Below are 144,179 nucleotides of genomic sequence, written 5' to 3'. Positions count from 1 at the left end.
AGGGAGTCACTAAACCCTTTGGAAATTCTTCCATGAAAGGGAGTAAAATGTCTGATTAATTAATGAAAGATTTCAGAGACATGCTTTGCACCAATAAAACCAGATTAGAATATTGCAAAACTCAGCAGAATTCTGCCAGTTCTAATCTATTTTAACCTTGATTTTTTAAAATTTTATGATATGCATTTAATGTTAATTATTGAAGAAAAATGTCACATAATTATATTTGAAATGAATTATGTTCTGTGACAACCATTATGTTTGCATAAAAAGCGTTATAATTAATTTAAAATTTAACTTTATGGTTATCGTATGACAACCTAGGACATATAATTCAAATGATCTTCAAATCTAATATTTTAGGAAAGCAAATGTAATCTTTGTAACACTAAATGAGTAGTGATTTAGATTTTGCCTTTGTTACCAACACGTAATACTTTATAAACTCACTTTTAGTTATTAAAGGCATCTGTACATCAGGAATTCTTCCTTTTTTAAAATACCCCTTATCCAACTCCACCTCTCTCTGCTAGATTACAGAAGTGAAGATTCCTCAATAACTGTTTGTGTTTAAATCTTGTCTAATACATTGAGAAGACAAGATAAAATAATTCCAGAAAAGCTCTTACTTTGAATGTTTTGGCAGCCTAAAAATAACTCATAAGAATCTGAAAAACAAACAAACAAACAAACAAAACAAACAAACAGCATTCATATCAAAACACCATGGGATCTGTTAGGGGCTTTTATTCCAAAACCTCTCTAGATTCATCCTCCTTTAGTTACTTACCCTGAGGCAAAGTTAACCTTTACTCTCCTTCCAGGGCTTCTTCCTGCTTCCCTCATTTTCCATTATATATCAGTATCTGTTTATATATAGTGTTTTGCATATAGTGTCAGATATTCTTACAAGAGAAATTAAACCTAAGAAAGTTAATCCATAAATGTAAGAATACATATATAAATACAATATGTCATAACAATTCAAGAGGCCGTATAATTTTGATTTTGAAATATAAAAATAGAGAATAATATTGAACTAAACTCTGAAGGCTATAACAAGTTGGAAGCCTTTTCCAGTTCCCATTTATATTTCAATCCCTGTCACTAGATAGATTAATGTTGTGCTAATTTCTGTCCTTTATTAAATTTTATCATAAGAAATGAAGCATTGGAATTTGTATTCCCTAAAGTGTTTAATAGTTAATGAGCCTGATTCTCCCAGTGCAAATTCTACTGTCTACAGCAAATGTAAGATATACACAGCTGAAACAATTGAAATACAACAGTTTATCAGATTCATTTGATTGTTTTTCTAGTGTACCTGATCACCATTTATTTGACTGATGCATTGTTTCTGTTACCTTGTCCATGGGTAATGTAACTCATTTACTTTGACTGTTCCAATCTACTCATAAGAGTCCACAATGATCCATTTAATTGGCCAAATTCTGGTTCTTTCAGTCATCTAGATCTATCATATAGCTACGCCATCAATGTTAGTTTTCAAAGAAACTCCTAAATCTTTTAATGTACCAATTACTAAATTATTTCCTCTGGGCAACAGATTCGAAACAATCACACTACTTTGTGAATTATTTTATCATCTAATTAAGCAGACATTTCTAATATGCTGCGTTTGCTTATGAGGAAAATGAGACAATTACTTGTGGTAAGAATAAATTTAAGTCAAAACCTATGAGAGTATAGCTATAGGTAATGAACTCAGCATGAAATTTGGTTTTACCCTATTCCATCATTAAAAAAAAAAAAAAATCTTGGCTTCCCAAGCACCCTTCAGACAAACAGCTCTTATCAAAGTGGTATTAACCTAAAAAGATAAAATAACACTCACATACGCACACAAACACAACTTTAAAAAAATCCTCTTTATCATAGAATTAATACTTATTTTAATTTGTGTCTACCTTAATGTTTCTTATAACATTACTCTTCCTGAAATGCAATAACTGAAGAATATATGATGTTTATCCTAAGTTATACATTATGAATCTGTGCTTGTGCTTTTTATAGCTGAATGCTAAATAATTATTAATTGCAATTGTCAAAGTGGCATATCTTGTGTATGCCATGAAACTAAAATAAAATAAGCATTGTTGAAATCTTTCAACACATTAGGTCTATTGACATAGTCAGTCAAGTCTCTGAAGCCATTTTATTTGTATAACTTTTTAAATTGTTATGTGAAAATATACAAATTTATTACATAATTACTTTATCCTTCACTATGGTTTAATCTCTCTCATTGGAATAGCAGAAATTGTAGAATTTTTAGTGTGTTGCTTAAGACTTAAAACCATTTATTGTCTGCTAATTGATCATTTCTAATTAGGGTTATTTGTATATATACTTTTCATGTTTTTACTTGAGGAAATTATTATCATTAATTTCTATTAATTCATTTGTGTTTGTCAATTTATTTAGAAACTGTGAATTCTCTGCCACATTCAGTAGGAATAACTGAAAGAAAAGTCTAGCACTTCCCTTTCATGAATTCAAATAACTGAATACAAATAAAACTATGTGAGATAATTCATAAACATTTTATACCATAATATTTGTCAAACAATATTTTATAGAGAAGAGGACATTGACATTGAAAAAAGTCAAGATTTGTTCAATTTCTAATTCTGCCACATGCTAATATTTGTCACATTGTAGAGTATTTTGTGAACTTTGAATATTAAAACGTACAATGTGTGTTAAAAACTGTTAACTCCCTTCTCATGCAATAGAAATCAAGACTCAATCTTCTTCAATAATAAAAGTTACGAAGTAGAATTCAGTACCAAATAACTGAGATATATTTTATCTACTCACCTAATTCTGAGAAATGACTTCTAATTTCCTTGAAAGGGAATACACTTCCAATGTGTTTTTAGAAGAAAATGCCCTCCATTGAGATCTGAGTAAATAGGATGGTAATGTGTACGTTATACAAGCCAAGGCTAGGTCCTGTTAATTGCAATGATGACCAGACAAATTAATGTTTATGCTGGTACTAATGTATTTCTTCAAAGCCACTTGTTTTTCTGTTTGATTTATTTTTTCTAGAGTCATTATGTTCTTGCAATTTGGCCTTTTTAATGATATTTATACTGGATTTTGTTTTACAGCATTACATTCTTCAAATGTATCAGAGATAGTAACTATGTTGAATTTGGAAAGGATGCAGACAGTAATGAACTGTAGTAGGTATCAGTGGTGATAGCAATAACTCAAAAATTCACACCTCAATGTATCCTCTATGCCCTCTACCATCTAACTTCCTGGATATTCATAGACTCAGTAAGGACTTATGACTCATTCTCTACTTTTCCTTCATGAATGCTTTATTGAAAATAAGTGACAGAAATTTTATTTCTATAAATCCCACTGTACATCTCATTGACTTGTTCACACATTTGCGATTGCAGAATCCTTATACTTCTTCAAAGCTCCTGCATTATTTATTGCAGTGTCATGTAAGTTTTCCAAGTGAGCTGATAAACAAGGTTTTACAGCTCTGCATGGCACTTCCCATGATCTGCCCCTTGTACTCTGATTCTAATCCAGAAGTGAGGACAATCACCAAGTGCCAACTGAAGGAAAAAGTCAATGAAATGGACAGTAGGATTTACAGAACTAAAATTTCTGTCACTTACATGCAATGAAGCATTTATGAAAGAAAAGTAGAGAATGAGTCAGAAGTGTGCAGGTAATGCAAGACATTTAGTAAATGGTTTCACAAACAAGCATGTAATCACATACACTGATATATGCTTTGAATGTGAATAACAAGATATAATAAATTAATAGACATTTCAGACTCAATTTAGAGTGAAAGGCTATGTGAGGTCTCTAAGAATTAACACTGACCATGAGATATATAGACATTAAGGACAATTATAATTAAAAATAACATTTCACTTTTTTAATGGCTTTTGAACACTGTGATGTCATAAGAATAGCTAGGAAAACAGTGGACAGGAAGATCTATGAAGGCAATTAGTCTTATGAGAAATTAAAGCATAGCACAAATCTACTACAATGAAAACAGGAGCAAGAATGGACAGAAATATAATAGAATCAAAAATAAAGTGCAGAAATAGATTCAACTGCCATATATATATATATATATATATATAGAGAGAGAGAGAGTACATACATATATACACACATATACACATATATATCAATATATAGACAAACATATGTATCATGTATATTTGTGTATGTATCTATATACAGATGCATGCATATATTTTTATATATATATATACACACACACATATATATGTATGTAGATATATAGAGAGAGATATATAAAACTATGATAATGTTTATATGTCCAGCCACTGAGGAAAAGGTAGCTTTTTTGGTAAATAATGTTGGAACTAATGACTAATTTATGTAAAAAATTAAAGCTTTTCCCACCATACACACAAACTCCAAATGGATTTTTGTTTGTTTGTTTTGCTAAAAGAAAACATGGGTAACTACCTCTGTTACCTGGATATAGATAAAGACTTTCTAACTCTAGCTAAAATTCAAATGCAATTTAAGAATATTGGTTGATTTGACTACATAAAAATACAGATGAAATTGTCATGGTGAAGAGTACCAGAAATAAATCAAAAGACAAATAACAAAGCCAAAACGATACTTGCAACGTAAATCACAAATACAGGATTAGTAGTCTTAACACAGAAAAGATCTTTTTATTTATTTTGATTATTATGGATATGTAATACTCAGACATGTTTATGGGGTACATGTGATATTTTGAAACAAGTATACAATGTGCACAGATCAAATTCAGCATAGTTGGGATATTCATCACCTCAAACATGTATCACTTTTTTGTATTAGAAATGTTGTAATTTCATTTTTATAGTTATTTTAAAATGTACAATAAATTATTGTTAACTATAGTCACCCTGTTGTGCTATCAAATAATAAATCTTATTCTTTATACTTAACATAATGTCCTTCAGTTCTATCCATGTTGTTGTAAAAAGAATGATTTCATTGTTTTTTATATGGCTTAACAATATTTCATTGTGTATATATATCAAATTTTCTTCATCCATTCATCTGTTGATGAATACTTAGTTTGATTCCTCTTCTTGGGTAATGTGAATAGTGCTGCAATAAACAGTAGTGCAGATATCTTTTTAATATACCGATTTATTTTCTTTTTGGATATATACCAAGCAGTGAGGTTGCTGGATCACATGGTAGGTCTATTTTTAGTTGTTTGAATAACCTTTATACTGTTTTTCATAGTGGCTGCACTAATTCACATTTCAAACAACACGTGTATGAGGGTTCCCCTTTCTCTGCATGCTTGCCAGCATCTGCTATTGCTTATCTTTTGAAAAAGAAGGCCATTTTAACTGGAGTGAGATAATAACTCATTGTAGCTTTCTTTGATTTGCTCCTCTCTGATGCTTAGTGATGTGGGGCATTTTCTTAATACACCTGTTTGCCATTTGTATGTCTTCTTTTGAGAAATGTCTATTGAGATTTTTTCACAGTTTTTAATTGGATTCTTTTGTTTTGGTTTTGTTTTGCTATTGAGTGTTTTCAGAGCTCTTTATATAATCTGGTTATTAATTCCTTGCCAGATGGGTAGTCTGCAAATATTTTTTCTCCCATTTGTGGGTTTTAAAATTCATTTAGTTAACAGTCTCTTTAATAAAGAATGCTGAAAAAGCAAGATATTCATATGCAAAAGAATGAAACTAGACCTCTAACTCTCACCATATACAAAAGCAAACCAAAATAGTTTAAAGACTTAAGTTTAAAACCTGAAACTACTAGAGAAAGACATTGGAGAAACACTCCCGGACATTGGTCTGGGCAAAGATTTCTTGAGTAAAATCTCCCAAGCACAGGCAACCAAAGTAAAAATGGACAAATGGGATTTTATCGATTTAAAAATTTCACCACAGCAAAGGAAATTTTAAAAATTGAAATAAAAAGCCAAAAAATATTATAGTTAATAGGGAAAAGATATGAATAAGCAATCCACAAAAAGAGATATAAAAAGGCCCATAAACATATGAAGTAATGTTCAACTTCACTCCTAATGAAAGAAAGGTAATGAAAAGTCCTCTGAAATTTCACTTGTCACCGCTGGGATTGGCAAAATATCAGAAGCTTGAGAATTGGCAAGGCTGTGAGAAATCAGGCAGTCATAGACTTTGACTGCTAAAATGAAAATAGATACAATACCTTTGGAGAGAAAGTTGGCAATATCAAGTAAAATTTTTCATGTGCTCTACCCTTTCAACTCAGCAATCTCACTTAATTGTATCCTTGCAGATACAACTTCCGAAAACGTAAAAATTCACAAACACAGTTCAGTAGAGCATTATTTTTCATTGTAAAATATTAGGAACCAAGCATTGGAGATTGAGTACTAAACTATGTTACATTCACACAACTTAGAATGTACAATCATTATACCCCGCTGTAAAAATTGAGGGCCTGTGAATTGATGTAAAAGTATTTCCAGGAGACATTGTGAAGTAAAAATAATACCAAATGTGTGTGTGTGTGTGTGTGTGTGTGCATACATATACACATTTTGTAAAAGGAAAGAAAAGAAAGCATGCACATTTATGTGTGTATACACATACACACATACACACACACTTATTTTTAAAAAAGCAATACAGTAGTAATAAAATTGATAACTAAATTGATTACTTACAAGGAATTGGGAGAAATGAGGTACAAGAGAACCCTTATTTTACTTTTGTCTTGACTTCTGTAATCATGATAATATTCTACATTTTTAAAAATATTGAGTTAATTAAATCAATAAAAATGAAAAGGAAAAATACGTAGAAATAAAGGTAAAAATGTGGGTAGATGTACTTTATTTTATTTTAGTTTTAATTAATCAATTATTTTTTGAGACAGGGTCCCACTCTCTCACCCAGGCTAGAATGAAGTGGTACCATCATGGCTCACTGTAGCCTTGATCTCCTAGGCTCAAGCAACCCTTCCACCTCAGTCTCCTTAGTAGCTGGGACTACAGGTGCATGCCACCACACCAAGCTAATTTTTAAATTTGTTTTAAAGACATGGTCTCACTGTATTAAAGTGCTGGGATTGAAGGTGTGAGCCACTGGGCCTGGCCTTGCAGATGCATTTCAAATGAATATTATCAACACACTGAAGAAAGAGAAAAAAAAAAGAGAGAGAGATAGACCAAAAAACAGAGATATAGACAGAGGAGCATCAGAGAGAGAGAGAGAGAGAGAGAGAGAGAGAGAGAGAGAGAACTCAAGTAACATATGAAAATAATATGTTACAAGATGTAATATATTATAAGTCTTTGGTGGAAGTAGTAATTGCAGATAAATCTTCAACTTTTTTAAAGAAGTCTACTTTGGTCATGTGATAGACAAAATATTCTAAAACAATTTTAGATGTATTATAGAGTTGAGCAAAAAATGGTATGTGTTGACACATTTGGGATCCAAGGTTCTCACTGAAGAAGAAGAAATAACAACTATGGAATGCAGGAAGCAGAAAAGGACCATGCCATTGTGCACTATGTACATTGGTACCAGTGATGTACATTTGTATATGTGAGTCATGTGTATGTTTATAAAAGACATGTATTTTCACGTTCTGTACTCTGAAAAGGTCAAGACATAATGACACTCCAACAGCAATGAGCATATCAAGTGCCTGAATCTTGGTCACTAATAACATACTTGACCAAGAGAAACCACAGATCCTAAGAAAAATGTCTCTTATAGAGCCAAGGTATATGCCATATAAACCTATAATGTCTGATGCCAGAAGTATAATAACAATAGTAATAAGAAAGCAATAATAATAAAGTGGGAATTGTTGCTGTTCAAATCTGGGACAATTTGAGAACCAAAATAATTCAGTATATCAATGAATGACAAGCAATTAAAATTATAAATGTGTTAATTCATACCTATAATGAATCAATACATAAGACTATGAATACATAACTGAGAGTATAAAGGAAAGAATTCCAGAGTTGGAAACCAGCATTTTGCAGCTATCATATTAAGAGTGAATCAAGCAAGGATCATCAATAGCTACTATATGTAACAGGAAATTATGATGAGGAACAGGTTACCTATATGCTGTTGAAAACTTTCTCTACAATCTGCTCATTGGTACAAGGGAATAATAAACACTATAAATATGGTGGTGAAATCAAAGAATACCTGGATAAACTCATCAGAATTAACATTGCCAATTCAAGAGATAGACATTGTGCGACTTCAGATATAACTCCCTGAAAATAACAAAGTATTACAGATTACAATCCAGGAAGTAATGCCTAATCTTATTATAATCGTAAGAAAAAAGACAAACTCAACTGGGGGAAGAGAACAGTGTTCTTCAAAAAATGGAAGTGAAAGACCAAAAGAGGCTTTTAAAATGTTCCAGATTAAAGTGACATGGCAGCTAGATAAAAATATTTGTCCCTAGATGGAGTCTTGTATTGGAGATAAAAAAATATAAAAATTATACATCTTTTGACAAAATTAAAATTTGTATTGTATATTATATAAAATTTTGAATCAGTATTAAATTTACTGAGTAGATAACTACATTGTGGTTTTGTTAAAAACCATACTAGCATCTGATAAATTACAAATATGTATTTAGGAGAAAAAGCCATGATCTATGCGACTTAACCTCAAATATCAGGAGAGAGAAACAGAAATCCACAGAGTAAGAGAAGAGATCAGGGAAATGGGGTAAAAGGTAATAGTTGGTGAATCTGAGTAAAAGGTAGACAGATTCCCTTAGTACAATTATTATTCTTGCAAAATTTTGGTGTGTGAAATTATGCACAAATAAATACTTGAACAATATAAGAGTGATGTACTGTTTAAAAATGTGATATATTTTTAGTAATGTTATGAAAAGGGAGATGAATTAATTAAAATAATTGTGATCCCTGAATATTTAGTAAAAATACACATGACATATTTATTTCTAGAATAGACTTTGTTTTGCTACACAACTAAAGGAAGCTTTCATTCAAAAAATGCAAATCTGATATTTTCATGTATATGAATTTTAAGGAACCTCCTTGCCAGTCAGACTGTTCTTGACTAAGCAATCTGGCATTCAACCAAGTAAGCATGAGACAGAGTTCCATAAGAAACTGTTGTAAATGTAATAAAAAAACAAATTGCAATAAGAATGTATTGCATATTTTAGCTGGTTGTTTCTTTCTTAACTTTAAGGAGCAAGAGAACTGGATCAGAATGTCAGATAAAAATCACTCTAATAGATGAAAATTGTCTCGACTGTGCACAATGGCTTACACCTGTAAACCCAGAACTTTGGGAAGCTGAGGTGGGAGGATCATTTTAGGTCAGATGTTCAAGAGCATCCTGGCCAACAAGTTGAAACCAGGTCTCTACTAAATATACAAAAATCAGCTGGTTGTTTGACAAGCATCTGTAATCCCAGCTACTCTGTAGGCTGAAGCACAAGAATCATTTGAACCAAGGAGCAGGAGTTTGCAGCGAGCCGAGATTGTCCCATTACAATCCAGACTGGGCAACAGAGTAAGACTGTGAAAGAAAAAAAAAAAAAATGAAGGAAGGAAGGAAGGGAAAGAAAGAAACAAAGGAAAGAAGGAAGGAAGGAAGGAAGGAAGGAAGGAAGGAAGGAAGGAAGGAAAGAAAGAAAGNGAAGGAAGGAAGGAAGGAAGGAAGGAAGGAAGGAAGGAAGGAAGGAAGGAAGGAAGGAAGGAAGGAAGGAAGGAAGGAAGGAAGGAAGGAAGGAAGGGAGGGGGAAGGAAAGGAAGGAAGAAAGAAAACTGTGTCTAACAATATGTGACTAGCACACACATGCTGATTAAAATAGACAAATCAGCATGATAGTTTACAATAAAAACTAACTTTTCAGTCTTTGAATTTTATAAATTTAGACCATCTAATCACCTGCGAATTAACAAACACTAACACCATATTTCTACACTTTAAAAATGTCCTCTCACTTCTAAGCCTTTGAAATGACATTTGCTTCTTTTTTTATGATGACATTTACTATATACAAAATGTAGATTCCATACCTTAAATCTCAAAACATAGGTCAAATTATGTATTTCTTAAATGCAATAAGATTAATTTATAATTTTTTACACTAAGTCTACTAGGTACATTTATTTTCATTTACTCATTAAATAGATATTGAATATTTACTCTTTGCAAGTCACTGTGTTAAGTTCTTGGGGTATAATAATGAACAAAATATAGTCCCTAGCACAGGTAAACTTTATTTAATAAGGAATACAAACAAAATGACCATATTTATTCATTTTGTGAGTACTTATTTCAGTAAGCACAGGTTATTTTGGTACAGAAATGTAAAAAACCAAAAGTGGCATCTAAACTAGGTTTTGGTAGTTAGGAAATATTTTTATTATAATAAATAAATAAATAAATATTTAAACTAGGAAACTGAATGATAGCTTAGATATAATATTACAGAACAAAAGTTTTGACTGTGTGAATATTGTAAGAAGTGTTCTATAATATCCAAAGAGATGATGTGAACTCCAATTATTTCAGTGTGATTGAAACACACAAAAACAATGTGAGAGGTAAGACTTGAGCAGAATTCAGTGTTTGCATCAGAAAGGACCTTGGGTCTATATAGCTGGGACTTTATCTGATAATATTCAGTAGGTATATACTTACGCACAAATATTTATCAATCAACAACTATGTGGTTGTACAGTTCTTAATGTAGCATTTGTTGCCCTTTGGATTTATATTCTAGATTTTAGGCACTAGAGAATACAGCAGATAAAAAGCAGGCAAACAAACAATTGAACAGTGAAGAAGTGAAGGGATTACGTAGTTTACATAATAGTTGAATTATATATATATATAAAATCTATGTGTTAATTCATTAAACACTTATAATATACATATACCATTTATCTTCTAGTGATTATGATTTAGTGAGAAAAGAGAAAACGAATGAGCTGTTATTTTGCCTAATTATGTGCCAGACACTATTCTAAACACTTCACAAATGTTAACTCTTTTAATTTTTGCAACATCTTGTAAGAGAGGTACTTTATTGTACCTATCTTATAGATGGGCAAAACAGGCACAGAAAGGTTAAGTAACTTGCATAAGAATTTGATGGAGTAGAGCTTTGAGACAAAAAATGTGGTTCCATTTACTAAACCATTAAGCTATGTTATTTCTGAAATAAGAATAACTGTGAAAGAAGAAAAACAGAATGACATGTAACATATTATCCTATTACCTAATCAAAAGTCCTGATAGTCTTCTGTGAAGAATTGACAGGCTGAGACCAAAACAATAATAATAAAAAGAGAATAGAAATTTGTTTCAAGAAGAGTGCTCCAGATTCAAGAAAGAATATATGAAAGAGTGACTAGGGCAGTAGGACTTTAGAAGCATGGTCAAGATTTTGAACTTTATCCTGAAGACTAGAAGTAGGAAAACTGCAGTCCATGGGCCAAATCAAGTCTTCCTCTTGTTTTGTAAATAAAGTTTCATTGAAACCCAGCCACATCCCTTGATTTATGTATTATCTATGATTTGCTTTGTGCTATAGTATTAGAAATGAGCAGTTGAGGCAGAGACCATATGGCCTGAAAAACTTGAAATATTTACTCTCTGGTTGTTTACAGAAAAAATTTTCCTGACCCTAGTGGTAGGCAATAGAAAGAAAATCAAAGGTGTTAAATTAGAAGGTGATCGAATTAGTTTTCATTTAAGAATATCATTCTGTATGTGGTGTGGAAAATAGACTGGAGAGGGGTAGAATCAAAAAGAAATTAAGAGACCATTTCAGTGCATTCAAATATAAGAAATGACAGTGACTTGAACTAGGCTATGATGATCAACAGATATGGAAGGTGATTAAAGTAGAATTAAGGATGGTTTCAGATTCCTAATTTAAGTAGTTGGGTAGATGGCAAGTAGCGTACGGGTGTGATATAGCTAATTGCAGGTTAGGGGATTTAAATAAGGCTTCCAGGAGAGTTCTGACTGAATGATACTCTGGGTGTAGCTATCTAAATGAAGTCTGCATTAATTCATTAATTCATCCAGGATGATGGCAGAATCTAATAATGATTTTGAGTCTAGTGTCCAAATTGCCAATACATATAGAAAAGAAACCCAGAGTAATTAAGTGATTTAAAATATTTTTTAGGCTTGGTGTGGTGGCTCACGCCTGTAATCCCAGCACTTTGGGAGGCCGAGGCAGGTGGATCACGAGGTCAGGAGATTGAGATAATCCTGGGTAACATGGTGAAATCCCGTCTCTACTGAAAATACAAAAAAGTAGCCAGGCGTGGTGGCGGGCGCCTGTAGTCCCAGCCACTCGGGAGGCTGAGGCAGGAGAATGGCATTAACTCAGGAAGTGGAGCTTGCAGTGAGTCGAGATGGTGCCACTGTACTCCAGCCTGGGTGACAGAGCAAGACCCTGTCTCAAAATAAGTAAGTAAATAAATAAATAAATAAATAAATAAATAAATAAATAAATTTGATGTAAGCATGCAAGTAATGATCAAGAAGATATATTAATGAATGAAGAAATCTGATCCTAAGTGCAAAACCCAAATTTCCTTAAATATGATGAAGGGAGGCTCGATCATCATTTATAGAATGCTGAGGGATCAGTTAATTCCTAAGGCTAATAGACCAGAAGAAACATTTACTAAATACTGTGAGGGGGAGATAGAATAAGGGTGGGAAGTGTCTCCTTCTTCACATTTTTTTTTCTTTTTTTCTTCTTATCTTCAAAAAACCCACATAACTACCTCACTAACACTATGCCCACTACCCTTAAGACTTTAGTCACACAAAGAAAACAGCCATTGTGCTATGCTTTCATAATGTTTATGCCTCATACTAAGGAATACCAGAAATTGGCCTTATAGGATTTAAATATCTAATCAACATTGTGGAGTGTTGCACCATTGAAAACACTGCTGAAAAATTGATTTATAGCCTTGCTATCTTGGCCTGACCACCACGTGGCCCATTATCAAGATAACCATTGCAACCAGATATCCTCACCTTCATAGCCTACCACTCATGTGCTTTGGCCTGCCCAGTCTGCACACCCTACCCCTGATGTCAGTTTCTGAACTTTGCCTGATGAAATATCCCTAGTAGCTTTTTCCAGGAGCCCCTGACGTGTCCTTGTGCCTTGTCTCCACTGCCTTCCTTGAGTCGGAGTACAAGCTCTAAAATAAAAGCCTTGTTTGGGGAGCCTGTTTGCTCCCTTGTTAATTTCCATTACAGGAGGAGCCGAAGAGCCTGTGGTCTATAACAAGGGTATATAAGGAACTATTTTACACTAGGTAGAAGCTTCAGAATAAAAGTTTCATCAGAAAAAAAATGAAGGAAGTGGAAGAATAAAAAATAGATGAATATATGTGGTCATGTTTAGGAAATAATAAAAAATTACAGGGATGTGAGGCAGGGTGATATTAACCAGCATCTAGATTTTTAGAAGATGCTGTTTAATCTGACCTGATGCATAAAATGTGATACTGGAGTATGTGAAATTTTTCATGAAATTAATTACTTTACTATTACTCACACACACACACATACACACACACACACACATTTTTTTTTTTTTTCCTCTGAGCAATCATCCCTATCTCTTGTGCTCCCCAGGACCTACTACTGCTAACATTACTACTGAGAGCATGTTATCCCTTATTGCGTAAGTCTAGTTCATAAATTTTAACATCATTACAATGAAAATGGTTCTTCTGCCAATCTTGCCTTAATATTTAAGGCTTGGGTCAGATTTCAGATACACTACATCAGTACTTTTATTCTTTAGAAGAAACTCATCTCTTATGTGTAAATAACTATAATTTTAAATATTATCTCTAAGAAGATGATGACTTGAGTTTTTTCTAGGCTTAAACATTTTATCCTGGCTTCAATTCCACATGTGTAACGGAATACAAAATATATCCGCTTGAATGCTCAGTTATTGCTTCAGATTCAACCCATCCAGTTGAATATAATATATTCAAATACGGCCCTTTGGTTTACTACATTATTTCTTTCAGTTGTACCACTGCTTTTCAGGTCTCCTAGGTTAGGCAGTTTAAAAATCATCTTCACTGTCTCTCTTTACTTTGCTATGGTTAATTGGCCACCAAATCCTGTAACTATAAAATTAAGTCAAAATATGTAGATAATTTACTATAAAAATCATATTGGGCAAATTAACATCTCTGGGTCTCAATTTTACCACTTAAGTCAAAATGAGTATTTTTCTCATAAGGAGGATAATCCAATGAAGCCAGAATTAGAGGCACCATACCGTATTGTTTCAGAGCATGAATTTCACAGCAAAATTGCTTGAGTATGAATCCTAACTCTGCTTAGAACTAGCTGTGTCAACTCTAGCAAGGTACTAGTTTTGTGATCTTCTTTACTTAATTTCTCTACCTTGAAAAGGAAGATAATAAGAGTTTCTACTTTGTAGAGTTATGAGGATTAATTGAACATATATTTGTAGAGTTTTTAGAATATTTCCTGATACAAAGGAAATGCTAGATCAGTATTTGTTAAGTGAAGGTGGGATCAATATATACCTTATAGCCCTATTTCTAGCACATTGTAAACCTTGACAAATTCTAGCTATTTGTCAAATATTAGCTCTAGATATCATGGTTTATTCATCATCTCAGCTTCCATTGCCAGTAGTCTAACCCATGTATTCATTAGCTCATCCATGAACTACAATCAAGAGTATTTGTCTCTAACCTTTTCAACTGCTGGATTATCTGTGATTAGTTTAACATCACACATGTTCCCTTCTTACTCTTATAGTTGTTAAGCTATATTTCCCACAATTTTCTCCTAGTAAAGACAATGAAAAGCACGCAAGCAAGACTCAGCGACTGTGCCAGAATTAGCAGTTACCTGGCAAGGATTACTGTGAGCAGTTTCAGATCATCTGGTGAGAATCACTTCAATCCTGTTGGCAACTGAAGTCATAATCAATGGCTTCATTTCCATTTCTTCAATTCTGGAGTCCCTTTACATTAGCAATAATTTTCCTAACTTTTGCTCTTCCAGCCCTTTCAAAGTTGCATAAGTTTCTGATTTTCTATTTGAATACTTGCCTGTCTCAAGTACCTAAAATGCATTTTTTTCTTTCAGTTTTCTCATACCCAATTATAAAGTCAGTAATATGGTTCCTATTATCCTATGACACCTCAAAGCAAGTTCCTATCAAACTTGAATGATTGCCTATAAAAAACAATTTTCCTCTTATTATAAGAATCTCTATTTCAAACAGATGCTCCCACTGATTAATTTTTCACTGCACATACTACAATAGTATAATAAAAGTTTGGTCCTACTCTTACTAAAAACGGAGAAACATTTCCCAACCGAGAGGAAGTCTTTCTCATTTAGTATTCTTTCATCTGACTTTTCATTTTGTGTGTTTTCTTATTTTGGCTCTGATATTTGAAGACATACTGTGCTGTATTTGTTTTCATATATCTCAAACTTTTCCTGTCCTTTCAGAGTTCTGTTTCCTCTGTCATATCTGCATGATGCTTACTTGCCTACTGCTGTGTACAAATTTTTAAAAGCAGAAGATATGTGTGCTTCTCATTCCCAGCAAATAATTTATACCAAATCCATGGATAGGATTACATATAAGAAAAAGCTGGAGTCTCATTTGCCCTACTCCAATAAGAAACTAAAGCTAACCATAAGTACTTAAGTATAAACATAAATACTTAAGCTTAAACATACAAATGCTTTCTTCTGGTTTACCTGTGCTTTTAAGAACAAACAGCAATTATTTCCCAAATAGGAACCAAATCTAGAAATAAATGATCTCTTCCCAGGTTTCAAGACCCAAATTTATATTCTTGGTAAAGAAGAAAAAAATGGCAGAATAAAGATAACTAACTTATTCTTTCTAAAAACTCCCTTCCACCATCAAAACTTTATGTAGACTGGTTCTTTGTGATATCTAATATAGTTCTTCTACAAGGAGAGGTGAGGGACAGAGGAGGGTGTCAATGGTATATCATCTACCTGTTTTTGTTTATAGTTTTCTTAAGCCGTAACTCATGATTACTCATTTGTTTTCCTTCTTTTTTTTTTTCTGGAATTCTGGTAAACACACACACACACACACACACACACACACAGTTTCATAGTCCCAATATTAATTATTTATATTATTTACATAAGAGCTTGCACTACATGATAAGGAGAGTATGGCTGGGTGTGTTCATACCCCAGACCTAATACTCTCTAGATACATTTCCTCAGTCAAGTTATTTAAATTCTTTGTGACTCAGAGACATACAGTTTATTAAAAGTAGAATAAAAATAGGGCCTTTTCCGTGCATTTGCAAAATTAAATAATATTTGTAAAACCACATAGGAAACTGTTCTGCACAATAATACATATTTCAGAAATGTTAGCTTATTAAAACAGACATAACTCTGAATATTACTGACAAATTAATTCTCTTTTGAAGCATAACTTTTGCTGCAATTATTTGAGTCCAAAATTTCTACTTCCCTCTCACCAAATACTTCCATAATTTTGTAGTATCCTACATAAAAACAGAATTTTATATTTTTGTCAAAATAATTATTTTACTCTAGTGAAGTTGAGCTCCCTGTTTCCATATATATATATATATACACACACACACACACACAAATATATTTATCTGTATATAAATATATATTTCTTAATAACAATAGAATAATAATGTACATACAAATGAGAATTTATGGCTTACAAATTCCTTTCTCATATACTGCTACATTTTATCCTATACTATCCCTTTCAGATAAGAAGCTTTATACTAATTTCTCAATGGGAAAACCAAGGTTTAGACAGGTAAGGTGACTTGTTCAACAGTGCATTTGAAATAAAGCATTCTGAAAACAAATCTGAATGCTTTTCTGCTTGTTCTTCATGTCTTGGCTTATTCTGTCCTAATTACCTGAAATTTCCAGTTAATATCATACAGATTTAACTTAATCTGAAAATTTCAACTCAAAATGACCCTTAAATGATTCCCTGACTTTAAATGTTTCAACCTGTTTATGTCTTGCTTTTCTATATAATTTATACTATATGCCTAAGCAATTTAATTTCATTAAAAAGAAGGAATTTGAGATTAAAATGTTGCACAACTTACCTGAATAAGTTGAATTTAACATAAATATTAATATTAATTGCTCTTGATTTTTTGTCTTTAATATATGAAAACATTCAGATTTAAGAATCAAAATATTAGAGAGGAGTAATGCTCCACTCTATCCTTCTCCAAATACAAATACTGCTATTAATTTGGTATCTATCTACATTGTCCTTTGAAGTGTATTAACTATACTATAATACTTCATATGCTATACTATACTATACTATACTATACTATACTATACTATACTATACTATACTATACTATACTATACTACACTATGCTCCATACTATAATACTTTAATATGGTTAATACACTTATAGCATTATCAGTATATATATATATGTATATACATATACACACATATATTTACATATACTGTATCCAGACTACATGATTATATTACAGTGTATATGCATGCATATATACTAATATTCACAATAACATATGAAATAAGTACTAGTAACCCTGATTTTTGAGATGAAGAAACTAAAAACCAGAGGTTAAGGAACTTCTTATATGACAGACTGGTTAAGTGGCAGAACTACGATTTAACCCCAGGAGTTCTGGCACTAAATCTTGAAACTCTATTTTATTATTCGGCCTCCTCATAGCACCTGACAGAGTACTATATGGCTTTACACTTGTGAGCCTTCTCATCTACCAACATCACTCCTTTTCTTTTTAAATGCATAATTTGATTAATTTTTAATTTTTTTAATTTCTGATTTTCAGTCTATGCTACAGAGTAAGAGAAATAATGTACTCCCTATTACAAACCCTACAATTAAATGCATAATGTCCAGTATTATATCTTTATTATAGTTTGTTTAAATACTTTACCGGTGGATTAGTATAATAATTGTTTCCAATCTGGTGTTATTTAAAAAATAAAACTTTTTTCATATATTGTATTGTGTGCATATATGGGCTTTTTTTTTTCCTAGTGTACATTAGAAAAGTGGAAGGGATAGTCATACGGTACATGAGAAATTGTTTTTCGAATTTGGCTGTATTAATAGGTATTTTCAGAGTCAGTGTACAGAGAGCCTTAGGAAGAGTCATGTCCCGTTACTGTATTGAAGAAATTAATCAAAGTCACAAAATTCTGTTTACATTTAAAATATTCTTCATATATAAAATCTATGAACAGAGATTCCCACTAAGCTAAGATGTGAGTTGAAATTAGACTTCTACCCCCCAGTGACAAACGCTTTTACATAACATGGTTATGAAGAATATGTAATCGATAATCAGGAATCAGTAGGAATTTTGTCTTTCCAGATGTGGTAAGAACTTGAGTCACATAGGACTGACATGAAATTTTCTAAAGTTTGTATCATTTGTGCATTACTAATTTGAGACTCCTTTTTAACAAATAGAGAGTGTAAAAAAAAATTAAAGGTAAAAGAGTAAAGAGCTGGTTTTTAACTTGTCCTCAGAATTTGGATACAAGACTAGCATTTACCTAATGCAGGATTTGTCTTTCTTTACCAGAAAGTGATCTTACCTTTAAAGCAGCAGATTTTGTCTGACATTTGCTATATTCTTTCTTATATGCATAATTTTTAATATTTTCTTTGTTCTCAGTATTTTCTAGTTGATCTCTCAGAAAATATTCACCATTATAAATAATTTTAACAGATTTATTAATAATATGAAATATGTAACCATACATGAAAGTTATACTGATTAATATTTTTTGATAAATTATAACAAGGTAAATAGAAATTTTCTAATTACAGATATGTTTATAATCTGTTTAATACCAATGTTCATTTGGTTGGGAGTTAAGGTGGAATTTAATTAATTTTAAATTTTTTTTAATTTCTGATTTTCAGTCTATGCTACAGAGTAAGAAAAATAATGTACTCCCTGTTATAAACCCTACAATTACTCACATATTAAACATGGCCATATTTGAAAGTGGGTACAATACTTTTAATAGTGAAGGTGACTTTGGAAAGACAGATGAAATATTTTTCTTTTCATCATGTAACATTATTTAGTATCTTTTAACAGTGAATGGTAGATGAATGGTAGTTTTAACCAAGAAAAAACTCAGGGAAAAAAATCATGTAGTGATTCTTAATGAGATGAAAACATAATTTGATCCCAGAAGTGAAAATTGGAACTGTTAAGATACCTTTCATTAGTAAGTAGAAATAATAACATGTAAAACCATTTGTAGAAACAGGACATGTATACCATATGGTTACTCATGAGGAAAAATGCATGCCCTTGAAATTCATTTCACTTAATGCGTTCAACAATTCATAATCAACTTCATCAATAGAGTTAAGACAAACATTGGAAGAAATCACCTGTTACCTAAAATATTTCCATCATTTTACTTTTGAGATACTCAATATTCTTGATCTTCCTTTGCTCTTTTTGGCTCATTTGACCTATATATAACTTTAAACAGCTCCCTGGCTGACAGACAGGCTATCTCATCATATGGTAAATGGTAATACACTCCATTACACAGTAACTTTAAAATCATAGCCCCATTGAGAACTTGCTCTAAGAGTTTAACTACTCTCTTGGCAGATATCAGCCAATATCTAGATGTATTAGCAGGAGAGACTCTACTGACCACAGAAGGATCTGGGAGGGAGTCAGGATCTTATTTCAATTCTTAATAAATATCTCTGGAAGTTCAAATGTTTAATCTATTTTTGATAAATGTGTACGGAAAAAAAAATCAAAATTTTTATATCAGAACAAAATATGCCCCCAACTCTGTCTTTGGTCAGTATTCCAAATAATTTTGATATTCATATACCAAAGAAATAAAATACCATTAAAAGATATGCAACTTTGAAAAGTTTACTTGTTTTACATAACAAGGGCTGTATATGGCATAATGTGAAATTGGCAAAAGGAATAGTGGCACCATGCGGATTGTTAGCTGTATTGAAATATTCAAATCATATTTTAAACCTTGCAGAAATTATAAATGATGTGTTATTTTTATTTAATAATTACTTTTCATTCAGAGTGCAACATACAAAGAGATTATTGTATAGCAGTGTAAAAATCAGCAATAACAGATTAGTGGACAAATACACAGTATTTGTTTCTTTTTATTCTCCTAAACCCATGGCTGCAGCCACCAGCATGTTGGAATAATACATTTCACTTAGCTGATATATAAATACTTTCTATTTTTGTTTTTACTTTTAATCATGACATATTTTTAAGGATATATTTCAGAAATAAATGAGGTAGTTAAGTGTGGGACTTTGAATTCCTTGGAAGAAAGCCATTATATATCAAACAGACATGAGTGGATTTATAAAGAAAATTACTCTGGACTGGAACTGGTGTGATATTCCTTTGAGCATCCTAATAATAATGTAATTATTTTCCCTGCCACTTATTATTGGGGTTAATGATTTACAAAAGAAGGTAAGAACTTTCTCATAAGGTATATCAATGATTTTCAGCATCTGGCTTTAGAAATGTTTTATGTCTAAAAATAGAAGAGAAATTGGTTGGCTTTGACAATTTTCACACTTTTAGTTAAGAAAACAATGTAAAGTTGCCTTTTCTTCAAGCCTAGTGGCTGCCTAGTATTGCATCACATCGTTCTCATGAATAAGGTGGCCATTACTGCATGACATGCTCTAAGGAGGCTGTAAGTCACAGCAAAGTATAATGAGAAGAGCCACTGAGAAGGAGCAAGAAGATTGCAATTATGTGTCCTTGTAAAGGACAAGTCTCCTTTACTTCTATAGGAAAGGTATACCAAGATGGAAAAAGATAAAATTCTGAAGAACTCCAAATGAAATGTATAAAACCCTTATTCACAATTTTTAAATGATAATTTATCTATATTTTTAACACAGGGAGTTTTTTGCATTAAAGTTCATTATTTTAACACATGAATAAATCAAAGTAAGACAAATATTGTGTTTCAATTCACAGACTAGTTAACTATCTTACAAATATATAAAGGATTAGATAATACAAAATAAATATTTTCTTTTTTGTTTGTTTGCTTGTTTTGAGACGAAGTCTTGCACCATTGCCTGGGCTGGAGTGCAGTGGCGCGATCTTGCCTCACTGAAACCTCCGTCTCCTGGGATCAAGCGATTCTCCTGCCTCAGCCTCCCAAGTAGTTGTGTTTACAGGTGCCCACCACTACGCCCAGCTAATTTTTATGTATGTTTTTAGTAGAGATGGGGTTTCACCATGGTGATCGGGCAGGTCTTGAACTCCTGACCTCATGATTCGCCCGCCTTGGCCTCCCAAAGTGCTGGGATTATAGGCGTGAGCCACCGCCCAGCCGAATAGGTCTTTTTAAGGCATTACTAATATTAGACCAACAAACCAACTATATAGCAATAGTACATTTTTTTCTAGTGCCTTTTAGATTACCCCATATCTCTTCTTGGCTAAATAGTTCATTTATTATTAGCAGTAAATAATATTCAACTTTCTGAAGACACTACAGTTTATCCTTTAACTCACTAAAGGACATCTTGGCCACTTCCAAGTTTGGGACTCTGGATAAATCTGCTATAATAACCTTTTTGCAGGTGTTTTTGTGAACATGTTTTCACTAATTTGAATATACACCTAGGAGTTTGGTTGTTGAAACAATATAGTGAGCATGTTTACTTCTGTTAAAAAAAAAAAAAATCTATCTTCCAAGGTGGTTGTACTATTTTGTGATTTCCTCCAGGAAGGGATGAGTGCTCCTGTTACTCCCCATGTATGTCAACATTTAGTGTTGTCAGCGTCCTGGATTTTAGTTATGTTCGTAAGTGTGTAATAGATGACATGTGGTATATAGCATCTTTTCAGATGTTTATTTGCCACCTATATATCTCCTTCCATGAATTGTCAATTAAAGTCTTTGGGTTTTTTTTTTGATTCAGTTATTCAATTTCTTGCTATTGAGTCATTGGGTTCAATGTATTACTATTGAGTCAGTAGGTTCATTGTTTGTTTAGGATAAGAGTTCTTTTTAAGATACTTTTTTGGGAAATGTTTTCTCCTCATCTGTGGTTTTCCTTTCACAGTGATTTTCACAGAGAAAAATAATTAAATGTTAATGAATCTCAGTTTATCAATTATTTCTTGCATGGATTATACCATCGATGTAGTATCTAAAACGTCATTATCAAACTCAAGGTCATCTGGATTTTCTCTGATATCTTTCAGAGGTTTACACTTTTGCCTTTTACATTTAGTTCTGTGGATCCATTTTGAGTTCATTTTGCAAGGGCATAAATTCTGTGTCTAGATTCACTTTTTTACCTGTGGATGTCCAGTTGTTTCAGCACCATTTGTTTAAAAAAAAAAAAAAATCTGTCTTTGCTCCATTGCATTGTCTTATTGTCTTTACTTCTTTTTCAAAGATTATTTGACTATATTTCTGTAGATACTGTTCTGAGCTGTCTATTCTGTCTCCTTAGTTTGTCTATTATTTAGTCAATGCCACACTGCCTTCAATGCTGTAGCTTTATAGTTATTCTATGGTCAGAAATTGGTAGTGCTTCAACTTGGTTATTTTTTAACATTGTGTTGGCTATTCTGGCTTTTTTGCCTCTTCATATAAACTGTATAATCATTTGGTTGATATCCACAGAATAACTAGCTGGGATTTTGACTAGGATTACATTGAGCCGATAGATCAAGTTGGGAAGAACTGTCATCTTCAAAATTGTGTATCTTCCTATCCATAAACAAAGCTTTCTCTTCGTTTATTAGTTATTTTATTTCTTTTATTGGAATTTTGTGATTTTCATAACATATAAGCTGTACTTTTTTTTAGATTTATACCTCTGTATTTCATTTCTTCGGGTGCCAATGTAAAGATATTGTGTTTTTAATTTTAAATTATACTAGTTCATGGCTGGTATATAGAAATATTATTGACTTTTGTGTTTTAATCTTACAACTTACAACCATGGAATAATTTTTCATTTGACCCAGGAGGTTTTTGTTGATCCTTTTTTATTTTCTACATAGACAATCATGTCATATGTTGATAAAGACAGTGCAATTTTTTGTTGCCAATCTGTATATGTCGTATTTCCTTTTCTCGTCACATTTCGTAAGTTTAGATTTCTGGTATGGTGAGAGGGGACATTCTTGTTTTGTTCCTGATATTAGTGTGAAAGCTTTTATTTTTCTCACCATTCAGTAGGATATTAATCATAGGTTTTTAAATGATATTATTTATCAATTTAAGGAAGTTTTATTCTATTTCTTGTAGACGGAGAATTTTTGTCATGAATAGGTGTTGGATTTTGTCAACTGTTTTCTCTGCATCTATTTATATTTCCACATGATTGTGATTTCTTTAGCCTGTTGATATGATGAATTGCATTTACTGATTTTCAGATGTTGAACCATTCTTGTATATTTAGGATAAGTCCAACTTGGTTGTGGTTTGTAATTCTTTTTCTATATTAATTTAATTTACTAATATTTTATTGAAGATTTTTTGCAACTATGTTCATGAGATATATTGGACTATAGTTTTTTTTTCCTATAATGTCTTTATCTGATTTTGGTATGGATTTGTTTTTCTAATTTTTTGGCTAGTTTTTTGTTTGTATATAGAAATGCAGTTGATTTATTTGTATGCTGATTTTGTATCCTGAAACTTTACTGAATTTATTTGTTCTAGCAGCTTTTTTATGTGTAGTCTTTAATGTTTTCTACAGAGAAAATCATGCCATCTGCCAAAAGATATAATTTTACTTTCTTTTCAATTTCAACATATTTTACTTGTTTTTCTTGCCTAGTTTGTCAACCTACGGTTTTCAGTAATATACTTAATAGAAGTGGCAAGTGAAGATATTCTTGTCTTGTTCATTATTTTAGAAGAAAAGCTTTCAGTTTTTCACCATAGTCTATAATGTTAGCTGTGGGTTTGTTACATATGGCCTGTATTATGTTGAAGTGTATTCCTTCTATACATAATTGGATATGCATTTTTATCATGTAAGAGTGTTGGGTTTTGTCAAATACGTTTTCTGCATCTACTGAGAAGATCATGTGATTTCCATCCTTCACTCTGTTTAAGGCGGTATATTGTATTAATTGATTTGCATATGTTGAACTATCCTTTCATCACAGGGATAAATTCCATTTGATCATGGTATATCATCCTTTTATTGTGCTGTTGAATTAGGGTTGCTAAAATTGTGTTGGTAATTTTTGCATCTATATTCATGATGTATATGGCTCTGTCATTTTCTTTTTTTTTCTGTCATTATCTGGCATTGGTATTTGTTTTAGCAAATTAAGTGTACTCATCTATGCATATTTAAAATGCAAATGCTTATTATCTATAAGATGGAGTTAATGTCAATAAAATTACTTAGCAAGAAAAATTTGACTTCTTCCTTTCCAGTTTAAATGTCTTTCATTTATTTCTCTTGTCTAATCGCTCTGGGGGAATTGCAGTATTACATTGAATAAAAGTGTTGAAAGCAAGTGTTTTTATCTTGTTCTAGAACTTAGAGAAAAAATTTTCAATATTTTTTCATTCAGTATGATGCCAGCACTGTGTTTGAAATATTAATATATGGCCTCTATTGTTTTGAGGTATGTTATTTCCATTCCCAATTTGTTGATAGTATTTTCAACATGAAGAGATCTTGAATTTTATAAAATGCCTTTTTGGCCAAATGATCATATGGTTTTTATCTTTGATTCTAGCAATGTAATGTATCACATTTATTGATTTTCATATGTTGAACCATTCTTAAATCCCTGGAATTATGCTTGATCACAATGAATAATTTGTTTACTGTGTTGTTGAATTCAATCTGTTAACATTTTGTTAAGGAATTTTGAAATCGTGATCTTCAGAAATATTAACCTGTACTTTTCTGGGTAATGATGGTCTAGTAACTGTGTTTGGAAGTATGCTCTCTCCTTTAATTTTTTAATTTTTTTTTTTTTTTTTTTTTTTTTTTTTTTTTTTTTTTTTGAGACGGAGTCTCGCGCTGTGTCACCCAGGCTGGAGTGCAGTGGCGCGATCTCGGCTCACTGCAAGCTCCGCCCCCCGGGTTCACGCCATTCTCCCGCCTCAGCCTCCCAAGTAGCTGGGACTACAGGCGCCCGCCACCACGCCCGGCTAGTTTTTTGTATTTTTAGTAGAGACGGGGTTTCACCATGTTAGCCAGGATGGTCTCGATCTCCTGACCTCGTGATCCACCCGCCTTGGCCTCCCAAAGTGCTGGGATTACAGGCTTGAGCCACCGCGCCCGGCCGTTGTTGTTTTTTTTGAGACAGAATTTTGTTCTGTCACCTGGGCTGGAGTGCAGTGGCACAATCTCCGCTCACTGCCGCCACCGCCTCCAGGGTTCAAGTGATTCTCCTGCCTCAGCCTCCTGAGTAGCTGGTACTACTGGGGGGCGCCATTATGCCCAGCTAATTTTTGTATTTTTAGTAGAGCCAGGGTTTCACCATGTTGTTTAGCTAAGATGGTCTCAATCTCTTGACCTCATGATCCGCCTGCTTCAGCCTCCCAAAGTGCTGGGATTACAGACCGTGACCCAACGCGCCTGGCTGAAGTAGTATTAGCTTTTTAAATGTTTGTTACAACTCAGCAGTTAAGCCATAAGATCCTGAGCTTTATTATTGCAGCTATTAATCGATTACTTTGTAAGATAGTAGTATAGTACTAAGATATCAAAATATTTTGTACATTTGTCAATTTTACATTTTAGCTCTTTTGTGTCACATTTTAAACACTTTTTTTGTTTGTTTGTTTTTGGGTTTTTTTGAGACTGTCTCACTCTGTCGCCCAGGCTAGAGTGCAGTAACATGATCTTGGTTCACTGCAACCTCTTCCTCCTGTGTTCAAGCAATTCTCCTGCTTCACCCTCCCGAGTACCAGTATACGCGTGTGCCACCATGCCCAGATAATTTTTTGTATTTTTAGTGGAGACGGGGTTTCACCGTGTTGGCCAGCATGGTCTCCATCTCCTGATCCTCCCGCCTCGGCCTCCCAAAGTGCTGGGATTACAGGCGTGAGCCACTGCACTGGCCCAAAGTAAAATCTTTTACTCATGAAGTAGTTTGTCCTCATTCTCCCCCTCTTTTCAGCCACTGACAACCAACAATCTGTATTTTGTCTATTCTAGATATTTTGCACAAAAGAATAATAAAGTGACCTTTTGTGTCTAGTTTCTTTCACTTAACAAAATGTTTTGATGGTTCATCCACATTGTAGCGTGTATCTGTGTGTGTGTGGGGGGGGGGGGGGTTGGTGACAGAGAGAGAATGTAATGACAAATTTAACTTACTCTTTTTTAGATTTTCTCACGTATTTACTTTCTAGTGTTCTTCAATCCTTTCTGACTTCCATCTGGTATTATTTTTCTTACACTTTAAGTACTTCTTTTAGCATTTCTTGTAGTGCAGGTCTTCTAAAGACAAATTGTCTCAGATGTCTGTGTTAAAAGGTCTTCGATTTGCATAATATTTTGCATATATTAATTCTTACTTCTTATTATGTTCCACATTGTTAATGAATTTTTATTCTTTTAACACTTTAAACATTATTCCATTGTCATTTTGAAGCTATTGTTTCTGATGAAACTTGGTCATCATTCTTATCATTGTTACTCTGCATAATGTGTCCTTTTATTTTATATTTTTAAAGATTCCCTCCTTTCTTCAGTTTCAAATTTTACACTGATAAGCTTATTGGGTTTTCTTTGTATTCATATTTTTTATGTTTGTCTACTTTTTAATTCTTTTATTTAATTATACTTTAAGTTATGGGGTACATGTGCAGAAGGTGTAATTTTGTTGCATAGGTATACATGTGCCATGGTGGTTTACTGCACCCATCAACCCATCACCTACATTATGAATTTCTCCTGATGTTATCCCTTCCCCAGCCCTCCATCCCCCGACAGGCCCCAGTGTGTGATGTTTTTCTCCCTGTGTCCATGTGTTCTCATTGTTCAACTCCCACTTACAAATGAAAACAGGAGGTGTTTGGTTTTCTGTTCTTGTGCTAGTTTGCTGAGAATGATGGTTTCCAGCCTCATCCATGTCCCTGCAAAGGACATGAACTCATCCTTTTTATGGCTGCATAGTATTCCATGGTGTATATATACCACATTTTCTGTATCCAGTCTATTATTGATGGATACCATCTCACACCAGTTAGAATGCTGATCATTAAAAAGTCAGGGAACAATAAATGCTGGAGAGGATGTGGAGAAATAGGAACTCTCTTACACTGTTGGTGGGAGTGTAAATTAGTTTATTCATTGTCAAAGACAGTGTGGTGATTCGTCAAGGATCTAAAACTAGGTTTGTCTAATTTTTTTTGTTCTGTTGTTTTATATTTCAACAATTGTATAAAAGTGTTGGTTTTTTTTTTTAATAAATTTGTTGTCCAATAGCATTCATTTATTTATCTCTAAGACTTCAATTAAACATGCGGTATGTCTACAATCCCTAGAGAGTCTGTGTTTTGATACTCTGTTTGGCTTTCAATTTGAATAATTTCTACCACAATCTCTTCAAATTCAAGGTTTACATAGGATTTTACTCACCTGTGTTTTGCTAAATTTAGCTCCTAAATTTTCACACATTAATTTTTTAACTTAGTCCTTTAAGATAGTTGAATATTTAAAGCCCTTGTATGATAATTCACACATTTGTACAGTCCCTTGATTTGCTTCAATTGACCTATTTCTCTTTGTAATAAGGTCAAATTGTAACTTCTTTCCAAATATCATAATTATTTATTGCATTTCCTATATTCTAAGAAGAGGCAAAGATATGCAATTCTTATTCCAGAAAAAAGAAAAAAATAGATTGTGGGTAAATAGATTTGCCTACTTATTATATACTTCTTTGGAGATTAATACAGTATGTGGTCACACTGTAAGGTTTAAAACATTCTATGATAAACCAATCTGTTTAACTTCCTGAGGCAATTAATGTTTCACATGTGCTTATCTGACCACAGAAATTGAGGAAAACTTGTTATATCCTGCTCAGCTTTTGTTTGGTAAATGCTAAATTAGGCTCTTGAAAAATAAAAAAATAAATAAAGGAGTTTTTTGGTAATGCTTAGCACTTAACTGTTGTGGAAATGGCTTTGTCACTGCAGATTAGTTACTTCATTAAAACACATCTGAATGGGTAAGAAGAGCAGCATACTTGAAATTAATAGAAAAATTGTAAATTACATATTTATTATTTTGATAAATTAGACACTTAGCAAGGTTTTAAGGGGCCGCATAGTCCAAATTTTGTTTTGATTATTTTGTCACAAAATGATGTCAGTTTAATTTGGTTAACTTGTCGGAAATTTATCAATAGAAGTATTTCCTTACATAATTGGTATACTTTGAGTTTGAAAGTGTCATTCTACAACCTACAAGTAGATAAGAAGATCTTCTTGCTATATTCTTCTAACAAATGTCCAATTAAAAATAAGAGTGGCAGTGTCCAAAGGTAACGACCTGAAGCTAAAATGTCAGAAGACCTTGGTCCTGGTGTAAATTATACCACACTATTATTCAAAAGAGAGAAAAGAGTTGTAATAAGGTATATGGAATTTTTCATAGGTTTAATTTCCACTTCAATGCCAAAGTATCTCATAAGGGGAGACAAGAACTACAAATTAAAGATTCCACTGAAGAAAATTTTCAAAACATGTCTAAACAAAATGTATAATGCATATTTAAAGTATCGAGCAGCTAAAAATATAGACAGGATCCAATTTAGTTAAAATCTAAGAAAATATAAAATGAAGCAAGATGACCCCTCCAAAGGCAGATGAAAAAAATGTGTATTCCAGGCCCCTGTTAAAGTAAGCTACTTTGAAGGATATCAGTGAACTTGAAGTAAATCAGTCTTCACCATCAGTGAAACAAGCATGGCTTCCAGGTTTCCAAGAAAATATCAAATCCTAAAATGGGTGATTACGTAACTTATTTCTACAGAACGACAGATTTGACATTGTAAGGAGACAATAAAAATCAAATTTATAAAAAATTTTAAAAACATGTTATGAACCAACAAATTTGTTGTACATTACTTATAGTATACTTATAGCATATATCCTTCAAAAATTATTTTCAAAATATAAATGTATATATGAAAAAATACCATATATATGCATATTAAAAGAAAATTAAATACACTGAGTATCTGTTACTTAAAATAGTACAAAATTATTCTTAATATTCATTTACATACTTTAATACTCAGCCAAATATTATTAAATTTTAGTAGTATCTTGAGTTTTTTCAATATTGTCTTAAGAGTTTTAATTTTTCCAAAATAACCAGCATTTTTTTTCAAAATTGCATATTATACTTAAGACGAAGTTAAACTTTAAGTAATTTTTATCTTTGTTTACATTTCTTCTAATGTTCATATGATTTTAGGTTGAGAAACTACTATTTCTTAAGTTGTCAATTTCGTAGTAAACTCAGAACAAATTCTGCTACATGGAAGTTATTCTAAAGTCGATTTTTTTTTTTTTATTTTGAACTGTAAATAGTTCAGCAAAAATATTTTACATATTACTGCCTTTTTGCTCCCATTTAGAATACCTTTCTTTATCAAACACTTTTACAAGTCAAACTTTACAATAAGTATTTCTTTATAGTTATTGAGTGTTTTGCAAATTAGATTTGCAAATTTATAGGCACTTTCAACTTCAGTCCATCATTGTTGAATATTTGTTTAACCCATAAAAAAAGAATATGTATAAAAAAGAAATAATTTTACTGGTTGAAATATTTCAGAAGAGCAAATGTTAAATTTCAAAATTAAATTTTATATTCCGTTTAAAATTAAATTTTAAAATTTTAATTAAGTTTGCTTTATAGGGATAATTTTAGTGTTCGTGCAGAATTGTATTTGCATTTTCTCTGCAAAAGTGAGTGATTTTTTTTCTCAATGTTGATGTGTTAAACCTGATTTCCAATAAAATTTACAATGTTCCATGCTTCACTTTGAAAAAATGAACTTCCAAAATATTTACTTTGATTATGTCAGCTGTTTAAGAAAATCATATTATTATTGGACTTTACTGACTTTTATTTAAAGCATCTGAGGACTCTGCTATCAAATGCTAGCAGAGGGAAGAAATGTATTAATTTTTAAAAGTAAAATACATTCAATTTTAAATTTTACAATATGATTGATTTAATGTTACCTTATAAAACATAGTTAACCATCCTGGCTAACCCCGTGAAACCCCGTCTCTACTAAAAAATACAAAAAACTAGCCGGGCGAGGTGGCGGGCGCCTGCAGTCCCAGCTACTCGGGAGGCTGAGGCAGGAGAATGGCGTAAACCTGGGAGGCGGAGCTTGCAGTGAGCTGAGATCCGGCCACTGCACTCCAGCCTGGGTGACAGAGCGAGACTCCGTCTCAAAAAGAAAAAAAAAAAAAAAAAGTTAAAAAATAAGCTTATTTAATGTATAAATATGACTTACACTTCTTACCTGTGAGCACATTAACATGCTGGTGCAATTAGCTGAATAATTAAAAGTTCAGCTCACAAGTCAGTTTTCTATACGTATGATTTTTGAAATTGCAGGTTGTTTTAGTGTGAAATGTTATATGAAATTTCTCCACTCTTGTAAATATCAGTTTGTATTTTCTCCTATTGAAGTGTTCCAAGATTGCCCATGGAGCGTGGTTTTCCTGATAAATATTTTATACTTTATTTTGTTAGAATATGGATATGTTCCTGGTGTTTTTTTGTTTGTTTGTTTGTTTGTTTTTGTTGTTGTTGTTGGTTTTCTTACTGTACCTTATCACTTATATATATTAAAAAGTGTGGTCTGACATAACCGTCCTGATTTGTCTTAAAAAAATATTCTTGTGATAAATTTTAACTGCTTTATCTGCAGCAAACCTGACAGCCAATTAGAATCACAAGGAAATTATAATTTTAAATTGTACTTGATTATTGTCACTTTAAGGTGATGTTAACATAAGGAAAGCATTGAGAAACTCTGGTCTAAGAGAATGGTTCTAGTTTCATTTACCAGAATTTTCATTCCAGTTCTCTATATTCCATGCAACTTATGCTGAAATTCAAGGTTCTCGCTGTTATGCCTCTTCACTAAAGACAGAAAGACTTCTGCCTGTGCTATTGCTGAAAGTCTTTTAAGGGCATCTTTACATAGTGACTCTCTATCAGATGGTTTCTACGGAAGACTTAGCTTCCCCTCAGTGCTTTTGCTTTTGTTTTTGAAACTCTGAAGGCTAACTTTAAATCGAATCGAAAAATGGACTCTTCATCTTAACCAATACATCTTCATTGCTGGCTGCATTATGTCTTACACAGTGAGCATCCTCTGTGTTACCTAGGCATAGGAGGAGAAATTCTACCCCAATTTGTGTGATGAATACTTTCCTGAAAATATTTCTCCTTTAGCTTGGGTCCACTTAGCTTTCCTATGTTCAGCCATTTGAACATCTCCCAGTCCCAGCAACTCAAAGGCGTTGCTGTTTAATGAGCTGGTTTTTGATGAATTTTATGTTGTGGATGTTCTTCTGTTTACCACTACTGGATGTATGACAGCAGCTTGAAGACTTTTGGCTTTATAAATCAGTATGGTCCTCTGGGTGTGATGCCTCACGCCTGTAATCCCAGCACTTCGGAAGGCCGAGGTCTGCAAATAATGAGATCAGGAGATCAAGACCATCCTGGCCAACAAGGTGAAACCCCGTCTTTATTAAAATACAAAAAATTAGCTGGGCATGGTGATACGCAACTGTAGTCCCAACTACGTGGGAAGCTGAGGAAGGGGAATCACTTGAACCCGGAGGACGGAGTTTTCAGGGAGCCAAGATCACCCCGCTGCACGCTAGCCTGGCCACAGAGCAAGACTCCGTGGGAAAAAAAAAAACGGGACTTAAAACTTTTGTCCACTTAAGATGTAACTATTTCATTAAAAATATATTCTTTTGTCTTTTGTTCAATAGAGTATATGAAACACTATATTTCAAAGTTCCAAAAAAGGAATTTTAACACTAAATACATACTCCATTGTATTTTGTTTTTCTCTTTTTTGACTACATCCCAATCTGTAAAGTTTTTGAATTTCAGCATAAGTTGCATGGAATGTAGAGAACTGAAATGCAAATTCTGGAAATGAAACTAGAACCATTCTCTTAGACAGAAAAGAAAATCAGACCAAACTCAACTGAAACCTGCTCACAAAGGAACCAGTCAAACCAGCCTTAACCTGGGAGAAATTACCAGTAACAGTGGTACAAACTTGAGTGTCTGCAAAGATTGCCACCAAGGGCCAAAGTTCTTTCACTCTCTAAGTAAACTTGAAAGTAAACTTGAAAGGCAGTCTAGGCCATAAAGACTGCAACTCTTAGGTGAGTTCTTGGGCTGAACTAGGCCCAGAGACAGTGGACTAGCAAGACACATGACTTGCTGAGACACTAGTTGGGAAAGGCAAGAGAGTGTTGGCATCGCCCTTCCCCTAACCCCAGGCTGCACGGCTCACAGCTCCAAAAGAGACCTCTTTCTTCTGCTTGAGGAGAGAAGAAGGAAGATTGAGGAGGACTTTGTCTTGCAACTTGGATACCAGCTCAACCATGGATGGATAGGGCACTGGTCAGTGTCATAAGGCCTCTATTCCAGGGCCTAGATCTCGGGTGAAGTTTCTAGACACACCCAGGACCAGAAAGGGAACCCACTGCTTGAATAAAAGAACCTAGTCCTATCAACATTAATCGTCTGCAAACTGAGGAGCCTTTGGGCCCTGAATAACCAGCAACAGTAACCAGGTACTACATCAAGGGCCTTAGAGAGTCACTGAGACTTGCTGGTTCCAGGTGAGGCTCAGCACATTACCTGCTGTGGAGGCTACAGGGCAAAACTCTTGATTCAGAAAAACAAAAGGAAGAGTAAAGGAGACTTTGGCTTGCACCTTAGCTACCAATACCACCACAGGAGGATAGAGCACCAAGTGGGCTCTTGGGATCTCTGATTCCAGAACTTAACTATTTGACAACATTTCTGGACCTGCCCTGGGCCAGAGGGGAGCCCACTGACTTGAAGGGTAAGTCCCAGGACAAGCTGCATTCATCACAAGCTGATTTAGAACACTTTGGGCCTTAAGAAAAGATCTGTGGTAGTGTGACAGTATTCCTTGTGGCTGGGGTGACAGTGGCTACTGGGTGAGGTTCCTCTGCCTTTGGAAAGGGGAGGGAAGAGTGATAAGGACTGTGTTTTGTGGTCTGAGTGCCAGCTCAGCTGCAATATAATAGAACACCAGATAGACTTCTAAGGTTTTTTTAGTCTAGTCCCAGACTCCCAGATGGCACTTCTGAAACTACCAAGGCCTGAGGGACTTTGTCATGCTGAAGGGAAGGACACAGGCCTGGCTGGCTTTGCCACCTGTTTCTTATAGAGCCTCAGGGCCTTGAATGAACATAGGCAGTTGCCGTGGAGTGGTTACAGCAGGCCTTGGATGAGATCCAGTGCTGTGCAGGCTTTAGGTATGACCCAGCAAAGTCATAGTGGTAGTAACCACAGGGGTGCTTATGTCACTCCACCCGCAGCTTTAGATGACTCAAAACAGAGAGAGAGACTCTGAATGTTTAGGAGGAAATAATGTAGGAAAACAAGAGTCTCTGCATGGTAATCCAAAAAATTCTCCTGGACCTTGGCCAAGGCCATCATGGCAGAACCTGTATAAATCTACAAAAAGCGTAGCATTATTGGGCTTGGGGTGTCCCCAAAGCAGAAATAGCTTAGACCACAACACTCAAGTCCTATCAGATATCTAAAATGCCTTCCAAAGAACAACTACCGATAAGCCCAGACAGTGAAGACTACAATAAATACTTAACACTTCAATGCCAAGAGAACAAAGAGCATCTACTAATATCAACACCATCCAGGAAAACATGACCTCACCAAGTGAACTAAACAAAGCACCAAGGACCCATCCTGGAGACATGGAGATATATGATCTTGCAGACAGAATATTTAAAATAGATGTGTTGAGGAAACTAAAAAAAGTTCAAGATAAAACAGTAAAGAAATTCAGAAATCTAATAGATAAATGTAATAAAGAGATTGAAATAATTACAAGGAACTAAGTAGAAATTCTGGAGCTGAAAATGCAACTGGCATACTGAAGAATGCGTCAGAGTCCTTTAATAGCAGAATGGATCAAGCAGAAGAAATAATGAGCTTAAGGACAACCTATTTGACAATTCATGGTAAGAGAAGACAAAAGAAAAAAGAATACAAAATAATGAAGCATGCTGACAGGATCTAGAAATTAGCTGCAAAAGGGAAAATCTGAGAGTTACTGGCCTTAAAGAGAAAATAGAGAACAAAACAGGGGTACAAAGTTTATTCAAAGGGATGATAACAGAGAATTCCCCAAACCTAGAGAAAGATATCAATATCCAAAGTATAGAAGATTTTAGAACACAATCAGATTTATCCCAAAGAAGACTACCTTAAGACATTTAATAATCAAACTCCCAAAGGTCAAAGATAAAGACAGAATCCTAAAAGCAGCAAGAGAAAATAAATAAATAACATACGATGGAACTCCAATAAATCTGGCAGCAGACTTTTTAGTGGAAATTTTACAGGCCAGGAGAGCATGGTATGACATATTTAAAGTGCTGAAGGAAAGTAACTTTTACCCTATAATAGTATACTTGGCAAAAATATTCTTCAAACATGAAAAATAAATAAATACTTTCCTAGACAAGCGAAATTTGGTGGATTTCATCAATAGCAAACCTGTTTCACAAGAAATACTTTCATTCAGAAAGCAAAGGACATTAGTAAGCAATAAATAAACACAGGTATAAAACGTACTGGTAATAGTAATTACACATTAAAACACATAATGCTATAACACTGTGACTATAGTGTGTAAATTAGCCTCAGTAGAAACACAAAATAATAAACCAATATAAAATAATAATTAAAACTTTTCAAAACGGTCAGTACAATCAGATATAAATAAGAACAAAAATTTACAAAGCAAGATGAGGCAGTTCAGGAGAATTTTTATTAGTTTTCTTTTGGCAGTTTGTTGATGAAAATAGTGTTACGCTGTTACCAGGTTAAAATAATGCATGATAATACAGTATGTGCAAGCCTCCTGGTAACCTGAAACCAAAAAACATACAATGTATATGCAAAAAATAAAAAGCAAGAAACTAATAACATCACCAGAGAAAATTATCTTCACTAGAGGAAGACAGAATGAAAGAAAGAAGAGAAGACCATAAACAACCAGAAATCAAATAACAAATTGTCAGGAGTAAATCCCTATCAATAATAACATGGAACGTAAATGGACTAAACTTTCCAGTCAAAAGACGTAGACTGACTGAATGGATGAAAAACAGGACCCATTGATCTGTTGCCTAAAAGAAACACACTTTATCTGTAAATATATAAATAGACTGAAGATGAAGGGATGAAAAAAGATATTCCGTGTCAATAGAAACCAAAAAAGAGCAGAAGTTGCCATACTTATATCAGACAAAATAGATTTCAAGACAAAAACTATAAGAAGAAATAAAGAAGGTCACTATATAATGATAAAGGGATTAATTCAGCAAGAGCATATACAAGTTCTAAATATACATGCACCCAACACTGGAACACCCAGGTATATAAAGCAAATATTAGATCTAAAGGGAGAGGTAGGCCCCAATACAGTAAGAACTGAATATGTCAACACCCCATGTTCTCAACACCACATATCCATAATTAGACACATCTTTTAGACAGAAAAATTAACAAAGAAATATCAGACTTAATCTGCACTATAGACCAAATAGATCTAATGGATATTTACAGAACATTTCATCCAACAGCTGCAGAATACATACTCTTCCTCAGAACATATATCATTTGCAAGGTTGACCATATGTTAGGTGACAAAACAAGTTCTTAAAACATTCAAAAAATAAAATAATATTATCTCCTCTGACCACAGTGAAATAAAACTAGAAATTAATAACAAGAAAAAATTTGGAAACTATAAAAATACACTGAAATTAAACAATATGCACCCAAATGACCAGTGGATCAATGAAGAAATAAAAATGACCAGTGGATCAAAGAAAATTGGAAAACTTTTTGAAATAAATGGTAATGGAAACACAGCATACCAAAGCCTGTGGGATACAACAAAAGCAGTGCACAGAGCAATTTATAGTTGTAAGTGCCTACATCAAAAAAGAGGAAAAGCTTCAAAAGAGCATTCTAACAATGTATCTTAAAGAACAAAAAAAGCAAGAGCAAATCAAACTCAGAATTAATAGATGGGAAAATGATAATAAAGATAGCAGAAATAAATAAAATAGAAATTTAAAAACACACACAAAAATCAATGAAACAAAACTTTTTTTGAAATTTTAAATAAATTGACAAACCCTTAGCCAGAAAAACAAAGGAAAAAAGAGAAGATCCAAATAAATAAAATTAAAAATGAAAGAGGAAATATTATAATAAATACTGCAGAATCCAAAGGATCATTAGGGGCTACTATAGGCAACTATATGCCAATAAATTGGAAAATCTAGAAGAAATAGGCAAATTTCTAGATACGTACAACCTACCAAAATTGAACGAGGATGAAATCCAAAACCTGAGCAGATCAATAACAAGTAATGAGATTAAAAACATAATTAGAACTAATATTGTTAAAATGTTCCTAATACTCAAAATGATCGCAAATTCAATGTAATCCCCAACAAAATTCTAGTCATTTTTTACAGAAATGGAAAAAATATTCTTAAATTTGTGTAAAACCACAAATATATCAAATATCCAAAATAATCTTGAACAAAAACCACAAAGCTGAAGGCATCATACTACTTGGCTTCAAAATTTATTAGAAAACTATTTTAACAAAACAGCATGGCACTGGCATAAAAACAGACACAGTGACCAATGCAACAGAATAGAAAACCCAGAAAACAACAACAACAACAACAACAACTGATTTTTAACAAAAGTATGAAGAACAAAGGGACAACAACAACAAAAACATCTCTGTAATAAATAGTGATGGAAAACACTATCCACAAAAAGAATGAAATTCGACCCTTGCCTTACACCATTTTAAAAAATTAACTTAAAATGGATTAAGACTTAAACATAAATCTAAACTTTTTAACTTTTGACATTGTAAAACTTTTAGAAAAAACCTGGGGGGAAATCTCTGTGACATTGGTCTGGACAATGATTTTCTGGATATAAACTTGAATGCACAGTCAACAAAATATAAAATAGACAAATTAGATGAATTCAAACTAAAAAGTTTCTGCACAGCAAAGGAAACAGTTAAGAAAGTGAAGAGACAACTCACTGAATCTCAGAAAATATTTGCAAACCATATATCTGATCATGGTTTAATACGCCAAATATACATGAAATTCAAGTAACTCTTTAGCGTTTTGTAAGCTGATCAAAAAACAGGCAAAGGAGCTGAAGAGACATTTCTCAGAAGAAGACATACAGATGGCCAATAGGTCTGTTTAAAAAATGCTCAGCATCACTAATTATCAGGAAAATGAAAATTAAAATCACAATGAGATATTACCTCACACCTGTTAGAAGTTTTGTTTTGTATTGCTTTGTTTTCAAAAAGATGAAAGATAAATGATAGGATATGAAGGAGGAATTCTTATATACTGTGGTGGGAATGTAAATTAGTACAGTCCTTAGAGAAAATGGCATGAAAGTTACTAAAAAAAATAAAAATAGAACTGCCATACAACCCAGTAATCCCTCTTCTGAGTACATACCCAAAGGCACTGAAATCAACATATGTCAAAGGGATATTTTCACTTCTATGTTTATTGTAGCATTATTCACATGAGCCAAGATGTGGAAACAATCTAAGTGCCTATCAAGAGATATGTTGATGAGTGGGAAGGCAAGAAAGAAGGGAATGAAAAGATAATCCAGCGGAAAAACTTTAGATAGATAGGAGAAATAGATTTTTAGCTCTATTGCCCAACAGAGTGTCTGTTTTCCATAGTAATATATTATATATTCCAAAATAACTTAGGAAATTTTGAATGTTTCATCATAAAAGTAATAAGAAACACAGTGACAGATATGTTAATTAGCTTGATTTAATTAATCTACATTGTGTGTGTGTGTATATATAAACATCACATTGTACCCCATAAATGTATACAATTATGATGTGTCAGTCCAAAAATATATTAAAAAATAAAGATATATAAATTAAATTACTTCATCAAAACAGAAATCTTACTATGTTTCTATAAAATTTAGTATTAAAAAATACTTTCCAGGTTGTATACATAGAGAGAGTGGAGTAGAAACACCGTGTTTGGGTTCTAAAATGGAACATTGAAGAATAAGAAAACAATATCCCCCATGGCATGTTTTAACATGACCCAGGTCTTCCACATATTATAGTTTGTTTTGTTTTATGTTCACTGAGGATAACATATGACACTAGTTTCCCCTTCCAGGCTTACAATAAATTCTAAGCCCCAAAAAATTTTCTATTGGATGTGTGTGTAGGTATGTGTATCTGAAAATCAAAGAGGAAAATATTTTATTTTATCATTTGTAGGCTGTGGTAATCATCTCGTTACAGGAGACTAACATGTTTGATGTAAGGGAAGTACTACTTTAAAACGAAATCCAGGATTGAGTTCATGAAAGGAAACCGGCAAAGAGACAGAAAGAATATGCCCACTTCTGGAGATCAAACAAACTAGATATTATAGATAAAACTAGTGCCTATAAATTTATTCTGCATTTGATTAAGGAATGCTTTACTTGTGAACTTCCTGAAGTTAAGATGCCTTTTAAATATCACGAGGAAATACTCAACCCCAAACAGCAACATAAATAAACACATACAACATGATGTAGTAAAGGTAATTCTCTGTGTCATACAAAAATTGTCACAAAATGAAAAAGTAATGAAAGAGGAGAATTGGTTACAATGGTCTTTCATTCATAAAAGTTAAATTACAAAGTCAAGGTGATGTGAAAAATAACTCTCTATAAAGAAGACAACTCGTTTGGAAAATTGCATTATGAAATTAAATCTGGAAAAGTAGACAGTCACAGATGCTTGCGAGTTCTGGAGAAAAAGCTAAGCCTTTTCTAAAGAATTGTTAACAGGAAACATTCTCAGATTAAAGTAAAAAAATGTCAAAGTCAGAATAGCATTTGCAATGTTACTCAACTAGCAGTTGTAGTATGAATTTAGAAGAAGTAAATTAGAAGGCAACTCTTATAGTTCAGAGGTCACTGCAATAATGTAGAGAGAGAATGATGGCGCAAACATGTACGGAAGAAGCAATGAGAATGGGGAGGATGACATGAATGTGAGAAAAGTTAATGAAGTGAAATCAGAATGCTTTGTGTGTTATTAGAGGATGAGAGGGAGATTACTCTTTTGTTTCTGATTTGTGTGTCAGGGGAGGAGGGTGTCATTAACTAAGATTGGAAATCCAGAAGTAGGAGGAAGATTGAAAAGAGAGAAGAAAATAATGAAGTGAATAAATTAAATCTGAAATCTTTCAAAAGAGAGCTCAGTAGAAACGTATTTTCAGAATTACCCAGTGTATAAAATGGTACGTATAGGAGTGATAAAACCATGGAGGAAGAAAAACGGAGGTTTAAAAAAATGGGGAAAGTCACCAATATTTAAAAAACAGGCAGAGGATGAAGAGCAAACAGAAATGACGGAGCAGCGAGTGTCATGGAGGCGAGAAAGCTAACAACATTAGACAACATTTGTTGCTATCTGAGCAACCACAGAAAGGAGCAGAGGGTGACGCCCAGAGTGAAATGGACAGGCAGCAATTACAGTGAGACTGCTAAGAGATCCCTGCGTATAGCCATTAAAATATCATTTTATATCTTAGAATATTTTAGTAGAATATAGAAGTGAAAACCAGATTGCAGTGGGTGGAAAGAGCAAATATGATGTGAGGAGGAACACAAGAGAGAAAATATGCTCTCATGTTAAAAAATCACACACACACACTCACACGCACAGATACACACACACATACAGAGACCAAAAACTTGTTCTCTGGAAAAGAAAACTAATGTGTCATAGCAAGGGAATCTTCTGTTCTAAAAACAACATCTTTTTTTTTTTTTTTTAACACAATAAAGGTTTTGCTGTTTTTGCTTACCAATAAGTAAATAGTATTGAATAACTAATATGTGCTAGGTACTGTGTAAAACTGACATCATACTATATATGATATTGTTATATGACAACTTTCCATGAAAATCCACAACTGTCATCTTTTGTGATTACATGTGATATGTGTGTATGTAATTGTTATTATATTATAGTTAGTATGTTTCCAATTTTATTATTAATAAAATTTAACCAGTATCTTTGCACATGTACTAAGTACACAGCTGAGAACAATTATTTGCCGAAGAATGCATGCTTTTCTTTCCCAAAATGCTACAGAGCCTTCATTATGATTTTATACTGTCTCATCCTACAGCCTCTATAAGGTATACCACTCTGCACTATTTGTCTAGGTCTTAAAGCAAATTGTCATCACGACACCTAGAGAATCTTTAGATCCCTACTAGTAACTCTAATGACATCAATTAAATACATCATAATAATCCACATACAAGGTGACACTAAGTAAAATACAGTTGTGTGTGTGTGTGTGCATTTTAATATTGTGCAAGCGATATCCCTCCAGACCACTAGGCCCTTTGAAATTTCACTGAGGATGCAAGCCATTGTATTTTGCATGAGGTTTTTTGTTCTATGCTTTGGCACACACCAGCTACCTAGATTGTTTGTTATTTGAGCTTCTAGATTTCTATTACTTCCTGCACTTTGGGACCTGTAGGCATAAAATTGTCACTCTAATGGGCCAGCAACATGTCCGGTCAGAAATCTTAAGCCTAAATCATGGTACAGAGATGGAGAGTTGATATAAACCTGAGGCAAGAAAGTAAAACTGTCCTAAATGTGCTGGAATCTGACTCTAATTTCAAATACAAGAAAATAAGATCAGCCATTGGTGAGGCCTGAGCTGAATTGGCTTCACCTTGTTAGGTAACGTCCTCAGGTGGGATGTTCAAGGAAAGCATCAACCTCCTCAGTGTGAAAGGGGCAAACAACTGGTCCAGCTGTCAGGGAGGCACAATTCATTTTCATTCCCTCTTATTTATTGCACGTATTTCCAGTTTAAATATCAAATATCCTTCCTATCTTCACAGACCCAACCCTTCCTTACCAATATTCCTGCATTTTGCTTGAGTCCTATTAGTGCTGTGTATTTTACTTCTGCAATTCAGAATTCAGCAATTTGATGAATTCAGCAATTCATGATCAGAATTTGATCATGAGATCAAACATTTATTTGATTTGCAGCTAACTTAGATCGGCTGCTGCAAGGTGTAGATACATTTAGCGCTTTACTAAATAGTCCTTAAGTTTCCTTCTGTTTCTTGAATAGTTTAGGAATGTGAACATGTCATTCTCTTTTTAACTGTTCTCCTAAAAGAATCTACTTAACTTCTGTTTTTAAAACTGTGTATCCTTCTAGGGCATCAGTAAAAACACAGGTTTACCCACTCCACCCCAGCGTCTTTTAATTCCACAATTGTTCATAATTACCTATTAAAAACAAAAATTCGTAAAAAAAAAAGCTAAACCAGACGGAATGCCAGTAAAATTGGAAGAAATCAGGCTTACCCCAGGCAAACAGGACATATAGTGACCCTATCAAGATGATCCAGAAATGCTGCACCCCTACTAAGCACTTGGGCAGGAGAAAATGAAAAGCATCAATGAAAGATGATAAAATCCTGAGGTTCTTTTTTTTTCTATTTATAATTTTTCAAATACAATGTCCAGCTCAAGATAAAAGACAAACAGTCATGGGAAGAGATAAGAAAAATTAAATAGGAATTCACAGCAACAAAAAACAACAGAGACAAATCAGTAGGCACCTCAGATAATGGAATTATGAAACACAGATTGTAAAATAATGAATCCAAGTCTGAAATTTTTCTTGGAGAATTGGACCTACCTGATTGAACATCAAACACACACTTCTATGTATCCTAAAAAATAGATAACATTTAGAACACAATGGAGAAATTTAATATAATTTAGCCATATTTTCTTTTAACAATTAAAATGTGTTACTGTCCTTTGACATTCTAATGCTGATGTGAACTCTAATTGCATTTCCTTTGAATTTAGCATCTTTGTACCTTTTAGCATCCTTCTCCCCCTTTATCTAGATATTCTGCAGTATCACCTAATGTCTCTATTTTAGTGCTTCTTCAATCTTAGAATTCATATCATCCATTCTGAAAAATAATTATCCATAATCACTTCACATATAGTCTGGCACTCATTTTTATTGTATCTTAATGGAATTAATTATAAATCAATGCAGGATCTTTTCATTCTATTCTCCATTACCATCCTTTTATCTTTTACAACACATTTTGATAATAATAACACATAATAATATTATCATTATTCTACACCTAATAAGTGGCAGGACCTATGTAACTTAAATTTTACTCCTAAAAATCATAATCAAATCTAACAAAATATATTAAGTAACTTGCTGATGGTTACAAGTTTGCTTTTGTGCCACTTCTGACAGATTTTTCCTTTTCAGTTCTGTATACAGTGTATCACACCAAAGTTTAATATTTAATTATTTTTGAAGAAAATTATTTTCCTTTCTGTTCCTTTTCAAATCTATATGCTTTTCCACAACGTACCACTTCTGCTGTATCAATTGTATTTTATGATTTGTCTTCTTGAACACATTAGTACACATATTTTAAAGTATCTATCATGTTAAAATGGTATTTGCTCTTTGTGTGTTGAATCTCATGTTTGTTTCATCTGTGGATACTGTCTCATAAAGTTTGTAATTTATGCTGTGAAACATTCTTCAGCTGACTTTCTTTCTATGTGATTATCTTTGTCCTCTGAGTTATCTACTTGTGTAGACTTCCCATCGTAGGTTACTTAAATAACACAGTTAATGTGCATATAGACTCATGCCAGCATTTAACATAGCTTGAGTTCCAATTTCCTGCCAGCAGCACTTTTTACCTCACACCCTCCCCAGCATAAGTGGGCCATTTATTTGACCTATTCTGAGGTCAAGGACTGAAATTACTTTTATACTGTTACATGAAACAGCCTGCCCTTCCTTGAAGTGTTTTGTTTTGTTTTGTTTTTGTTGTTGTTTTTTTAACTCCAAAGTAGAAACAAGATTTTGGACTCAGAATACTAATTTATTTATTAGTCAAAACTCTGTCCAAGGATATCACCCTATATCAATATTCCCAAAAGATTTGTGGCTTCACTTTTGGGCTCTATTATGGGATTTTTTCCTTCTTTATTTCTAGGTTGTGGAAGTTCCCTTTGTTGCTGTAGAGCTAAAGTCTGCATTTAAAATATTCTGTTATGTTTCCTCTGGACTGTCCGTGTGTTTGCAGTGAGAGCAACAAATGTCTTGAGTTAATTATATTCTATATATCATTAGGATGCAGTAAAGAATTATTTATACCTAGAATTGTGCGTATTGAATAATCCTCTTTAATAGTCCTTTTTGCATTTATTATTCAGCCTCCTTAAATAATACAATGATCATATATTGAGAATTTAATCTCAAGAAAGCACAACCAAAATTCATATTGAATTTGTAGATAATGTTGAATTATTACTACTGAAGACAGCATTAGCTACATTTGGCAAAATTGTCTCAACAACACACAAGCAATAATATTTTTAAAAAATCATTGTTACTGTGAAATCTGAAAAATACTGCTTAATTCCCTTATATATCAATTTAATTCACTAAGGAGAAAGCAATAGTTCCACAACAAATTATACAAAAGTATACAATATCACAATAGATCAGTATTTCAGGATAATCTATAAAACTTGGCGGAAAATACAGACTCTTAGAATCAGACTTACAAGTTTTTATTAAATGTCTTCAAAGTTATGCCCATTTAAAAATTCACTTAAGTCACCTTACTTCCACTTAATCAAATCTTTATGCAGAATATATTTCTAAATACCAGAAAATTTCTCTAGTTTTCTCATCTCTACTATTTAAATTTTCCCTTATAAAATATAATAATTAGATTTTTTTTTCTTTATTGCAAGCTTCTAATTATAACTGAATCAATATCAATGAACAATTATTCATAAAAGGTCTTCCTTATATCAACCATTTCTAATTCTAAACCAAAAGATTGTGCAGCTGAATAAAGCCAATCTTTCATCTACATAATGGAACATGAAGCCTGTTTCCTACTTGCCTGAATATCATAAATCAATATATCCCATAATATAAATCATTCTATGTTGTAAATATAAAGTTATTATGAAATTTGCCAATTAAAAAAAATTAAAAGAAATGTTATAATATGAAAGCTTCTGAATATAAAATATATAAGTCTAACACACCTTCTAATTATTCTGAAAGATTTTATATATGCATCATTTGTACACAAAACAGTATGAAATTAGTAGGTAAATAAATAACAATAATAATAATAATTGTATCCATCATGATATTTATAGTTTAATCCTATTTAACTTAAATTTCCAATTTCGTATCAACTCAAGTTCTCTTTCTATCACTTCAGGGCATGTTGTAACTGTGGCTGAAGTAAAGTAGAGTGTGTGTATGGGGAGGAGGTGCCATTACAAAACTCTCATCTCTCTCCCTCTTCTCTCAGACAGCTCCTTTGAAGTATGCAGCAGAAAAGAGGGAGAAAGAAATGTCATGTCTTATGTGATTGTCCATTGTGGGATGGGTGTCCTATTTCTTTTGTTTGTTGCGGTTTCTTACCTAATAGCTCACAATTTTCTATATATATCATATATATATCATATATATGACATATAATTATATTATATAATTATGTCATATATAATAATACCTAAGTAGTATATATAGTATCTATTATATATGTTATAAATCTATACATGAAAGTAATCCAGATGAGTTTTCTTATATTGTGGGGATATATATTCCTGAATAGTCCTATGTGGTTTTATTCCCTGTACAGTTCCCATACAGAGAAGTTGGTACCCCACTCTATTCCCAAGTTCAGATTTGACAAACTTTTCTCCTTCTTAGTCCTGCTTCCAACCTTGTCATCTCTTGTCCATGAGTTATCTTTCCCAGAAGAATAATCTCTTCAGTAGGACACTAAAAAGACAGTTTCATCTCAAGTGACTTCTTATTCAGGAAACGTGCCTATACATGCAGGCCGACATTGTAGAAGTGCAGTAAGACTCACTTGCTAGGGAACTCTACAATCTCTCCCTAGCCTATTACTCTACAATTCTGACTTTATGGGTTAGAAGAGCAGTTCAGTCAGCCAAAAGTTTGGTAGCTATATGGGGCAGTGAGTGGGATACATACTCTTCTTCAAGAATTACCATCTCCCTCAAAGAGAGTGTTATTGCCTTGCCTACTGTTTCTCCCTTCTCTCCTTTATATAGAAGATGAATCATATATTGTTAATATATGATACATAACAGAAACATTAACATAAAAATATATTGTTAATATATTTTAATTATATATTAATTCTACTATCTCTCGTTCTCTCTATATATATGTAAATATATATGACTAAGCCTCCTCCTAATAGTCACTGTTTTGTAAAGGATTAATAATTCTCTCTCTCGCTTTCTCTCTCTCTCTCTCTCTCTCTCTATATATATATATGTTTATCACTTTACATATATAGTTTTATATATATAAACTTTCTATATATATATATATATAGAGAGAGACTGTATTATTAATCCTTTATATTAAGTGAATATTAGGAGGAGGCTTAGTCAGAAATGGTATAATTCAGTCTAAATATAGGGAAATTGCTTGGCCAGTTTATTTTGAAGTGTGGAGTATTTCATTTCTTTGTTCCTCAAATTTGCATTTTATTTACAAATCTGAATTAGAAAAATAAATGTCACTTGACTTGCTTCAAGCAGTTTTTGACAGATGCTCAAAGTAAAATTCTTTAAGACAGGGAGGTTTACCCCCCTAGGTGTTATACTCAACATTATTCAAATAATTACACAACTCAGAGTATTCCCCAATAGCTTACAACTTTCAAGAACACATTTTCTGGCAAAAAGTAATTCCTTAATAAATAATATTTAATAATGATTTAAATAATAAATCGTGTTAGAAATAGTAGCATTGTGCAATGGAAATACTTCAGCTCATAAATTTATTTTCAAAAAATACTGCTACTAATTTAGAAGTAATTAAAAAAGGCAATATAACTTAAGAATAATTATAAATCTTGGAATAATTCATTTGATTATATTTTTGGAAAGTAAGGTATTTCTCCTTCGAGAGTTCCTCAGTGACTACTCTAGCTCTTTAGTATGTATAATATTAGACATTGATAGGTCATCAACAGCTAATTAGGCATGCTGCTAACTCATCAAAAGAAATACATTCTCTACGCTAGATTCTTAGTCCTGAAATGTATGGAAATTTGGGCTGTATTCAGCATTTCAGGGAGATAAAATATCTGCCTTGCAATTAATGGAAAAGTATACATTGTATGGTTAAAATGACAAAAACATGCCATAAGTTTCAATATATTTCAAAAGAAACTCAAATGTGACATATTTTCTTTTTTTGTTACTTTTTCTCTGACTGTCAATTTATAGCAGTAGTCTGTCAATCCCAACTTCCTTTCAAAACACATGCACTCAACATTCATTCCAGATTCTCAATTGTAAAATCATTTCATCTAACTTTGGAGATTATTTGGAATTATTTGAGTTAATAGACATAGCCCAATCACTCTTATGAATAAACACATGAAAGTGAAGTACATTATGTTGCAAAGTGTTTAAATAAGACAAATATCATCCCAAAGTTTAAAAATATACTCACATCCACTGTTTGAACTTAATTTTAACTTAACAGAATTTAATAGTAGTGTAGATTTGGGGCAGGGAAACTATGACCTATGGGCCAAATTCAGTCCACTGCCTATTTCTGTAGATACAATTTTATTGCAACCTAGACACATTCATTTACTCATTTCAGAAAATTACCTTGGAGGCCGGGCGCGGTGGCTCAAGCCTGTAATCCCAGCACTTTGGGAGGCCGAGACGGGCGGATCACGAGGTCAGGAGATCGAGACCATCCTGGTTAATATGGTGAAACCCCGTCTCTACTAAAAAGTACAAAAAACTAGCCGGGCGAGGTGGCAGGCGCCTGTAGTCCCAGCTACTCGGGAGGCTGAGGCAGGAGAATGGCGTGAACCCGGGAGGCGGAGCTTGTAGTGAGCTGAGATCCGGCCACTGCACTCCAGCCTGGGCGGCAGAGCGAGACTCCGTCTCAAAAAAAAAAAAAAAGAAAATTACCTTGGCTGTTTTTACACCTTAACGAGAGAGTGGAGTTGCTGCAAAGGCACACAAGGTTGCATGTGGCACACAAAGCTTAACATATTTTCTCTTTGGTTTTTGCTATTTAACTGACCTCCAGCATAGACTGTGATTATTATTTTTTTAATGTTGAGATTTCCATCAATTGAGATACAGAGTAATAGATGTATAAGTATAGGTCATATTTTTTGACTTGTGTAGCACACAAAACTGGACACTTTTACCTGGACATTTTCAAGTTTGGACTTTGGACACCTTTAAACCTTTAACTGTAAGTAAATTACAAATAGAACATGAGTGTTTTAGAGGCCTAGATTGTTATTCTTGTTTTCATTTTCTTTGTTATTTTTTAAAGAAATGAGATATCAGTTCAAAATTTTAGTATACAATCAGCACATTCTTTTTAAATTATAATAATGTGTATTTTGAAACCATAGAAATCCAGGATAGTAGCAATTAAAAATCAGTGTGTCAGTTTGAAGATTCTTCTCATTGCACAATTATTATGTCTGTTTGAACTCTAGGAGTATTTCTAGTATTAGTTACTAATTTCCACCGTTCTCTCTTGTAACTTATTAATTGCTCTTATCTGATTTCAGCAATTAATTCACACATGTGATTCCAAAGCTGACCAGCATTTTGTGTGGGACTTAGTCATGGTAATCTAAACAGTTCATCACGAGACATCATTCTATTGTATTCCCTATGCCTTTTCATGTTTGTTGGATTTTACTTCTATTTCAAGACCATTCATGGGACTTGTGAATCATGATGCTTTTCCTATAATCTGCTGTGGTAGGATAACATCTATAGGACCCATTTATCTATTCTTGCTCTATAACTTTTCAATTTTGCTTTTCTTGCAACTTCTTTGTGGCTTTGCCTGGTAATAAGGAGGAGTAGCCCCTTCCTAGAATACATCACTGCTTTATCATTGTGACTATGTCTCCCTTCACTCATTGTAAGGAAGGAAAGTTCTACATTTCTCAAACCCTATCTTTCCTGCTCATTTATTTATGGATAGCAGTTTCCTCCTTGAAAGATAATGGTCTATGCGAAATAAACCCATAATAAGAGCATATATCTCTGTATCTTGCCACATCTTTCTGCAAAAGCAAAGAATTCAAATATCAAGTTGGGTTGAATGAAGATGAAAGGAAAAAAAAATGAAAACAAAACCGGGAAACAAAAATAAAAATCTGTTAAGATTATGAAAATAATACTTCAATTAATTTGTTTCTTGCTATTGCCATATCAATCATAATCAAATATTACTTTTGTATATCAACATATTTTTGTGCAAGTATGTTACTGGTCCAGATAACTTATGTTAAGGTAAAGCAACCACTTACTTTTGAATTTTAGTAGTTAAATATAATAATCACTGATATCATTTCAATATATATATCTACTACAAGCTGGTGTTGGTGTCTGCTCCAAACCCAGGGTTTCAATATGATGAAAAGATTACTTTTATATCATCAAGAAGAGGAAGAAAGATACTAGAAAACCACGCAGAGACTTTTCTCTGACTCAGCCAAGATGGGAAAACAGATCACATTAACTCACTTATTATAAACCCTAGATAGTCACACAATTTCACTTTAGTATAAATGAGCTTAAAATGAGTCATCTTTGTTCTTAAGGGAGAACTTTGTAATGAGATTTGGTGAACAGATAACAGTATTTGTAATGCAAGAGATATAATTTGATGATGTTTCTAATTCTTTTCAACTGTAGTATAGGGATTCTCCATCATTTGATAAAACATATCACAATGCAAGGGAAAAGTTCTATCTGAGGAAAAAAGAGAACAAGCAAAGAAAACCAGTTTGGTAAGAAGCAAGCGAAAATATTTCCTCATTCTAGATAAAACAAAGGAAAGAGTACCCAGGCTTCCTCCTCCCATGTGTTCTGTGTATCACAACCTTAAAAGATACATGTAATTAAATTTTTTTCACAACTGTTTTCTTGTGGTAAAATACACCTGACGTAAAATTTACCATCTTAACAATTTTAAAAATATTGACAGTGTTGTTAAATACATTCATAAAGATGTGTATCATCATCACTATCCATCTTCAGATTTCTTTTCGTCTTGCAAAACTAGAACTCTGTATGCATTAAAAAAATATCTCAATACCCTTCCCCTGCTTCTCTGGCAAACCACCATTGTACTTTAGTTTCTATGATCTTGACTATTCCAAGTGCCCTATCTAACTGGAAGCATACAGTATTTGCATGATTTTTTGTAGGTATTGTATGTATTTTTGTAACTGGCTTATTTTACTTAGCATAATGTCCTCAAGTTTCGTCCATGTGGCAGCATATGTTCGAATTCCTTTCCTTTTTACAATTAAATAATATTCTATTGTGTTTATATAGCATATTTTGCTTATTTATTCATCCTTCAAAGGACACTTGAGCTGCTTCCATGTTTTAGCTGTTGTGAACAATACTGCATGTGAATATTTAACTATCTCTTCAAGACTTTGATTTTATTCTTTTTAGTATACACCCAGAAGTTGAACTGTTGAATCATATGGTAATTATATTTTTGATTACTTGAGGAATGGCCATACTGCCTTTCAAAGAAAGTATATTACTTACATTTCCACCAACAGTAAAGAAGGGTTCCAATTGTTGCACATACTATAATTGTTACTTGTTTTTTTTCTTTGAAAACCAATACAAGAATGGGTGTTAGGTGGTATCTCATGCTAGCTTTTATTTTATTTCTCAAATGATTAGCAATGTTAAGCATTATGTCGTGTGATAACTGGCTATTTGTATATCTTTTTTGAAAAAAATATCTAATTAAGTTCTTTGCCCACTTTTGAATAAGGCTCTTTTGTTGTTGAATTTTAGGAGTTGTTTATGTGTTCCTGATATTAATCCCTTATCAAATATATGATTTTCAAATACTTTCTTCCATTCTGTATGTTTCCTTTTTACTCTCTTGATACTGTATTTTAAAGTATTTTTTAATAATTTTCTTGAAGTCCAATTTATCTAGTTTTTGTTGCTGTTATTACCTGGGCATTTAGTGTCATATCCAGGAAATTATTGCCAAATCTCAAGCTGCAGAGTTTTTCCTTTATATTTTATTATACAAATTTTACAGTGTCAGGCCTTACATTTAACTCTTTCATTCATTTTGAGTGAATTTCTGTGTATGACGTTAGGTAAGGATCCAACCTTATTCTTTTGCATGTCAATCCAATTTTCCAGCACCAATTGTTGAAAAACTGTCCTTTACCTATTGAATGCTCTTGATACCCTTGTCAAAAATCACTTGAAAATAGAGACAATTGTTTATTTCTGGGCTCTCTATTTTATTCCATTGGTCTGTAGGTCTGACTTTATGCCACAACCACAATGTTTGACTACTATAGCTTTGTATTAAGTTTTGAAATCAGGATGTGAGAGTTCTTCAGCTTTGTTTTCCTGTTTCAAGATTGTTTTGACTCTTTGCGATCCTCTGAAATTTTATGTCAATTTTAGAATGGGTGCTTCTATTTCTGAAAAATAAATCATTAGGATTTTGATAGAGATTGCACTGAATCTGTGGTTAACATTAGCTGCTATCAACTTTTTAACAATATTGTCTTCCAATCCATTATCATAAAATGTGTTTTCATTTATTTATGTTCTCTTTAATTTCTTTCAACAACGTTTTGTAGTTTTCATTGTAGAATTCCATCTCCTTGGTCAAGATAGTTCCTTAGTTTTTAAAGTGTTTTTTTGTTTGTTTGTTTGTTTGTTTGTTTGTAAATAGAGTTGTTTTCTTCATTTTCTTTTCAGGTTGTTCATTTGTAAAATATAGAAATGTAATGGATTTTGGTGTACTGACTTTGTATTCTGTTACCTTGTTACATTCATTTACTAGTTCTAATAATTTTCATGTTGAATATTTAGAATTTTCTACACCTAAGATTATATCATCTGCAAAAGAGAATTTTTTCTTTCTTTCCTATTTGGATACTTTTTATTCCTCTTTTGTTTGTTTGTTTGCCTGATTGCTTTGACTAGAGCTTCCAATACTATTTTGAAGACAAGTTGCAAAAGCAGATATCCTTTCCTCATTTCATGTTTTAGAGGAAAAGCTGTCAGTCTTTCACCATTAAACATTATGTTTGCTACATTTTTTATATACAGCTGTTATTCAAGGAGTTTCCTACTATTCCTAATTTGTTCATTTTTATCGTAAAAGTGTGTTGAATTTTAACAAATGCTTTTTCTGCATTACTTGAGATAGTCACGCCTTTTTTTCCCCTTCATTCTGTGAATGTTGAATCATTTTTGCAAATTTTATACAATAATAGACTATACTTGGCCATGGTGTTTAATCTTTCTAATATGCAGCTGAATTTGATTTGCTAGTATTTTGTTGATTTTTTTTCATTTATTTGCATAAAGGATATTGGTATGTGGTTTTCTTTTCTTGTAGTGTCTTTGTCTGACTTTGGTGTCAAGGTAATATTTGCCTCACAGAATGAATTAGGAAATGTCCCTGCCTCTTCAAATTTTTTGGAAAAGTTTGAGAAGGATTGATGTTAGTTCTTTTTTTTTTTTTTTTTTTAACCAGTTGGTAGACTTTACTAGAGAAGGCATCAGATCCAGGGTTTTCCTAATTGGGATATTTTTTATTTCTTACACAATCTCCTTTCTAGATATAGATCTATGAAAATTTTCTATTTATTCATGACTTAGTCTTGATAGGTTTGTGTTCCTAAAAATTTGTCCATTTCGTCTAGGTTAACCAAGTTGTTGGCACACAATTATTCATAGTACACTTATAATCCTCTTTATTCCTATAGAGTTGGTAATAATGTCTACACTTTCATTTCTGATTTTAGTAATTTGAGTGTTCTGTCTTTATTGTTAGTCCATCTAGCTAAAGGTTTGCCTAATTTATTTTATTTTAATTTATTTTTTTAGAGAACAATCTTTTGGTTTCATTAATTCCCCCCCCTTTTTTTTATTAAGTTCTCTGTTTATTATATCTTTCTCTAGTTTCTTTTTTTATTGTTATTGTTATTATTCCTATCTTTCTGCTAGCTTTGGGTTTAATTTGTTATTACTTTTTTCAGTTTCTCATTTTAAATTAATGCTGATTTGAGATTTTATTTCTTAATATAAATGTATATAGACACAAATTTTCTCCTTAACACTGTTTTTACCATGTTCTATACATTTGGTACATGGTGTTTTCATTTTTATTCATTTCTAAGTGTTTTCTAGTTCCCTTTGCAATTTCTTCTTAAATCCATTGATTTTTGAAGAGTGTGATATTTAATTTTGACAAATTTGTAATTGCTTTCATCTTTTCTTTTGTTTTTGATCTCTAACTTTATCCTATTGTGGCTAGAGAAGATATTTTGCATAATACCTATCTTTAAAAATCCATTGACACTTACTTTGTGACATAATACACGGCCTATTCTGTAAACTAGTCCATGTGCACTTGAGAAGAATGTGTATATTGTTGTTGCTGGGTAGAATGTTTTTATTCCCAGACAGAAAGTGGTCTGGCTGCTTAGTCCTGTGATCCAATGACAAGATGCAGATGGACTGGCAAAGAAGAAAGTTTATTTCTGCAACTGGCCACAGGGAGAAGGTTAGGAAAATTCACCAAACCAACTCAAAGTTACAAGTTTTCTTCTAGTGCTTATATACATTTTAAGCTCTACGCCTACATGTAGGAATGCACCTACAAGCAGGATTGCTTCATTCAATCTATATCTCATCTTTAACTAGGGCCTGTGGTCTGGAAAGCTTTCTCTAGAGTCTTGGAAAGTTTCTTAATCTTAAGTGGGCCCTGGATGAGGTGTGTGTGTGTAAGAACGCTTTTATTATTCAATCAGTTTTTAGGGTCTGAGAAAACCTATTTGAGGTCTTAATGGATTTGTTTTCACAGTTTAGCCCTTGTAGTCAGGCAGCAGTTTCTTCAGTTCTTTAATGTTTAACTTATGCATTCATCAAAATTATACTAAAAGATTAGTGGAAACTGACTGCTCTGGTTGCTAATGGAAACCTTGCCTGCCACATTTTGTATATGTCAATTTGATCTAATTGGTTTATTGTGTTGTTTAAGTTTTCTATATCCTTACTTATCTTCTCTCTGTTTGATTCATTACCAAGAGTGGAGTATTGAAGTGTCCAACTATTATTAGAGCTATCTATTTCTCCTGTCAATTCTGTCAGTTTTTGGTGGTCTGTTATTAGTACAAAATGTTTGTAATTGCCACAGCTTCTTTCTGTATTGTACATTTTATTAATATATAATGTTATTTGTCTCTTGTAAACTTTTAAAATTTAAAGCCTACTTTTGTGATATTAGTGTAGCTCCCATGCTGTCTTGGGTTCCTATTTGCATAGACTATTTTTTCCATCTTTTCACTTTTAATCTATTTGCGTCATTGGATCTATAGGGCGTCTCCTATAAATGGCAGATAGTTGTAACATGATTTTGTATCTATTCTGCAAATCTCTCTCTTTTGATTAGAGAGTTTAATTAGTTTAAAGTAATTACTGGGAAGGAGGGACTTACTTTTGTCATTTTGTTCTATATACACCTTATAGATTTCATCTTGTCCCCTTATTTCCTGCATTATTTTTTTTCTTTTGTGTTTAGTTGTAGCTTTTTTTTTTTTGGCAGAAGAGTTAAATGTTTAATTTTTTCTGATCTCTTTTTGTATATACTCTATAGCTATTTTACTTACGGCTCCTATGGAGATTACATATAGTATCCTAAAGGAGTAACACTCTAATGTGAATTTATACCACTTTTACTTTAATAAAATTTAAAAAAAAAATCTGTTCATTTACCGCTCTGTTTCCACTCTTTTTAGTTGTTCATGTCTTAAAATTACATCTTTACACATTGTGTTTTTAAAAATACAAACTTTCACTACCTTTAAATGCATTAGTCTCTTAAATTACATAGAAAACAATATGTGACATTACATGCCAAAATTATAATACTAATGCAGACTAATATTTATTTTTTTAAACACAGTAGTGTCTTAAATCATGAAGAAAAGACTTAAAAGACTGGAATTCCAAATGGTTGTGACAATAATACTAATTTTTATAATGACCAATGTGTTTACTTTTGTTGAGATCTTTATTTCTTCGTATAGCTTTGAGTTATCATCCACTGTCATTTTATTTCATTTTGCAGGACTCCCTTGAGCATTTCTTACAACCCAGGTCTAGTGATAATAAAGTCTCTCAGCTTTTGTTTATCTGGGAATATCTTCATTTCTCCCTCGCTTTTGAAGAATTGTTCTGCCAGGAATAGGATTCTTGATTGACAACATTGTTTTTTCTTTTAGCAGTTTGAATATCATGACCAACTGCCCTCTCACCTCCAAAGTTGCTAATGAGAAATCTGCTGATAATCTTACTGGGAAAGTTTAGTATGCAACAAGTCACTTCTCTCTTGCTGCTGTCAAGATTCTCTTATTGTATTGTCTTTTGAAAGTTTAAGTATCAGTGAAATTCTCATTTTTGAGGCCTTTTTACTTGATTTATTCAATTTTGGGGATGTTTATATTTATATATTTCATCAAATTTGGAAAGTTTGCAGCCATCATTTCTTCAAGTATTTTTTCTTTCCTTTTCCCCCTCTTTTCTCTTCCTGGGACTTCCACAAAACATATAGCGGTTTCTTTGATAGTGTCTCACAGCTATCTAAGACTTTTTGCTTTTCTTTAGCTTTTGCTTTTTTCTGATCTCATATTCAATATTTTCCATTGTCTTATCTTCAAGTTTTTGGATTCTTTCTTCTGCATGCTCAAATCTACTTTTGAATCCCTCTAGTATTTTTTGTTCATTTTAGTCATTATATTTTTCAACTCCAGAATTTATTTTTGTTTTTTTTCCTTAAGTTTTCCATTTCTTTAGTTAAATTTTCCTTTTGATTATACACCATTTTCTTTACTTTATCTACATCGTTGCTTAGATCTTTGAGCAACTTCAAGACAGTTGTGCTAAAGTTTTTGTCTAGTAATTCTGCTATCAGATCATTTTTAGGGACAGTTTCTGCTGTTTTATTATTTTTCCCCTTGAAAGGGAAATAATTTTGTATTTGTATATCTCATGGTTTTTGCTGAAAAAGTGAACATCTGAATCTAACAATACAGTCACTCTGGAATCAGATTCTTCTTTTCCAGGATTTGTTGTTTTTGTTACTGTTTTTGTTTTCTTGATATTTGTAGGCTGTCTGTGTGTCATGAATCAGTCTGAGGTATAAAGTTAAGGTCTTCTTTAGATTTCTTCTGCGCCTGCACCACATCCTAGGTGTGCATATTTACTTTCTAATTTTGTCCCCATATACAATTGCATTCGAATGTCCTAGTCTTTAATGTCTGTATTCTAGAAGAAAAAAATAAAAAATAAAAGAGTAATAAAGGCTGGGAATAAAGGTCAACAAGTCTTTATATTTTGTGTAAATTCAATAGACCAGAGAGGATGAAACTCACAACAAAGCAGGGAGGGTAAAAAGTAATAGCTTCCTGCCTCTTTTTTGACACCTCCATAGTCAGAAGCAGCAATCAGCGTCAGAACTCAGATCTCTACTCTTTGGAATGAATGATGTTTTTTTGCCCACTCTGCTTCCCTAAGTTTCTTGTATGCAAATTGCTCCTGGAATGCAGGAAAACCTGCCTGCCATGGCACTGGTTGGGCTGCTTCCTGTAAGCTGTATGCAAACTGCTCCTGGAATGCAGAAACCATTGCCTTGTCATGTACTGGTTCCCCAGGAACCATTGCCTTGTCATGCACTGGTTATGGGGGATTGGTACCTGTTACTCTGCTAGGAGCTACATTTGACCCAAAGTGACTGGAACTTATTATCCAAGTCTTCTCACGTAAGTATCAAGCCTTCAATAAATTCCAGCATTCCAAAATAGTTACAACAGAAAACTTTTGTCAGTGCAATTGTTATTTAGATGAGAAACAAGTACAGTTTCCTGATTCTCTTTACTCTTCCATCTTAACCCCTTGCATTATTGCAAGGTAATTTTATTCCTTCACTCGTATAGCCATAAAGAAAACATATGAGTTCATAACAAAATCAGTCGATTTTCATATTTTGCTCTTGCCATATAGATGAAATTTATTTTTCATAGGAAAAAAAAACCTAGAGAAATATACAAATATTTAATCAATTCTACCTTAACTACTGTTACATTTTCTTCTTATATCTTTATTAATTCTTACTATGTGAAATTCCATGAAAAACAAAGAAAAACCAGTTATATGTTCAAAAAACATGTTGGCATGGATATCCTCTCAATTAAATATTTTTTTTCTAAAATTGGTAGAAAACATTATTTTAAGTGTAAAACATGAGATTTCCATTTGCTTCCTTCAGAACTTTTATCATAATTACATATATGAATGTGATATATACATATATATAATGCATGTGTGTATTTAATTTGTGGTAAATGGTTTAAAAATAAGCAAGAAAATTAAAAGAATAACAAGAAAGAGAATATAATTATATTTTAACACAATATAATAAATTTTAATGCATGTATTTAAGAAAATCAGAAATATATATGCTTTATTTGTATTGAGTGATTTTACCTATAAGGTAATGATTTTTACAGAACAAATATTTCTGTACAATCTAGGAAAGCAAAATGAACTGCAATAAGTAAGCAGGTACTGTATCTCCTTCAATCGCAAGTCTATCACAATGTGAAAAAAAATCTAGTTGAAAAGGACAAGTAAAGCAGAGTCAGCAAACAGGCAACATGGTTCTGAAGTCCTGATTCACTTCCTTTCATTAGTTTCCTTATTAAGTCAACTGAAATTTAAATTACCATCTTCAAAGTTTAATTTATTTTCTTAGTCATGCAGTTAACCACATTTATAGAAGCCTGCCTGACTCTTCTAGGAAAGAAAAGTGCTGATAGTAGAACTAATATAAGAAAAGAGGAAAAGAAAGTGTAAATATCCATCTAAAATGCTAATCAGTTATTATTCTAAAAATGCATGTGATTATTTTTCAAATTTTATCTTTCAGGATGCTAAGATATAAATTTATTTTTAATTTTGTCTCTTTCTTCAATTGTATATTTATGGATTTAATCCAGCTTCACCACTCTATAACCTTATTTATGTAGATTTAAACTTAATGTTAGAAAAAAGAGGGACTATTCTTGGCCTGTAGGAAGATGCCATTTTTACTTTAACACATATGGAAAAAGAGATAAATTTATATTATGCATGTGTGTGTGTGTATATATATGTGTGTGTGTGTGTGTGTGTATCACACACACACATAACCTACAATGTTAATTCAGAATTGAAGATCATTTGGAGGTCATGTAATTAAAACATATATATATGTTTTAAAAATATATATACACATATATATATGTTTTAAAAATATGTATACACATATATATGTATATATATATACACACACACACATAACCTACAATGTAAATTCAGAATTTGAAGATCATTTAGAGGTCATGTAATTAAAACCTGCATTCAATATAAGAATCCCTCTCTATAATACATCTCTTGGAGTTAGCCAAATTTGTGCTTACTTGATTCCAATAAAAGAAAACACACTACATCAAGACATATTCCTCTAATAACTTTAACTTTATAGACATTTTTCTTAGATTGGGCTGCCTAGATTTTCATGTAGGAGGTTTATTCAATGTAATAGGGGAGTGTCCTTGAAGTCAACTTCTGTAAGAGATTTAAGGAAGAAGGATTACACAGAGAAAGCAATTAAACTGGAATAAAATTGTACAAAGGCCTTGGCCAATGTGATGAAGAGCTCTGAAGCTAGGATGGTCCTTTTGAGTTATCCTGCCTGCAGAAAGGTGACCTCATTCTTTATACCATGGTATAAACAAGTCATTAAAATTTGAATGCCCCTGGGGATGTCTTGCGAGCCCTATGGAGGTAGTATTTCTGGCAGAATGAGTTAACTGTGAGCTATCAGTGTGGGCGAATGAATGCTTCAGTCCTAAAGGGTAAATCTGGGTGACCTACTAAAGATTCCACTCAGCCCAACTCTTTCTCAACACACATCCATTATCTTTTAAAAACAAAATTTTCTTTTTTATTATTATTATACTTTAAGTTCTAGGGTACATGTGCACAATGTGCAAGTTTGTTACATATGTATACAAAATTTTCAAACAGACCTACAAAATTCTCCTTGATTTTCTTCCCTGGAAAATACTATCAAGAAGTATAGTTGGATGAACTGTATCTTTTACCTCTCTACCTCATCACTGACACTGAACCAGAGGCCTCAACTGTTATTCATGGACTCTCTCAACTACTTCTCCCTCAAGGTTTTGCTTAACCCAGGCTAGCACCTCTGTAGAGGCATGATCAAGAACATTTTCAGTTGTCTATACCTCCAAATACCATGCCCTATTCAGGTCATAGCAATCACAATAGTCCATTTACTGTAAAATTTGAACCAAGGTATTGTATATCAAGAGATGCTCTAAATGATCATCTGAAGAGCCTTATGTCTCCCTCCATATCTCCAAATTTTAACAGCAGCCCAATATGCTCTTGGTAATTGTGATCAATAACGCTAGAAAGGAGAATAATGTTGATGTTATTAGAATTATTGTTATAGCCTCTGGTGAACTCATTCCTCCTTAACATGAAGAATCTCTAACCCAGAGTTGACATGGGAAGTACAAAACCCTTACACAGGTAGCTAAGTGTGATGGTAGGCTGGGGCACTCCTACTTTCACCACTGAGTTTCTAGACACAAGTTTTTGACCTATTGGACACAGCATCAGATAATAACAACTGACTTAGGCTGGAAAATAAATTCTGGATAATGGCAGCCCATTTTCATTTTCAGAAGCCATGGTACTGCTTTATTAAGTCAGCAGCTTCTGGATGGCAAATATTTGATATAGCCAATTATCTTAGTTTGTGCTTCTCTAACAAAATAACTGAGACTGGGTAATTTATAAAGAACAGAAATTTATTCATGCAGTTCTGGAGAGCAGTAAGTCCTAGATCAAGGAGCTGACAAGTTTGACATCTAGTGTGGACACAGTCTGCTTCCAAGATGGCACCGTGAATGCTGTGGCTTCTCATGGCAAAAGAGACAGAAAGAAAAAAGAGGCCTACTTACTTCCATTCAGCTCTTTTATAAGGCAAAAGTCCCATCCATGAGGGTGAAGCACTCATGGCCTAATCTTAATCGGAATGCACCTATGTCTCTGGCATGAGTTGCTTTTCCTGCTCTCAGGCCATCAGCCAATAGCACTATCATAGAGTTTGTGAAGTGCTTGGTTTACAGACAATTATCTTATGTAACATCTCATCAGATCAAGAGATTCAATTAATAACAAAGAAAGTAGTTACATGGCAATGAAATCCACTGGTGCTATTGTCTTAATGCATCCCCCCAAAATTCAAATGTTTAAACGTAATCCTCAATGCAACAGTCTTAAAAGATGAGACATTCCAGTTAAAATACCAGGGTTTAAGAGGTCCAAGTTGCTGATTGAGTTCCTTGGGAGTAGTAACCTGTGACAGAGAAGTGTTGGTCTCTGTTGCTGGCAAGTTGTATAACCAGCAACGAGTGAGGCTCAAACAGTAGGCTTCAAGTGTAGCCTACATCTCTGCTACCTCGATTATTCCATTCCTGCAGCCATGAGCCATTATGCCAGCACTGAAGACTGATGGGAATGACTGGCTGGTAGAATCATTCTGTTTTCTTTGGTTGCTTAGTAGTGCATAACTAACATACAAATTCAAGGATCCTCTCAGTTTGTGAAGTTTACCCTTATGTTCTTTCTCCAGATCTCTTTGTATCTGCTCTGTCTCTAAGTTGAGGATAAGGAGCATTATTCAAAGATCTTCCCCTTGGGAACATTGTCCCTTATCATTGTCTTTCAGGGTGGCAAATAGATTGACAATAGTGTAGCAGAATTTCAGTTTTAGTTTGTACTCACTGAGCCAAAACATTTCTGAACTAAGGTTAGTCTTTTTCCTCCTCAATCAGCTGGTCATAAACTATGGGTTGGCTGACTACAAGAGTAGATAATAACACCAGGCTCTATGCTACTTGTTTGTGCAGCTTATTTGTGAATTCAAGACATTCTTTTCAATTCTGAGCATGCCACTTCTGTCATAAGACTGAATGCTGTTGGGCAGCAGATGTGGTGATTTTGATAGAACCCAGCCTATGGCAGGCTGCTCAGGCTGCATATTCATCTATTGTGCCATAGTGACTTACTTTTTCTCTTCCAGGACTCACTGGCATTCCAGTATCTGTTTTTGAATGAGTATAATTTAAATGTCTTAGATCTGCTGCAGGGCCTTCACAACCTTCCATGTCACTGAGAAAATGTGTTGAATCTCTGATAAGCTTCTCTGTGATCCTGCTAACTCTCTCTTTAGCACAGTGTATATTGCTTTGATAGACATATGTCCTCAGGCATACAGCACCATCCAGCATCTAGAGAGCACAGGAAGTTTGTGAGTGTTCAGATATTACTTAGGGTACTCACTCTATTCTCTGAATCTTTTGTTCTTTCTCTCCACTTTTTACCAAGCTATTTCTCTCACTTAGTGTTAGGCATTACTTTCTCCAAGTTTCTAAGGACCATGAGTAGTGTGCAAAGACAAGTTCTTTGGGTACTTACCAGAATGTTAAACCTGTATCATAAGAGAGAAAGCTTATATTGATAAAATCCTCCTTATATAACTTTTAATTCTGCTCTGTCATGATGCAGGTCCTCAGAATCCAGTCCCATGTATATTCTCTGGATTCCTGTGGGTACATATTGGCTAGTTCTACAGTTCCTTTGAAATACAGTCTCTTTTTTATTTCAGCATGCCCAGAGGTAGCTAGATCTCTATATTCTTGCATTGACCTGCCACAGAATGCAAGCTGGGTATGGAGTTCAAGTTAACATTGGATGTGACAACTCTCTTTGCCTAAGGAAATTCCTGGAAACTTACTCATTAGAGAGAGGTCATCTACCAAGGCTCCCAGTAGCTATGGAATAGGTGCCTGGGTAGGGGATCAGTGTAGTGCATCGATGCTTCCATTTAAACATCCCAGTGTTCTTATTTATATTTTCAATCATTTTTGTACAAAATATTATCTCTGTTTTACACACCACATGCACCCACACACACACACACTCACACATGATGTCCTTGACTACAATCTAAGATCACCATATAACTGTCTGAGAATATCTCAGATGACCTTCTCCATTTCTTCTTTCTTTGTTTCATCTTATTTTTGTTACATTAAATTTCTGATAGTTCCTTTTTTTTTTTTTTTTTTTTTTGAGACTGAGTCACTCCCTGTCACCCAGGCTGGAGTGCAATGTCACAATCTTGGCTCACTGTAACCTCCACCTCCAAGGTTCAAGCCATTCTCCTTCCTCAGCCTCCAAAGTAGCTGGGACTACAAGCACAAACCACCACATCTGACCTCGTGATATGCCCTCCGTGGCCTCCCAAAGTGCTGGGATTACAGGCTTGAGACACCATGCCCAGCCAATTTTCTGACACTTCTTTCTAACACAATCCTATATCTGACACAATTATTAGGATCTGCTTCTGTATGATCTTAGATATATTACATAAAGGATATCTGAGTAAATCAATGAACTTCTATATTACAAGTATAAAATGTCACTTTTAAACACCATTTTATACCCTCATAATTTTTACTTCAAATATTAGAAAAATGGAATGATCACATAGAATCTGGGAAAATATCAAGGTAAAAAAGTTAAGAACAATTAGTACATAAAAGATTGTCTTACACTTCTAAGCATTTTAGAGCCTCAGATTGTGTATGTCTTCAAAGAGTTACAACAAATCCTTCTTTTTTTATTAAAGACATTTGCATCAACAGAAGACATTGTTTTTAACAGTTCTCAAGCTTCTGCTGTTTTTATACTATCTGAAGGCTGTATCATCTTTTAATGTCAATGCAGTTGGTTGCCATAGAAATTATAATGATGTCACTCACTATTTAAGTCTCGAAATAAACAGTAGGAACAGATGGGCATTTTAGAACGAAGGGCAGAGTTTTAATGCAAATTTTCTTGAAAACAAAGAACAACAGGTTAAAAATCACATGCAAAAAATAAAACTACCTTGTGCAACATTACAAATTAGGGTGTGATTTTACATTTAACCATCTAATTTCCTGGGTTAGAATCATGGCCATAAGAGAAAAAGGGGAAAAAGACATTTTCACAAAGCCAAGATGAAAACAGAAACTTTTAAGGTTGGAATTGGGTTATGGTTATAATATACAAACATGAATATCAAGCAATGCCAAGCAGGGATGGGACTGAGACTGACTAACGAAAAATATGAATTTAACCTCAAACGAGTTGGTGTGGGTGTAATGACAGTTAAAATTTTAAAAACCACCAGTAGTGTGTGCGAAGACCTAGACAAATATGTTTAACATTCACGGCCAGAGAATCAATGTAAGCACATGTTATATCTAGGTATACAATGACAGCAAAATTTTTTTCAAAATGCATTATTTCAAAATTGTTCTACCAATGACATATGAAAAACTTACAGATATGTCTGTATTCTTTGTTGAAAAATCATCTCTTTGACATAATATTCCCCAATTATTCAGCATATAATATTCTAAGTACTGTGGACACCAGTATGTAGGAATCATGGTAAAATCAAACCAGTCAAGTCAGAAAAAAAAAGTAATCTAAATGCTAACTATAAGACTTTTATTTTTTGAGAAACTATTTATACAAATTACTAAAATATCTAAATATACAGTATCCTCCTCATCCCTCATATTAAAAATTTTAGATTTTACTTAATTATATGTTTCTTATTGAATTATCAGCAATTTTTATGTATAAAATAATTTACTTATTGATAAAGTTATAGCAAAGCACATAATAATTTTAACTTACAAGTGTTTCAGTTTATATTTTAAAATGTTTAAACCTTTGTATTCTTTCAAGAAAACAAAAATTGAATTTAAAGCACAGAATTTACTTTCTGATACATAAAATGTCTCCTATGTGAAACTAAGAGACCATGATAAGATTATAATTTTTTCTTCTTCTTCTTTTTTTTTTTTTTTTGGTCATAGTCAGCTAAAACAAAATAGAGGATAATTTCCATATTGTAAGGAAATTTGAAGTAATTTATAACTGGCTTTTTGACAAACCAAATGCTGGTATAATATAGCTGTTAAGCTTCTGATATTTATTTTTTCTGTTAATGCAATTAGACCAAATACATGTAAATTGATGATAAATGATATTTAAAACAATGAAGTAAGATTTTGAAGATTATAGTTATCTCTTTTGAACATTTGCCACAAGAGGAAATATATACTTCTCTCTTGATAGAAATGAGTGATATCTTTCCTTACACTTTTCAAAGACTGAAAAAAATTGGTCAAGTTTGATTTCTTATTGGCTTTTCATTAACTGGTCTCACTCTACCAACATAAACTTTTGTGTATTTTTTTAAAGTTCACCAACACACTTGATTGATTTATAAACTGCATTAAAAAACAAAAACAAAAACAAAAACAGCCTATGTTGTTTTATATCATTTTTATCCTCAGTCAACATTTCAGTAGACATCAGGTAATAAATTTAGTGATCTTCATTTTGGAAAACAGAATTTTCTTTGTATATTTAAAATGTCTGAATTCCTGCCTCTCTTTAATTTCTGAGTCATATTAGTGGAAAAAGTAGATTACAGTTGCACTTTGCACTTTCTAATTTTTTATTCACACTTTATGTCTTCATTTCCGATAATGACTTGCCATAAACACTATATTCCTCAAGATTACTAATGAATGCAGTGAGGATAAATCTGAGAAACACATGCTAAATGTTAACTTACTTTATATTTTTTTTCTATGAGACGATTCTGCACTTCCTACAGTTTGAAACTTGCTTGTCTTGGGTTCTAAGACAAAATGCTTAGTTTTCCTCCAATCTCTTTGCTCACTAAACTTCAGTTTCACTTCTCTTTCTTTACAGACGTATTTTTTTTCTGTAATTCTCATAATATTTTTGCCATTTCAATTTTCATCTTTAGAGACAGTCTTCTAGACCCACATACTTTCACTTCCCATAAATCTTCAAATTTGTATCATCATTTTCAAATATTACAAACATGCTAATGACATGAAGTTGTTCTCTTGAGCAGTTATATCAGGAAATTTTCAGTTATATGTCATATATACATGACTGAAACATGTATATATATGATACACACATATATAAGCACAAACATATATATATATATATAAACATACACACACACACACACACACACATATCTTTGACTGTACATTAACGTCCAAGTCTCAAATTCCTTTTAGTACCTGATATGGTTTGATTCTGTATCCTTACCCAAATTTCATCTCAAATTGTAATCCCTACGTATCAGGGGAGGGGTCTGATGGGAAGTGATTGGATCATGTGGGCAGTTTCCCCTGTGCTATTCTCATGATAATGAGTGATCTGCATGTTGTGCACATGTACCCTAGAACTTGAAGTAATATTAAAAAAAAAAAAAGAAGTTTTCACTTGAGCACCAATTCAAATCCATATGCCCAATGATGTCATTAACAAGTTAAAAATATAGAAATATGCATTTTTTATAAATAAGTGTGACTATTAGTCCATGGCCAGACCAAAGTTCCCTAAATAGTTCTCAGAGAGCTAATGGTTTTAAAAGTGTTTGGCAGTTACAACTTTGCTCTATCTCTCTCTTTCTTCTGCAGCCTTGTGAAGAAGGTTCCTGCTTCCCCTTCACCTTCCACCGTGGCTGTAAATTTCCTGAGGATTCCCCAGCCATGAGGAACTATGAGTCAATTAAACCTCTTATCTTTATAAAGTACTCAGTCTCAGGTAGTACCTTTATAGCAGAGTGAGAATGGACGAATACAGTACCCCACTGTATGACCTCCTGTTCTATTTTCTGTATCAACTGTCTAGCCATTCATACTTGAAATCTGGGAATCGTCCTACAGATGCCCTTTCTCTAGAGGGTCTTATTCTCTTTTCCTCACTGTTCCTCCTTCCATTGGTCAGAAAATATTGCTTCTAATTGCTACTATATTTTCTCAATTTCTGTTCATGCTATTCCTTCCTCTGCATTCCATTATTGCCTCCTCCTCCTTTTACATCTTCATATTGCTTATATATATATTAAATGCAGTCTGACCTATTTTGATATAAGTAAATAAAATCTTAAAATGCTGTAAATGACACTTTCACTTCATGGTACTTAAAATTCCTTTACTATATCATGCTCATTCAGATTGTCTTGTCTTTGTACACAATGTTATTTTTTCCCAGAATATTTCAATTTCAGACATATCCTCTGATCCTTGCTAGCATCTATCTTTGGGAAATTTTACTTGTTCTACAAGACTCACATGAGCAGCATTTCCTGCAGAAAAATCTCCCCATATGTCCACCATTGGATGTGACTATATCATAGGTTCCTTTTTAATTCACCTAACATAACATTACATCAGTAATATATTTACCATATTCTGATCTATTTATTTATTTATGGTTAGTTTATGAAGGCAGACATTGTGTAACATGTTGGTGTCCTAAGTTAAAGCACTTGCAAATATGTTTAATAAATACATGAAAGAATGAAATGCTAAAATAAAATAAAATAAAATGGATAATAAATCTTATAAACGTTTAATTGCATGATTTTGTTTTTCAGATTCCTATTCTTTTAACTGGGCCAGCCATGACTTTAAAAACATGTGGGAGACATACCTTGTAATCTAGGCACTGGATTTGGCCCACCACCAGCATCTTAGATCTTTCCCTTGCCTCCTGCTCTGATATGCCACTAACACATGTTATTACTTATTACTCAAACTGTAATGTGTCTGTCTCCTAGATCCTCTTCATTTCACATTATCTGGACTCTCCAGCTCCACAACTTTTTAGCCCTATGTAAAAAACATGGTGTCTTTAAAGGATCTTTGGGCTCATGACACAGGATACTGCATGCAATCATCTAGACTGACCATTCTGTGGAGTAAGATCTGAGATGAGATGCCATTTGGTTTTGGGCAATTTAGCCAGAATCATTAGGTTGTTACAATGTTTGGGGAACATACAAATATCATTAGTTATTAATAAAAAAATATAAAATATTTGGGGATATACAAAAAAAATTAGATCATTTGAATTTGAAATTTTGAGATAGTAATGGTCAAAGGATTTTGTAAGCAATCACTATTGACATATTTATCTATGAGTAGCTTTATCTCGTACACTGAAGAGGATTCAAATATCTAGGAACAGTTGACGTCTAAGACTAAGTTTCTGTATCATTTCTAATATAATAACTGTTTCCAGGAGAGTAAGTATAGCATTTGATACAGCAACCAATTTCATCTACCTTCTAACATATACTGAGGCATTTGTTAAAGAAAATAATTATAAATCCAAAGGACAGAAACCCAGTAGACACTAGTAAAATTTTTTTCCTGTGTGTGCGTGTGTGTGTGTGTTTCTTGAGGAATGCATTCTTAGGTTGAATAACTAGAAAGAGAAACAAAGAAGTAAATAACATATAAATCAGCTTAGAGTAGAAGGAATGAGATGTGATCTCAATGGGACTCTCAGAGGCTTTTAGGATATTTCCAAGATTTTATTCCTTTACTTTGATGGTGCTTAAGTGAGGATTCATTTCATAATTAATTATTTATTACACTCTCAAAGTAAGTTTTACTCCCTTCTAGATACTTGTGTTAGATTTCAAAACAAAAATCGTATGAATGAAAGAAAGAAATACCTATATGTTAGGACAAATAAAAAATGTCTAAATGTATTGAAAATGAAATCACATTCTCTGATCAAAATGAAAAAAAAATGCTTTTACTAAATAAAAAATGGATCACTCCTGGAGAAAAATATAGGAAAGTATATTAGAATTAATTGACATCCCTAAAGAGGCCAAAGAAAATAGTTGGGTAGAATATAATATTTCATGTGATAATAGCAGAAAATCTGCCCTGAGAGAAGGATCGGAATATTCATTTGAAAATCACACAATGTGAGTAAATACATCACACTGCAATATGTTGTGATGGTATCACTGAATTCCAGCAATAAAAAGGGAAATTATGTAAAGCATTATTTCTTCAAGTGTGATCCCCAATCCGGTAGTGTCAGTATCACCAGGGAATTTGTCAGAATTGCAAATTTCCAGGCTGTATCAAAAATTTATTCTGAGTGTGAGGTTTAGCAATTTATGTTTAAACAATTCCACCATGTAAAAATGTAAGAGCCACTGAATATAAAATTCTAAGACAAAAATAAAATAAATATCAAGTAAACTAAAAATGGAAAACTCAGACTGGCGTCTGAGTTTCTCACAGTAATACCTGATGCTCAAGGAAGGAAAGTGTCATCTGACTTCTGAATCCACTAAGGCATGATCCAACTGTAAAAGCAGCACACAAACATTCTGAAACATGAAAGAAGTCAAAGGTTACAGGACATTTATTTTGGGATGTTTGTGAAAAGAAAACAATTAACTCTTAATGATGAGTTTAGCCAACTAATAAATAATGCATAATATAGAGCTCAAAAATGGAGAAGCTGTGAAAAGAAAGAAGTGGTGAAATCAATCATATGCTTTTAACTGTATGTCTAAGTCTGAATGACTGTAGAAATTGTGCTTTTTGTTTATAAACAGAAAAAGAGAGCATCACCATTGAAAAATGTATTATAAAATAATACACAATGAAAGTGGCAAGAAGGAAAAGTAGGAAGAAGTACTTGGACAAAGGTTTCCTCATTTTTTAAATAATTAAAATACAGCAGATAAAAGCTAATAAATATAGCAATTTCTATATGAAAACAGTCAATAAAACTTCCAGTCTTATAATAATGTTACCATAATGACAACCAACAAAGAAAACAAAAAAGGATCATATAGAAAAAAAAATGAAAGAATCATTAAACCACAATAAAACACAAAATTGTGATTCTGAGAGCATATACCACTTATATATAAATGTATGAGATAAATGTATTTGTTAAAATTTTTAAAACTAGAATAATAACATTTGTAAGCTAAAGATGCATATAACACAAAGTGGCTCAAAATAATTGAAATTGTTAGCCAAATACATGAAAATTTCATGGGAAGAAAAAGCAGAGTTTGAATTCAAGGAAAAAGCAATACATAAAATAAAAAGGTGTAGTAAACTATGATAATCATAAATACATGCTCAAGTTAAAATATGTAAAATTCAAACTGTAAGAAAAGTATAAATGGAGTAAAATACAAGGGAGATGAAACATAAACTTGACAAAAAAATTATAATGTATTGAGTACTCAATCATCATAATGATAAATTTGATCTAGTAGATGAGTTTAAACTCATATGAGTTGAAAATACACTAATATTCTCTCAAAGAGTGAATAAAAATATTATAAAAATTATCTATATATGAAGACAAATAGAAAATGTCCAAATTCACCAAAAGTGATATCACATTCTCTGATAAAAATGAAAAAAAGAGAGCTTACAGTTAAAAAGAAAAAGCTGATAACAAAAAAACCTACCACATAAAATAGAGTATAAAATAACTACTAAATTAAGAGAAAAATTGAAATACAGATTGCAAAAAATGGAAAATAATTTTAATGAATAATATAATTGCTAATTTACTTAAATTAATGGTCCTGGTTAAATAGCTGAAGATCGCTGAAGCCATATATTTAAAGTCAGAAAATACAAGTTAATTAATTATGCATTTTTAAAAATAAAAGAAACATTAAATGTAATGTAAGAGAAACAGAAAAATAATGAATTGAAAAACAAAAAAGAAATTAAGTTATACAAATAATAAAACAGTAAAGTTTGCATTTTACAGAGAACGAAAATAATTTTTTAAAATATAACATAGATATGTCATTAGCTAATCTAATCAAGAAAAAAAGTATAAAAATGCACTAAATGGAAAAATTAGAAATGAGAAAATGTACACAAAAATGGAGACGTGTAGTGAATTATGAGACGATAATTTGCTTATCTCTGAAAACAAATCTGAAAGCCATTATTTTAAAATACCCGTTTGTCAAGTTTTCAGTGCATGCATGCTCTCTGTCTCTCTCACTGTCTCTTACTTTCTCTCTCTCTCTCTCTCTGTCTCTCACACACACACGATACAGGTATTTCAAAAGTGAATTTAAATAAAAATTTTCACAATAGATAATTCCAATTCTCTATTTAAAATTTAAAGTTGTCGATCTGAAATAGCAGCATCAGTATGACTGGAGAGCTTGACAGAAATACCCAATTTCAGGCCCCACCTAGACCTATTGAAACAGAATCTGTAATTTACCAAGACAGGTGGGCAATTCACATGCACATGAAAGTATGAGAAGCCCTGTATTAAAGCATTGGCTCTCAACATTGTCTATGTATTAGAATCATGCAGAAAGCTATAAAATAAACAAGCAAACAATCAAACAAAAAAATCACAACAGAATTGTGAAACTCAGAACCATGATTTTGTTTAATCGGTATGAAGTAGCTCCTAGACAATAATGACTTTAGAAACACTGTTGAAGAACAAGACTACAGCCTATGAATCAGATATGAAATATGCATGAACATAAAATATTTTTGTTTTTACTAATAAATGATATCAAAATCATGTGCTAGGACCATATGGCTTAATAGTTGTGGGCAAATCTGTAATTTGCCAATCATATCTAATCCTTTGTGTTAAATTTAGGTAAATTGATAATATAATTATTAAAATTTAGTCACTACATAAGTTCTGATCTCAATATCAAGATTTCCTCATTCCATGCATATTTTCCTCCCTTGTACTTCTGGTCCCACTTTCTAAGCAAAGGTTTATTGCTTCTCAGCCTTATGACTAAGCTCAAGTGTCTAAGCAAAAATTTTTCCCCTGTCTAACACTGTCAACTGTCAACTGGAGAAGAAATGGGGGAGATGAGAAGGTAAAGAAAGTTATTAGCTACAAACAGTTGCTAATGTATTTGGATTTCTTGTCCTTCTAAAACTGGCTGCTTGTGGGCTTCTCCGTGCCCCTGCATCCATAGATCGCTGACTCCCTTTTTGTTGCTCTGTTCAGTCTTTTCATGAGATTATCTTCAGCAGACTTCTCCCCTTACCCCACACAAAAGGAAATCCGTCCTACAGCTACTTTCACAGTGTCCCTATGCACAGCCATTGGGGGTGCTTGCAAGCAGGCTGAAGACTCACTAAACTTCAGCTACATTCCCAATACCCCAGAAACACACAAGGACCCACTCCATGTAGGCAGAGAGTACCAGCTACCCGTTTTTCTCTCTCATCCAGCCCTCTGCTGTCTTCCACGTCACACTATGAAACATGGGCAATTCTCTGATCTACCAACTTTCAGAAGGATGATTAAAAGCAGTCTCTGATTTTGTGGATATTCGGGGAACATGAGGCCCCAGTGACAGAAACTGTACCATGGAGATAAGCATGGTAACACACCTCTAAAGTCTTCAATCTTGTCTCCTGAGAAAGTATTTCCTTCATCTGATGTCCTCTTTATAAGGCAAAAGAACAGTAGGAAGAGGTATTCCAGAGTTTGTGCATTGCAGTTCCTTTCCTGTGGTTCCTACCACTGAAGATATGTTTTTTTTTTCTTTTTTTTTTTAATTCAGAAAGTAAATATTATCTGTCATCTCCAAAACGAGTAGTCCCAGTGAAAACAAGATTGGTCATTAAAAAATAAATAAAAATAAAAAAAATAAACTATACATTTTGATGTTGCAAGTTATTCACAGACATATATAATATGTATTATCCCATTACTTGTGAATGTTAATTTTATAACAATGCTATTCTAGGATCATACTTAACATTTATCCACTAAAAATATTCTAAACATATTTCTGAATAATACAAGTAAGCAGACTTTTTAACATCATTCTTGAAACTTTTTCTGTAAGTTTGCTTTTTCTTAAATTTTAGTTTTAAAGCTAAGTATATATTTTTAAAAGAAAAAAAAATATTAATAAGAGATAAAGCTTCAGAAAATTCAAAGAGGATTTAAAACTAAAATACTATAGGCACAACATTAAAATTCTGTTAAATGGCTGGTTACAAAACTACAGATGTGAATGATATAAGCATATAAAAACAGCAATGAGCTGGACAATATGATGAGAAGGTAGACAGCAATTTCAGTAGGAAAATAAACGAAAACACAACAACATTAGGGAATAAATGAACAAAAACTATACAAGGACCATGCGAATAAAACTTTGTTTCGAGGACTGGGTGCGGTGGCGCAAGCCTGTAATCCCAGCACTTTGGGAGGCCAAGACGGGCGGATCACGAGGTCAGGAGATCAAGACCATCCTGGCTAACACTGTGAAACCCTGTCTCCACTTAAAAAAAAAAAAAAAAACAACTAGCCGGGCGCGGTGGCGGGCGTCTGTAGTCCCAGCTACTCCGGAGGCTGAGGCAGGAGAATGGTGTAAACCCGGGAGGCGCAGCTTGCAGTGAGCCGAGATCGCGCCACTGCACTCCAACTTGGGCGACAGAGCGAGACTCCATCTCAAACAAAACAAAACAAAACAAATCAAATCAAAACAAAAACAAACAAACAAAAAATACTTTGTTTTGAATGAGTGACACAACGAAGAGAGCTTTATAAATGAAAAATCAAATATTACACTGGCTGGAATATACAAAGTAGAAATGGTGAGAAGTCTCACCCATTAAATCTAAAATGCAAAGATATCCAAATCAAAATATCACAGGAGATTTTTGAAACTTGACTAATGTTTTTCTTAATTTCCTATTGGATGACAATCACTCAAAGTGACTAGAAAACTTTTGAACAGAGAACTCTCAAATATTCACCACTTATGCATCTTAGTATTTCTATATCTAATCTATCTCTGTATCTATATCTATATCTGTGTGTATATGCGAATCAATGAAAAACAGAGAGCCTTTTGCTAAGTGATAAATGTAGTTCTTCACATCAGTGAAGGAAAGACTAATTATGTGACAAATTGTTTTTCCAACAATCAGGTAACCATTTAAAATGAAACAGTTATTTCCCATTAGACCAAAATGAAAAACACAGATGGAATCATGGTTTATATGTTATTATAACAAAAAGGCTTACAGTATAAATACTACTAGAAAAATACTGTGAGAATTTTAAAATATAATTTTGGCACAGAGAAGGCTTTTATTAACGTAATTTGATTAACATAATTTGAAATTCGGCCATCAAAATAAAAATGACAAATAAATTTTAACATGACTTATTAACTATTGCCGGGGAAAAATTATTGTAAACAAACTATAACAATGAACTGGAGAAAGTACCTTTATAATGAATAGCAAAGGAATAAATCCTGCAATAGACGTATCTATTTAATAGATAAGAAAAATATCAAAAGCACAAAATAAATAACGTTAGTCATAACAGAATAGGAATGCAGAAGAACACAGGTAGAATACAGAATAAGAAATAAAAAAGTTTAAAATATCTGACCTTTAGATCATAGTTTTATATATATGTAATGATGAATTATGCGTATGTATAAATTTCAGAATTTAATTTGGAAAAGCTTTTTAGAATGTAGATTAGCAAATATTTAGAATAAATTAGTACACCTTTTTAATATATTGTGTGAAATGATCTTGTTACGCATCATTAGTAGAAGTACAAATTGATACAATATCTCAGAAGAGTTTGTGGCAAGGTTTATCATATGGAAATCCACATCCTTTAACTTACCAATTTCATTTCTAGTGCTGCATGTTACATATATTCATGTACACCCACATACACATAAAATACATTTTGTAGCACTGTTTATAATAGATAAAAATATTTAAAACAAGAAAATATCCAAACTTATACACATGAAAAAGCTATCTCTGGTGAAGAGATGATAAAATGAACTGAATAGGGGACTTTATTTTCTTTTAGTATTACAATGATCACTAATTGCTGCCATTGGGACAGAATTCTGATTCTCAACTTGTTTTATTTAATCCTGTTTCATTTCTAGTTTTGAATATGTATTTTGTTGGTCCTATCAGGATGTTGTTAATTGACAAAAAATCACGTAGGAGTAGTCATAGCAATTATGCACAAAACATTTCCCAGTCTTCACTGTTTTGTTTGCTCCAGTAACTAGTTGTCCACTGAGGAAAATATTACTTATGATATAAAAAATAGTTAATATGCAGAAACTGATTAGTTTCTTATTATCGCAAGACAAGTTAAGGAATAGCTATGAAGCTCATATCTCTGTAGTTGGGTAATACCACAAATTATATAGGACTTTAGTAACATATTTTAAGCTTTTGCTAAGTAAAATGATTCTTTAATAATTCACTTCTCATTAATAGGTATGAACCATGATGCGAAAATACTTCCTAGTACAGGAGTATGAACACAATGTGAATGATAAGGGTAAGAGGCTAACCTTAAACACTGCATTTCTCCAATGAGACAAATTTCACAGATTCTCATGACTCTTATAAAATGAACATTTAGAAAGCTTAGAAAATTACTCATGGCTCCTAGAAGACATTATGACCTTCTGAGGGCCACTGTCCATCTGTCAGTGAGATCATCAAACCACCTCTTGTCTGCAGAGAATCACAGTGATGCCCAGACTGTATTTGTTCCAGATATGAATTACTATTGCATTCAGGTAGCAATAGGCACACAGAGGGGACCAGTGTGCAAGGCACAGACCCCACCTGGGCACAGACTCACTCTAATACAGGACAAATCCCCTCACCATAATTACACATAATTCCTATAGACTGCAATCAACCTGAGGGCTTTTGAAGCAAAAGTTATCACACCATTACAAACTGGTTTTGAAGATTACAAATGATGTAAACATGAGGAATGAACACTGGAGGCCATCAGTGGCCTCTACAATGCATTTGTCTGTGCAGTTCTAGCAGAAGTGGGAGGTGGGGTGGCGTCTTAGTGACACCAAGGGCCCAACCAGAAGGCTGCAGGCTGGGCCAGGCCACATACCCCTGGGGCCTAACCAGAGCCACTCTGAGGCCAAGGCCAACCCAGAAAAGTCCCAGCCCAGAAAGGAAGGTCCAGGTCAGCTGTGCCCACAAGCAAACAGGGAAGATCTGGACTGCAAGACATTTTATTTTAGGGGAAGTCAGGGGTCTTCCTACAGATGCGGCTCAATTTTTGGTCAGACTTCTCCTAGGGCCAGCAGACGGTGCCACTGGGTCCTTCTTGCCTATTTCACGAGTGATGAGAATTAGCACACTTTCAACAAATGTTGAGCTCTATCTGAATAGGACAGAGCCATCTTCAGAGTGAAAGAGTTTAACAAATTGAAAACACACATGAATTTGCTTCTATGCAAATACAGAAGAATTTCTAATCCATTAATCTTTCTGAATGTTCACTAAAGAAAACTGATGTTTATTTGTAGGAGATGAGACTGTGTGACACCCACTGAGATACATGCCCCTAAACTGTCACCTCCATTTTTAACAGTATTGGAGGCAAAATGATCTGAAACTATCTTCAACCTTTATCTGTGTCAGAACTTTGGCTCACAAACATGGAGCTGGATGTGGATTTTGGCTGACACACCTCATCTTTCTGTATCATTAATTCTCTCATAATTTGCAATGATTTCAAAATCCATTTAGATTATGCATCTGATATTCTAGTTTCTCAATCTGTTGACCTCCTTTTCTCCAATGACCATTACCCAGTTACCTAGCTATTGCTTAACTCCCCAAAACACCAATAGTCATACCACCATAGTTTCAATTCCAGTACTCTATTCTCTAAACACTACCTCTATATTTTCAGCTCACTCTTTTTGGTACCCCATCTCCCAGAAATCTTAGATGGCACTGGAATGTATTAGTAATTGATACCACTACAATTGTTATGTTTAGAAGCCCGTAATGTCTTTACTCATCTCTTGTAACAGGTTAGATTGCATGATGCCTTTCTATGGTTTTAATGGAGTTTCCCCGCTGAAATTCATGTAGAAACCTAATACCAAGGAGATAGTGTTGAAAGGTGGGACCATTGAGAGATGAGTATGTTATGATGGCTCTTCCCTCATGAATGGAAAGGGCCTTGATATGATTAGGCTCTCTGTCCACACCCAAATCTCACCTTCAATTATAAGCCCCATAATCCCCACTTGTCAAGGCTGGGACCAAGTGGAAGTAACTGAATCATGGGGGTGATTTCCCTCATGTTGTTCTCCTGATAATGAGTGAGTCTCATGAGATATGATGGATTTTTTTAAGCATCTGGCATTTCCCCTGCTTGCACTCATTCTCTCTCCTGCAGCCCTGTAAAGAGGTGCCTTCCACTATGATTGTAAGTTTTCTGAGGCCTCCCCAGCCATGTGGAACTGTGAAACATCTAAACGTTTCTTTTTAAATAAATTATCCTGTCTTAGGTATTTCTTCATAGCAGCATGAGAACAAATTAATACAGCCCTTGTAAAATGAGTTCTTGTTAGTGGGTTTGCTCTCTCTTCTGCTCTTCTGTAATATGAGTACCCTCTTCTCCTTTTGACCTTTGACTTTTCATCATGTGAGGAGGCAGCAAGAAGGAATTCAACCCGATGTTGCAAACTTGATCTTGAACTTTCATTCGCTCCAGAACTGTGAGAAATACATGTGTGTTCTTTATAAAATAACCCAGTCTTTGGTGTTCTCTCAGCACAAAATGGACTAAGACACCCATCATTTCCCTTTTTTTATATAGACCCTCAACGTTCCTGCAATTATCTTCCTTCATTATATTTACCTGATAAGACTCCAATGCTACGCTTAATCAAAATCTCATCTACATTCACCTGCAACAGTCTCTGAACAACACTGCCTGAAGACTTTAACTTAAATTCACAACCCTCAAGTGGGCCACTCAATTCAGCAATAATTTACCATCTTATATCTCCTTAAATCACTAAGACCCCTCTCCAATTGTCATGGTTAACTGATAATGCTGCCCTTTTTCTCACTGAGAAATTAAAAAAAATTAAAAGAGCAATTCTTGGTTTTTCTATCTATGTGAAGCTACCTACACCGGAAGTCATGCATTTTGCTTTCTGGATGAGCAGATCGTGGTGTAGCCTAATGCTAGCTCTTCTACTTCTGCATTAAATTATTTTCCATTTTATTTACATAATAAAATACACTGTGCCATTGACCTCTCTCTATGATCTAGTATCAATTGTCTTTAATTTGCTCATAAACTAAGAAAAATGTGATATAAATCTAATATTGAAAAATGATTTTTGCCAATTTCACCTTCTGCCTAATTTTTCAGCACCATTTATCACAAAACTCCTTAAAGGGGTTGTCTATATTCTCAACTTTCGTTTCCTTTCCATTTTTTTCTTCTCCAACTTTTATTTAGAATCAGGGGTACATGTGTGGGTTGTTACAGAGATATAGTTTATGATGCTGAGGTTTGGGGTATGGCTGAATCTGTCACCCAGATAGCGAGTACAGTACCATAATATCTAATAGGTAATTCTTCAGTTCATGTCCCTTCCCGCTTCCTGTCTTCCCTATCTAGTAGTGCCTAGTGTTTCTTGTTCCCACCTTTATGTCCATGTGTACTAAATGTTTAGCTCCCACTTATAAGTGACAATATGCAACATTTTGTTTTTCTTTTCAGTGTTTGTTTGCATAAGATAATAGCTTCCAGCTTTATCCACGTTTCTGCAAAGGACACAATTTCATTATTTTTTATGCATTGTAGTATTCCATGTTGTATGTATACCACATTTTCTTTATCCAATGCCCCATTAATGGGCACCTGGGTTGATTCTATGTTTTTGCTATTGTGACTAGCACTGTGGTGAACATTTCTTATGAACATACTTCAATCAAGCTTTCATTTTCAAGACTATACCAAAACCGTTTTTATCAGAGCTACAGGTGATACCCACTTTGCCCAGTCTTGTGGACAACTTTCAGAACTTGAAATACTGGCATGATCAGCATTATTTCATATATTTAATCACTCTCTCTTTGACCAAATTAATATTTTCTATTTCATAAGACAGTTGTAATGCCTTTGTATGTTTCTGGGACTTCTCTGATTTGTAAGACAGAATTCCTTGCAACTTCATGTTGCTGTAAAACTTTCTTTCAAATTATTTTGTTATCCTTTGTTTAATGCATGAATGTCTTACTAGAATGTTACCTTCTTAAGGACAAAATCATGTCTGTTTTTTACAGTACTATAGTTCCAGTGCTTAGTTTGCTGCTGGCATATGACAGTTGTTCAATAAATGAATTGAATAAATGATGCATAAATATTTTATAAAGTTTTTCTGTTTTCTTTCTCTGGCATTTCTAACACTCTGTCAAATCTATTCAGATTAATGAAGAATAAAGAGTTTAAAAATATTTCACATGGTTTGGCTGATCCTCCTGTGTAGTCATAAAATCAAATGAGACAAGAATAAAAAAAAAAAAACTATAGCTAATTACTTACGTAGTAGGGATAAAAGAGTAATATTCAAATAATATTCTTAAATAGTATATACTTTTGAACAAGATAGGAGTTGTAAATTGTTTGGACAAAAAACTTGAAATCCTTTAGTATTTCTAGTTATGAAATGAGTCTACTTTATTAGTTGACTAGCACTTACAGAGTTGGTTATATTTTGCCAAGAGGAAATTAACACGAAGGCACCTTTATAATTTGTGGTCCCAGATCCCCTTGCTGTTTCTTAAATATCAAATTAAAACTCAGAGACCTTACATGTTCATGTGTCTGCAACTCTCTTTACCCATATCTCTATCTGATTTGTGCCTTCTTTTTCTTTAGGTCTTTGCTCAAATTAAAATTGTATCTTGTCCCTAATTCTACCTTGCCAGCTTTATTTACCTCATAGCATATATCATTGCCTAATATACTGTGCAATTTACTCATTTATTGTTTTTCTTTTCTGTCTCTATGCACCAATAGCATATAATCTTCATAGAGGCAAGGATTTCTGTCTTTGGTCACTGTGAGATACACAGTGATTTAACAATCATTTGTCACAAGAAACACTCAATAAATATTTATTGAAATGAATTATCTTTACCTTTTCGTTTCTTTCCTCAGAAAATTAACAACTCAGTTACCTACTGAGGTCACCTTTTCTCCTAAAATAAGCGTATTCTGACTAAAATAAAATATATTGAATTAAATCCAATTAAAATTAGTTAAGGTTTATCTGCTTGGGAAAAGTGGTATCCTCATCTCAAGGTATCTGAATTTTTGAGGAGGTAGCATATTTGCATGATCATCTCTATATTTCTAGGAGTTACTGTGTTTCCCAAGTCTGTTCTGTTTAAAAAGTTGAAATTCAACCCCACCATGCTTTGCCTTTTGATTCTTACCTGAACCCAGTCATCAAAACAGCATTACCTTTGATCTTTATCTAGCAAAAACATAGTATGTGCAACAATTTTTTTGTCTAGTAGACTTTACTAAGCCTTTTATAAGCAGAATAAATCACAGAATTGCTAATAGCATATTGAGTATTTAACATTCTTGTTTTTAAAAGTACCTTGTACACATTTCACCACCACAGGTTCCAGATCCCTGACTTATCATCTCATCTGCTCCTGGAGTCTCTTTTGCTATTTCTCTCAAGTCTTCTCAAACCCCCATTTATGTTTATATAGTAAGCAAAATACTTCAGTCATCTTTTTTACTTTTTTGTCCATATACAATACAAACTCTAATGGTTATTTCTTAGTTAAGTGATTTATTGATATTTACTTTTAAACAAAGTCACTTCTTGCACCAGGATAAAATTTGGTTGGCGTATATTCATGCTGGTATAATATTTTTATATTTATTTGATGCAGAGTCATGTAACACAAACTCAATGTAGGCTGTTTTGCTCTTTTCAATTGTGCTTTCACTTAAAATATATACACGCACATGCCTTGCTGAAAACACCATGAGGCAGCTGTTGTGGACAGATGGCCTGTGTTGACTACAGTATAATAAACTATATTAAATGCAATTAACACATTTTCTTACATCTAACAGGAAGTAGTTGAGTGTCATCTATTTCAGCCCAAAGTACCTTTTGGGTGTACACATGCATTCATAAATCCTCAGATGCCATGCGGTTTTTAAGTGAGCACTTCTGTCAGCATTTATAAAAATGTCTAAGCTTCTTGATTATAATTACTGCTAGTTATAAAATGAAAACAACACACGAAAAAAAATCCACACTGACCATGTTGAATTAGGATACTGGTTTAAGAGTATTTTTGCTTTTATAGTTATTCAGATTTTTGTTAAATAGCCTTTAAGTAAAGAAGCAACAACATTTAACTCACCTCAGTCAATTAAAACAAAAAAAGATAAAATAATATTTTGGGTTTTTAAATTTTATATTTTACATTGAAAGAAAAATTGTATGTATTTACTGTGTACAATAGATGTTTTGAAATATACTGTACATACATTGTAGACTGACTAAGTCTGGCCAGCTAACATAGATATTGCCTCACAGAGTTATCATTTTGTGGTAAGAATACTTTGTATACACTCTTAGGGTTTTTCAAGAATGCAATACATTATTAACTATAGTCACCTTGTTGTTCAAGAGATCTCTTCGACTTTTGTCTCTTGTCTAACTGAAATTTTGTAACTTTTTCTTTCCAAAAAATCTTTATAAATAAGGGCAAGTAAAATTTGTCAAAAAAATGATAAATACATGTAAATCCTAGTGTGATAAACCCACTTTCTATATATTTTGAAATAATTTATGAGTTATCTCATTAAATATTATTTTAAAAGGATGTGCTTTTAGAACTTGATTATTTTTAGTCATGGATGTCAGATTCTTATTTGATTACATATTGCAGTTTATTTCAAATTATAAAATCCAAATAAATACAATAATAGCAGGTAATAATTGAGTATTTGCTGTATTATACAATAACTCTAAGCATATTGCCAACATAACTATTATCAATATTCCTATATTTTTGGCAGAGAAATCTGAAAGACATAGAGAAAGTTTACAGCTGAACTATTAGATTTGTGCTTTGAGACTTCCTAATCTGAATCTAAATCATCAACTGTTAACATCATGCTACACAGCTTGCCAAAATTAGCTCCAAATAACTATCAGGAAGTGAAATGAAAGATTAAAGATAATCATTTAAGTGTTACTAAAGTATTTGTTAACTACATTAATTGTAACTTTGTTACTTGATGTAAAAGTGGACATTTTCCTTAATAACTCAAATGAAGATTAAAATGATGCTTATAGTATTACCTAACATGAAAACCAAGCAAAATCTATGAATGTTGAAGCTAAAAGGTTCAGTTTGAAGATCAATATGCACTATCACTATATGTAATCCATGTCTTATGTAGCATTTAGAGAGAAATAGTAACTATTTAACACATTTTTAGAAATATAATGTTTTGGAAGAGCTGCCATTATTTTTTGCTTTTGAGTATGGTTTCCATTAAATATGTAATCCATAGCTTTGTTATAAATTTAGAAACAACATCAACTTTAAATATCTACCTATAACATCATATGAGGGAAGAGGACTAAAAAACCCTGAATTATAACACATTAAAAGCAAGTTTTACAGTCTGGAATGCAACACAGTTTTAAAAGGGTGAAACTTTAATAGAAATGCCCAAAATATTTATATCTATCTGTCACTTTCACTGTTGCAGTTGCATTTATAAAATACCAATGGGAAGATATTTTGGATTAAAAAAGTCTACTTCTTAATGTGAAAATAAGGCATACACTTTATGAAATCAATCAACAAACATCAAGTTTATTGAGCACTTAATACTACCATTGTTAGTGTTATTTTTTGGAATTTAAAGGGCCCATATGGAAAGTCATTCTAATTTCATATCAGAAGGCTGAAACTCAGCTAATGAATTCTCTGCATTATGATAACAATAGGGGATCTAGAAAAAAGTTATCTGTATGATTCTAACCTTGAAAGTCTTGTAGACTCTGGAAAGGACAGATGCACATAAAAAATAGCAAAAAATCTGAGAAAGAATGTATGTAGAAAGAAAATGGTCAGTTACAAATTACAATTTCTAAAATTTGAAAGGAAAAGTCCTTGGAAAAAGGTCTCTATGGACAATGTTCTTGCTGGTGTTTTTGTCCTTCTCCTTTTATTGCTTGCAGTAGGAAATGTTTCTTTCTCCAGCTTATCTCTTAAAATCATACCGACTCAAGTCAACCATTTCAACTTCTGCAGTGTTATTCAAAACTGCGCTTTAAATTATATAATCTTAATTTCCTAATGCATTTTACATAATATGGTGAATTCTGGGTTTTTGTTTATGTTACTATATCCCTTCAATATTCCCCATTCCATTTCATAGGTACTAAGCATACAGGGGCATATAAGTATTGCTCTCATCTTTGCCCATTGCTCTCTCTGGGCTTAAAATGCAGGTCTATATATCTGTTAAAAATCCAACCTGTCTTAAAAGATTAACTCCACAGGGACTTCCCTATTTATTTCCTTAGAAGTTATAATGTCTCAGGATACTTAGGGTGTTGCTTCACTAGCCAGAAACCTCTGTGGCTGGTGGCACCTCTGCTTGAGTTTTGCTCATATCCACTGGACTCATTTCACCCACTCATCATGACAGGCTCTCACTACCAGCCTGGATCCCATGCCTGCCAGGGGTGAGCCAGGCACAGGGTGGTAAAGGGTGTATGACCAAGCAAGTGTGGGGTTTGACCGCTTGCACAGACCCAGGCACGCTGGCTGTTGCAATGGGGCAGACAACTTTAGGCACCAGCTCCACGTGAGGCTGTGGCTGGACCAAAAATACCACAAGTGGATTCCACTGCAGGCACCAGTGTCTGGATGAGGGGGACGTGGCTGCACCACAAAACTTGGAGACACCGGTAATTGCAGAGCCCCAAAGTGGGTGTTATAGAATGTCACATCCCTGGCTTGAGGAGCCCTGAGATGTGGGCTCCCAGGAGGTCTACAGCTCTTCTCTCCTTCTCGTTGCTCACATCACGGCAAGCAGGGGTGCATGTTTTGGTGGCAGGGTGGAGGCAGGGTACATGTTTCAGCCCATTTGTGTTATAGCTCTTTTAGTCCTGCTGCCCCACTCTGGCCCATTTCTCCTGGACTGGCCTGGCCCTGCCACTGCTTCCTGTCACATGAAGTGGCTGCCTAGTGCCAGCAGAAGGTGGTAGGGCTATAGTGTTATAGCCCTTTCAGCTCCTGCCTTCAGCATGATGAGCTGGCCAGTGAAGTGTTTCAGTCCCTTTAGCTCCTGCCATTTGGCAGATCCCGAGTTCTTGTCCCACATCCAGGAAGAATGAGGTTGCATGGACAGCTAGAGTGTGAGCAAAGTGAAAAAGACCTTTACTGGATGACTGAACAGCTCTCAGTAGAGAGGAGACTCAAAGTGGGTAGCACCTATCAGCAGGGAGGTAGTATTGAGGAGTGTCTGAGTCTGGCTGAGTCTGGGGGTTTTATGGACTCAGAATGAAGGTAATGCATGCTGACTGATCCATGGTTGGTCATAGGCATCCTGAAAAAAAGCACCACTTGATTAGCCAAAAGGCATCATGGAAGTTCTCATTCCAAGTCGCAGACTTCACATGGAACTTGCAGCCCAGTCCCCAGGCTTCAGGCCATCAATGGGGACTTAGCCCTTCCCACCTAGGAACCTGTCTGCCTCCCACCACCATCAACATACCATCCACAGCACCCAGGCTGTCCACACTGAAGGGCACTGGCACACCCATGCTGAGCTGCCCTCAGTCTCCCAGCCTCCCTCCCATGCTCATCTGCACAAAATATTTTAGTCTCAGCATCAGTTCCCAGCAAGGGGAGCAAAGGCAGTGCAAGACTGTTGTTTCAGCACTATGGTGACTACATGCACACCCAGCCAGGTCACAACAGCACCCGGGCTCAGCTATTACGACACATCCACAACTTTGCTCCACTGCAGAGTGGGCACCAGGAGTACAGAGAGGCCGGAGAGTGGGTACAGACACTTCTTTTTTTTTTTTTTTTTTTAGACAGAATCTCATTCTGTTGCCCAGGCTGGGGTGCAGCGCTGCAATCTCTGCCCACTGCAAGCTCCACCTCCCAGATTCAAGTGATTCTTCTGCCTCCCGAGTAGCTGGAACTACAGGCATGCACCACCATGCCTGGCTAATTTTTATATTTTTAGTAGAAAGGTGGTTTCACTATATTGGCCAGGCTGGTTTCGAACTGACCTCCAGATCTGCCCACCTTGACCTCCCAAAGTGCTGGGATTACAGGCTTGAGCCACCGCACCTGATCGGGAGCAGGCACCTCTAAGCCTGCAGTGTCAGGGTGTTTCCTGGGCCCCCAAGAGCACCAGGATTCCCAGATCTGGAGCTGCAGTTGGGCCAGGGAGTACAGGCTCCTACCCCACTAACTCAGTAGGGTGTGGGGCTCCTGCTGGGATCACCTGTGCCTGCCCCCTGCCAGCTCCAGAGTACACAGCCCCAGCTGAGCCTCCCCTGATGCAGCTAGCATCTTCGCAGTGGCCACTCCAAATGGTCCACCATCACGGCCATCAATAACTATCAGTTTCCCTCATGGAAAACACTGGATATGTAACCCTCACATTACACTTATAAAATGCTACTTTAAAGTATATAGGTGTTTCAGTCACCTGAGTAGCTGGGATTAAAGGTCTGCACCACCACTCTCAGCTAATTTTTGTATTTGTACTAGAGACCCTGTTCCAACATATTGGCCAGGCTGGTCTCAAATTCCTGATCTCCAGTAATCCTCCCACCTCAGCATCCAAAGTGCTGGGAGTACTGGCATGAGCCACTGCACATGGCCTAGAATCATTTAGAGAATTAAAAAAAAAAAAAAGAAGAAGAAAGTTAATGAGAAAATTTAAATAAATTATAGTTTATCAGCACAATTACATGTTATGTCTATTATATTAAATATATTCCAAATAATTTCTTAAATTTAAAAATAAAATAGGTAATTTTATTTTTATTAAAATAGCACATTCTACTTATGTGTATATATAATACTGTGTTTCATGCATTAAAAGTATTTGGGAAAGTACAGATAGCTATCTGTGTGTATTATAGCCAACAGAGACCACTGGACAGAAATGAAAATCTATCCAACACATGGCAATAGAGAATTTAAATGACTAAATTTAACACTAGTATAATTTTCAGCCTTAAAAGTAATTTGACTCTTTTCATACCTAATTAAATATGGGAAAGAAAGTAGATGTGTGAGCAATATGTAATTGAAGTTCTGGAGTTCACTCATTACTTTTATCTCAATAAATACAGTTTATTTTAATGTTTAATCAATTCAAGAAAAGAATATTCAGATAAAACAGTTTTATGTAATTTTAATTCACTTTTAATGCAATTAATACATAAAACAGGATGCTTGAATTAAAATAAGAAATACAGGTAAAATTCTTAATTTTAAGATCTTATTTTTAAACATCACTAGAGAAGTATTTCCCAATTAGTTAACATTATAAGAATTTCCTGTTAAATTTTCTCATATCACAATTATGGGAAACAGCATGATTACTTGGCCATATTTTGTATCAAGTAATTATACCTAATTAGGAATTGTTTTGCATTGATAATACACAACAATATTGACCCCATATACTACAAGCAGGATAGTAGGACCAATGTTCAACTCCATCACAATTATAGGATAAGTGCTCAATAAGTAGTTACTAAGTGAATGAAGATGATTTTAGTTCTATTTTGTTACATCACAATCAGGCAAAATTTCTCCTTTTAACTTATTATTGTATTTAAAGTAATATTCTGTGATACATGTGATGCTAAGTATTTATTTAAATGTTTGTTGCTAGATCCTATACAAAGTTTTGTTTCTGCCTTCTAAGCACTCTGGAAAAATATCTAGAATCCAAAACCATTGGTATAAAAATATTCTCATTTGCACACATAAATTTCAGGTTTCAAACTGAAAACTATACAGGATTTTTACCCATGAGAAATAAAAGTAAGAGATCCACATCAGCATCATTTTGTTCTTTAGAGCTTTCATAATCCACTGACTCAGCCTTGCTAAAGATTCCACTAGTCTCATTACTGAAAGGGCAAACTGCAAGAGACTGAGAAAAAGTGTGACTGGAAGAAGACAGACAATTAAATATAATAGTCCTTGAAAACTAGTTATTGGATAAATTAAAATCAAAAACTATTGAAGCAGGGAATATCTCACAAATGTATTTAATCCAACTTACCTTCTGTAAGGATATTCCTTGAATGTTGTAAGAAGAAACATGACTTTGAGAATTAGCTCCTCATTCCCACTCATTCCATAGCATCACTAAGACAGCATAATGATGCCATAGAATGAGCATCACTTTTAGGCTCCAATTGAAAGGAAAAAAAACTAATCACATTACTTTTCAAAAGGCCAGAAAATGAAAATACGAGAAATAAGTTCAGGTATATTATTATCAAGAACAAAAAACAATTAGAAATTAAGGTGTAATCAATTATATTAAGTTTTATAAAAAGTTAGGTTTTAAAAGATATTTTCTGTGATACTTTTCTCATTTCTAGGCAGATCATTCAAGTTTTCACATAATTTTGCAAAAAAAAAAAAAGCCTATCTTTAGGTTAATAGGCTATTTTGCATTTTTCATTAATGCAGTGTTCATTAATCTACAGATATCCGATAGGCTTTCAAATACCAGCCATAATTTGAGAGTTTTAACTCCTAAGCAGTTGATTTAAAACAAAACAAAACAAACAAACAAACAAACAAACTACCGAAGCACTTGTTTATCTCTCTATGTAAAAGGTTTAGTCTAGTAAATGTTTCCTCCATCAGACAAGGTTGACCAATGAAGAGTAAAGTACTAAATAGTCATTTGCTAACATTTCTCTTGAATACTAACTTAATATTTGCCCAAATATTCTAAATGTTTTGAAATTTGTTTACTTAAAATACATATTTACATAAAATACATTTTTTGTAATTACTCAATTTTCAGATTTCACAATTTACAAAAACAAAACTTCTAGATAGGGTAAAATACTTCCATTAGTTTGCTACCAGTGGCATGTATCCGAATTACCTGTGGCAAATCCACAGAGATCTGCAGCAACCTCAACTTTTGCCTCCTTGGAAGAAAGAATTTAACCACAGGGCACAAGGCAGAAGGAAAGATGGAGGCAAATTTGAGTAGGAGTGAAAATTTATTAAAAAGCTTTAGAACAGTAAGAAAAGGAAAGAAAATAAGGAAAGTACAACTTAAAAGAGGGCCAAGCAGGTGACTTGAGAAACCAATTGTGCCACTTGACCTCTTAACTTGGGATTTTATATGTTGGCATATTTCCAAGATCTTCCATTACTTCTCCCCATGGCTGAAATCTTACTGGGAAGCTGCTGAATTATTTCAAGTGTTTTCTTTAAGGAGCCTGCCCCCTGGCACTGGCTGTGGCCCATTATTAGATAATTGGGTAATATTTAGATAAACTGTTAACAACTGCTTGACCATCACCTGATGGTCACCAACACTCCTAGTGTGTGTCTATGTGGGGTGTGGGAAACCTCTCCTGCCCAGCTCATACCTAACTGGCTACTCAATGTAACATGTTCATTTATTTTAATCTGGTGGTGGTCCAACACTGAGTTTAAACATAATCATATTCCATTTCCAGAAAAGCTTTGAGGACAGGTAACAGTCAAAATGAAAAGACTTTCAAGTCACATACTTCAAATTAGAAAGGAAAAGCAGTGTTAAATACAGAAATATATTCCAGTCCCTAATAGAACAGATGCACACACAAATTACTATTAAACCTTTCCTTTGGTTGATTTACTTTTTATAGCATTTTCTGGAATGCAAGGAATTGAAGTGAGAGATGCAAAAAGTTAGCGTAGCTTCATTAGTCATCTTTGGTAAACGTGGATAAGAATTTCTAGGTGAAAAAAAGGCTGCCAATTGTGGAACAACATATTTGCTTGTTCTAGTCCCTTCTTTATGTTGAATATAATAGGGAGAATAAATAAATAAACGTGCTATTGAAGAAAAATATATTAAGGCCAGATATTACTTCAACACTTTTGGTAATTTAGTAATTCAGTCAAAAGTACTGTTGGGAATTTCCAAATTCTGAAAGAACTTTTTTCACAAGACTAGCATTTTTCAAATCTTGTGCAATATGCAAGAAAACTAGTATTTCCTAATGAATATTTCTGACACTGACGATGGTGTTAATACATATTTTGCAAGATATTTTCTACAATTTTGTTGTAATTAGACGGTTGGCCATAGTATGACTCTTCATAGCTCTTGCCATACCTAAGTTTATGTTATATGATGTAATCAAAGATGTTTTACTTTGCTAAAGCAATCAGTACCTCCAAAATTATCAGTTGGCATGAATGTTATTACACAAGCTGAGAAAATCCACTTTATCTGTCAACTTAAAATTTTTAAGTTTTGTAACATAATTTATTAAGCCTATGATGACTGAGTCATCCCAGTAATTTTAAGAGATAGCTCTCTCTTATATTAAGGGGAAAAAGGAAAAGCTTTGTCTAATACAAAGTTCTATAGATTGGTTACATAATGAACTTTTCTACTGTAATACAAGAGTGAAAAGGTTAATCTGCCAAGCTAATAAGGCCTTCTCACTAAATTAGCATTTGAATAAGATATTTATGTTTATTCATTATATCATGATATTGCCAGATAACATAAGTATATTGGCTCCAAAACAGTATGTTTAATTGCTCATTAACAAAGATAAGAAATGCTTATAAAATGATTTTAATGTAAGTTTTTAAAGCACATATAAACACATTCCAACTATCTAGAGATGACCATTCTCAATATTTTGGAGAGGACCTCACCAAATCTTATCTTAGCCTGCCAGTCCATATCATATGAATTTTGAGTTTTAAGTTTTTTACTTTAGTTTAACCAATGCTTCCCATGGCATAACAAGATTCACCTGCTATCAAACATACAACATCCGAATCTTATAACACAAAAATTTTACAGAACCAGTTAAACAGGAAAGGGTGACTTTGTTCAAGATATTGACAAAATAGTTCAAATTCAAGCAGTTTTATTAGTAAGTAAAAAGGAGCAAGTGGATATGAAGAGAAATCTAGCAGATTCTGCCACTGTTGACCTCTTCAGTTATTCAAAACCCATGTTTACATTTATTTCCTTTAGAATAATATACTCACCACTTCTCTGAGTGAGACAATCACCAAATCCAATTTGATTACAAAATTCATTTCAGAGTCCGAAATCTCAGTCTGGATATTGTGCATTCTCCCAACATGCCTAATTTGAATGATGAAACAGGAAAAAAATTATCACAAGAAAATCTTTATTGGAAAGGGAAATGATTTTAAAACACAGCTATTAGTCATCTATAGCCGTAAGCCAACACTATCCTCAGGAATTGCGAAGATTCCATTTGTGTTAGGGAAAGATATCCTCTTGTTAACACTTTTAAAAAACTTGCCTGAGATCTCCCTGAAGAATTCCCTTGTCTGTGGTCCTCCGTGGCTTCCAGTCCAAGCCCTTGAGAAGTGATTTACTTTCTTTCCTCCTCAAATCTGAAGTAGCTTTAGAGAGTATGGTCTTCTGGGCTAACCAATTTACGTTGCTCGTTTACTACTGAAGGCTGGTCTGGAAATCTGGGAATTGTCTTAGAGTTTGTTTGATATTTGAAGTCTAGTTTGTAGCCACCAGGCAAAATAAAATAAAATAAAATAAAATAAAATAAAATAAAATAAAATAAAATAAAATAAAATAAAATAAAATAAAACAAAACATAAAAATTCCCTGTAAAACATTTTAGATGTTCATTCCACTTTCTTCTACTTAGCTTATTATGCAAGTAACATTTCCAAAGATCTCATCCAGACATGGAGTCTTAGTCTTTCACTGCAGGCCTCTGTAATAAAGTTCACTTTCCTATATTTCAACTTAATGGCTACTGCATTGAGGGTTGCATGAGAAGGCACTCCATATAATACTCTCTGTTGGGGTGCTCACGGCCTTTGATTAGGGCCTCAGTTTAATCTCCTTCTAAGGCTGCCACTTCAGCACGATTGTTTGTAACTGCTTCACTTTGAGGTACAGGAGTTGAATTTTCAATTCTGTCAGTCTACAAATTTTGAACTTTTAACTTGATTGCAGGTTCTAGACAAAGTATCTGTTTGCAAAGCTGTGTTCTTTTCCTTATCTGCTTGCAATGGGCAAGTCTAGCCTAAGATATTTTCTTTTTTTAGGGTTATGCTTAGAATTACTCAAACCAAAAAACTGTAAGATTTTTTTCCTACCATTTCCCATAAAGCTTTAACCATATCTAACATTGAAAGGCAGCACCAGTGAAAGTATAACCAATGTTTTCCATGGCATAACAGTGATACAGGCTGGATGACTGGAGAAACACACATGGTCCTTTGTCTCGCACTGATAAGATTAAGGACAAGGAAATATATGGAGTGGTTTTAGGAGCAGAAACTTTAATAGGCAAGAAAGAAGAAAAAAACTTCCCTGTACAGAGGGAAGGGGGGGCTCCAAATAAAAAGGAACGCTGTGTGTAGGGGAAAACAGTCGGTCATATTGGGAGGCTGGAGGAGATGGTGTCTGATTTTCATAAGGCCCAAGGGATTGGTTTGACCAGGTGTGTCATTCACATAGCCCATGAAATAAATTGGCCCTCCAACTCTAGCCTTTTAATATGCAAATGCAGGTCACCATGATGTCCTGCAAATGTGGTGTTACCTGGAGGTGGCCATGACAACTAGCACATGTGGTGATAAGTATAAGAGGGTGGGAACCACCGTGTTGACTGGACCTGGTTTCTACTCGCTGGTGTTTACATATCATTGCTTGCCAGTCTGGCTTTTCAAGCTGCTTTCCGTTAGAAAAGAAATGTTTGAGGAACCGTTTCATTAAAAGAAAAAGCCTTACCAAGGAATTCTTTCTCTTTCTATCTGCCTAAAATAATTTCTTAATAACTCCTGTAATATTCCTTCCTGAAGAGATGTCACCCTAACTGCTGTTAGGAGGTTTCTGGCAACGACTCTTTCTGGCTGCTTCCTGCTAGAAAGGGGCATCAGAAGGGGAACAGCACCTAGGGTTCCTGCTGGGGTCAATCTAAGGATCCTTGGAAGAATGGCATGTCCATGCGTGTTTCAATTTGCAGTGCCATTTGGAGTTTGATTGCTTCTAGGCAAGAGGAAACAATTTGAGTTATGCTATTGAGTATACAAGGCCCAGATATTAGTACAAGATACAAGCAAGAGGGGGCTTAATAAAGAGCTAACCAATTCCATAAAGAGCACTGGAATTCATTAAAGAGAGATTGCAGGCACCCAAAGCTGAAGCCTACATTTCATTTTCTCTTAACCTGTCAATGATTTTGATTTGATCTTTAAGTATCTGTAGGTTTTCCTCTACTAGACTAGAGGTGTTAACCCAGAAGTAGCATGTTGGATTTAAAAGTGCACAGGTGCCTCCTGCTTCAGCAATAAGGACATCTAAGGTCCATCTATTTTGTGCTTCTACTGAGGGTAATGAATCTATAGATTACTGTTGTGCCTCTATGGCACCTACAGTTGACTTCCATCCTTGTTGCATCGTAATAGAAATATTAAGTACTGATCTTTCAAGGAGAGGAATGCCCGCAAACCAGAATAGACCTCTGGCTATAGAATTTTCCATGCATGGTTTTTCTAAGATGGGATTGTCATGTGCGTGCCCTGCCCAGTCGGCCCTTTCGGTTAATCTCCATATGAGGGCATAGAAATGAAAGATCTCTTTGTCCAGTGTATCTAAGATAGTGCAGTTTCTAGAAAAGAGCCTGTTAGGGATGTCTCCAGATGATGCTGCCATCTCAGTTGAATAGTGTCAGGGACTACTGCTACTATAGTACATGTTCCATTCCAATGCCTTGGAAAGATTAAGTGTAGCCAGTAGCTACAAGGAAAATACACCCCTGTTCCTTGAAGGGATGGTTCTAAGTTTTGGCTTGTGAGAGAAAGTGGCAGATTTTTCTCATATCTTAGAAGTTTTCCTTTTTTTATGTATAATAGGGGCATCCTTGGGATAAAGGTACCCATATTTAGGGTAGTCTTTTGTGGTGCCATTTGGAATTTGACATGCCAAGTGGGAAGGGTCCACCTGACAAAAGGAGTTTCAAAAAATTAGAGGCATAGTATTCCCTGGCCAGTATCTCAGATGATCCTTGTGGCAAGGGCTGTCAGTGCAGATGTCTTCAGTTTGCCTACAGATTTGTAGGCCACTACTATTAGCAAACATAATACAATGGTCTAGAGTTCCCTGAGGGGGCATATTGGGAAAGGTCTATGTGTTATCTTTTACATTACAGTCAAGATGCTTACTTAGAGCATGCCATTCCTATAGGGACTTCCAACCAGAAGGAGAGGCTACATTCTGAAAGCCCCCTGTTAGGGTTTCTTATCCTTTTCCATCGCCCTTATTGTGCTTTCCTCTCCAAATCTGAACTACCAGCAACTACAAGTGTGAGGTTACAATATCTGAGATCTCTCAAGTATACTCCTTCCTCGCTGCTTTTAAAGCAGAGGGAGGCATTTGTTATTACCTGGTCAACTTTTCCCAGCCTGAAGTTATGAAGCTTATTTTCAGGGAGAGTGCTCTTTGGCAGTGGGAGCAAAGTGTTCCCCTGAGAGGAGATAGTTACCCAGTTGAAAGTGCTCCCATACCGTGTCCCATTTATGCCTGATAAGTCTTTAATGGCCAAAGGTAAAGCTAACAAAGGCAATCCTAAGATAGTGAGTTCTGGGTCATTGAAAGGTTCTTCAGTGTCATTAAACTGAGTGAACTGTTTAGGACAGACCCAACAACTAGTCTTCTATAAATGGGCCATGGCTGATATTGTAGGAGCTAAAAGATGTGATGTATTACTAAGTTTGATAAAAAGTCCTAACAGATTTAGTGATAGTAAAACACTCATGCTTACTTCCTATTAGTAACTGCTATTCCTGATATGAGGATAATAATTAAACAAAATGCTACGATAATTGAGATTCTCTGTCAGATAATCCACCCTGAGGGTGCTATAGAATATAGTCCTACTGCAAATAGCAGAGTGAGTATAACAATTCCCACAAGGCTGTCATAGTAAGTAATTGACAATAAATCTTGAGAGGAGAGGTAGAAATGACAAAAAGGATTTGTTGAGGTAGTAGGTCTCACTCAGACACTTATCTTTATTATTTTCAGCTTAAGATCTTCTATTTCTTCACATTGATATTGAGGACATTCCTCTGGGCTCTAAGGGGTTGCTCCCTCAGCTCTCCAGGTTTTGACTAGAGTGGGATGTATACAGGAGTCAATTACTATAACTTTTATTTCCAAAGGGGTTCAAAGAAGAACAATGTAAGGCCCTTTCAAGCTTACTCTTAGGGAGCGAGAGAGAGAAGGGAGAGCTTTTACCAGTACCAAATCTCCTGGGTTAAATGGAAGTAGTCTTATTTCCCAGAGTTGAGCTTTTGCTAATTGTGCTAATTCCTGTTGAAAGTGAGCCAGAGAGGTTACATGCTTAGCTAGCTCAGAGGTTTCCTGGTGTAATAGAAAATGATTGGTAAGGAAAGGTCATCCATACAGCGTCTCAACAGGGCTAAGACCTAGTTTTGAAGGGGTATTTCTTATTTGTAGTAAGGCCGTGGAAAGAAGAGAAACCCAGGGAAGATGAGTTACTTGGGATAATTTTCTGAGGTGTCTCTTGATAATATCATCCATTTTCTCTACCTTTCCTGAGGTTTGGGTCTCCATTAGCACAATGGAGATAATATTCTATTTCTAGTGCTTTTGAGACCCCTTGTATGACAGCTGCCTTAAATGAGGGCCCTCCTTGTGTGTGGGTGGGGAGGAGTGTTTTTCTTCTTTCTTACCTATTAAGCTTTCCACTCCTAAAACAACTCCACTTGTGTCCATGTCATTAATTTTATTGGTGCAAGACAAAGGACCTTAGTGTTTCTCCAGTCATTGAAGCCATATCATTTTGGTGTGTTGGCTAGGAATCCAAGGTACACCATTCATTGGAGCAGTGAATATAAGAACAAACTTAAAAATCTGTTCTATCATTCTGAGGCACTCTCAGCCTCTATTTTAAAATCAAATCAAATCAATCAATGAGCATTCTTCAGTCAGTTAAACATATGATTATTGTGGTGGCCATTCTAAAGACTCAGATGTCAGGCTTGTTGGTGAGAATATGGAGAATACCCACGGGTCACTGGGAATGTTGGCCATGTTTCAAATCAGTTTTTTGTTTGTTTGTTTGTTTTGTTTTTGTTTTGTTTTGTTTTTCATGGTGAGACTTAGCCATTATGCAAGGCTGGGGAGATTTCTGAGGCAAGTGAGAATTTCTGGCCAGGATACAGTCTGGTGTTATTCAAAGGCTTCTGAGCCAGATTCAGCATCTGACGGCTTGCTCTGGGTATTGGTAAAGAATCCCCAGTTATTCTGTCACAAAACTTTTCTTCTTTTTCTATTCATGGTCTCTTTCTCCATTGACTGTCCAGGAATTTTTACGGCCTAGGGAAGTAATCCTGTTAGGCAAAATCAGGAAATGCTATAGTAACCAAAGATATAGCTCTGGAATGCCATTGCAATCTTCTAGGAACAGAGAGCCCCACTTCAGTCACAGTGAGGTCACTTGCTACTAATGCTCTGGTGAGTACATGTCATTTCTAAGCTAATAGGGTCACCTAGTGGAAATAGAAATCCTCTTCATAAAACACATTGAGGGCCTGCTGTGGTACATTGCAGCATCACAACTTTGTATTTCTGTGCTTTTCTATTGGAAACTAGGCTTTATGCTACTTCTGTAAATGGGAAAATTCTGCTTTCAGCTATTAAGAGTAACATGTCTTCTGCAACCAAATTTTAGTCCTGATACTGACCCATCAGCAGGAAAATTGCCGTTAGGTACCCACATTCCTTTAGAGCACCTACTCTTTCTCTGATTAAGACAGTACTTAATCAGTAAGAGAATTTTAGGTTCAAAAGTTAACTGGAACCATTTTTCTAACAGTAAATGTTTTAGCCTGGGCCATAATAGCAGGAAATCTAGCACATTCCTTCCATTAAAGAAGTCTTGCCTTTTATATAGTCTTTCCCAGATCCATTTTTTAGGGAGACACACAGGTCCCACAAGTCTAAGAAGTCAAAGGGAAATCATAGGCAAAGGATTAGGGCTATTTGGGTAAGTGTGACTGGCCTAAAAGTCTAGTTTCTCTGGTGCCATGGCTAAGAGGGTCATGCTTACAACCACTGAAGGCACATTTCACAGGGTGCTGGGACCCAGGAACCAGGGAGGGAACATAGTTGGGGGGACACCCCCACTGTTTTCTTCTCTACCTTGGGTCACATACAGAATGGAAGGAGACTAAATAGATGCCTTCTCTTCATTCTCTTTCTAGATGGATAACAGATCGTCTTCAGCATGCAGTCCCTGGAGTGCATTTTAAAGCTCTGGGACTCCCTCAACCCTGAGACTTTGAAGAAAAAGCACCTCATAGTTGATTGCACAAGGGGATGGCCTTCTTACCATCTTGGGGACAGACAAACCTGACCTGGTAGGGGGATCTTTGATTTTAATATTATCCAATAGTTAGATCTTTTCTGCAGACAGAAGGACAAATGACTGAGATCTTCTACGTACAGGCTTTCTGTGACCTGTGAGATAACACAGAACTTACAAGCTCTGTACAGTCGACCCAGTTCTTTTAGCAGCCATGGCAGGCAACTCACAGGGAATAGTTTCTCAGAGCTAAAGCAGATTCCAGAGGAGGAATCTGAGGCAGCTATTGAATGTCCCAATCCTTCTGGTCCCCCTCCAGTTGTACCATCAGCTTCTCAAGCTCCACCATCTCCAGTATCACCATTCCCCCCTCCCCTCCTCCAAATGCAAAATTCTCTCTTAACTATTCAAGAAGTGCCTGATATAAATGGTTATAGAACCTTAAGCAGATGAAGGGAGACTTAGGCTGATTTTCTGATGACCCCAATAAGTACATAGAAAGTTTCAAAAATTTAACCCAGGTGGTGTTTGACCTCACATGAAAGTATGTTATGTTGCTCCTGAGCCATACCCTCACTTCGGCTGGCAGGCAGTTCTGCAGGCTGCAGAAAAAGGCAGAGATAAGCAACATGTCTCCTATAGCAAACAAAAGAGAAAAAGAGGAGGCGAGGAAGATTAAAAAAAAAAATAAAGCAGAACTCCATTCCCACTAAGAAGAGAAACAGTTCCAGTAGACAACTTGGATTGGAATCCCAATAACTTAGGAGGTGAATGGAAAAAGAAGCACTTTTTAAGGTGCATATTAAAGGGTCTATGAAAAACCAGGGCCAAATCTCTCATTTACTCTAAACTGTCCGTGATAGATCAAAAATCAGACAAACATCCCACAACCTTTATGGAAATGCTGAGAGAGGCACTAATAAAACATACCTCTTTATCCCCTGATACATTTGAGGAACAGCTTATTCTGAAAAACAAGTTTATTACACAGGCAACTCCTGATATTAGAAGAACACTACAGAAGCAATCTATAGGACCAGATAGCACCCTAGAAAACCTCCTGAGAATAGCCACTTTGGTCTTTTACAATAGGGATCAAGAGAAGGCCCAAGAAAAGGAGAGGAAATACAAGAAAATAACAGAGGCTCTAGTAACAGTGTTTTAAGCTTGCAAAGTCCAGGATCCCTAAGGTGCATCCACTAGCTGTTATCGATGTGGCAAGTCAGGTCATTTTAAGAAGGAATGCCTAGGCAGCAAGATGAAGTCACCTCAACCTTGTCCAGCCTGTGGCAGAGAACACTGGAAATGGAACTGCCCTGGAGACGAAAGTCACTGGGTTCAGAACCAGTCTCACAGATGCTCCAGCAGAACTGATGGGTCCCGGGGCTCAAATCCCTGGCTCCAGTGACTCACACTGCTATTACAGCATGGGAGCCCTTGGTGATTCTGGAAATTGAAAGAAGAAAGGTGGATCTCCGCTAGCTATTAGAGCCAGTCTCTCTTCTCTCCTTTCTAATCGAGGCCTTCCCTTTTTCCATACTACAATCATAAGTGGTGTCTCAGGAAAAATTCTAACCAGATATTTTTCTCAACCTCATAGCGGACTGGGGGGGCGGGGGACCTATCACTTACACATGCTTTTTAAATCATGCCTGAGACTCCCACTCCTTTATTAGGTAGAGATATTCTAGCTTTCATGGGGGCCAGCATCCTCACAACACAGGGCAAACTCTTCATCTCCTCCGATGGAAACTAATGTCATTACTCTGGAAGTGTGGATAACTCAAGGAACAAGACTTTGAGCTATAACCACTAGGCCAGTCCAGATCCATCTTAAGCATCCCATTTCTTTTCCTAACCGGAAGCAGTATGTCCTAAGGCCAGAGTCTAGGAAAGGGCTAGAAGCCATTGGTAATAACCTATAAATGCACCTGGCACACAAGGTGTCAAGGAGAAGAGTATGGAAACCACCATCTTTGATGGACCTGGTTTCTGGTCACTGGCATTTGCTATCAATGCTTGCTGATCTGGCTTTTCAAGCTGCTTTCTGTTAGAAAAGAAATGTTTCAGGAGCTGTTTTTATTAAAAGAAAAAGTCTTACTGAGGACTCCTTACCCTTTCTATCTGCCTAAAATAATTTCTTAATAACTCCTGTAATAACAAGATTCACAAGCTATAAAACCTAGTGTATCTGAATCCTATGAAAGAAAAGTTTCACCCAACTAGCTAAACAGGCAAGGGGAACTTTATTGAAGACAATTGCAGTAGGGTAGAGATTGAACTCAACTCAAGTGGAACAAAATCAGGAAGATTTTTAAACCCTGAGATGAGCTAATGAAAAGTACTGAAGGACATTTGGAAGAGGTGGATCAGTGCGATTAGGCCATCTGTGTTTGCTAATTGACTGTCATCATAGTTAGGCTCCTACTTTTCCACAGAAACTGGGACATAGGAGCCTATCTTTCTTGGTAATTGCATTTCAAAGTGATGTCCACCCTCCCCAGATCCTTGAAAGAGACATTCCTAGGTTGTGGAAGATTTACATCTCAAAGGGGTAAAGACAGAAGTCACAAATGAAATTTCTTTTCTGAAGGAAATGCTCTACAATGAAGAAGATCAGAGATCTATAGTTACGAAGGAACCTATCTAAAGTTTAGTCAAGTTGAGGTGAACATCAAGGCTGTCTTTGTCAATCCTCAGTGTTGTCAAGCCACAGTGCCCAACACTGTGCCAATAACTGATTTTTAGTTTTGTCAGAAGCAGCACACAACTTTCAGGTGTCAATTACTGTATCAATAATAGAATTAGTTTTTATTTCATACAGTAGAAAAATCATAATTAATAGTGACTGAAGATACAAGGTTTTATTATTTATTGTTAAAAATCCAGCAATCAGCAATCCAGGGTTGATGTGCCAGATCCACTAAAGTGTAAGGGGTCAAGCTCTTCATAGTGTTTTCCACTACTTCCCTTAAGTTTATGACCCTTTTAGAATGATTTAAGATGCCTGTAGAAGCTCCAATCACTATTCTACTTTCCAACCCATAACAATAGGAGAAGAAAAGAAAACTAAGGATACCATTCCCTTTACAGATATTTTCTGAAAGTTTCACAAACCAATTCCACTAACATTCCATTTGTAAAACTTTGTTCGCCCAGCTGCAAGAAAGACTGAGGAAGGTAGTTTTATGAGCATAGCTTAATTTGGTGGTTCTATTGTAACTGATACACAGATTCAGTCACTTGCCACATGAACGATCCAATTAACAAGAATGAAATCTGGTATGAACAAAGTGACTTTATTCCAAACTTTAGCTTAGGGTAAAAGGACAGCCTCTTTCCTTTAAGGGCATTGCTTCACTTTGGGGGCAAAAAGCTGGGAATTTTAAAGGGGGATTTGGCATGAGCAGCATGCAGGGCAGGGAGTGAGCAGGTGCAGGGCCTACAGAACTCACTTTGGTGCCTTATCTACAAGGGGACTGAGCTGGCACCATTGCAGGCAGAGCTAAGTTGTAAAGTGCCAACTTCCTGAGATATTCTCCAGGTAGGAGAAAGTTTTATCACAAGTACACTTTAAGTTTTAAATTGACTATCATCTCTTGGGGCAATCTCCTGGAAGGGGAGGTTCCCAGCTCCTGAGCTTCTAAGTAAGCACATGGTTAGATAAGCTTGCCCTGCAAGGAATGTCTGGTGAAAAGAAGGTAAAGGTTGTAATTGCTCTCTAAAGAGCTAAGTTAGTGGGGAACAGGGGAAAGGAGGAAAGAGAAAAAATAGAAAATATAATAATTCTTTCTCTTTCTCTTCCAAAAAATGGGGTACTCAGTTACACTATTACTGAGAAAGAAAGAACAAATTAGATTTAGGTTAACTAACTCATTCTGATCCATATTTTAAAGATATGGTTCTCTCACTCTTTCAAAACATATACACATAATCATGTAACACAATATTCACATGTTTCTCTTTCCTTGTTTCTTTTGAATGTATGTTAAATTTAAAAATAAATTTGAGTCATATTAAATAATGCATTTATGGATTTTTTTTTTTTTGCATTACTTTATAGGGGTAAAAGGAACTTTCTTCCTACATCCCAAAGGTTTGTTAATTTCAGTCTATAAGCAAACTGACAATAGACAGATCAGTAAACTTATTAATGTGCAAGTGTATGGAAGTCATACAATTATAAAATTCAAAGAAGGGCCAGATGAGTGAAACTTAAACACCCTCTTCATATGGGGGAGAGAAGTAGGGAATATAGACATTTTTAAAGTAAAAGTAAGTAATTTTTAGGGGACATGAGTGGGCCTGAAGATCACACAAGAGCCTGGGACAAAGTTTTCCTGGGATCTGGAAGAGGTAGTGACAGTTTATGGGAAGGTGGGTGGTGGAAGTGCACTGAGAACAAAGGTTGTCTGACACAGATAAAGCCTCTCAGGTTACAACCCTCAGAATAATAGATAGAAAGTTTGTCTGGCTGGGTATAGTGACAATATTTAGTTTCTTGTTATTTAATTAATGTCCCCTCTTTAATGAGGTGTAAGACAGGGGATGAAAGGCAATTGTGTTTCTTTTGGAAGAACTTCCTTCATTCCTGTAAAGGAAATTCAGAGAGAGCCCCACCCTTCCACTGGGGAGGAAGCAAGGGAGAGTCAGGGACCTTGATTCTGAGGCAGCTTCTAAGGCCTTTCAACTTTCTTTAATTAATAGTGTTCAGCACGACAAAGTGCCATACTTTGGGGTGTCATTTTCTATGGGGTGTCATTTTCTGAGCCACAGCAACTTTACATACTTGTCAATTATTTGTTGTGAAAACAGATAAAATCTCTCTCAACAATTATCAAATTCACAACACATTGTTACTAACTATAGTCATCACGTTGTACAATAGATCTTTTGAATTTATTCCCCTGAAATTTCACATCCTTTAACCAACATCTCCCCATTTACCCTCGTGGTCCTCAGCCACTGCTAACCACAACTCAATTCTCTGCTTCTATGAGTTCAGCTTTTTTAGATTCCAAATATAAGTGAGATCATGCAGTATTTGTCTTTGTGTGCCTGGCTTATTTCGCTGACCATCATTTTATACGTATAATTGATATTCAGTTTTTTTTAAGTGTGCTAAATTTGTGTATGGTTTTTATGATAGCATTATATTTTCTTACAACTATATAGCTATTACAAAATACAAACATTTATTACCTTGAGCAACAACATATGTGTTATTTTTAAAATTTAATAAAAATATTTTACTCCACATTGTGAAATTCAACCATTTTAAATTGGGGTTTCTCAAACTTCAATATGTATGTGAATCACTCATGTATTAAAGTGCAGATTCTGAGCCAGTATTTCTGAAGTAGAGCCTGAGATTTTGCATGTGTAACAACGTGCCAGTTGATGCTAATGCAGCTGTTTATGGGCCACACTTCAAACAACAAAAGTGCTAAATAATAACAATTATGTATGAAAAGGTTTAATTTGCACTAATATCATTTCTTTGTCAAATGTACTATACAATATAAAGGATTTAAGACCCAATACAATACATGTCTTGTTTGTTATTATAATACTGTTTTACAGATTAAGAAAACAAGGCTCAGGAATCTGAGATGGTTTAAACAAAATCACAATATAAAATGTATATGTTGTTAGTTTATAAGGACTGTCTGTGTCCCCACCAAAATCTCATCTTGAATTGTCATCCTCATAATCCCCATATGTCAAGGGAGAGATCTGGTGGGATTGGATTTTGGGACGGTTTTCCCAATGCTGTTCTCATGATATTGAGTGTGTTCTCATCAGATCTGATGGTTTTTTAAGTGTTTGTTTCTCCTTCACACACTCACACTCTCTCCTGAGGCCTTGTGAAGAAGGTGACTTCTTCCCCTTCTGCCATTATTGTAAGTTTCCTGAAGCCTCCCCAGCCATGTGGAATTGTGAGTCAATTAAATCTCTTTTGTTTATAAATTACCCAGTCTCAGGTATCATCTCTATAGCTGTGTGAAAACAGATTTATGTACTATTGATTTTCTAACTGTAATATATCTCATTCTAGCAAGCAAAAACTATAAGCAAATGAAAATCATGCCACATATTAAAATGTGTTTATTTATCTCAGTATTATTCTTGGTATAATTACTCTCATGTTCCTTCACATCAGAATGGCCTTGAGTAATTTTCTTCTATGTTCAAAGAATGAAAATATATTATTTCAGCCTTTACTAGAACAATATGTGGGTATATGTAAATATCTCATATGTGTATATATACCAGATTTTATGTGTGTGTATACGTATGGAAAAATCATTTTAAATTCTGATATATAACTTAAAATCTTGAATGACTATTGCTGTGCATAATGTAGCAAAAAAGACAGAACAATTTATAAAAGAGAGGGGTGAGAGGTTAAAAACAATCAATGCTAGATCAGGCATGCTGACTGGGCATTATCTGAAAATAGAGATTCTGTACCAAATATTATTTTTATACATTGGAATTTTAAGATTTTTCTAATTCTTATCTACTCATTGAGGAAAATTATTTATAAAAGAAACAAGCTTTCAAAGTTTAAGTGAATACGCAAGGGCAGAATGACCAAGACTTGTGGGACCAAAATTAAAGACTTACAATAGGATTAAATTAAAACTAAATTAGAAAGTTTTAAAATATTTGGCACTATTTTTTTTAAAAAACTGGTAATAAAACGAATAGAAAGTAAGAAATGTACATTAATTACTACATATCACTAGAATTAATCAAGACTCAGATAGTGTTTGAAACATTTTTGGGAACAATACTGTCCAGTGTGACATTATTAGGCAACCTGTGTACAAATGACATGTTACATGAAATATGGAATCCTGGCTCCCCTGCCATTTTCTGTGTATCATTGCATATCTATTCTAGGCAGCAGAGGCTGCCAAATCAGCAGGAACTATGTATTTATTCGCAAAAGATATGTGGAAAAAAGAAGAGACGGACAAGTGGGTTGTGTAATCAACTTTGAAAAGTATGAACATTTCTAGAGTGGCTATCACCACTCTGCAATGAAAGAGAAAACAGAATTAAAATTGCCAGCAAAACTATTTTTTTGCAGTAAAAGACTTTCCTTTCTTTTTTCTTAATAAAAGACAGTGCAGTGAAATAAATAGTTTTAGTATTATATTAGATTTTCAAAATATGACAGTTATATTATACCATTTAAAAATTGTGCTCCTGGAAATGGGGAATTTGGGATTACAGAATTTTCAGTTTTAAAAAATTTCATTTCAGATAGAGTTTATTTTTAAAATTCATACTTTATGTTTCTGACACTTGCAGTATTTGAGTTTTGTAGCAGACTTTTAAGTACTAGATAAGTAAGAAATAAGCAGATAAAGAGAACTTCATGTTTAATTTCAAACTATCAATAAGCAAGTATCCAGAATCAAGTGGACTTATGGACTCACCATTTGTTTACATATACACATGTAATTTAATTAAATTTAATAATTTAATTACATATATATGCAATTTAATATTACTAATATCATAATTTAACAAACAAAAGTTAAGAAACAACTTGCTTTACATTAAGATGCCATCTTCAGTATAAAAATTAAAATATAAGTATGTGATATCAGAATACAAGCATTAATGAGGATTATAAATAATAAAAGCTATGTTTAACATCAGTTTCTAAGTCTTGAAGGAAAAAACAAATGTTTTTTTCTCTGATATGCAGGACCTCAACCTGTAAATTAGATCTAAAGCCGGAGATAATTTCATCTATTTCTTGATACACTGTATAAAATAAATACTAACGCTGTTAATTGTTGAAATCTGGATTTTTGTATTTTTATATAGATTTGCTTTCTTCTAAGAACATAGATGATACAATTGCATTACAGCACTTTAGGATATTTATTTTCTTTAGAAGAGGTTCTAACCCCTCTCTTAATAAGTACTCTAGTTGTTTCCAATTTTGTTTGTGAGGGGTTTTTCTAAGTAACTAGTCTATTACACATTTAATTAAATATGTTGTTCCTCAATATTTAAGTATGTTCACTAAGAATGTATTATTAAATTCTATATATTTGGTTGTGTTGATACATTTCAAAAAACTTTTTATTTTAGGTAACATTTTCTTCTTAACTTTCACTAGTTCCACCAATATTCTTCTTACATTTCTGTTTGACATTAGAAATTTTAGTCGATAAGTAGTTTCCTCCTCTCAAATCAGGCAATACTCTCTTTATACATAGATGCACTTCAAATGACCAATTAAATTAAGAACTCATTCTGGGAAATTGGGTGGAACTATTATATAGCGTGGGAGGTTAATACTATGTCCTTGCTGAGAAAATGTCAGAGTTGAGCACATTGTGTTACAACCCTTATTTTGGTCAGCAGCTCAGCATGCAAATCTAGATAATGCTAATGAATATTTACAGATGATGTCCAAAGGAACATTGACACCAGGGTAGAAAAGAGACAGAATTGATCTTCACTGCTACTATGAAGAAAATAATACCTGCAACTTAAGGGGAATGAATATAGTGATGCATTTATTCATTCAAAAATATTTAAAACATATATGCTTATAAATAATACATGCTTGACTAGGTGATTCTACATCTTACAAAAATGTAAATATTATGTAATAACATAATATGGGAAAAATATAATGTTCATGCAATTTCAACCTAAAAGGGATTTTTTTTTTTTCTTTTTCCAGACAGAGTCTCACTGTCTCCCAGGCTGGAGGTCAATAGTACAATCTAGACTCATTGCAACCTCTGCCTTCCAGGTTCAAATGATTCTTGTGCCTCAATCTCCTGAGTAGCTGGAATTACTGGCGTGTGTCACCACGCCCTGCTAATCTATATATTTTTAATAGAGATGGGGTTTCACTATGTTGGCCAGACTTATCTCAAACTCCTGACCTCAAGTGATTCACTCACCTCGACCTCCCAAAGTGCTGGGATTACAAGCGTGAACCACCGTGCCCAACATAAAAGGGGCTTTAAACAGCATTCTGATTTAATCATTTCTTAGGCAGTTGAACAACAAATACCTGAGCAACTCAATAATATTTGTTCAAAGACAGAAAAAGAGGTAAAACTAGTTTTGTTATTTGGGAAGAGTCTATATTGCTTAATTTTCTCAAGCTTTTCTCCATTTCTCTGATTGTGTTTTCAGCATTATCAATTAAAATATTTTACCAACTTTTTTTTGTTGTTTACATCTTTGATTTTACTTGCTTTCTTATTCTCACTCTCTATATCATAACCTCCTCTGTCACTTCTCGTTCCATTTGTTAGCAAAACAGCACATCTTAATTACTTGGACATTTGAAACAAGTTTTTAGTTTAGTAATTTTTCTTTTATTAGCAATGCATCATATCTTCTAATATTAGAGAAATTATGACATCATATAGGGGAAATGTTATCTTGTTTATTCTATAGAGGCTTTACTAGAAGCTGACATAAATTTTAATAAAAGTCTAATCTGGCTAAAGAAGTCTATAGCAATCTATTCTGCTAACTTTAGATATTATTCCACAGGTATTGAATGACTAGTGCCTCTTTTCAGCAATCAGATATTTTAATTTCTCATATGAATTTTTAACAACCATGGATGCTTGAGTGAACTCATTTAAAAATATAGGAAAGAAAGAGATTCAATTTTTAATGAAATGATAGCCAGTAAAAATGATGGCACTCCTATTATGTCTATTAGGCAAGATTAAGTAAGACTGTCAATATATAAAAATAATAGCCTCAGCAGATTGTGAAAATGGAATGTTAATGCAAGCTTACTCAAATTGGTAAACTAGAAAATTCAGTGCAATTACTTTGACCAAGTTCTTATCCCAAAAGTGAATAGTTTTTTGTTGTTGTTGTTAAAAAACCCCAAAAAACTGTACTCCCTAGAGTTTATGCCAACCTTCTTTATTTTGTATATCCAACTGATCATTTTGAATGAATGTTATGTGAACTGTTACCCTTACACTTTGTAAAAATATTGGCTTTTGTCAGTACTAAATCAGGCATAATATATATTCTTAGAGGATTCAACAAATTATAAAAGTAGCCTCATATGTTTTCCTTATCAGCGAATTTGATCTTTGGCAAAATATTATCTTCTATTAATAATTAGCAGAATTTTAAATTTATTTGCCAAAGTTGGCATTAGAGCATATAAATTAAAAATACACAAGGGTGTTTTATGGAGAAGTGTGCAGAAACAAATAGAGAAGTCATATAGGAAGCAAGAGAATACCCAGGAAAAGAAAACAGAAGCATTGGGCAAATGTGAAGCAATACCAGTATTAGAGGAACTCATACACCAAAGACTCATAATTCCAGGGCACATCAGTGAGATCTGATAAAAATCCTGTGTTTCAAAATACAAGAAAGATAGTCCCACCATAGAATATCTCATTGTGTCATTTTAGGTAATTTTTATTTTTAGAAATTTAACTATCCGTATCATTAATTGATAAAATCTTAGACCTAATATTTTAAATATTAATTGAATGACTTATTAAAAAGAGAATAGTATCTGCAGATTTTACAAGACTATATAATTCATACAATAGCCATTAAAATGTAATGATATTCTAAACATATTTTTAATTAATTATTCTCTATTGTAGATAATTGATTTCCTCAGGAATGTGCATTAAATATATTACATATAATGTATGCTCCAAATTAATATAGACTGTCTACTAAATTTTTACTCTATGTAGGCTAAGACCAGCACCAATAAAATGATACTATAATAATAACAACTAATATTTGTTGATTATCCAAGGTCTCAAATGTACTAACATTATAAATCTCGACAATGACTTTTGGAAGTTAAGCTGTATTATGTTCCTTGTTTTTCAGATAAAGAAAGAGAGCTATGTAATGTTTAAGTAACAATTACATAACTATTATAGTATTATGTCCTAGTAATGGGATATAATCACAAACTAATCCATGCAATAACTACAATGTTCTCTCTCTCTCTTCACACTCGCGCACGCACGCGCACACACACACACACTCTCCTACACACTATCTCATCAAAGCAAAAAGCAAATACAATTTCAAGATTGTATTGATCAAGATACAATTTACTTTTAGAGTTTTCATAGCTTTTTTAAAGGTAAAAATAAAGAGAAAAATAACATTTCTTATAGATAAACATTAAGAAAAATATTAAGTACTATAAACCAAATCAGAAAAAAATTTTATTGATCTATTTCCATTATTTAGGGGGTGAGAATCAGGAAATAAAGAGAGAGGATTCAAAGTAAATAGTACTAATTCTGATTTTGTTCAGACTAGTAATGTTACACTTTTATGTAATTAAAGTACCACCATATAATATGTTATAGTTGCATTGCCTCAATGTGGTCTAAGGATCTGAAATATATTAACTAATCTCTTTAAAAGTATTCTCAATAAAAGCTGAAATAAGACAGATTTCAAGGGTTCATTCCACTTAAAACTCTTTACTATTTATATTCCATTTTAATCTAGGCTCCAAAGGAACTACACATCAGGAAAAAACATATATGTGTGTATATATACATGTATATATTAACAAGATACCTTTTGTAACACAATTTTTCCTATAGGTACATTTTTATTTATGTTTTTCACAATGTAGTTTTTATATAAAACAGACACTTTTTTCTTTTCTTTTTTTTTTTTTTTTTTTTTTTGAGATGGAGTCTTGCTCTGTCACCCAGGCTGGTGTGTAGTGGCACAATCTCGGCTGACGGCAACCTCCACCTCCCATGTTCAAGCGATTTTCCTGCCTCAGCCTCCCGAGTAGCTGGGATCACAGGCATGCACCACCTCATCTGGCTAATTTTTGTATTTTTAGTAGAGGAGGGGTTTTTCCATGTTGGCCAGACTGGTCTCAAACTCCTGACCTCAGGGGATCCTTCTGCATCAGCCTCCCAAAGTGCTGGGATTATAGGAGTGAGACACCGTGCCTGGTCCCAAAATAGACACTTTTTTTCCTCTAAATTATTTCAATGGTTTATTGTTAATTAGCATCCTTCTCAGTTAATCATTCCCTCCTTTGAATACATCCTATCTTGGATTTCAATATTTCTTACTCCACTGTTACTCCTCTCCCACATGGGCGCTCATTCGTTCCTTTCCTGGACTTTTCTTCTCTAAAGGACATGCTAGATGCAGCCCTTTGTTTTTCTTTTTTTTCTTCTATATTTTTTCCCAATAGTCTGTTAGTGGTTTTTCTCATGTGAACCCACTCAGGTCTTTGATGACAATTTCATCTCCATACTGTCAAATATTTCCTATTCTCGTTAACTCTGCTTGAACTCAAGATCAATGGACATACTAATTAATACAGCAATTTTCATTTCCATTCTATATACTTTTGTAAAATCCCTCAAATTAACATCTCCAATATGAAAATATTAATGCCTTCTGACCTCCCCATAAGTATTTTTTGGATATTCTTTATGTTTATACATTGTTGAACTGATAAACCTAGCAGTAACCCTTAGTAATTCTATTTCTCTAACCTCTGCTTATTCAAAATAATTGCAATTTATTGCTTTTATCTCCTAAGTATAATTCTTTATCCCCTCACCTCTGCCACCACTCCAGTCCAATATATTCTTTCTACCCCTCCAAACTTTTATAATTGCTACCTAACTGGTTTCCCTGCATCAATTGGCCCAGGGAAGATGGGAAGAACACATTTCAAAGGGATTCAATGAGTATTCACCTACATACCCAGGTCTTGACATCAGTCTGAGAATAAGCAACCATGCCCCTCAAACTGCCGCTTGTCTACTTTCCCATTTTGTCTGCTCTCAGATGCTCCAGGCTCCTTCTTTTTTGTCTTTCACAGTTTTCCAAAATTCTCTTCATCTTAGTTCTTTGAACTTGTTCCCTATGCTGAAAGTAACTTGTATAAGGGGATTTATAGAACTAGCTGCTTTTCACATTAGATCTAACTCAAGGCTCTTCTTTGCCACGAGTCCTTCGCTACCACTCTAAGCAAAATCTCCCTCAATTCATTTTGTCACAATTCTTATTTTGTTTTACTTGAAAACATTTTTATCACTCCTTAAAAGCATGCATTTTTAGTTATTGGTGAATCTTTATTGGCTATCTCTCTCCACTGTCATCACACTGACCTATTCATCACTACATTTCCAGAGCTTGGAATAAACAAGTGAAACAATACATTGACTTCCAAATAAAAGGAATGCAAAAATACTAACTGCTACATTGAATTACTTTATAAAGTTCTGAATTGTTTAGCTGTGCTGAATGCATAAAAAATCTACTCAAAGAAAGTGGGTGGCAGAATCAGAAGAAATTACCATAAGGCAGTTTGGTAAGTCATAGCAAATTATCAGATAATCATGCTGCCTTTCCAATGTTTAGAAATAACAGAAAAGTCCACAGAAAGCATTTTTTGTTTGTTTTTCAAAATTTTATGCAGAAGCCAAAAAGACATTCGAGGTGGATATTAGGAAAACCATAAAGGGCAAAATAATTTGAAACAGGAATAAAGCACCTTTAGGAGGGTTCTTATTTCACAATATACTTTCCTTTCCTCCAAGCAACCCCAGGTTGCTGTTTTCCCCATCTGAACTGGACGATTTCCTGAGATTAAAGGCTTTTCATTTATTTCCTGATGAGTCTCCCTAAAAGATTCATTTCTGAGTTTGCAGGAGCCAGCTGAAAGCAACAACATTCCAAGCTGTGGGTCAACCTGAATTACATGGACATCTCTTCCCTTAATCTCTGTCATCTTTGAACTAGCATTTTTTCCAAATCTGAAAAACTTGTTTCCAAATATGGCTTCTTCCATATAGTGTAACCAGTCCTATCACATCAAAACTAAAACATGATCTCTCACTTTCTAATATGGTGGAACATAAACATAATGACTATTTTGCTAGGAGTTTTCAATGCACACTTTCTGTCAAGAGAGAGAAAATATTACCGTCTTAAAGTAAGCATGAATGTATTTTATATACCATAAGTAGCAGTGAAGTCTTCATCTCCTGTCGAGTTGAAATTTTATTTGACTCTGTCATTTATAAGCTAAATGATTTATAATTATTTATTTCAATTAATTATTTCTTTACTTACCAACAATTTATTTCCCTATAACAGATAGAAGAAAAAACCTTTATTTTAGTTCAAAATCTTTAATAGACATACATTGAGTCAAGTTTTCAAATATGTGACTTACATTCTTGCAGATGTTGAGTTCCATAACCAGACATAAGTGATAACTTCCCAATGTAGTTTAAAAAATGTGAGTTGTTCAAACTGTAGCCCCAGTTGTGAGAAGTTTTCCTTGATAATTCTTTCAGATATTAAACCACACTGTTAAAATGTCAAGAGATGGTTCTACAATGGATTGTTTTGAGAACTAGAAAAGAAAAAAGAAAAATAGAATATAATTCAAGAGACAAAAGCATGAAACTAAAAGATAAGGAAAACAAGAATATATAGCTGGCACAACAAAATCTGTCAATAATTGTTATTATATTTGTTAGTTCATAATTTATAACCAAACAATAAATACCTTCTTGCAATTTAGTATGTTTCAAACCTGTAGAACACATTAGAGAAATAAATACATTAAACTGAGAGTTCTTTATAAATACTATATCTTATTACATTTGGAATCTGCATATTATTACCCTATTGGCATTTAAGCATCCATGTAAACTTACACATAAGTCATCATCTGCAAAACATTCCCCAAAGAACCTATTACTAGCAACAACTTACAGATGATTTTCCTAAGTTTAAATTACTCAAGGTAGCGTCAAAATATATGTCAACTTTAATTTAAATTTATATTTATTGTATAACTCAAAAATTTTACTCATCTTTTTATCCCTGTCTGGAAAACTCCTTATGATAAAGCACTTACTCAAACTGTGTGATCTTTTATAGCACATCCCTGTATTAGTTGAAGTAATTCTATGTTGCAGCTAAATATAAAAACCTATATCTCAGAGGGCTAGCACAATTCATATCAGAATTTATATCAGGAAGTAGTACTCTTCCATGTGCCTTTTCAGAATTAAGACTTCTTCTAGCTTGTGACATTGATAATTTCAGTATTCAAGTTGCTTACATTTATTTTGCACCAAATAATGGAAGGAGCCTGAAGTGGCACTATGTCTTCTTCTCACATTCTATTGGCTCCAACTCAGCCACATGGTGACATCTAACTGAAGAGGAGGATGGCAAATTAGGGCTAACTTTTATTTTCAGGAAGAAGGTAAAACAATTGGTGGAGAGATATTTAATCTTTTTCTGATAATCAAAGCTCCATTAACTCTTTTTCATACTAATAGAATATATTTAGCCTCTCCTAAAAGGAGGGCAACCCCAAGTCACAATTAATCATCAGATATATCAAAGTGCCAAATCCTTGCTGTTCCATATTAGGAAACATACAAACTTCCTTTATTTCTGTTTAATTTTTCTATTGATCATGATAGAAAAAGTCACATAAATTTTATTTTTCTACCATCCTCAATTTAATATGAAAGTATACTTGATATCTTTTGGTTGATAATGAAGAAATTGGTTAGAAGTCAAATGCATTTAATTTTAGTTTATCCTCAAATCTGTTGTTAACCAACATGGAGAATCTGAATTTAATGTAAAAGTCAGCTTCTGTAGACAATGAGTATGCAATATAATTTCTGAAATGATTTTTATAATAGCCATTATAACTTGCCCTTCATTTTTAAACATTAAAAAAAGAGAGAGATAAACATAGAAAGCAGAGATTCTTCTCATTTTACCACTTTGTTCTATAGAAAATGGAAATTTTTTTGAGAGATTTATATTGCTTAGAGAGAGAAAACTCATGTTACTTTTATATTGAACATTTTCCTAAGCATATCATTTCTTTTTCTTTGTTCTCTGGAAATATTACGAAAGGGAAAATGTTAACTGCAAAAGAGATACAACAAGAAATAGTGGAAAGGCTCACAAAATATTATTGCATTAATATATGGTTTGTTTTAAAGTCATTCTTTGAAGAGAAAGAAAAACAAAAATTTTTAAACATAATGGGATTGGCTTTTGTCTATTTATTTATTTTTCCTTGCCATCTTTGGCATGTGCCTTTCCCAGGACAGCCCATGCTTTTGAACCAGCATCATTTTTTTGCTTTTCCTTGAAATGATAAGGGTTTTTTTTTTTTTCTTTATGTCTCATATTTTTGGGTATTTCCCTGTAGTACTTAAGGGAATTTAAATGAAGACATTATAATAATGTTCACCCTTCAAAACCCATTTCCAGTAGATTCAGTACCCATAAAAATGTGATACAAATATACCAAATGATATTTCTGTCTATTCTTTTTCTAATTTACATGAAATGTTCTTTTTTCAAAAAAAAAAAAGAAAGAAAATCTCATCCTCTATTCACCCATGCCAACATTTTCACACATAAGAAACATCAAGAAATAAACTTAAGATCATATTAAGCATTCAACTGCAAGAACCATTTTATAGTTTATTTGTTTTAAATATAATTACTCTCTTTTTCACACTAAATATTTAAAGAATGTTTCTGAATCATCTGGGACTTTCAGGTAATAATTGTAAACAATAGTTTATTTGCCTTAAAGCCTGAAAATAAGATTATTTAACTTTTACCTTAATTAAGCAGCAGTGGATGATTTGAGTTACAGAAAATATTATTCTAACTATATTTCAGAGACTTGTTCTATTTTTGGTGAAGGATGTCTGACAAGAGACTCTCATGATCAAAATGACAGAAAAATAGTTTTAATAAATTCACGTCTTTCTCTGACACAATTTACCCATATAACAAATCTGTACATGTACCCTTTAAACCTAAAATAAAAGTTGGAAAAGAATTGTCTTCCTCTGAAATTTAAACATAGTACCTTAAGATTTATGGAATATCTAAAAAACTGACTTTCTCCTATGATTAATATGAGCTATATATTGATTCTATCTGTGAGTACAATACAAAAAAAAATGATTAGCTATAAATAATTCTATGGAGGAACCTACAATAGGTGAGGAGAGACAGGCATATTAATAGGCAAATTATTACAAGCTTTAGGAAATAAAGGCAAACTAGCCATATGAAAGAGAGCAGTAAATATGAAAAGTCACCCCTGAGTTTCCTCTTGAAAGATGAATTGTTTTAATTTTTTATTTTTAATCAATGAGTAATAATTACATATATTTATGGGGTACAACAAGATATTTTTATATATGTTTGCAATGTAGAACAATTAAATCAGGCTAGTTAAGAAATCCATCACCTCACATACTTATCATTTTTTGTGGTCAAAAACATTTACTTTTTCACAATTTTGAAATATATAGTACGTTATTATTTATTATACTCACAGTTCCGTACTATAGATTACTAAACCTTATTTCTTCTGTTTATCTGAAAATTTTTGCTATTTAATCAAAATCCCACTTTTTCCCATTCACTCCACCCCCACAACCTGTGACAAACACATTCTGTACTTCTATAAGTTCAACTTTTTAGTCACATACATGTCAGACTATGCATTATTTATTTTTTGTGCCTGGCTTGTCTCACTTAGCATAATGTCCTCCAGGTTGATCCGTGTTGTCTTAAATGACAGGATTTTCCCCCTTTTAAAAGAGGAATAGTATTGCATTTATATATATATTTTTTATTATATAAAATTTATATTATATAAAATAAAAAATTATATTATATTATATTATATATAATTATATATTATATATAATATGTAAATTATACATATAAATATTATATATATAATATTTTATATATTCCTTAATCTTATGATATCCACCTAGGGTGCTTCTAAGTTTAGTGATTATGAATGGCTAATGCTGAGGTCGTGAACATAGGACTGCAAATATCTCTTCAGTATATAGATTTCAATTCCACTTCTAAGTATATACAGAAGTAAGATTATGGGATTGTATGGTAACTTTCAGTATTCTATGAAATGTCTATACCGTTTTCCTTAATGGCTTTACTAATTTACATTCCCTCTAATAGTGCACAATTGTTCCCTTTTTCTAGACCCTTGACAACACTTGCTATCATTTATCTTTTCAAAAACAGTAATTTTAACAAGTGTGAAGTGATAGCTCATTGTGGTTTTAATTTGCATTTCCCTGATGAGTAGTGATGATGAGTATTTTTTCACATATCTGCTGGCCACTTGTATGTCTTCTTTTGAGAAGTGTCTATTTAGATTTTTTTGCCCCCTTTTCGTTCAGCTATTTGTTTTCTTGCTGTTTAGTTATTTATATATCTTGATAATAACCCCTCACCAAATGGATAATTTGCAAGTATATTCTCCCAATGTGTAAGTTGTCTCTGTACTCTGTTAACTGTTTCCTTTGCAGTGTAGAAGTTTTTTAGTTTGATGCAATACTATTTGTTTATTTTTGCTTTTGTTTCCTGTGTTTTCAGAGTGATATTCAAGAAATCTTGTAGATGACACAAATAGATGGAAAGATATCCATGCTAATGGATTGGAAAAAATAATATTTTTACAATATCTGTAACAGCAAAATTAATCTACAGATTTAATGCAATCCCTATCAAGTTCCAATGTCATCATTAATGCAGATAGAAAACACTATCCTAAAACTTGTTTGGCAATATAAAAAACTTTAAATAACCAAAGCAATCTTAAGCAAAAAACAAAGGTGAAGGAATCATACTACCTGGCTTCAAAGCTTTCATAAATATACAATAATCAAAATGACATGGTACTGGCATAACAACAGACAAACTGACCAATAGAACATGATAGAAAGTCCAGAAATAAACCCATGCATTTATGGTCATTTATTTTCAGGAATGGTACCAAAAACACACAGCAGAGAAAGATAGTCTAATAAATACAAAGTGTTGGGAAAACAGGATATCCAGGTGAAGAAGAAAAAAATTGGACCCTTATCTCATGCTATATACAAAAATGAATTCAAAATAAATTGAAGACTTAAACCTAATACCTGAAATTGTAAAGTTAATAGAAGAAAACATGGGGGAAATGCTCTGTGATGCTGGGCAGAGCAAGGTGGATAGTTTTTTATTTAACTTGATTAGAGGTAAAAAGCCATGCCAAGAGCAGCAAGTGTTGAGAAGAGTGATAGAAAACAAGGAAAATAAAAATACATATAAACAAAAAAAATCTTGTGTATTAAGAATATAAAAGATGGAGCATACCTAGGTGTGCAGACTGTGAGACAAAGATTATTAGGCCAGTACTTTTGCTGTGCCCATCTCTCCTCTAGGTCTTAATTGTATAAATGTTAATTCTGGCTGTATTCTTCTGCACATACTAGTCCTAGAGTATGGTTATTACACTCATTTCTTCATTTATACATCCATACTCCTCTAAATTAGAGGTTATCACTCTGTCTTCTCTCATTGCTTTAAGCTATATTTGACTCTAGTTTAACAACTATGTATTCTTTAATATTTTAATTTATACTATGCTCTTTATCTTAACATTTTTAAGTAAGGGATGATACTTAATTTGCATTGTCATAACAATATATTAAATACATAGCAGTGTTTTAATAAAGTTAGATCAACTTTAATAATTTAGACCTTCTTGCTAAATTTTTGCTTTCCGATGCTAGAATAGCAGTAATAGAATAATAAGTTGGGTGATCTCCTTGTTAGAAACTGCATTCATTTCATTACCAGTGTAACAAATTACAACAAATTTGCCAGCTTAAAACAATACAAATTTATAGTCTTACTGATATGGAGGTCAGAAATCTGACATAGTCTCGCTGAGCTAAAATTAAGGTGTTAGGTAAAGTCGTATTCCTTCCTAGAAGCTCTAGGAGAGAGTACATTGTCTTGCCTTTTTTAGTTTCTAGAGGGTACTTGTTATCTTTGTCTCTTTACCGTTTTTCTCCATTTTCAAAGTCAGCAAGTGTGGGTCAAGATTTTCTCAAATTGCGTCACTCTGATGTTGCTTCTAGTGCCACACTTCCTTTAACTCTTCAGCCTCCCTCTTCTACTTTTAAAGATACTCGTGGTAATACTGGGCCCCTCAAATAAGCAAGAATGACTCCCTATGGTAAGGTCAGCTGATTACTAATCTCAATTAGGTCTGTAACCTTGATTCAAATTCACCACATAACCTCATATATTCACAGCTTCTGGGGAATAGTGTGTCAGTTCCTAAGATAGGACATTTTGGTGAGTTTTTAAATTTCAAGATCAATTCTAATTGATATTTGACATTTTTCCCCCTAGAGGTATTTCTAAGAGAGTCAATATGATCAAAGATTAATTAAACATAATAATAAATATGTAAAAAACCACATTCATTGTAATTTTGATTTCTATTTATTTTTCCTTTTGCTTAGAATACATGTACTATAATTTTTGAAGACTTTAACATTTGTTTTTATGTTTCTATTGTTTTATTTCTGATAATGAAACCACTCAAATTTGAGAAGCATATTAGCAGACTTACTTTACTCCCAAGACTAATTTCCAGATGTTTTAATAATTATTTCAATTCCTCTAACTCCTATGAAGTTATTCACTTGAGTCATCTTTTTTTAAATCTTATTTGAATACAATGGGTACATAAACAGAAAAAATACAATTGTGTTCTTAATATAGTTGTTAATTTTTTTTATAGCCAGGATTTTCTTTTTTTTCTAATCTACCCCATGCCCAAAAAATATTTCCAGGAAATCTAAAATGATTGATTTATCAAATTTAGTGATTTACATAAGTTATCTGCTTGGGGCCAAAATATTTTCTTTGGGAAAGCTCATCAAAATCAAATTACAGCAATTTAAAGTATTCTTGAGAATTTGGTTCATTAGTTGGAGGTCCTTTGGTATAAAACAAATCATGTATAAAAATATTTTGAACAATTCTGAGATTAAAGGAATTACGAGAAATAGTCAAGAATAGCCTCCCTCTCCCTAAAAGAAGCAAGCTATAAGTATAGTCTGGACGTGGAAGAAGTGGTCATTAGCAGTAGGAGGGTCACGGTTGCCAAAAAAATCGAAGAATGTAGTCAGGATGAAGAAGAATTATCTTAGAAGGACGGTTTAAGATGTGAGAAGTCAGATTACATATAATGGTAACTATGTATGCAAATGGAAAATAAAATGATAATATCTAATTTGTTGAATTAGAGAAGTAATAATTAAAATATTCACAATAGTAGCATATATATTAGAAATTAGGAGATTTAAAGTGTTTAAAGTTCTTTGTGTTTGGGGAATGAAAACAATATTATGAGCTCAATCTTCTCCAAATGTTCTTAATATTCATGCTACATAAAAACAATTTGAGTTACGTGCATTTTGGAGAACTTGACGCAATTATTCTACAATTCAAATGAAAAACGACATCCATGAACAGCAAAGTCCACCAGAACAAAAAGAAGAGAAAAACAGACACATAGTAAGCTAATTTTACATGCAGTTTGAGAAGATAATTTCCTCAGAGTAGCTAAGTGTCTTCTGAAGAGGAAAAATGTAAGGGAGATATCCTCTGATGTGAAGGCATATTACTGAGCTATTTCATTAGAGTGCTTTTGGCAAAATAATAGAAAAAAATAAGATAACATCATAGAAAGCCTAAAAATAGACCCATGCTTATATAATACTTGAGAGGTAACTAAAGTGGTATTGAAGACTTCTTGATGAACTCAGGGAACTGTTCAATAAATGAGCTCCAAAATACTAGTTCTTTATTTAGGTAAAAGAGGACAATTAATTCCAATGATAAACCTAATAATCAGACGTAAAAAAAAATCAGCTAAAGAAGGATAAAGTCTTAAAATGTGAAAAGAAAATTATCTTAAAACTTTGTAGAACAAATGTAATGAAGAATAATTATACTTTCTTAGGTACACATTTTTTTTTTTGACAAAACACAAAAATAGCACTAATCACAAAAGAAATGCTGATAACTTTAACTGTAATAATACTACTTATCTGTATTCATTAAATAACATCATACAATCATGAAAATATTAGCCAAAAACTGAAAGTATTTGTAACACATATAGTTATATTATAGAATACGCCAAGAAAATGATATCTGCAAGTGACAATATGGGATAATTTTCAGAAACATAATAATGCATTATAAGTTCAAGGAGACCATACATAGTACAGCAGTTTGTAGCTTAAAATAAGCAAAAGCCACAAAACTAAATGCCTTAAGTACATATATATGTGTGTGTGTGTATATATGTGTGTGTGTACATATATATACACACACGTGTGTGTGTGTGTGTGTGTATATATATAGGTTTTTTATAGAAACTCACAGACATTAAAGGAATTATAAAAATTCAGATTAACATTTACCTCAGTGATGAAGTAGAGGGATTACTAGAAGATCATGCATAACTAAACACAGGGTTTGGTCATATCTTTGTTCTTGTATTGGTAGGCAGTTTCACTGGTCTTCACTCTATTATTATGTGTTGTTTAAAATGTATATATATTTGTTGAAGGTGTTGTTATATTTGTATCAAATAAGGCCAGGTGCGGGGGCTCATGCCTGTAATCTCTGCACTTTCGAAAGCCGCAGCAGGCTGATTGCCCGAGCTCAGCAGTTTGAGACCAGCCTTGGCAACATGACAAAACCCCGTCCCTACCTAAAATACAAATATTAGCCAGATATAGTGGACTATGCCTGTGGGTCCAGCTACTTGGGAGGCTGAGGCACGAGAATCATGTGAGCTGGGAGGAGGAGGTTGCAGTGAGCTGAGATCGCACCACTCACACTCCAACCTAGGTGGCAGTGAGACTCCATTTCAAAACAAAAACAAAGGAATTTAAAAATATATTTAAACCAAATATTTTATTTTAAAAAATAAAATAAATCTGAAGAAAGTTATGAAATTCAAGAAATAAATATATTCAATGGTACTCTTAAAGTACATGAAAAAGTAAACCTCAGAATATTTTGATTTAAACTGCATATGGTTTACATATAGAAAAACAATATGTATAAACAAGTTCTAGCCTTTGAAATTAAAAAAATACATTATTTGAGAACATAAGTAATGTTTAATGTATTAAGATTTCTATTAACTCATTTTTCTTTTAGATTGATAACGTTTTGTTTTGTTTTGTACAGTTTATTCTTACTGTGCTACCATTGAGTATTGTCCAAGGTAGGGACAACTTAAGGTGTCTCTTATCAAAAGCATGGAACTCACATATGACCCTTTCCACATATATTCAATGAAGAAGTCTCCGTCCCCATAGTACCCAGTTTTTGAATGACATATTATTCTTGCAGTATTCAATACACAAAACAAAAAGTAATAACTTTTTGCCATCTTCCACTTAAACCAGATGCATTTTATTAAAGACCTCTGAAAAAAAAAGTCCAACCTCCCCATAAGTATAAGCTAAGAACATATTCTAATATTAGATTCGTTCATTTCTCATTGCCATTTGCTCAATTATTATATTTACATACATATATACACATATGTATAACACATACACACATATGTATGTACATATATATTTGTATTTCACATATGTTTATATACAAAAAGAGAAAATAGGAATTGTCAGAAAATGTTTTTCAGTCAAACTTTCAGCATCTTTATGCATATCTATTGAGCTAAAACATTTTTTATTATGGAGTATTGTTTTTATCTATACTAATTGTTTTTACCAGAAATATTTTTCTTATATTAAATAAATATATCAGCTTTTCTGTCATTAGTATTGTCTTGTGCATTATACTTTATTTTGTATTTACAAACACCGTCTTTACATTTTATATGCATATGGAACAAAAATGATTTATGTTTATTTTGTGTATGTTTTAAAGTACAATTTAATTACTTTTGTCTTTTGATTAAAAAGTTTAATCCCCTTACATTAAATGTGACTACTGATGTATTTAGGCTTCTTTTAGCCATCTTACAAAGGCAGAGTCTTCATGTTTTTTAAATTTTTTCACTTTTCTTCATTCTTGTATTCCTTTGATGTGTTTTCAATTCTTTTCTCCACTATCATACTCCTCTAATGTCCTGTTGTTGAAATGGAAAATTCTAGTCAACAATCTATTTACAAGTTATTGTTTTGTTCTTTAAAATGTTTTAAATAAAACTGTCTGACTTTTTAAGATCTTATGTTTATATTTAATATTCTATACTTTCAGTAAGATACATTTGGTTTTTTTTTTTTTGAGAAATTTAACCTTTTTTGGATTGTAATTACTGACTTTGCATATGATTTATGGGCAAAAGTCAGGTTATAATTTCTCCTTATTTCCTTCCTTACTTCTGATTAAATGTACATCAGAGCTGCCAGACTCTGTCCTATCTTTTACCCTTGCTTTTATTTTTTCCCATCTATTCTCATAGATTACTTCGCACACTGCATGTGATGAGTGCCCTACATTCCTGCAGTTCAGTGGCTGTACGACCACAGGCAACATGACTTGCTTTGTTGCTGACCTTTGAGTAATCTAATTATATTTGTTGAAAGTTCATTAAAGTTTTCTTCCATTGTTTAAATATTTTCTTTCATATTTTCAGTTATTATGTTTTTAATATTTGGATAATCTCTTGAATAATTTATTGGATCAGCTTGCTTAGTTTTACCCCTCTTTTTTCTTACACATATTTTAATTCCTGTCTTTTGCTTTTCAAATATATTTAAACTACTGATTTTATAGTGAGTGTTTGATAATTTCATTATGTGGACCTTGGTTAGTCTCATTAGATTATTGGTCTGCTTTATGTTACTACTGGTGCTGCTGTGCTTTCTCTGAATTTGGTCATTCCTGACTGTGAGCTTCTATTCTTTTATATTTGAGAATAAGGCCTGGTTTGATGGTAATTTTCATTTGTAATAGCTTATGTTGTGGTTCAATGGGGTCTTCTGACACAGCAACACATTCATTATACTCTTACAAATAATCCCAGGCCAAATTGTATGAATTTGAGCTGCAGAACTGCATGAGGTCTAACTTGTGCTTGTAACTTCTCAAGGGATAATGTCTTTCTCTCTCTACAGAACCAAATTCAAATCAGGCGATTTTTAACATTTTACCTTCTCGGAGTAAGTTTATTTCTAGTTCACCTTTTCACAAAGAGTAGAAACATTTTTATGCAGAATCCTATTAAACTCCAACTTAGAGTGAAACTTCTGCGTTTTTCTCCTGTCCTTTGCATAACAAGTGGCAGATAAAACAGAAGCTGAAGTCGCCAGGATTTTTAACCTGCTCTGAAGCAAATGAACTTGAGTGCTTTCTTACCTCTCAGGACTGCAATTTCACTTTACATTTAGTTTCTGAGGATCCCTTAGTTTTTGCTAGCTCATCTATGCATGCATAATTTTATCCAGTATGTTTAGTTGTCTGCATGTGAATTCATAATAGTATTTCAGATTTCTAGATTTGCATAATGCTAGACATAGAAATATTCTTATAGCGTGTGTTGGTGATATCAAACTTACATATTATTATGAACCTTTTACAGCTACATTCTTTATTTTTCTGCATTGGCATACATAGTCATTTTTAATAACCCCTTCCACATAAAAATACAGGTGTTATAAGTCTGTGTAGAATTTTAGTACTTATAACAAGAATATAGAAATAATTATGTATACAAAAGAAAACAAATATTTGAATTTTGTACTACTTAAGGAGAAATAAAATAAACCAGGAATCATTAAACTTATCATTGCTATCCCAGGATCCTTTATTTTCACTGATTCGCTTTCATTAACCAATATGTTGCTAATTTTTCCTCCTTTGGTTACTCTAATTATTTATAACTGAATCAAAATGACATTCATAATAATAGGTTGCTTAAAAATATTCAACTAGCTATTTTGTGTGCTTTATCAACAGAACTGATTTGTCACATTACAATTCTTTCAGTGATTTAAATAAAAATATCAATGCTGGTGGATATTCATATTCTCTCCTCAGAGGTTTTTGAAACAGAGAAACTCCATCTTGAACAGGGACTGGGTAAAATAAGGCTGACACCTACTGGTCTGCATTGCCCAGTTGCAGGAGGTTAAGACACTCAGTCACAGGATGAGATAGGAGGTCTGCACAAGATACACGTCATAAAGACTTTGCTGATAAAACAGGTTGCAGTAAAGAAGCTAGCCAAAACCCACGAGAACCAAGATGAACACAATATTGACCTCTGGTCATTCTCACTGCTCATTATATGCTAACTATAAGGTATTAGCATGCTAGGAGACACTCCCACCAGCGCCATGACAGTTTACCAATGCCATAGCAATGTCAAAAAGTTACCCTATATGTTCTAAAATGTAAAGGAACCCTCAGTTCCGGGAATTGCCCACCCTCTTCATGAATTACCCACCCCTTGTTTAGCATATAATCAAGAAGCAACAATAAGTATGCTTAGTCAAGCAGTCCATTCCACCGCTCTGCCTATGGAGTAACCATTCTTTTATTTCTTTACTTTCTTAATAAACTTTCTTTCACTTTACTTTATGAACTCCCCCTGAATTATTTCTTGTGCAAGATCCATGAACCCAACACTTTCTTGGAATCTGGATGGGGCCTCTTTCTGGTAACACCCTGATATGCACGTGTAAATGTAATAGGAATGCATATCTTATATTAATTATTCAGAGAAAGCAAATAGCACACAAACAGCAAAATATGCTAAGATAGTCAAGCAAGTGGTCAAGTATTTGCATAAGTTTTAGTTGTCTATCTGATCTTGGTATGGATTAGCATTTGACAACCACAAAGCTTAATGCATTTCAGAGTAATTATTTAAACCTTCCACCTTGCTCAATAATCAATCTTTTTGTTTGTTTATTTATTTATTTATTTATTATTTTTTTGAGTCGGAGTCTCGCTCTGTCACCCAGGCTGGAGTGCAATGGTATGATCTCAGTTCACTGCAAGCTCCACCTCCCAGGTTCTCACATTCTCCTGCCTCAAACTCCCAAGTAGCTAGGACTACAGGCGCCTGCCACCATGCCCAGATAATTTTTTGTATTTTTACTAGAAACGGGTCTTCATTGTGTTAGCCAGGGTCTTGATCTCCTGACCTCGTGATCCGCCCACCACGGCCTCCCAAAGTGCTGGGATTACAGGCGTGAGCCACCATGCCTGACCCCCTCAAAAATCAATCTTAAACAGATCTAGGCATTTTAATATTCATTAGAAGCGATCTGTTTTGAAGTTTACATGTGGTTTCCTTTTGCCTAAACCACGTTTTGTGAATTATCCCCTTTGCAAAACTTTGTTTAAATTTCTCTAACTAAGATAGATGTAGTCTTTGTTCCTTTTTTGAGACTCAGGCATAAGGAATGCATGACTAGAATTTGTAGTCTTTGTTCCATTTTGAGATGCATGCATAAGGAATGCATGAGTACAACTACATTGATGTCCATGGATAAAAAAGAAGTGGTAGCATACAAATTTTATTGTTTTTTGGTTTCTTTTTTCTGCTTTTTTAAAAAAGATACATATATTTGACATCTTTTTTTGACTAATGGGAAGGCAAGGAAAAAAGAAACCAGAGAAACCTTTGAGACTTAGGGATTCAGATAATTCCCACTTGAGTTTGTTTTATACCATGAGTAAAAATATATACAGAGAAACACATATAATATTCAACATGTACACAACGTTTCAAACAGTAAGTACATAATATTTGAATACTTCAAAACAAAAAATATATGAATCCTCCAGTGCAGGAAAAAAAGAAAACCTAAATTATGGTTTTACCTTGTGGCTAAACTCTTCATGAAGCAGAAAGAACAAAGTGGAAAGAAGAACAATGATCAAAAGAAAAGATTCTGGAACCAGAGAACCTGGATTAAAATACAGACTCTATCATTTATTAACTATGTAACTATGGCCAACTCACATAACCGTTCTGTGTCTCAGCTTCCTCAGATGTCAAATGGAAAGAATAATTCCTACTTACATAATAGGCCTTTGTTACTGTATCTGTAACAGTAACTAATACATACTAGCAATATAAAAATGTTTATTATATAAATGAATAATAAAGAACGAAGCAGGAGAGCACATGAGGTAAACTTATAAATCCCCTTAATATCAAGGTTAATTTAATTCTGAAGAAAATAAAGAGTCTTTTAAGGGACTTAATTAAGAAAGTAGTATTATCAGACTTACAAATGTTTGAAAAGTTACTCTTGACCACTTGTGACTGATGAGGTCAATAAATCAGAAGAATGCATTTAAAAATGTACCCTATTTTGGAAATCGTTACAGAGGAGATGAAGGACACAATTTAAATATGTTTAGAGAGAAATATATATGATTTAGTAATTGACAAGCTAAAAGAAGTAGAAGAGAGAGGAGAGGCAGTAATCTGAGTTGTCTAAAAATTTTAAGTAGATGATGGTGTGATACACTTACATGGACAAAATGAGAGTAAGAGCAAGCATAGCTTATGTTTGAAGATATGGCAGTTTATTGAGTCTCCAAATAATAAGGTAAATATTAAAAAATGTTAATATATTCAAATTTATTGGATTAAAATTTCAATACCCTTTAAATAGTTTATTTTTAAAAGATTAACATTTTATATAAAATATTGCATACTAAATAATTTAAGCTGAACCAATTATAAGTCTAGTACATTAAACTCCATATATTTAAAAAATACATGAGTATAAAGAGATTGTTTTAATTTACTCTTGTTTTAAACTATAGTTAGTTTATATTTTTAAAGTGATTTTTATTTTGCTATACTCGCAGTTTTTTTTTTTTTGTTGTACATAGTAATGGCAAATAGAAAAGTTATAGCTTGGAAATCATGATTTTTGACAAGCCAGGATAAAAATGAAAAGAGCAATTATTTATAATAAGGCTTGTGAAATGACATTTCTTTTTAAAATAAAATCAAATTCCAGTTGTAGAGGTAAGAAGAAAATAATCATATTGAGCTTTGATTCACATTTCAACCTCTAGGTAGCAGTATTTCAAAAGATTTTCTTTTAGACCCTATGTAGATACTCTCTTTATCTTGAAGCACTGCATCTTTTTTTTTTTTTTTCCCTGTCAAATTTCTCTTTCCCTATTCTTCAGACTGAGAGTCTTCAAAAGAATGTGTATGCAAACATACACATACACTGTTTATTAAATACTTCTGGAAAGAGAACATAATCATCTCTGTAAACCTAGGTAAAAGAGAGTATAGAAGTGTCAAGTTCTGAGGTCTCAGTGGGTGAGGGCGGGTACCTGGAAAAACACTTGAGGAATTGTAGACAGTTTCAGCACGACTCTACTCTCTGGGCATAAGCGAGCCATATGTACAGCATTAGCCCACCCTTAAACAGCCTATATTCTTACTGCATAAGTCTATAACACAATATTTTGTATCAAAGAGGTTGGACATATCCTCATATCATTTTATCTTTTGCTGTGAAACTGTATTTCCACCACCCTGTCAGGTTCTAACTGACATCCAAGATGAGTTGGGCAAGTGGCGGGTAGCTGGAAAAACACTCAAGGAATCACAGACGGTTTTGACATGACTTTACTTTCTCTATGGGTGTGAGTGAGAACCATATGTACAGTTTAGGCAGGATAATTATACCTTCTACAGACAGCAGTGGCTCTGAGCCAAGCACAAGCTCATGTGGGTGATTACCTAATTTGCTTCATGTGGTGTGGTTACATAACGTGCCTATGTGGCTTGGTTACATAATGTGCAGAGTTGTGTGCCTGCACTCCAAACCCACTGAGTCATGTTGGACCGGATGTCTGCTTTGGCCTATTCTTGACTGCAGTACGTTCATTTTTCTTACACTCTACCCCGTAGGCTGAGGGAGACATAGGCCTGCACACACAAGTCTGACATAGAGGCCTGATACATAGGTTTTGGGCACACAGGCTCAACACAGGCTTGACACATAATCCTGGGCGCACAATCCCAACACACAGGCTTAACACATAAGCCTGACACATAAACTCTGGACACACAGGTTTCACATACAGGTCCCAGACACACAGGTCCGACATATGTAGGTAATCACCCCATGGTGACTATATCCCAATATTGAATATTGTTTTATGTATTAAGCCAGGTTTTTTGTTCCCCTATCTTTAGGGGCATTGGGGCAAGCCCCATTGGCTGTTCATGATCTACCTTCTGACAGACCACTAGGTGAGCCCGCAATGGAGGTTTTTCCTCCTCGGTATCGGACTGAGTGGGGGTCTCTGGCCGAGATGGTGGACCCAGGCCTGCATTCACAGAAACTTCTAATTCCTTTTCCAAGCTCTGTAGCTGGGCCTCCAGGTGCCCTGCTTGCCCCTGAAGATCCCTATTTATGGTAACTTCTCACTGTATTTCTGAGCTTTGTAGCTGGGCCTCCAGGCACCCAACCTGTGCCTAAAGGGCCCTTACCTGTGCTCCATCCCTCTGAGACTGGATGTGTACTTCATGTAGTATAGTCTAAAAAGCCAATCCAACTCTTCCAATAAAAGTTCTCTTCTTTTCGGTGCTCTGCACTTCCAGATGCTTCAGGGCCTTCTCCTTGCTTGCAGAGGAAACATCTATCACCACCCAGATTTCCATCAGAGCGCATCCAAGCAGCATATCTTGGGATCCTGTTTGTGACACCAGTTGTTAGGTTCTAAGTGAGATCTCAGGGCAGTCAGTAGGCGAGTGGCGGGTAACAGGAAAAACAGTCAAGGAATCATAGACAGTTTCAGTATGGTTTACTCTCTCTCTCTGGGCACGAGCAAGTCATATGTACAGCATTAGCAGGGTAACTATACTTTTTACAGATAATAGTGGCTCTGAGCCAAGCATGAGCCCACGTGGGTGATCACCTAATGTGCCTCACGTGGCACAGTTACATAATGTGTGAATTGTGCACCTGCACTCCAAACCCACTGAGTCATGTCACACCAGAAGTCTGCCTTGGCCTACTCCTGATGAAAGTGCAGCCATTTCCCTTACAGGATCTATGTGACAGCATCACTTATTTTGGATACAGTTATGGAATAGTTCTTACAGCTTTCTGTGTGTAAAGCAAAAATAAAATTTGAAGCCCCTAACTGACTAAATAGATCCCCCGTTTCAGCCAAGGGGATTTAAAGAAACCTGAAAAACTAATTCAAGTCATGAAGGGAAGGGAAATTCTTTCAACAGGCCTCATTATACTCTCCACTCTTTAGAGTTTAGGCCCAGCTGACCAGCATAAACATTAAAATAGACATCTTAAGACTGACAAAACAGACTCTTTGTAGCAACAAGGTATCAAATTCCAAACCGACTCTACTATAATATCACAAGACAGATAAAAAAGGAAATCAAAATATTTTGCTCCAAAATGTGTATCTTTGCCACATTTTGAAGTGGTCCTATAAAGTCATCTTTGGTGGTAGAAAATTTGCTTCTCTAAAAAATCTCTTTTAATATAACTAGATCTTTTTTCCAGACTCTCCCAATCTGAAGAGATTAACTGAGAGTATAGCACCTTTTAAAGATCTACATATGAAACATTTGCCATCTATTGTTTCCAAGAGTGGCCACATATGGGACTTCATGTACATACTAAGAACCTTGGTTTCCACAACCCATTATCTTAACTTAGACACTCCTTTCTATTGATTCCAGGTATTTAGAAAATAACTTACCTCTTCCAACCAATTGCCAATAAGAAAATACTTGAATCTCCCTATGACTTGTAAGCCCCCACTGTGCTCCCTTACTCTCTGCTTTGAGTTATCTTGCCTTTCGGGACAGAACTAATGCATCAATCAAATGTATTAATTGATGTCTTATGTCTTCCTAAAATATATAAAACCGCATTGTAACCCAACTACCTTGGCTGAGAGTTGGCTTTTTTTAATCACCTATGATAAGCATAACACTGAGCAAAGATGTGGGAAAAGCATTAAAGAGGTTAATATCTTTAGTGTAATGCATTCCTTTCTTCAGTTTAAAAGAGAAAATCGAGTTTAAAAATACACACACACACTCATTAGCAATTCTGATCAATGTAAAAATGTAAACTTCTGGAGATATTTGGACACAAAAAGATTTGTGGAAAAAAAAAAAGAAAACTAATTCTGTGGACCTTAAATATAATAAACAGTCAAAGTAGATAATGGAGGTAGAAACCCCAATAAGAAATGGCGAATGATATCTGGAAAACTAACTCCCATGAAGAAATGAAAATCAGCTTAGTACACTTGTGTATGGCAGAGTATTTCACCCAGCTTCAGTGCACAAACATATGATTTACAAAACATGACCACTACTCAACACCGTTGCTCATACTGAGTAGCTTTTCTCTTGGGGGACAGGGTAGATTATAGATCTATAAGATGGAATATTCCAATAAGATGGAATTGGAATATTAGAGCACTAGCTTGGGGAATAAATGTGCAATAGTCCTGCAAGATATTATTATTAAGTTATCAACATATGAATGTCTTTCTTCGTACAAGATATTATAATTAATTTATCAATATATGAATACTTTTCTCCATAGCTCTTCACAGGAAGGCCAGTAAGGAAGAGAAGGGTGACAATCAAGTCACTAAAAACAAGAGAAAGTGTAAGAAGACAGGGGAAAAACAAGGTAACAGAAAGAATGAATTTGAAAGCTAGCATTTTAAAACTCAGGAGAGACAGAGAAAAAAAAAGAAAAAAAAAAAACGATACCAATTTCAACAAAGGCAGCAAGTCAAATAATTTATTTCTGAGGGAATTACAATTATAATGCAATGTGAGAATGGCAATTTACACGTGTGTTCCTCAAATTTAAAGAAAATAATTATATCTATAACCAAAGATGCAAGATTATGAAAAAACTAACTATATGAGTAGAGAACATGTACAGCTGAATAAATAAATATAAAAATCAATTATTAGAATAAAAATAGTATTACTATTTGAGAAGAACTCTAGAGAAGATTCAGTAAAAAGAGCTTCCAGTGCACATTTAATATGTATTTCAGAAGTAAAGAATACAGAAAAAGAATAGAGAAGCAACATTCAATTGTTTTTTAACTAGAATTTTCCTTAAATGAAAAAATATATCAGTTCTTAACTGGGAAAGACACACAAAGTAAAATAAGCATGAAAAAATATAAACAGATATTACATAGACCTATACAATTAAATAAATGGCAAAATATTAAAAACAACTAAAAAGAAAATGCAGAATTATTGATAAATAGTAATAGATTAATAAAGATTTATCATATTCAAAAATACTTTACAAAAGACCTTAAAATACCAGCTTCAATCCTTAAAGAAAATATAATCAAAATCATTCCAGACAAATAGTATATAAATATATTCTAAGCATACAAATACAAATGTATATCTCCTCTGACAAAGTTTTCTTAAAGTATTTATCAGTAAAAATACAAATGATCAAAGAAGATTCAGTAAATCAATTCTTAATACAATATGAAACAAATCTAAGTTTAAATAGTAGTGGCCAATTTACAGGTGATTTCAAAAAGGCAAACCTAAAATACTCCACAGTAATAAGAAATAAGATCTAGAGGCACATTTTCAAATAATTTAAGTCATGCTACGATTTTTTTTTTCTTGATTCAGAGGAGGAGAGATACATTAAATAATTTGAAGAATAAAAATTATTTTAGGTACATTATTAAATATCAAAATCATTGTCAAAATATGTGTCTGTGTATTTCAGTTAAAAATAAGGAAAACAATACATAGAGAATGCATTGTAAACAAAATACAAAGTAATGTTTGTAAAAATATTATCATACAGTATATAAATATTATATTATTACAGTAATTTTTATAAGTTAATAGTAACTATTAAAAGATAAAGAAACTGATATTGGATAAGAAACTTTTGTTGACCTATATTACTGTTAGGAGGTAATTATGATAAACAGAATCTAGCAAAAATATGTTTTAATTTTTAAGATAAATGAAGATAGTTGGTGCAATATCAGTATACAACATAATTTTTTTGCTTAATATTTGTGATAAAAAATTTAACATGAGATTTACCCTCTTACATTTTAAAGTGCACAATGCAGTATTGTTAAGTATAAGCACAATGCTATACTATAGAGATCTATAATTTATTCATTTTGAATTAGTGACATTTTATACCCATTGAATTCCCCATTCCCTCCTCCACTCAGTTCCTGGCAACTACCCTTCTATTCTCTGTTTCTATGAGTTTTACTAACTCATATACTTCATATATAAATTTTGAATGTAATTATTCAGAATCCATTCTTCCATGACTAGCTTATTTCACTTATCATTATGTCTTCCAGATCCATCCACAGTGTTGCATATGGCAGTATTCCCTTCATTTTAAGACTGAATAAGATTCCAGTATATGTATATAACACATTTTCCTTTTCCATTCATCTGGCAATGTATATTTAGGTTCTTAAATCTAGATTTGTGAATAATGCTGCAATGAACATGAGAGTACAAATATCTCTTCAATATCCTTATTTCAATTTCTGTGGATATATACCCAGAATTGGAATTTCTCACTCATAAGGTAATTCTATTTTTGATTTTTGAGGGAACTCCATACTGATTTCCATAAAGGCTATACCATCTTACATTCATACCAACATTGTGCAGGGTTCCAATTTCTTTATGTAGTGCCAACATGTTTTCTTTGTTAATTTAGCAATAATCTTCCTAACAAGTGTGAGATAATACCTGCTTGTGATTTTTAAATTGCGTTTCCGTGATAAATAGTGATACCGAGCATATCTTTATATGCCTGTTTGTCTTCTGTATTTCTTCCTTGGAGAAATTTCTATTCAAGCCCTTTGCCTATTTTTAAATTGTTTAAACCCTTGTCAGATGTATGGTTTGCAAGTGTTTTCTCCCATTCTGATGGTTGCTTTATCACTCTGTTTGTTTTGTTCCGAAAATACTTCCATTTTGATATTGTTCCACTTTTCTGTTTGTACGCTTGTTGCTTTTGCTTTTGGTGACGTATAAAAGAAGTCATTGCCTAGACTAATGTCATGAAGCTTCCCCCTGTTTTCTTCTAGGAGTTTTGCAGGTATAGGCTTTATGTTCAATGTTTTAATCCATTTTGGGTTGATTTTTGTGCATGGTGTAATATAAGAGTCCAGTTTCAATCTTCTGCATGTGGATATGCAGTTTTCATGTCACCATTTATTGAAGAGATTCTCCTTTACCCATTGTATTTTTTGGGGACAATTATCAAAAGTCAGGTAGCCACATATATGTGGATTTATTTCTCAGCTCTCTATCTGCTCTAGTGGTTTTTATGTCTGTTTTTAAGTCAGTAGACTGCTTACATACTATAGCTTTGTAATGTATTTTAAAATCAGCAAGTTTGATGTCACTAGCTTTATTCTTCTTTCTCAAGATTGCTTTGGCTATTCGGGGTTTTTCTGTGTCCATAATAATTTTTTTATTTCTCTAAAATAATATCAAGATTTTAATAGAGATTGCATTGGTTCTGTAGGCCACTTTAGGTAGAATTGACATTTAAATACTAATACATTATCTAACTAAGAACACAGTTTTGTTTTGTTTTTTTTTCATTTTTCTGTTTCTTTTTCAGTGTATTTAATGGCATTTTATAGTTTTCAGTGTACCAGATTTTTGCGTCCTTGGTTAAGTTTATTCCTTAGTATTTTATAATTTTTTATTTTATTGTAAACTGGAGTGGTTTCTTAATTAATTTTCAGACAGTTCAGTGTTAGTGTATGACAATGTAATTTTTTATGTAATTTTGCATCCCATCATTTTACTGAATTTGTTTATTAGTTTTAGCAGTTATTTTTGTAGTCTCTTTAGGATTGTCTGCCTACCAGATCATATCGTCTGTATGATTCTATTACTTTCTGATTCGAATAACTCGTTTTGTTTCTTTCTTTTGCGATGGAGTTTTGTTCCTGTTGCCCAGCCTGGAGTGCAGTGGCATGATCTCAGCTCGCTACAATCTCTGCCACCCGGGTTCAAGCAATTCTCCCATCTCAGCCTCCTGAGTAGCTGCGACTACAGGTGCACGCCACAAGGCCCAGCAATTTTTTTTTTTTTTTTTTTTTTTTTTTGTATTTTTAGTAGAAACAGGGTTTTGCCATGTTGACCAGGTAGGTCTGGAACTCCTGACCTCAAGTGATCCGCCAACCTTCCAAAGTGCCGAGATTACAGGCCTGAGCCACCGTGCTCAGCCTGATTTGACTTTTGTATTTTCTTCACTTATTACTCTGTACAGTTTTTTTTAGTACTACTTTGAATAGAAGTTTTAAGGCATATGAAAACTGTTAAGGACAAATGAGAACAATAGTTATTGAAAAAGAAAAAAAAATCCTCCAAAGCATTCTTCTTAATTGACTAGTATGGATTTAACCTCAATGTATAAAAATAGATAACAGAAACTTCTGTAAAAACATATAAATTGACCAACCTAAAAATGAGATATTTTTAATATGTCTTTGAAATGTAGAACAAAAATTTTTAAGAAAATAGAATATGCCACTAACACAATCAAAAAGTTTGAAGGCATAGAAGTAAGGATGAGAGAAAAAGAAAGAGAAAGAGAGAGAGAGAAAGCATGTACTGTCTTTTATAGTCCAGTCTTGGATGTCCCATAGCATTGCTTCTGCTGCCTTCTATTAGATGAGGCAGTTACCAACTCCAGCCAATGTTCAAGTGAAGAGAACACATACACCTATGAGAGACACACCAATGTCACAGAAATTCTAAAAGAAGAACTTCTGAAATAGGCTTTATATCAATATAGACATTTTGTGATTTTCAATCTATTTATAACATTTGAAATGTTTGGATGCCCCATTCTTAAATTCACTGGAGCTTACTCAACAGGTGTGTAATTTATGCATGTCTTTATTCTTGGTGCTACATACCTAACTTCCTCAACTTTTCTAAGTCTATCTTAGTTTATCTTGGACAATAAATCTAAGTATTAACTCAATTACTTAACTATCATTAAAAACATAATTTGGGATTCCAAATGTCAATTTAAATTTCTTGCTATGTTTCTGAAATTAAGAAATTACTTAACATATACTATTCCCTTGGTTTATTTTATCTTGTGATTAATAATGTGGCAAATTAGAAAGCCAAGATAGTATTATTTTGTTAAGAAAATTAATAAAAATATAAAAATTCAGTCCAAAATAAAGTGCAAAAAGTAACATATTTTAGTGCCTCAGTTGTCATTTTATTCATTACAGAAATTGGCTTCTATATGTCAGCTATGATTTTATCTAAAACCATGGCCAAAACATTAATATTCCCACAAGAGAAATTTCAGTCATTATATTGATTTTTATCTTGCAGTATAATTCACCATTGTGTGCATGTTCCATTTGCTTTCTAATTTATATTAACTGCCTTATTTATTGTGGTAAAAGGTTGCTCTTCTGAAGTACTTGGGTGACCTAAGAGTTCACATAATTTATCTGATAAGTCTATTTAGCTGTAATATGTTGCAATTTCTTAGGCAGTCAACAGTCTATACAGAATTATATAAGTAACCATAAATAACTTACTTCTGTTTGGAGATGTCTATTTCAAGATTGTATAAAATCACATAAAATTTTAGGAGTAATACTCAAATAACTGATTTATAGTGTGCCTTACTTATCTCCCAGAAAGTTTGAATGTATCTGTATCCATTTGAGATAACAATATATAGACAAATAGTAAAAATGTTATATGATGTACAAATATATAAAGTTTCCTAAATCAGTACCAATCAATTGGTTCTGAACTGTTTACCTTTTTTCAGAATTAATATGTTAGCAATATTCATATTATGCTTTATATCACGTAGTCCTCAAAAGTCTTCAGAACGGCAGGCTCAGCGCCACTTTGGAGATTGTTACAAATGCAGTCTTAGATCTCCTTCACGCTTACTGATTCAGAATCTGTGGGGATGAGGCCTGCCAATTTGTATTTGCACAAAGCTTCTAGGTGCCTATTGAAATTTGAGAACCAACTCTATATTCATTTTCTGGGTTGACACTGATTTAGATTAAACACTGGACTTAGTTCAGATTATTTTCAAGTCGGGATAAGGACTAAGTATGTGATGAGCTTTTTCAAAGAAATCCTAGAAATGAATTACAATAGAAATTCTTGGCCTCTTGCTTGAGCAATGCAACAAACTACTGTATACCATATCTTCTATCACAAAAGGATTATTTCCCACACATAATTAAGCATTCCTAGGAAATATTTTCCAGTGAAGGTCATTACAGCTAAATAAATCAAATAGCAAACCATTAATATTTTCTCTAGTAATGTTGGTAAGTCTTAGGCCTCTTAAAATCAAGACTAATTATTTTTTGTTTTGTTTGTTATTGTTGTTGTTTGTTGTTGTTGTTTGTTTTTGAGATGGAGTCTCACTCTGTTGGCCAGGTTGGAGTGCAGTGGTGTGATCTCGGCTCACTGCAAACTCTACCCCACAGATTGAAGTGATTCTCATGCCTCAGCCTCCCAAGTAGCTGGGATTACAGGTGCATGCCACAACCCTGTTAATTTTTGTATTTTTAGTAGAGACAGGGTTTCACCATGTTGGCCAGGCTGGTCTTGAACTCCTAACCTCAAGTGATCTGCCTGCCTCAGTCTCCCAAAGTGCTGGGATTAAGGCATGAACTTCCTTGAGTGGCTTCTAAAAACACAAACACCGAAATTCCCCAAGTTGGACCTACAAACACAGTTTGTTGACTAATTCTTATAGATTTGGATGCCCTTTTTGCTGGTAGAGAATTTTATTGTCATGTGGATTCCATGTTTCCTTACTATCTTTTAGCTCTAAATGTAGGTCTGCTCTACCTGTCTACTGTTTTCTATACTGTCTTCTTGCTTTGCACGTATGCAAAGTATAGCTAAAAAAAACTTTCCCATGGCCGGGTGCGGTGGCTCACGCCTTCCAATCCCAGCACTGGGGAGACCGAAGCGGATGGATCATCTGAAATCAGGAGTTTCAGACCAGGTTAGCCAACATGGTGTATACCTGTCTCTACTAAAAACACAATAAATAAATAAATAAATAAATAAATAAATAAAAAATAACTGGGCATGGTAGTAGGTGCCTGTAATCCCAGCTACTTGGGAAGCTGAGACAGGAGAATCGCTTGAATCCGGGAGGAGGAGATGGCAGTGAGCTGAGATCGCCCCACTGGAATACATTCTGGGCGACATAGTGAGACTCTGTCTCAAAAACAAACAAACAAAAAACAACAACAAAAAACCTTCCCATGTAACCTATTTACTCATAGAGAAAGCTTTAGAATACCACCATAGGTCACATAGCCATGTGTAACACACAATTTGTAACTCTCCAAATGAGGCTGAAACCTTTTCTGTGAATTAGTCTGACTCTACCATTTTTCTTTTTTTTAATTTGAAATTATAAAAGCCTGATTATTACATTTTTATGGCATTAATTTCTTAGCATTTATAATGACTAATGAACCCGTTTTTCTCTCAAATTTAATTTCCTAGTTGTTTAATAATCTTTATCACATCTGAGGAGTTTAGAAATGGACAGGTACATCTATGAAGCTATGACTTTCATGTAGTTCTATTTGACTTTCTGACGGTCTCTACCTTCCTCTTATTTGTAGAGTTTTCTTAAAACCCATGTATATCCTCAAAACAGCCTTTTTCTATCTTCTTTTCTACATCCAAAGTGAGGTAGGTGAATATGATAAACAGTTTGTAACCTCTCTATATGATTGGAAAAAATGTAAAAACACTCATTTGGGGCTTTACTCTTTATGACGTGATGTTTATTATGCTTATTTCAAGGATGCTCATGTTAGACCCTAAGATTTTCTGTCCCACGACTCTTGGGATTCTAAATAAGGTAAGCAAATGGAATGGCATGTTTACATTTTAATCTAAACATTATTTTGTGGTAATAGGATTTTCTTTTAGGATGTTAAAATACGGTGAGAAGCATGCCTACAGAGACCACACTGTGCACAGAATGAGCCAAATCATCCCATTACATTCAATTAGGTATGGTAAGAAAGATAAACATAACAAATGAGCCTGTGGAATACGCAAACAGTTTGAAGGAAAAAAATAGAAATGAGAGAACTGCCAAATGACAAGCAAGCACTGGTACTTTGGCAAAAGATTTAAGTGACATTTCTTTCAGACATTAATAAAGTTAGAATAATGGTATTATTTAAAGAGTAGTATTAAATAGAGAACCAACTATTCAGGTTTCTTCAAATGAGATGAATATCTCTTTCCTTGCTAGGTGTTTAAAGAATCATTTTCATATCTGTAAGTGTCATTTCACTGAATGACTTACCTTCTGTGCAGTTCCTCTTAAGTCAGTCATGTTCCTATTTATTAATTATTTAGAACAAAGCAACATGTATTAGTGTGAGAGAAATATAAAATAACAGTATGCTGTGCTACGCTGAATTTCACCTAAAGCTAGTTGAAGAACATTTTGTAATCATTTTACCCATAGACTAACTGATACCCTTTGATCAATTAGTTACTCTATAATCTCTTCTCTAACTTTTAGTTATTGTAGCATTCCCTTGAAAGTTTTTTTTTTTTTCTTCCTTGATTTATGAGTATGTCTCTCCAAACTTCAAAATACTAGAAGCTAAATGCAGGTTTTTGCTGATAATAAAGGTAATACAACTAATACATCATGTGGGTTTGACTATTGAATGAACACATTCAGTAATTTGAATGTACACATAAAATAATATATCATGGAATATCTCTAATATGCTTTCAGCTTTCATATTTATTTCTCAAAACAATGGACTTTAGGCCAGGCATGGTGGCTCATGCCTGTAATTCCGGCAATTTGAGAAGCTGAGGTGGGTGGAACACTTGAGGTAATGCGTTTGAAACCAGCTTGGTCAACATGGTGAAACCCCGTCTCTAATAAAAATACAAAAAAATTATATGGGCATGGTGGTGTGCACCTGCAATCCCAGCTCCTTGAAAGGCTGAGGCTGGAGAATCGCTTGAATGCAGAAGGCAGAGATTGCAGTGAGCCATCATGCCACTGCACTCCAGACTGGGCAACAGAGTGAGACTCTGTCTCAAAAAACAAACGAAAACAACAAGAACAAGAAAATAATTGATGTTAATAATTTCAACTTTTGTTTCTGTTAAAGTGGTTTCAAATTGCATGTAGTTTCTAATTTTTTTTCAATACCATATTTCCAGGTTTCCTTATTTACAATTGGTTTGCAGCCAGTGTATTGAAATGTGAATTCCCTTTTAAGCAGATTTGGATTATAATTCCAAAAGACACAATCCTCAGTACCGAAATCCCTAAATATCAAAATCCCTAGAGATAAAAATTTCTAAAGCCAAAGTCTCTAAAATTGAAAATCTCCAATGTCTAATTAAACTTCCAGATTGTAATGACAGACTTGGCATTAGGAGTGATCAAGACTTCTAAAAGTGAATTTCAAGTTATCATCCATAATTTTTTTTTATTTCAGCCCAATAAGTGTGGCAGAAAATCAAGATAAGTGGATTTGCCATGCAATATGGCAACATGGAAAACTTCAATTTAAAAAAGCATCCTTTGTCAGCATTGGCATTTCCTTCGATTGATGAAATTCCAGGAGTTTTTAATAAATTAAAGTCACATTTGCCTTAAGAAGCCAGTGAAGTTACTGAACTTCAAAAATGGCAACTGTGTTGTTATTGGAACAACAGTTTTATTTCAGCCAAATTTGTGCACACAAAATGGATTTCCACATGCCCAAAACAACATAAAAGCATGGCACAGAAGATGAAAAATTTTAATAAGAAATGCTCATGTTCATTTATAGCAAATCATAGAAGCATTTAGATAAGAGTAGTGTCACATAGAAAATGAATGTGAATCAATTTTCTGAGAAAAGCTGTATCTTTAACAAAAACAGCTATTTCTTGTGAGGCAAAACTTCAAAATATAGTTAATGCCTGTGAAAATCCATGAGCTCTTATGGACTATCTCTGTGCAACTGCTCAACTGCTCATAATCTATCACTGTAATAAACATTTTCATAAGTCAAATTTTCTTTTTAGTTTTTTACTCATTATTTTGAATTGTCAGTATTGTTCTTTATAATTTTTATATTAAGTATTTCACCTTTGTATCATTTCCAATACTGAAAGTATAAATTGTGTAGAGACTTCTAGAGAGTTTGTTTATGCCTTTTTTTTTTCAAATTTGATTCCAAGAATAAACATTATCACATTTACTTTGGGTGTAAGCATTCTGCATGTACCGAAAAATGTTGACACTTCCTCAGTAAAGGAAGATATGTTGTTTCTATATATCTGCATTTGTGAAAGACACAATTTCTTAAGATCTTGGCTGTTTGGGCAACTCCATAGATAGTGGTGACTTATTGTGGTTTTGCATTGATCTTGTCAAAAGACCTAAGTTATTTATCATGGTATTACAGATGACTACATTTATGAAGCTGAGCAAACACACTTACTAACCAAAGTGATATGAATTTATCCATTTCCCTTTCTGTCCTCTCCCTCTATGAATAAGTTTTATCTGTTCATAACTGTTATACTCATGCAACTGTGATTAGTATACCCAAATGTTTATGCCTGCAAAAATATGTATGCTATTATTGTCTATTTTGTTGTGTAAAGTGGCAGATAAAATGTTCCGTTGTGTTTTTATATGTTTGTCAAATAAATCTCCTTTTGAAAATGTAAATACACTTATTTTAAAGGTCTCTAAAATATTTTTTCAGAAATATATTTGCAGGATTTTGATTTTTGGGGATTTCAATATGCAGAATTAAGAGGTTCAGGAGTTTATATAATGGGATGGTGATTAGCTCTCCTTTTAAACATGTGCTTGTGCTCAACTTTCCTTTTACTATTTCTAAGATCTTTAGTCTATTTAGAATTGCAACTTCAAATCAGTGGGACTGCAATATTTCCATTGTTTTTTCTTTCTTATATATTATATGTTCTTTTTCAAAACCTCTTTCAAAATGGATTATTTTTCTCCTTAGCTAACCTGGAAACCATGAAGTGAATCCTTATGCCTAGAAGCATTTGGATTTCTTACATATTGTCACCTTTATGTGTCCTGCAACCAGCTGTAGGATTGCTTAGGTAGTCCATTCAAAATACCTGTTTTGTTCATTAGTGCCCATAGTACCTTTCTACTGTGTCTAGATCCATTCAAGATTTATTGGGTACATATCATGGTCCTCGCCCTCTTGATGTCTTATGTTATTCAAACATAAGTTAAGTATTTTGTCACCAGTTCCCATCACCAGAAGTGTGCTGTCTAATACAAATATAAAATAAGCCTACAAATGAGAGCTTAATATCATTTGACTCTGAATCCCCGCCCAAATCTCATGTTGAATTATAAGCCTTAGTGTTGGAGGTGGGGCTGGGTGGAAGGTGATTGGATCATGAAGGTGTTTTCTGATAGTTTAGCACCACCACCTAGTGCTGTCTCAAAAGATCTGATTGTTTAAAAGTGTGTGATACCTTCCCCTTCACTCTATCTCTCTCCTGTCCCACCATGTGAAGATGTGTCTCCTTCTACTTTTGCTTTCTGGCATGAGTAATAGTTTCCTGAGGCCGCACCAGCCATGCCACCTGTAAAGCCTGAAAAACCATTAGCCAATTAAGACTATTTGTAATTATGCAGTCTTAGGTAGTTATTTATAGTAGGGTAAGAATGAACTAATGAAGATAATTGATACCAGGAATGGAGTATTGCTATAAAAATACCTGAAGATGTGGAATAGACTTTGGAACGGATTAAGGGCTGAGGTTGAAATAGTTTGAAGGGCTCAGAAGAATATGTGAAGATGAGGGAAAATTTGGAACTTCCTAGACATTTTTTAAATGACTGTGACCAAAATACTGATAGTGATAAGGACAATGAAGTCCAGGCCTAGGTGGTCTCAGATAGAGATGAGGAACTTATTGCAAACTGAGTAAAGGTCACTCTTATTATGCTTTAGCAAAGACACTGGCAACATTTTGCCCCTGCTCTAGTGATCTGTGGAACTTTGAACTGGGAGAGATGATTTAGAGTATCTGGCAGAAGAAACATTCTAAGCAGCAAAGAACTCAAGATGTAGCCTAGCTGCTTCTAATAGTGTATGTTTATATTCATGAGCAAATAGATTTTCTAATACTGAAACTTATATTTAAAGGGAAAGCAACACATAAAAGTTTGGACTATTTCCAGTCTGACCATGTGGTAGAAATGAAAAACCTATTTTCTGAGGAGGAATTCAAGGCAGCTGTAGAAATGTTTATAAGTAAAGAGAAGCCAAATGTTAATAGCCAATACAATGGGCTAAATGACTTGAAGGCATTTCAGATACCTTCATTGTAGCTCCTCCCATCACAAACTTGGAGGCCTAGGAGAAAAGACTGGTTTTGTGAGACAAGCCCAGGTCCCTACTACACTGTGCAGCCTTGGGACATTGCCCCCTGCATCATGGCCACCCTAGCTTCAGCTCCCTCTCCAGCTGTGACTAAAAGGAACCAAGGTATATAGCTTAGGCCATTACTTCAGATGTTGCAAACCTTAAGCCTTGGCAGCTTCCATGTGTCTAGATTTCAAAGGATGTATGGAAATGCCTGGATGTCCAGGCAGAAGTCTGCTGGGGGGTGGAACCCTCATCATGAACTTCTACTAGGGCAGTACTGGCAGAGGTGATATGTGGAGTTGTAGTCCCCACACAGAGTCCCCACTGGGGCACTTCCTAGTGGAGTTGTGAGAGAGGGCCACTGTTCTCCAGACCCCAGAATGGTAGGTCCACCAACAGCTTGCATCATGCAACTTAAAAAGCCACAGGCACTCAATGCCAGTCCAGGAAAACAGCTGAGGAGGTTGTATCGTGCAGAACCAGAGGGGCAGGGCTGCCTAAGGCCTTGGGAACCCACCCCTTGCATCAGTGTTGCCTAGATGTCAGACATGGTGTCAAAGGAGATTATTTTGGAGTTTTGAGAATCAATAACTGTTCTTCTGGGATTTGGACTTGCATGGGGTCTGTAGCCCCTTTGCTTTGATTACTTTCTTCCTTTTAGAGAAGGATGATTTACCACATTCCTGTACCCGTATTATATTTTGAAAGTAACTCAATTGCTTTTATTTTACAGGATTATAGGCAGAAGGTACTTGCCTTTCTCAGAATAGACTTTGGATTTGAACTTTTGAGTTAATGCTGGAATGAGTGAAGACTTTGGGGGTCTGTTGGGAAGGCATGATTGTCTTTTGAAAGGTGAGAAGAACATGAGACTTGGGAGGGACCAAGGGGAAATAATATGGTTTGGTTCTGTGTCCCCACCCAAATCTTATGTTAAATTATAATCCCTAGTGTTGGGGGTGGGGTCTGGTGGGAAGTGACTGGATCATGAGAGTGGTTTTTAATGGTTTAGCACCGTCCCCCTAGTGCTGTCTCATGATAAGTGTTCTCATGAGATCTGGTTGCTTAAAAGTGTGTCAATTTCCTCTTCATATGCTCTCTCTTTCTCGCTCTGCCATGTGAAGACATGCCTGCCTCCCCTTTTGCTTTCTGCCAAGATTGAATATTTCCTGAGGCCTCACCAGTCATGCTATGTGTACAGCTTGAAAAAATTGTGTATGAATTAAACCTATTTTGTTTATAAATTATGCAGTCTCAGGTAGTTCTTTATAGCAATGTGAAAATGGGCTAATAGAGAACTATAGGTGTAATTAAATATTTTATGATTGCCACATTAGAAAATAAAAATCAACAGTTAAAATGTTTTATTTATTTATTTTGTTTTGCTGTATATATCAAAAATGTATCTGATTTGTCAAAGTATTATTATTTTCACTACATTTTAAGTTTGCAAATAGAGAAATGGACTAGTAGCCTGTATGTTAGGCAGAGCAGTTCTAGAAAATGGAATTCTCTTCAGTACCTTTCCTGACTAAGTGTATTTTAGTATAATCATTCCTTTTTTTTCTTTCTCACAGCAATGTTTGAATAAAATAGAGGAAAACATAAATGTCAAGGAGCAAACAACTAAAACTAGAATTTTTTTAAATTTCATTTTACCGTTTCTGGTAGACTAGCCATTTAAATAATCTGAATTTTACTTTCCTTAATTTTCTTTTTCTTCAAAACCTATGTACGTGGTTAAAAAATGAATGCTAACTCAAAACACCTAACCAAACCCATGAATTCCCGTCCTAAATCCATTTCACTTTTGCTTCACACTCACTAGTATCAACAAATTGCAATTGATTCAGTTGTTTCTTCTGGCACCTACTTTACTATTTTTAATAGTATAATCTACTGATATTTATTAATGTTTATTTCATATATTATTTATTGATTTCCAAACACAAACAATGAGAATGTTGTATTCTTAAAACTGTTCCCCTCCACATCCACAGTTTCAAACTTTATCTTTCTCTCTTGTCTTTCCTCTCCATGCTCCTATTATATTTATATCACAGTTTCTAGTTGAATCAATACATTACATGGACCATGTAAATGTTGTTCACAACTGAGCAAATACACTATATTTACATTCTTTTTTTGACCATCTCATGATTTTCTCTAGAAAAAAAAATAATAATTGCTCACTCTTTTGTTTTCATTTTGTTTTTACATCTGGCAATACATCTATTTTTTCTCCAGTTTTCCAGTCTGGCTGGGAGACTTATAATATCCACTCAATATAGCAAAGCACATTAAATAACATAACTTCCTTCTATTTTGCTTGAAATATCTTACATTCTTAAATATTCTCTCCTGTTACTCCAATCTGGGTTGGATATTCTTAGAATCAGCTTCACAGATCTTTTTGAGAGTGCCTTAAATCTCTCTTCTGTATTGGATATTTTATATTGTATGGATTTGTGGACACTGTGTTGGTTCAACCTTAATTGGCTATGTTGTTTAGAAAAAGCAATTGCTCATACTAGTGTCCTGAACATTAGTGTTTTGGTGCTATATTAGTTTTGAGAACTCAGATGCTGAAATTATTTTATTTTTAGAAATAAGGCATTTTAAAAATGTGGATGGGTATATACCAAAAATGGTGAATGAGGCCGGTCCTTCATTCAGCCCCCCATTCTCAAAATGTGGCAGAATACAATTCTTATCTTCTGATAGAGAGGGGCCAAGGAAGAGGAGGGTAAAGCTCTCAGTGTATGAAAAAGTAGGCAACATTTTCTCAGGTGGAAGGCAGATACACTGTGATTTCCAATGTTCTTATTTTTCTCCTGGCTCATCTGGAAAATGAATGAAACCAGCACTGAATAACCTGTATTTCTTAGAATCTCTCTTTAGCCATAGCAATTAAATAGCCAATGGACCAAGAATCATCTCCACTGGTGTTTCTAACCAGACCTGACAAACACCATTACGTGACTCTAACAAGCACCTGGGATCAAAGATTAGGGATACATAGCCAGAATCTAGAATTTCTAGACAGAGTTCTGAAGACTTACCCTTACAACTTTACATTTTATGGGATGTAAGTTTTTGAATTACACTTAACATGTTATTGTGAAGATTTTACACAATTATCTTCACAATTCAATCCTTTTGGGAGATTAAGTATAGAAAACTACATTGGAAAGAATTTTTCTTCTGAAGTTGAAAGCATTTATCTATTGTTCTCTAACTTCTAGCATCGCTGTTGTAATATCTGATGGTATTTGGATCCTAGTTCCCTTTTGTGTAACTTTCCTCCAGTTCCTGAAAGGCTTTAGAACTTTCTTTTTATCCCCAGTCCTCTGAAAGGTATTGATGACTGACTGAGACATCTTTTTCATTCATTGTGCTAGGAATTCAGTGGGCTTTTTAAATTCAGAAACTCACGAGCTGAGCTGAAATGATTTTCCTTACTTCATTTGCCTCATCTACTTTCTGGAAAATTTTTTCAACCTTTTTTAACCTTCTACTAAAATTTTGTTTTCTCCTATTATTTTCAAAAATTTTAATAGACTTTTAATTCTCTGATTATTCACTTGAAATAATTGCTATTCTTTCACTAAACCAGTATTTTTTTTTTCATTTATAGTTACTTTAAAATGTTTTCTTTGTTACATGTAATTTGCTTATCTTCATTTTACAGACCTTCCCTCAGTGTGTGAAGTTGAATGTATATATAGCCAGTTGTAAGAGAAAACCACTAAAAATTAACTAGAGAAGATAGATTAATGAGCTGCACTTTTTGAGAAGTGTAGAGTAATAGACCAGGATACAGATGTTTTGTTGGAAGCCCTTAGGTATTACTGCAGAATTTCTCTATTGGCCAGGTTTTAGAGAGGAATTATCTAACATCTTGCCTAGTTAGTATAAATAGGGTAGCTATTATTCTGGAAGATGAGTTAGAGAAATGGTGTGAAGGTTTTAACTTATTTCTCTTAACTTTGGTAAAGAGTAACCCCAAACCTCATCCATTTTAACATATGTGAGTCTACAAACTCTTGCATTTTGTTTTTGCAGAAAATAAAACTCCATTCCTCCTACTTGAGTGGGAGACAGATGGTTGCCTGCTTGGTTTGGAGAGAGAGGTGAGAGTCTAAATATTCTCTATACTTTATTTTCAAGCAGTTATTCTGCTTTTATTCTCATTTTTCACAATCCAAGTATCTAGTAATTCTGTTTTTTGGGGACTTTCACAATCTGCTTGATTTTACTTGGCTTCCTTCACATGAGCATCTTCTTTAATTGGCATATAGCTTTCAGCATCCCTTACTCTGAAAATGTTAGCACTTACCTATTTGAATTTCATCTTACAAATTGTGTTGGTTTTCTTGTTTTCTATAGTCTCTTCCCTGTGCTTTGTGCATTTCATTTTTATCTATTTATACATGATTTATACC

This window comes from Theropithecus gelada, chromosome 4 (assembly GCF_003255815.1).
Source record: "Theropithecus gelada isolate Dixy chromosome 4, Tgel_1.0, whole genome shotgun sequence".
In the NCBI taxonomy this organism is placed as follows: Eukaryota; Metazoa; Chordata; class Mammalia; order Primates; family Cercopithecidae; genus Theropithecus; species Theropithecus gelada.
Note: the sequence above shows the minus strand (reverse complement) of the source record.